At 42.0% G+C, this 125,845-nt stretch overlaps 7 protein-coding genes across 9 annotated transcripts; 6 read left to right on the forward strand and 1 right to left on the reverse strand.

Moving 5' to 3' along the window:
* The first annotated feature begins 14,443 nt into the window (after positions 1-14,443).
* LOC125901994 (nuclear receptor ROR-beta-like) lies at positions 14,444-33,269 on the forward strand. The gene is made up of 10 exons (XM_049598063.1): positions 14,444-14,899; positions 23,002-23,087; positions 23,202-23,343; positions 23,938-24,456; positions 25,627-25,748; positions 27,360-27,492; positions 27,918-28,025; positions 29,489-29,599; positions 30,461-30,573; positions 30,666-33,269. Exons 1-10 carry the CDS (start codon positions 14,893-14,895, stop codon positions 30,825-30,827), a joined length of 1,503 nt encoding a protein of 500 aa, XP_049454020.1. The 5' UTR covers positions 14,444-14,892; the 3' UTR covers positions 30,828-33,269.
* A 1,955-nt stretch (positions 33,270-35,224) lies between these two features.
* LOC125901986 (endophilin-A2-like) lies at positions 35,225-51,370 on the forward strand. Of its 2 annotated transcripts, XM_049598053.1 has the most exons (9): positions 35,225-35,446; positions 40,353-40,421; positions 40,586-40,802; positions 42,271-42,404; positions 42,646-42,804; positions 44,439-44,542; positions 44,981-45,114; positions 46,367-46,423; positions 47,891-51,370. In XM_049598053.1, the coding sequence occupies exons 1-9, from the start codon at positions 35,402-35,404 to the stop codon at positions 48,076-48,078; spliced, it is 1,107 nt and encodes a 368-aa protein (XP_049454010.1). In that variant the 5' UTR covers positions 35,225-35,401; the 3' UTR covers positions 48,079-51,370. The 2 variants fall into 2 exon arrangements, with proteins under 2 accessions (XP_049454010.1, XP_049454011.1); XM_049598054.1 differs by lacking the exon at positions 46,367-46,423 and having other exon boundaries at positions 35,229-35,446.
* Positions 51,371-51,518: 148 nt separating this feature from the next.
* Positions 51,519-57,997, forward strand: stap2a (signal transducing adaptor family member 2a). Its single transcript, XM_049598061.1, has 11 exons — positions 51,519-51,800; positions 52,617-52,688; positions 52,768-52,887; positions 52,964-53,020; positions 53,111-53,262; positions 54,149-54,280; positions 54,392-54,461; positions 55,744-55,846; positions 55,932-56,027; positions 56,113-56,241; positions 56,431-57,997. Exons 1-11 carry the CDS (start codon positions 51,555-51,557, stop codon positions 56,484-56,486), a joined length of 1,233 nt encoding a protein of 410 aa, XP_049454018.1. The 5' UTR covers positions 51,519-51,554; the 3' UTR covers positions 56,487-57,997.
* A 5,764-nt stretch (positions 57,998-63,761) lies between these two features.
* Positions 63,762-77,469, forward strand: sema4e (semaphorin 4e). Of its 2 annotated transcripts, none has more exons than XM_049597923.1 (15): positions 63,762-64,352; positions 68,628-68,925; positions 69,075-69,220; positions 70,189-70,251; positions 70,336-70,434; positions 70,546-70,645; positions 72,556-72,666; positions 72,768-72,919; positions 73,109-73,287; positions 73,425-73,581; positions 73,740-73,962; positions 75,686-75,801; positions 75,945-76,102; positions 76,186-76,238; positions 76,415-77,469. In XM_049597923.1, exons 2-15 carry the CDS (start codon positions 68,832-68,834, stop codon positions 77,053-77,055), a joined length of 2,292 nt encoding a protein of 763 aa, XP_049453880.1. In that variant the 5' UTR covers positions 63,762-64,352; positions 68,628-68,831; the 3' UTR covers positions 77,056-77,469. The 2 variants fall into 2 exon arrangements, with proteins under 2 accessions (XP_049453880.1, XP_049453882.1); XM_049597925.1 differs by lacking the exon at positions 63,762-64,352 and adding an exon at positions 64,375-64,561.
* A 246-nt stretch (positions 77,470-77,715) lies between these two features.
* cactin lies at positions 77,716-83,992 on the reverse strand. Its single transcript, XM_049597922.1, has 10 exons — positions 83,639-83,992; positions 81,123-81,720; positions 80,898-80,993; positions 80,653-80,798; positions 80,342-80,504; positions 80,065-80,179; positions 79,736-79,928; positions 79,529-79,651; positions 79,049-79,395; positions 77,716-78,395 (listed from the first exon to the last, which is right to left on the reverse strand). Exons 1-10 carry the CDS (start codon positions 83,944-83,946, stop codon positions 77,905-77,907), a joined length of 2,580 nt encoding a protein of 859 aa, XP_049453879.1. The 5' UTR covers positions 83,947-83,992; the 3' UTR covers positions 77,716-77,904.
* Positions 83,993-84,608: 616 nt separating this feature from the next.
* On the forward strand, positions 84,609-93,627 carry cdc34b (cell division cycle 34 homolog (S. cerevisiae) b). Its single transcript, XM_049598257.1, has 5 exons — positions 84,609-85,406; positions 87,217-87,303; positions 87,454-87,551; positions 91,577-91,711; positions 91,820-93,627. The coding sequence occupies exons 1-5, from the start codon at positions 85,221-85,223 to the stop codon at positions 92,028-92,030; spliced, it is 717 nt and encodes a 238-aa protein (XP_049454214.1). The 5' UTR covers positions 84,609-85,220; the 3' UTR covers positions 92,031-93,627.
* Positions 93,628-95,708: 2,081 nt separating this feature from the next.
* On the forward strand, positions 95,709-115,460 carry sirt6 (sirtuin 6). Its single transcript, XM_049599240.1, has 8 exons — positions 95,709-95,887; positions 97,313-97,440; positions 103,782-103,964; positions 107,321-107,380; positions 110,688-110,783; positions 110,888-110,968; positions 112,933-113,056; positions 113,210-115,460. Exons 1-8 carry the CDS (start codon positions 95,822-95,824, stop codon positions 113,525-113,527), a joined length of 1,056 nt encoding a protein of 351 aa, XP_049455197.1. The 5' UTR covers positions 95,709-95,821; the 3' UTR covers positions 113,528-115,460.
* Positions 115,461-125,845: the final 10,385 nt, after the last annotated feature.

Consider the following 125,845-nt stretch of genomic DNA (forward strand, 5'->3'; position numbering starts at 1 on the left):
TGCAAGGCTGCGAATAAAAGGCTTCGTTGTCTTCGAAAACAATAACTAAAAGCTGCCACAGGCTGCTAAAATGTGCTCTGTCTGATCGGGGCATCCACTGGTACCAACCATTTCATGCTGGCTTGTTGGGAATTGGACATTAAGAAAAACTGGCATGCCCATTTTCAAAGGGGTCCCCCGACCTCTCACCTCAAGATATCTGAATGTAAATGGGTTCTCTGGGTATCCACGAGTCTCCCCTTTGCTGACAAGCCAACTTTGTGCTAGTCCCATGCAGTTTTTGGCTAAAACTGCACCGTTTTGCATGCATGCCTATTGTATTTGAATATTTCTGCATACTGAGGTCCCTAAACTGTCTTGGCATTACATAAATTCTGTATAACTGGAAAGCTGAGAATCTTTTGGATTCATTAAGCCCAGTTGTGTTTGTGTATTTATGATGTTAGCTCCTATAGCAGCCATCTCATTGTAGTGAGACCATTTTTGGAAATTAACCTCACCCACAGCCTCATTAAACTTTACAACCACAAACTAGAGACCTGGAGCATTCAGAGGGTGTATGACTGTCGCCCTCTTTTCTTAATTGTTGGTGTTACCCTGTTCTTCCAGGCTGTGGCAACTGGACTTGCTTGAGTTCCTTGAAGACGTTTCACCTCTAGCCCAAGAGGCTTCTTCAGTTCTGAACTGAAGAGAGGCGCAGTCCAGTTGAGTCCAGTTGACTACAATATAGCACTTATGATTACCATGACCTGGATGACTGAGAATCTCCACCGACACCCCTAAAAAAACAACAGAAATGAGTCTTTGTTAGGTGTCTAAGGATTAAACTTGTAAACCAGTAAATGTTTAGTTCCTTACAATCAATGTATTCCTTCATTTTAAAGCTATTCTATTTATCATTTATTATTCTAAAGTCTATTTGAAGGACAATGAATCACCAAACACATTACAATAGAATTACTGTGGAACTCAAAATGCTAAAACCAAAAATTTCTGGGATTTTCAGCCTCAGTCTTCTTTGATGCTGAAGCATGAAAATACAGAAATGCAGAGCTGAAAGTCCATTCAAAAAAAGGGAAGGAAAAGACTGACGGAAAGAAACCGAGGGTGAGCGACTGAAAGGGGGGAGAATGGAAATCTGAAAACGCGATCTGGAAAAAGTTTTTGGACGAGCTCAGTGGAAGAGTTGAGAACACAGGACACAGAAAACAGATGACAGAGCAGAAAGGTTGGAGTTTGGAGTATGAAGTTGCCCTTTAACGTGTTGTTTTATACAGCTGAATCTATTTTTAGTTGATACAGTTTGGTTTCAGGAAAGTCTTGGCGTGCCCTTTCAGCCAGCTCCATTAGACTGTGGCCTCCGAGCTGAAATGTGGACTATTTGAAGCCAGCAGGGGAAACAATCATACCATTAGAGAAAACCCTGAAGGTCAGGTGTAGCTGTGTAAATGAGCAGGGGTCATTAGTGTCAAAGGTAGCAGTTGCATATTTGTAATTAACGCAATATGTTTACCTGTTAATCCTTGTAACACACCTTGCATGCCTTCCACAACAAGAACCCTGACAGCACGGGATGTGTTAGATTGCATCCTGTTTATTACAGATTACAGCTTGTCTCTTTGCAGTTATTGCCTTCTTAGCGGTGCTCTGAATTTATTAAAAGCTGCTTCATGCTTCAAAGATGTTGTTCCCTGAAAATAAGGGCAGAAATCTAATATCACGCAGGATATGAGGAGGTTCCATATTTCGGATGCGGCCTGTTGTTATCATTAATTTGTTTTAAATCCCGTTAGGCTTATCCTGTTTTCACAGAGATATTTCCCAGATCTACCCGGATCTGGTATATCATTGTGGATATATTTGCCTGCTAGTCTCGGCCGAGCTCATTTTTCTTGACTCTCGTCTGCCTGTCTGTTGGTCTGCCCCCCTGCCTGTCTCTCTAACTGCTTGGCTGTCTCCTTTTCCTGCCTCCCTGCATTCATTCCTGTCTGTCTGGTACTGTTTGAAAGTGCCCTTTACACGTCAGTGAGGCAGGGTGGTGGGTGAGGGAGGGAGGGGGGTTTCCATCGCTCTAACTAGGTCAGTGAAGACACACCCCTCTCTCCCCTCGCTGTGCCCCTGCTCACCCCCCCCCCGCCTGTCTCCTCTGTCTCCCTTTTCCTCCGCTCCCCGCTGTGACGCAATGCAGACTTTCACAGCACCTCCTGTTCCTCTCCTATTACCTCTCGAATCTGAAACACACATCACAGCCTTCCACCCCACTGATGACAGCGATGCATCCTCCCAAATCAGCCTCCACCAACAACACACATCAGCTGAACAAAGACAGCTTGCACTTTTCTAGACGCCAGTCAGTAGATGAATCAGACGCACCATATGGATCTGTTCACCAGCCAGAGTTTCAGTCATTTGGTCCAACTTTTTTGTTGTGACGACGGATTGCATAATGCGCTGGCATTGCATAATGTTTGTGGGGGTTGTCAATCTGTGCACATTTAGAGGGGCAGTCAAGGGTGGCCGTCAGAAAGTGTGTCACTTCAACTGAGCGTTTTTCCTCTGGGAGTTTGATGTGTGTGTCAGAGGTGACAGACGTCAATCAGTGCGTGCGTCTGCTGCTGTTGCACCCCATAAAACACTTATCTTGTATCTTATCATGAGTCTGTGCAGTTTTCTTTTCACAATATGGACTGAAAAGCATGAAATATGCATGCCAAAGAGCAAACTTCATGTATTACATAAGCCCAGGCTGTTATGGCACAGTCTCAACACTGGATGTCTCTGTTTCTGCCGGCTGTGCTGCGATGAGTCATCAGGGCGGTTATATATGAACTGAAATCTCACCCATGCCTGAGTTTCAAATGCAGGGTGTTTATCTCGGTAAACAGTGATCTAAAGTGAGATATCTGGATGCACTGTACACTGCAACAGATAATGCTCGAGCAAGAGGCTGAAAGTCTGGCTGGTGAATGTGGTATACCTGTTAAGAGAGCTGCACAATAAAAGGCGAAGGCACAGATTGTTCAGTGATTTTCAGCTGATGCATCAGGTGTGAATATGAACTGCTCATCACAAAAGGATTATTCAGTAACTCATGCTTCCCTGATTACATAATTTGAGGCAGTTAGACGATTACGCATAAAAACAAGCTCTGCTCTTGCATGAAAATGAAAGGGAATAGGGGATCTGAGGCAACATGGGAGGATGAAAGAAAACGGGAGAGCGGTGAGATAAGGGGAGTCCTGCAGTGCCTCTACAGCAGATGTAGGTCATCAGGCCAAAGATGGAGGAAGCAAGGTGGTAGGAGTTGGAAGCAGGAGTAATCACAGTTGGGGAGAAATGTGCAGAGATTGTGGAAGAGCCTTTTCCACCTTGCCGGCTTTATTTACCGTAGATGGACATATCACAGTGGTGCTCCATGTGTGATCGCATGTGCGTGTGGCGTGTGTATGTGTGTACTCACACTCAGTCGGGTGTAACTGGGTCAGGCTCACATGGCAAAGCACATTGATCCACACTGGAGATAAACACGGCCCAGTTGCCGTGGCAACCTCCAATTACTCTAACCACATCTTCACATGCCACATATTTGCATGAGATTTCCATGTCAGTGTTGACACAGGCGAGAGCCCCCCCCCCCTACCTAAATTATCCGTTCGGTGCTGTGAATGTGTCAGCACCTTCAAGAGTCCTCCCTCTATTCAGGCGTCGGTGGGTGTGGATGTTGAACCTGCTTTGTGAGGGACAAAGGAAGAAAGATGTGGAAGGGTGGAGGGGGAGAAAGGAAAGAGAGACAGTGAGTGACAGAGAGGAAGAGATTTGCTGCCGATTGTGTTTGTCACAACATGTCTGGACATACTATAGAAATTTCAACACAGGTGTAACTCTGTGCATCTCACAAACTCAAACAGCCATGGAGAACATGTCTGTGATGACGCGCAACCTGAATTCAGCAACATGTAGAGAGGAAACGTCTTGTTAAGGAGACGTGTGTGTGTTGTGGACGTTTAGAGAAGTGGTGTGTTGATTGGAGGGTTGCTATGTGTGAACCATGTGATTATTTGTACAGAGGAAATAAAGAAGAGCCATACTTCCCCTGTTCAGCACTCAGTGTATGGAGTACTCTTGAACAGGCACTGAGTGTTCTGGTTGTCGTAAAATGCTTTAGTTCCACTGTGCAGATCTGAGGAGCGGATGTAATTGTGTTTGCAGGAAGCATCTGTAAACATGTTTTACTCTGAGTTCATGCAGTTGATGCTGATTTGTGTTCATAGAGTCAAACTTGAACTTGAAGCCCCTGAAAACTTGCTTTCAAATATTTAAGATTCATGACTAAATGAGCTCATAATACCTTTCAACACATATGTAGGTGTTGTTTACGAAGACATAAACACCCAGACCTCAGCTCATCTCTTTTATCTGTATTACTTGTGGTTTCCTTCAGTTTGATTGACAGTAACCAAACAATCCACCAACTGTCATCAGATACTGATTCAAATGATGCTGAATCCCGATTGGTCCGCAGAGTCCCACTCACCACAACCAAGAAAATTCTCATGTAAAATAATCCAAACTGTTCCTAATGTGGCAGAAAACTGTGGGTTCTGGAATCTGATTGGGAATAGAAGTTTTCAAGACCTTTAACCCCCAGAGAATCCTAATTTAAAGGGTAACTTATATTTTTCCACCTGGACCCTATTTTACCATGTTTTTAGGTGTAAGTGACTCATGGAGACAGTTGTTTTGAAGCTGGTCCAGTATTAAGCGAGAGCGCTGCAGCCTACACAGTGAAGCAGGCCGCAATGTAATGTAATGTGAAGGGGCAACTGTGCAGAGACGGACCTTTCTGTCTGAGAGTAAGGGCACATTCATCAGGATAGTCCGGGGGACTCAGTTCGATTGGGCGGGGAATGCCAAAAACTTTCACACCTTCATTTGGTTCAGTTCACTTTCACACTGCACTTTTTTAAGCGGACCAAACCACCTGGACAAGGTCACGCAGTTACAACAGCTGCTCGTTTGGGGGCAGTATTGCCCGAAATGACCGCTGACCAGGAAGAAAAAAAGCATGAGGAAGAAGAAAACCCGGTGCATCGATTGGCCAGGACCGAAAACGGAAATCCATTATGGGTAGCCAGCCACAAGTAACTGCGATATATAGTCCTCTGACCATATATCAAAAAGCACCTGCACCTCCTCACTACTGCCCATGAGACAAGTTTTTCTTTTTTTATCTCTGCTCCTCCTGGTTTCCGCATACAATACCGCATGTGTGAATGCATCCTAAGTGAAAACATGAGTGTATTTTGAAAACAGACAATGCATGTAACAGGTTGAAATTGACATGGCGTCCCTGAACCTCAACAGCCAACAACACACCCAGGGTACCTTTCACGTTGTATCTAGAGGTAGAAAGTCCATGACCGAATGTCGATATATGATGAGGTCAGAGTGAGAATGTGTTGACAGAACAACCCCAAAATAGCTAAGGCCAAACCTACCAGACTCCATTTAAATAAATAGTAATTTTAATCATCATAAAACACACTTAAGTTAAAGTTAACAGAAACAAAATTGAATCTTACAAAACTATCTTGGCTCGTCTTTCCACTGCTCCAACTATCACCAGCTCTGGTTTGGTTAAAATAATCACTTAATTCACCCAGTTAAATGTGAGAATGTGCTGGCTCTATGCACACTACAGCTACTGTTTATTTAAATCAAGTCTGGTGGGTTTGGCAGTAGCAATTTTGGGGTTGTTTCTCATCAAACAAGAAGGATGTTATTCTGTGACACAAGGGTTAATCACTGCAGGGATCAGCTTCATAATGTTGTCAGGTGGCAAAACCAAACATTTGTGGGTGTAAACTGATGCCACAAATGCCCATTAACTTTACACTGCACTTAATTCTGGACCAGTTTAAAAACCCTTGTTTCCATTACTCGCTTAGACACAAGAACATGAAGAAAGGGTCCAGGTGAAAGAATTCCAAAGTTACCGGGATTCAGGTTTTAAATATACATGAAAGAAAAATATATTATTAAATTATTTATATTTGTGGTCACTGGTTGGATTTTGACTCTCAAATACCTCTTCCTCTATAAACTACAGGATGTATAAATAGACAATGCAGGCTGTGTGGTTGCACTAGGCCCCATGGGACAGGGGGGCCTGTAGAGAGAGCAGGCCCTCCAATTGTGTGTTGGCCAGAGAACAGGCTCACGTAACTCATTCAGACTGACACCTCAGAAATAAACCCTATAGTGCCTACAGTACATCAAAATGTTTGACTGTAAACGGTACTGTAAACATATACATGCAAATTCTTGCTAAATAAATCTTCAGTGTTCAAGAAAAAAAATAACAAATGCAATGTGTGTATTTTCAGTATTATGTATTATTTTATTTTGTCTTAATAACTGAATTTTTTATAGTGGTTTCAAATCTGCCTTTCCATGCACGGATGGCTGCTTTCCTACACAACAGTGAATGGCTTACTCAATTTGTGAAGCCACTGTTGAGTTGCTACTTGCCAATTAGCTCAGAGCGGTAGATGACGGTCTTAGGTTCCAGAGATTGCTCAGAATTGCCTAAAAATGCCCGGACCCGATCCATCGCTAATTATTTTATGTTATTTTTTTATTGTGAAAGAGTCAGTAGCAATCTGCTCTACAGTAAAATTATATGTTTACCTTACATAAATCATAAAACCAGGGTAGTGACCGAAAGAATGAGATCACGGATACAAACTGTTGAAATGAGTTTCTCTGTGGGGTGGCTGGGCTCAGTCTTAGAGATAGGGTGAGGAGCTCGGACATCCAGAGGGAGCTCGGAGTAGAGCCGCTGCTCCTTCGCATCGAAAGGGGTCAGTTGAGGTGGTTCAGGCATCTGATCAGGATGCCTCCTGGGCGCCTCCCGTTAGAGGTGTTCTGGGCATGTCCCACTGGTAGGAGGCCCCGGGGCAGACCCAGAACCCGCTGGAGGGATTTTATATCTCATCTGGCCTGGGAACACCTCGGGGTCCCCCAAAAGGAGCACGAAAGTGTTGCTGTGGAGAGGGACGTCTGGGATGCTTTGCTCGGCCTGCTGCCCCTGCGACCCAGCCCCGGATAAGCGGATGAAAATGGATGGATGGATCAAACCTCAAATAAACAATTAAAAAATGTTTAATTGAATGAATACTTTCTTATTTTATTTGGTATTTTTGTCACAAACAGATTTGTGCTGATGATTCCTGGGTAATATGTATGTTGACGTTGTCCAAAGTCAATTTGTAGTTGGTTTAGATGCAAAATCTTGCACTAGGGCCCATCATGATGACATCCTAACTACCATACGCCACTGATAAGCTACATTCAGGTTTTACTTTACAGAGCAGGTTGTGCTCAACCTTCAAAACCTGATTTTTGATTCTAATTTATGTGATAAATGGCTTGACTATAGCACATTTACAGCACGCATACATCTGTGCTCGTCCTGTAATGTGTGTGAGTTGAAGGAATGTGAGTGCTCAGGGAGACAAATGGAGTACCTAATGACCTGAGATTGAACTCATATTCTATTTATTCTGCAGGCTTTTATCAAACGTGTGCAGAGTATGAAGAATGAAGCTGATAAGGAGAAGCTGAGAGTGAAGAAGAAACAGATGTGCTGCAGTGTAGAGTGCTAACAGAAGCTGGGGGATAAAAAAAGAAGGAAAGATGGAAGAAGAATGAGAAATAGAAAAGATAGAGATGAGGCGAGGATATAAAGGGAAGTCGAGTGCATCATGACAAGAGGGACCGGAGTTTGTACTCTATCTGACACACTGACCTAGTGACGCAGCAAAGCTCACAGCTCCAGATTACAGAGCCACGGCTGCAGGGAGGGAGGGAGGGAGGGATTAATGGTGCCTCCAGAGAGGAGAAAACAGGGAGATTAGCTGAATGCGGGAAGAGGGAGTCAGGGATTACAGCTCTGTGGCTGGCAGGAGCCCGAAATAATCCCAGGAAACTGACTGGCACAGTCAAGTACATGTGTAACTGCATGCGCATATGTTTTTGCCTTTTTATGGGCGTGATGTGCAAATTAGTACAAATTATGAAATGAAAGACACGACGTGGTGAATGCCATGTGCGATAGATGTATCTTAAATTGCCCCCCCCCCCCCCCCCCCTCACATAAAAGTACAGCAAACGTTTTTACAATGTGCTGTGTGTGAAAATAGACTGGAATGTACGGAGTCGATGCAGCTAAGGCAGAGAGATTGGCCATGGGGCCCCGCTGAAACCATGTGCAGCCAATCAGTTACAGTTGGTCCCTCATCCTTACAAAGAGTCTTTGATGTGAGCGAGGCCTTTAAAATTCAACCCCGGGGAGTCACAAGGCTACACTGGCTTTGATCTGAGTCAGGAGAAACCTTATGCCGTTCCTAACAACAAGAACCTTCTGCACAACAACCGAGTGCCCACTCGCCTGACATTCAAAGAGTCAGTGACAAGCACGAACTCATGTGTGGGTGCTGAAAATCAGTGTAATAAACACAAACATAATGTATGTCAAGGCAGCAATTACAATATATAAAAAGGTGAGGACATTCTGTCGTGTGGTTTGTCCAAGTGGTGTTGCCATACCCCAGCAGAACAAGGCTCATGGGCGTATTCAACAAACGTTAATGTCTTTATTAGATTATATTTTGTCAGATAGCTCACATGTAATTTATCAGGCTGCTCTCATGCACTGTTCGTACATTTGCCTACAAAAAGTAATGCACCAAAATTTGTACATCTCCTATGTAATCACTCTTATATAATCCACGTACTTGGTAAGCCTGAGATCATGTGACCAATGCACTGACAGGAGCAAAGGCTCAGGACTTTTCCCAGGATCTTTCCCCAGGTGTAACGTGTGTGGTTTGAACCAACTGCAGCACTAACAGCCGGCAAGACAGTCTGTAGTGACCTTTTATATACTGCTTGTCCATCACAGAATAAGCAGGCAGATACAACAAGTCTGCTGAAGACTGCACCCCAAGTGGACTCTCTGGAAGTCTGCTTGAGGCCTCTTGTGGTCTGGTTGAATTGTCGATTTGGACAGCCCTAAGTACTCCTAGACTTCCCGTGACCGCGCCTGCAACATCTGCGAGTCTGCAGGTGCGGTGAAGTGTGGAAATTTGGATTCAGCCATTATAGCAGTCCTTCGCTGTTTGATACCTGCTGTCATTTCCCTTTTTTCAGTTCATTTTGCCTGGATGTCACAGCTCCCCAGAGTGAACTGGAGGGTAATTCAGATCACCTGTTGTGCTGGGTGTAGGTACTGACTCCTAATTAAGAATGGAGAGCAGCTTGGTGCATTTTCCCTCTGGGCCAATCAGGGTGAGACGACGACCTTCCTTAGGTCTTAGGTGAGGAAACTCACACCTAGGACAGTCTGACCCTTCCTCGGTCGAATGCAGACATTGCAAACATTGTCAGACAGAAACTCTGGTCTGTGGGCCCTTTTGATAATTAAGTGCTGTCTGTTGCTGTGTTGTTTGAAGGTGGTTTTGTGCATCATAAAACCTGGAGAGAATATTAAAGAAGCCCTTGACACTAGGTCACCTGCATCTGGGCTGTTCAGCTTGCCTAACGATCATCTAACGCCTTTAGAACTGAGGAAGCCTCTTCGATGAGCAGTGAAAAGTCTTCAAGTAACACAAGCAAGTACAGTTGTTTTAATTGTTTTATTTCACTGTGACTCAACATAACCCCTTCCTCATATATAAACACATTAATCATTATCAAAGAAGCATTTGTTTAATATTAGTTATGGAGGCATCTCCATTGTAAAGGCTCTCATGAGACTTGTTTCTGCAACTGAATATAATTTCTTGTGGTTGGGAACTGCTTCTCACACTTCTTTCATACCTGCTGAGATCTGGAGAATGAGTACCACCACAACTCACTTGGATTTGAGCCTTTTGACTTGAAAATAAGCCTTCTTGATATTCTGCCCCAAGGCCAAAGATTAAAACATATGTTCTTTAAAAAGTGTGCCACAAGTTAAATCCTTTACCTCCATTTCCTGCATCAACTAACATTAACACTATTCATTCTGGCTTCACTATAACTCACAGCATTTGTCCTTTGTTGGACACATTTTCCCCACAAATACAACATGCTAATCTTTTTAGCACAAGCCTATGGCATTTTACATTGTATAAATTAGCCTAGCAGCTAGCAGACTTTTCCTCTACTCATATGAAGCCAGGGACAACAGCAACATTTAACAAAGGTAACCTTACATAATCTGGCTCCATTACAACTCACAAGGTTTACCGACAAAACAACTGTCTTATACTAAACATGTTTTCCAAACAAATACATGCTAACATTATTAGCACAAGCCTATGGTTTTTTACATTGTATAAATTAGCCTAGCGACGAGCAGAGATTTCCTCTGCTCATATGAAGCCAGGATAAATCACACACAAGACTTAAAATGCTATTTTAGTGGAGGCTGTACTGTCTTCACAATTTATTGTTTCTTATCTGTGAAATTAAAGTATAGGCTAGATAAAAGCTTTGTTTCCACTGAGGCTATGGTGTGAGGTGTGGCATAGTCTCTAAGTTGACGCAGAGCCTGCGACATAGGTGCAGTGCTGATTTGACGCAGAAGTATAAAGCCCAAGTCGACTTAAATTCCTATGCAGTTAGCAAGCTATGACTTAACTAGTGTTACTTTAAGGGCTAAGTAACTTTTTAACAAACAAATGCCTGATTCTTAAATGTATTATTAGTATAACTTTTGTTTAAGAGTGCATTATGACTTGTTTAGGACTCAAAACTGAACATTTAGGACTTGGAACTCGTCAGTCTTAACTTGAGACTTTATTCGAGACTTGAGTGGAAAGACTTGAGACTTAATTGTGACTTGCAAAACAATGACTAGGTCCTGCCTAACAGCAACAAGTATCAACCTTAACATGCAAACAGAGTCTTTTACAGTGCATTTTATTTTAGAGAGGCTAAAATAATGATGGCAGGTGTGAACTGGAAATATAACCCTTCTCTGCAGAGAGATGATTTCTGTCTATCACTGGCTCCACAGGGCTGTCACTTTAAACCACTGCGTTGGTTTTCTGAGACTCAAGGCACTGCTTGTGTGTGCTGTGGCTCTGCTTGTTGTCACACAGTCTATGATGTAAATATCTGACCATTTATGTATCATTTCTCCCCCCGCCATCTGTGCCCTCATCCTGTTATGCTACTGCTGGCAACCTTCCAAAATCCCTCTCCAGCTCTAAGCTCTTCTTCTTCCTTGCCTCTTCTTTCACCTCTTCTTCTACTTTATCATCGGGCAACAAAATGTCTGCCATGTACGAGCCACACCGAAGCCCTCCTCCCACTCCCTCCCTGTCTCTTTCTCTCTCCTTCCTCTGCCGTCTAACCGAGCTGCACAGCGGTTACGTAAGAGCTAAGGTCAAAGTGTCACTGCCGTTGTCAAGGGAGACATAGAACAGAGGGGCTTTAGAGGAGATGGGCGAGAGAGGGAAAAACAGCAGACACAAACTGCTGAAAGGAAAAAGACGTGCAGAAAAGGCTAGAAAAACAAGGGTTTGAACATGTGTGCATGAATAAAAACATGAAACTCTCAGAATATGTTTTATTCAGGCTGCGACAAAGGAGATGAGGAAGTGTATGAATAAAAAAAGATAAGCGATTACGTCTGAAAAACAAGGAAGGGGCAGAGGAAGAGGATTTGGAGAGGGGAAAAAAAAAAACAAAAGAATGTGAGCGCCTGTGTCTTTGTGTGTGGGTGAATGTGTGTGTGTGTGTGTGTGCGTGTGTGTGTGAGAAACAGAAAAAGAATCTGTGACTGTAGGTGCTCTGTGCTCTGCTGCTCCACTAACCTAGTTTGAGTAATCTCTGCCTTCATGCTGTTTCATAACACTGCTGCCAGAGCATTGCATCATAAGGCCACCCGCTACAGCAACAACACCCCCCCCCCCTCCCCCAGCACCCATCCACCTCCTCATCAGCACCCACCATCACACACTGTCCCGAGCACACATTTACATCAGAATCCTTTTTATTCATAGATTAAGCAGGGAGGATGAACTGCGTTTTTTTTTAAGTACAAAATGTGCAAAGGAAGAGATGATTCACGCACACGAGCAAAAATAACACATTTGGTACAATAGTTTGTGGACAACACACTGAGATACGAATAAGCAGCAGTATTCCGGTGATACATCCCTGCGTGTCCAGCACAGAAATGTGAACCTGAAACAGAAACCAGACTGCTGTGGATCAAACTCGACGAGGTCACTGGGTGTAAACTCCGAAGCTGCTCCACCGAGAATTCATTGAATGATGGTGAGCAATTATTGGGCGAGCAGCCAGGGATATTTTCCTGACAAGACTCCTCTAAGAACGCTACACAGAAGCAAAGCTCATTTGAGTACAATGGGTTTAATGAATATTTTACAGCTCCACAAACTGAGTCTCTGCAGCAGCTCTGCATTGTAGCACCGTGTATTGGCATTAAATTTAAAGTCACTCATCTGTGTTCACATTTCTCAGGGAGAAGAGCTGTTTTCATAAATATCACAAGCACTATTAAGGATGGGAGCTCATATACAGCCTAGTGTCCACGTTTATCAATATTCAGAGGTGTTAAGGACTCGGCTCGGGCTGCATCATAATGTCCACCAGGGATAGATGGGACATAAAACAGTAATCATCCCTAATACTCTACTATTAGGTCAGTTGTCAGATTCTGGCTGAAAATGTGAATTAGCTGCTGAGTTTGCTCTGATATTACTCCAAAAAATGCCACAGAGGAGCAGCATATTTAGTGCAACACTGGCCGAATATAGCATGATGACCGACTGAGTTATTTCCAGGATTTTGATTTTGTAACAATAGTCCCTAAATGAATGAAGTAAAGTAGGAAATGATATTCAAATGCTTAATTTTGTTCCAGGGGAAGGCCTCCAGACTACCTCTCACACTAAAGTTACACCTCTGACTGCAGCTTCCTTATTATTAATTGTGTTTATTAGTTTATTTTCTTATTGTTTGGTCTTTTAAATGTGAGTAAAAAAGACTTAAAAGCCAACATGACACAGAGCCTAACTAAACCTAAGTGTAGATTTTCTCAGGGGGTGGGGTGTTGCAGGGGACACATCACAGTCATCTTTAAGAATAAAACAGTAAAGACATTTACACCATAAACAGATGCAGATAAGGCACACACTGGTGGTAAAAAATGCAGGAAAAGTGTTTGATGCTCAACATTTTCTGACAGAGGATCCTCAAACCCTCCATTTCATACATGACCTTTGCCTTTGTATCTAAATGTCTAATTTGTCTGACAGACAGTCCAAAACATGTCAGCTGTGTAACCATGCATGCCCAAGGAGGGGACAATTTTGGGACAAGATTTTTGAGACAATTTTGTACATGTGTGATAAAACCACAGACCAAGAGCTAGCAATATTTGGTGTTGCCCAAACAGATCTGCGTCTCTCCCGAGCCCAGACCCGTGCTTTAGCCTCTTCATCACTGCTAGCAAGACGTCTCATTCTGTACAACTGGAATTCCAACCTGCCCCCTCTGTTTGGCTGCTGGGTCAGTGATGTCATGGCTCACTTGAAGTTGGAAAAGCTCAGATATACCACTCAAAGGATCAGACAATGAACTCCATAAAGTATGGCAACCATTCCTGGACGATTATAAAAATGTCTGTATTTCAAGAAACGTAATTTAATGCCCATGTGTGCCTATTATAGGATGGAAATGTAATATTTTTTTTCTTTCTTCACTTGTTCGGGTCCACTCTGTTGCTGTTAATCCAGTTGCAATACCCGATTATTATCATCAGTCTGCATATTTTGTATATTCATGTGTATTAGGCAGGCCAGTCTTGGGGAGGGGCATGGTAGGTTTGGATGTTTCTTGTTTCTTGGTTGCTCTAAAAACCCATACAAAAAAATAATTGAATAAAATAAAAAACAGTCGAAAAGATGAAGAAAATAGATTACCATCATGCGAGGCTGCAATAATCAGCATTTGAGAAGCTGGAGCCGGTGATTTGGCTTAAATAAAGACTGTTGCTGTAGATTTCTGCAAGACAGGCAACACAGTTAACTCGGTTAGAGCAAATGCAGTACACTCATTGAATGTGTGAACTCTATGGTAAACACAGCCTGCTTATTTATGCTTATTTGTAACTAAAGTAACACCTAATTACATCTCAGTGATTTACAGGCTCCATTCTGCATGTTAGTGGCTGCTGTAAATGTTATGAAATGGGAAACCAGCACACATTAATGTCTGTTTTAAAGCAGAACTGATTGAGCTCTAATTACCTTCCTATTATTTCCTGGACGTGCTTGTATTTATGTCTCACTATACTGAGCAATCATCAGCCCAGCCACCTTAAACTCGCTCCCGTCCGCGCGCTCCCGCGAGAGCTGCGAGAGGAGCTGTCGGCAGTGAGATCATGGGAGAGTCCACGCTTGGAGAAAGTAGGTTAGCAGGGTAGACTGAGAGGAAAGCAGGCGGAGAGTCAGAGCGCAGAGGGGGGGTCCGATCACCGGTTCGTTCACCGTGGGACTATTCTGTCAAAAAAGTTGAGCCAAATCTATTCGCCAGTGCGCACAGACGGTTACGATGCGATCCAAAGCGACTTTCTTCACTCTTTTATTCCGCTCGGATTTGACCGAGCGATAGGCGAGAGGAGTTTCGGCTAGTTTTTTCTGTCTGTTTTTTTGCTCGTGCTTTACGAGTCTGCAGCCGGGACGAAGTTTGTATTTCCAGAGCCAGTTCTCTCTGGCTCCAGCGGTTTATCCTCATCTGTCCTGTCACCAACATTAACCACATGTAGCCGAGTTTTTTTTATCGACCAGCAAAGAGAAAGAAAACATCAAAATGAGAGGTGAGTTGGGTTTTATCTCGCGGTCAATCTGTGCATGTTTAGTTGAACTTGGTAAAGATTGGCAGCGTGCTTTGGTACGGGCTGGAACGGCCACATGTGTGCGCACGGGGTCTTGAGTGCGCCTGTTTTTCCTCCCAGTGCGCATTAATCCCTCATGACTGGATTATAGCTGCACAGAGCCCGAGGCTGCATGCTCCAAACTGAAGTTCATGCAATGACAAACAGCTGAAGGCGCACTGCTCAAGCATGAGAATTCGTCAACCAGATGCATTTGTTAATCATCTCTTTCTTTGTGTGTGTTTGTGGTGAAATCAGCCTGAGACTTAAATTGCACTCGTGCGTAATCTCGCTTTATTGTTCTGTGCCGTTGCCAAATGTGTCTGTTGTTGAAGAAATGTGAGTCACATCTCACCTGGGAGACCTTCTGCAAATTTTGCCAGGGGATCCATGTTAGAGTTATGCAATAAGGAGAGGGAGGGGCATGAGAGGAGGTTGTTGTTAACCAAAACTGCAATTATGTAATCGAGATGTATGTCAGTCGAGTTTATCAGGTTCATGATCTGGTGACTTTCACATTTAAATTGTAAACATTTAGCACACATTCGCTTAAAAACACAACACTCTCAGATACTTTCTGGCAGTTACCGGCATATAATCATGTAATTTTGTGATGTTTTATATGTATATTTTCAATAATTCGTTTCTGAAGGTGTTTCCAAACTTTTCTTTTGCACCATTGACTGTACAAGATGAATCTGAGCAGTGCCGGTGGAGTTGTGTGATGTTGTTGTGATGTGATGGCTGTGCCAGCATGGCCGACTGCGTGAGTGCACAGAGGGAGAGAGATCTGGCTGTTCCACTGACCTAGTTATGTCACCCAACATTATACAGCATACGCAGCGGAGGGAGGGGGAGCGGCTCTGGGAAGCGCCGTGCCGCCGGGCGTGCAGCGCCATGTGCGGTTACAGGCGCGCACTGACGGTGTGCCGCTCCACGACAGGCAGAGTTTGAACTTGAGCAGAGGGCAGCAGATAATTGTCATTAACAAGGAGAGTGTTTATATGCAGCCATCTGATTTCTTTATCGATTGTGTATTTTAATGGAAACAGACCTATAGTTTAAAAATATTAGAAATAAGTCCAAAATATATATTAATAAGCAACATGTAGGCCATGTTAATTTAAAATATTTATTTCTAATAAATATTTGACGCTCATTATCATGCATTTTTCCTTGCAAACAAACACACCAGTACAAATCATAATTAAAATAATGAGTCACAATGTTTGCTCCTGTTCTTGTGTAACAATCTCTCAGTCTATTGTTGGGCCGGACAGGAGATTAGCTGCAAGGAGTTATTTTGGCAAGGGGAGGAAAGAGATGAATTTTTTCACTCATAAAGGGGGAGGGCCGGAGACGAGGCAGAGGGGGCCTCTGGTGGAGGGAGGTTCCATTTTTGGCAGGATATCCAAATGTAAACAAACCGCTGCCCTTTCTTCGCTCACTGCACTCAGAATGTAGGTTAGTCGCTCAACCTGCTGTTTCCTCACTAGAAAAGCATGTCAGCATTTTCATCCCCAGTTGGAACATGCATACACACATTGGCAATCACAGATAACCACTTGGCATGCGGACAGACTGTTAGTGGTCTGTTGTGATGTCTGGACCTCGGACACTTCCTGTGGTTTACTGTACTGGATAGCAGAGTGCACGTCCTCTGTGGAATGTATTCATTACATAAAGACATAGTGAAAGATCATGAGACACACACACACACACACACACACTGATGCCTGGTAGAAGAGGCCTATGGAATTCTTAGCTCTAATTCCCCCTCTGTGGGCCTCAGCCTGGCCTCCACTGGTATTTGCATCTTTTAAAATAGAGCCCCTTTATTTGAATGCACCAGCAGCCAGGTTGTATATGCATTCTGAGTGTGTAAGTGAAGTCGCATCAGTTTTGTTTTAGCTCTTTTGTTTAGTGTCATCCTCCGAGTGTGAAATGAAAACATTTATTGAGAGCTGCGTGTCAGAGAATGGGGCTGTGTGCTACAGGGTGTCAAGTGTAATCAGTTCATAGATTGAAGCAGAGGGTGCGAACACAAATAGGGTTTTGTTTTCATATCTGAGAATATACATCTGCCCTCCTCGGGTTTATCTCTGCAGGCCTTGAGGCTTTGCAAATGCTTCGTGTTACAGAAATAAAACAATCTGGAAAACATTTCCATACTCGCGACTTGATTTCAAAAGAGGAAAAGGCGACGGGGGCAACCATAGTGGATTTGTTGTGATACAGCTCTGTGCTGCGCCGCAAGCCTACACCCAACTGCGAGGCATGACACAACAAGTGCTTCAGCATTGCTAATATGTATAAAGCTCAAGCTCAAGGCCCCCCACCTCCTCTCGAGTGCGTCTTCTCATGCTGTCAGTCAGTCTTATGTTGAAGTAATGAAAAAAATTAACCAGCTCCTATTGAGCGTTGCGTCAATCGGATGCTCAAGGGCATTTAGCTTTAGTCTGAGTGTTACCGTGACTTGCGTAATAAGCGAACAGCCTGCACTTGCATTAAAACAGCTTGGTAGATAATGGATGAATTACTGAATGGGCCTGCTGGACAGAGGCCTAGGGGCCCAAAGTGTCAGAGGGCCCCCATGACCTTCACTTGCAAAATGTCACTCATATTAACACATACTGACCAGGAAGAGTTTCAAAATGTCCAGAAAGAGACACAAAAGGACCACAGAGTGTCATAATTTGACCAAAAAAGACATAAAATGACCTTGAAGATACAAAATTACACCATAGAGACTGAAATAACTATACAAAGACACAAAACAACCACAAAGACAAAATGAGCATAAAGAGACATAAAATGATCAGAAGAGACACAAAATTACTTCAAAGTGACACAACAAGCTACAAAAAGACACTAAATGACCACTAGAAGACACAAAATGAGTATAAAAACACACAAAATGACCACAAAGAGACTTAAAACCTCTAAAGGAGACACAAAATGACCTCAAAGATACATAACAAACTACAAAAAGACACAAAATGACCACAAAGAGACACAAAATGAGTATAAAGATATACAAAACCTCTAAAGGAGACACAAAATGACCTCAAAGATACATAACAAACTACAAAAAGACACAAAATGACCACAAAGACACACAAAATGACCACAAAGATACACAAAACCTCTAAAGGAGACACAAAATGACCTCAAAGATACATAACAAACTACAAAAAGACACAAAATGACCACGAAGAGACATAAAATGAGTATAAAGAGACAAAAAACGTCTAAGGGAGACACAAAATTGCCTTGAAGAGACCCAAACAACTAGAGAAAGATGAAAAAACAACCACAAGGAGAGACAAAACGAGTAAACGGAGACACTAAACCTCATAAAAATACTTAACGACTACAAAGAGACACAAAACCACCACAAAGTCTGTGTGTCCTGCTGCGATGTAGGAGAGGTGGTGGGGCCCTTTGCATATCCGTGCCCGGGGGCCCACTGTCTCATAATCCGCCCATGTGTAAGATTAAAAAAAGGAGAAGTGATGTGTGAATGTTTGCACGTATGTGGCAGTGAACATGTGGAGGTTCAGATTTCATCTTTTTCTTCTTGGACATGTTATCGACACACTGACACACTGACACACTGATTGTTTTATGCTCGCGCTCCTGCTGGAGGATCATTGGCTGCTTGTTTCACACTGAGAAGTGAACAGTTGGAAGAAGAAAAAAAATCTAGTGATTTGTCTCTCTGTACCCCACCCCGTACTGAATTAGCCTGTTGTAGAGATAACAGGGTTACACATTTAGCTGGCTGATAAACGCACTGGGGACAACGTGTTCGAGGCTGAGCTGTTAAAGTGTCTGTTCTCAGTTTATTTTGTGAAAAGGCTTGGGTGTGCCTCGCAGAGTAGCCGTCCCACTGCTCAAACACCAGCCATGTCCAAACACTGCTCTTTGTTTGCTGTGAATTTCAACTCGTTTATCGCATTACACTGTAGCATTTTGGTTAATGTGTGAGCGTGTGGGAAACGTAAAGTGCAGCGTGCAGCCTGCATTCATCATGTTAGCAAAAAGGCAGCATTGGTATTGATCTTCTTGGAATGCAGACTCTCTAGAGAGCTAAAGGTCAGATGCCTCAGACCGGCGTTTTAGTGCAGGTCAGCAATGATATTCGGGGTTAAAGGTAAATGTTGCTTTAACAATAATGTGGCTGCTGCTGTGTGTCTCCATTAGCTTCGTTAGACAGTTTGTCATGCTTGTTAAGTGGGCTCATTATCACTGAATGTTTGTCTCATAACAGCAGTGTTTTCTGTAGAGATGAAAAGATTATCCAGTTAATTAACTAGCAGATGGGCAGAAAAATTTTTGGCAACTGTTGTTCTAGTCACTTCTGAGGCAGAAATGTTCTCAAATGTGAATAAATTGTTATGCAGTTGATAAAGTAAACCAACATATGGTGCTTGTCTTAGTCGTATATGACAGTGGAAAGACTACTGTTAGGTTTTGGACAGTTGGTCTAACGTTGAGGGCAATTTTTTCAATATTTTCTGTTTTTTTTTCCAAACCAATTAATTAATCAATTAGCTGTGGTTCGATGCTTCCAGACGTCCCTGTTGATTTTCTATGCTTAAAGGTCCAGTGTGTAGGATTTATTGGCATCCAGCAGTACGGTTGCGTAACTGAAACCTCTCCTGACTGACACAAAAATGCAAATGGCCCTATCTAGAGCCAGTGTTTGGTTTGTCCATTCTGGGCTACAGTAGTAACAACATGGCGGACCCTGTGGGAGAGGATCCGCTCTGTATGTAGATATAAACGGCTCATTCTAAGGTAACGAAAACACAATGATTATTATTTTCAGGTGATTATGAACTAGTGAAAAGATACCTATCATATTATTATATATCCTACACACTGGACCTTTAATTGATTCTTTGTGTGTGGGTAATTGGTTCAACAGACAAGGCCACCACAATAAATAAGAGACCATAAAGGATATAAATATTTTACTGTCTCTGGGTTGTGCCTTGATATCTGCAGAGTGTCAGAGAAGAGGAGTGAGGAAGCATGTACGTGTGGTTGTAGCAGCAGGGGTGGGCGGCTGGGCATCTGTGTAATTCTGGCTCTCAGCACAGGACAAGAATAGATCAGGCTGAAGCAGAGGCTCAATGTCAAAGACTGGGGAGTGGGGAGCGGGCGGAATAGCTGACATTCAAGTTCAGAGTTTGTCTGCTGTGAGTGGACTGTTGCCAGGTACAGTAGAGGCTGTTACAATCCCATCAAAACTGGTTTCTCGTTAATAAAACACAGATTATTACAAAGAAATCAATCCATACAGAAATACTCCTATGGGAAATAAGTGAAGATCTCTGTTCGGTATTGAATGAACTTGTGAGTTGAGTTTTTCTGGGCTTATTATCTTGCCTGGTTAATTTCGTCATTATGTAACTCCACCAGTTTTGTGATATAATCTACGAGCCTTCAGGGAAATGTTTTATGGGGAAGTCTGAGCATTGTTCAGCTCCACCTTAAAACTGGTGTGCGGAGCGTCGGGTTCGTGCACGCCTCCCTCCTCCCTCTCCCCCTGCAGTGGGAAAGTGTGTCAGTAGGACAGAATGTCCACATGGGCTGACAGGCTACAGCGCCCGAGTGGCAGATGACTCAGCCAATACCAAGGAGGCTGCGAACGCCGCTCAGCCAGTGGGAAAGAGCGAGTCTGCAGCGGGGCGGGGTGTCAGTGTTGCTAGAGTGAGCCTGCTGAATGAGTGTTGTGAGGAATGCTCACAGACGCGAGTTATATAATCGTGAGATGAGGGAGGGGTGGAGGGGAACCTGAGAGAAAAGAGAGGAAGGGAGGGAGGGAGATATTTTTCCATTGCATGCCTGCAGCTGCCCTGATCAGTTGAAGTATTTTAGTCAACAGTTTTAGCGAAGAGACAGCCGACTGTGTCATTAAAGGAGAAAAGAAGTGGAAAGTTGTGTTTTCCAGTACCTAAGAGTGCAACAATTCCTCCTCAATCACTAAGTGGTTTTCCATACATCGGCCTCACAAGTGGTGCAACTGGGATTTCTCAAACCAGTCTAAGATCGCACACGAGCAGGGCCGAGTAACGACTATCTTGTGATGTAGCTGCTGTTGTGTTTTTTTCTTTGGTCAAGAAAGAAGGAGTCTTTGTGTGCGTGTCATGTGTGCAAGTGTCATGTGATTCCCTATCTGTTTGTGTACTCTGTTCCCTCATGGGGGCCACATGAAGGGTGCAGACAAACAGTTTCAAGTTATCTGTTTTACAGCATGCGCTTATTGTAGGACAGTTTGTCTGCAGGGTTGGGGCCACCATTACACAATGGGTTTTTTTTTCTTCTTTAATTACTCCGCTCGGGTGCAAAGTACAGGCTTGGTCAATGTTTCAGACTCCAGGATCCTAACAGTAGTGATGAAACAGTGTGTAGAGCTTTTCAATTCATCAGGTTTTAGAAAACAACGTGAAATACAACAGTGTAAACATAAGATAAGAGAAATGTCAAAGGCCTCCGCACAGTACTGATTTTTGCTGGCACAGGGAGTTTCAAAGACACAGTCACCCCTGCTAATGAGGCATGTTTAAGCCAGGGCTGACTGTATTCTCAAAGGAGACTAACATGAAATGTGTCTAAACCTTCTGTCTTTAAAATCTCAAAAACAAAATCAGAGATGACAGGGTTCCCAGAGCAGGAAGACGAGGATATGTATAACATAACAACTCAAGGAAGTATAGATTGTTAAAGGCTTTGCAGCTGCATTTGTGTTAACTTGCAGGAAGGGAGACGGCCGTCTGATAGAGCGAGCAGAGTACACAGAGTTAAAGCAGTCCGACTGTGACAAGATGAAAGCATGGGTGACCTTTTCATGGTCTGCAGCAGATACGAAGGAGCTCATTCTGACCATGGTTTACAGCTGAAGGAAACACGATGGCACGTCATTAATCATCAGCATAAGAGAGACAGAGAAAAATTGGGCCTGAAATATGTTTGGCTCGGGTTATTGTGCTTATAGTGATGCTGCCAAGAATTAAAATAAAAGGATTTAGTATTTATTGTCAATAGCAGAGAGAAGTTCTGCTACAGTCTGCACTTTAGAAGAGGATTAAATTTAGGATAATTTGGCCATCTTGTCAGGTTTAAGTGGGACTAGTTGTACAGCTGATGACATGTTTATTGTCATTATGCCCAAACGGCTACACATAAATGTAGTATTAAAGGTCCAGTGTGTGGGATTTAGTGGCATCTAGTGGTGAGGTTGTAGATTGCAACCAACTGAAACTTCTCCCATGTGCTTAGTGTGTAGCAGAACTACCGTGGCTGACACGAAAATGCAAATAGTCCACTCTAGAGCCAGTGTTTGGTGTGTCCATTCTGGGCAACTGTAGAAACAACATGGCGGACTCTGTGGAAAAGGGCCGTCTCCGTATGTAGATATAAGCTCATTCCAAGGTGAAGAAACCACAACAGTTTTTAGTTTCAGGTTATTATACAAATATTATATAAATATTATATCTCATTTTTGCCGATATATCCCCCTTAATACTACACACTGGCCCATTAAGAGACACATAACTGTATACAGGGTAACAGGGGTCAAAGAGGAGGAGGCCCTTTCAAAAACAACATGAAAAACAACAAGACCAGTTTCGCTAAAGAGACTTAAAAGCAAAGAGAAACCAGAATCAGCTGTGATCAGTAAATCATTAGTCATTTTGATAAGAACAGATGTCTCACTGGAGAGCCTCAAAAATATTATTCACACTGAAAATCACTGACAATATCTTAGATAAAGTCTGACGCTCAGTATATATCTGATATGGGCCTCTGTGACAGTGTGTATCAAGTCTAAATCAATGAATTACGTCACCTTACGTTGAGTTAGTGTGTAGATATTAACTGTTTTTGGCAGCAGCCCACAGTATGACTCACTAATGTCAAATAACAGATGTGACTGCTGCACTTGGCAGAGCAGATGTTGACTGATTGTCCAGTCTCTACTTTACTCTGCGTGTAGATCTGACCTCTCGTCAATGTTGTTTTTGGTCCTGCAGCTCAGATCGAGGTCATCCCCTGTAAGATCTGCGGGGACAAGTCCTCGGGAATCCACTATGGAGTCATCACCTGCGAAGGCTGCAAGGTAAGGATGAAACACAGAGAGTAAAACCAGGCCACAGAAAAAGTTCAACCAACCTGTTTTCATCTCACATAAAAGTGCGTCATTTACAGTGTTTGCATGTGTTTGTGTGTCTAGGGTTTCTTCCGTCGCAGCCAGCAGAACAATGCCATGTACTCGTGTTCCCGCCAGCGGAACTGCCTGATCGACCGAACTAACCGTAACCGCTGCCAGCACTGCCGCCTACAGAAGTGTCTGGCTTTGGGCATGAGCAGAGATGGTAAACACAAACAAACAACACACTGTACTCTTTTCACACACTTCCTTTAACCATGACGTTCAGCGGCAAACCTACTAATTTATCACAGCTGAGGTTTGTCACACTTTCTCTCACACAGGGGAAGTTCAGTAGATGTGTTTCTCTGGTGAATCCTGCTGCGTGTGTTCCTTTAATTTAAAGTTGATACCAGAAGAATTTGTAGCGCTCAGTGCTAACGTTTCAGCTGTCGTGAGAGGGCTCACCCCATGTTGCCCTGTTCTGTAGGTTGCAGAGGGAATAAAATACAGTATACAGACGGCAGAGGTGACGGACTGTCATCATGCAAACTGGATATAGGGACGGGAACATGCAGTACTTATGGATAAGGTGGCAGACATATGTGGGCCAGAAATATTACAATGAGATTGAGGTGACAGCTGCAGCAAACAGATGTGATACTGGTTATGTTTGTCCACAGCTAAAGTAAAAAATACGAATACAATATTTAATTTATGTAACCAATATTCATCTAAGCCTTGTGTTTAGTATTTACAGTGTAAGATGTCTGTGAAGTGTTTTGTTTGTCTGCTATAATGAGATCTATTTTCTCTGCAGCGGTCAAGTTTGGTCGTATGTCCAAGAAGCAGCGTGACAGCCTCTACGCTGAAGTGCAAAAACACCAGAAGTCCCAGGAGTGTGTGGGCTCCGTAGGCGTGGGTGCTACTGCTCTGTCCTTACCCAAAGAGGACGGCATCTGTGGAGGTGGCGGGGAGGATGTCGAAGAGGGCCTGAGCCGGTCCTACAGCAGCGGGGGCTCCAGCTCCACCCTCAGCGACCTGGATGACATCGCAGCGCTGCCTGACCTGTTTGACTTGCCTCTGACACCCGAGGAGGCCAGCGAGTACTGCAGCCTGGAGCTGCTCGGCGGCGGTGGAGCCAGCACTGGTAACACCTCCAACTCATCGTCAGCCTCTTCCTCTTCCTCATCCTTGTCCAATCAGAATTCCCCGCAGCAGACAATGCTGGATGGGGCAGACGGCAACGGGATCCAGCTCCTGCATACACATCCGCTGCTGGGACACACACACACACTGCTGGACCATCTGCCTGATGACTGCTCAATAACAGACCTTGGTGAGTCCTGACAGTGAGAAAGAACAAATCATTTCTTTTTCTATTCACTCATTATCAACACGAACACAGAGTGTGTATGTGGCTAACATAAATGTAGACTCTCTTGGTCTGCATGCTGTAAACCAGTTCGTCTGATTCTGAAGGCCTGGTAGCGCACATTAAGACAATAACAGCTAATCTTGTCACTGATGGTCTTGTTTGCTTAAGTAAGTCATATAGAGGCAGTATTAAATAGAGACAGTTTAAAGAACTCCCTGTAGCTGCTTTAAATGAAGAGAGAACGAGGCCTTTAGCAGAGACAGGATATTGACAGAGACAGGCATTTAATGGTGATTTCCCCTTTTTTACATTTAGTCTTGTTGCTCCTGTTTTTCATGTTAATTTCCTGCTGAACGCTCTTAATGTAAATGCAACACTTCCTCCTTCTGGTACTTCTTGCACCAGAATGTTCAGTGAATAGTGAATAAAATAAAACTAAATTAAAAAAGAGCAAATCTAATTTAGAGAAAATGATTCAATAAATGATGAAGTTGATCTATCACATTAACATGTTTATAAGAAAAGAACAAACACAATGTTCCATGTTAGATAGAAGAGCAATACAGGACAAGCACGAGATTAAATGGTCAAAACAAGCAATAAAAAACAGACAAACATGAGACATACAGCAGCATAAGCTCAAAAACAGGGACCGATAAAGTGATGACAGCGTGCTGGTATTTATAGAGGTACGGAAGCAGAGGCATTTTCAGAGAGGTGTCTCTGGAGGCTTTGAGGACGAATAAATTTTGTACTTTATTTTACATCTTTATGGTTGCTGGCAACAACAAACTGCATGAGGCTTTGAATAGGACTCTGGGGACTTTCACAGGAAGCAGTGAGTAAATATTGTGACTGGTGGGTATTACAAGTGCAGGAGGTGGAAAAGATCCCAACAGCTGCGGAGATAAAATGAGTAGATGAGCCATTAGCACTTAATCTCGTCGGGGGCATCAGTGGCAGGCATAACAGCAGAGCGGTTTAAAGCATCTAGTTATTCAAGGTTGCGCTGCCGTGATGATCTGTGGATATGTAAATAATACCAGTGTTACACTCAGCCCTGCTGCCACCACAAACAGCCCGAGTGACAAAAACACTGATCGTTATCTGTGTGTGCTTCTCCCTCCACAGAGCGCATCACTCAGAGTATTGTTAAGTCGCATTTGGAGACGTGTCAGTACAGCGCTGAAGACATGAAGAGATTCACCTGGGCACAATATGCACCTGAGGAGACGCGTGCTTTTCAAAACAAGGTACATGATGCACACTCAAAAATTACAGATGGTAACTTTTATAACAATACATTTTTTGTCATATTGGCTGAAACTATCACTATATTCTGAAAGAAGTATGAGAGCATGTTCTCCCTGTGTCAGCGTGGGTTTTCTCCAGGTGCTCCAGCTTCCTGACAGACATGCAGGTTAATTGGTGATTCTAAATTGTCCGTAGGTGTGAATGTGAGTGTGAATGGTTGTTTGTCTCTATGTGTCAGCCCTGTGATAGTCTGGTGACCTGTCCAGGGTGTACCCTGCCTCTCACCCAGTGTCAGCTGGGATAGGCTCCAGCCCCCCCAATGAGGAATCTGTTACTGCACTGACTATTTCTCAACTCAAATGTTTTCCGAAACATATTTTAGTGTACTGGCATTAGAAAGTTTGCTCCAGCCGGTGGGCGGTGCTCCATTTTGGCTTGACTGCTTCCAACATGGCAGCTGGGTAACTAAAGCCCTTTTTAGACAGGAATTGTGCAAATTTGCAGGAAAGCCCAATCAGTCTTCGTTAAGCATTGGCAGTATAAAAACAAAATCTAGGAGTGCAGCAAAATGCCGCCTGCCTACTGTTGTTTATACAGAATGCGCCTTTTTCAGGGCAATGGGGGGCGTGAGCAAGTAACAAAACGTGTAGCTCAGCGTGTGACGTAAACAGTGACGTGGGAGGGAAGCCACGGCTGCACAGTCCTTCGGCAATTCTCTTGTAAGTCCGCCCATTCTTCACCATCCCCGTCATCTGACAGTTAATGGCAAGGAGGGCGCGCTATTCCTTGTCTTCCCAGTTGCTCATCTTTACAGTGTCTGTCAGGTTTGCGTTTCCCTGTTGCTACTAGCTGCTCGCTAGTTCCTGCTATCAGCTGTTTCCTGTTTATCCACCGCCAGTGGGTCAAATGTGCGGCGTCATCAACAGCTCCTCCCACAAGTATTCAACAGCCCCTCCCATTGCGGAAGGCCGCTCTGTCTTCTTAAACTGAAAGGGTTCTGCCAATATAACTACCCTACGAGGTGGAAAATTGGGCACCTCGGATCAACTCGCCAATCCAGCTCTGTGTGTCTAAACGCTCGCAGCTTGCCGGCAAAACGGCCCAACATTCGCCGAACATCTGGCAGTGTAAAAGGGGCTAAATTTTCCCATTTTACAGCTAAACAGTACACTAAAATATGTTTCTAAAATCATTTGAGCTGAGAAATAGGCAATTCAGTAATAAAATCTTGATTGACGTGATTGACAGCTGTGTTATAAACTCCTGAGCTGACTTGTTGTTCAGGTGCGGTGGATTCTTGAAGCGTCTGTCTCATTCACTACTGTGCAGATGAACAGTATTTACAGTTTCAGCATATATGACAAAAGTTATTTTTATAAAAAGTCAACTGCAGCTTCGAAACCCCTGTGTGTAACGTCTGCTGTTGTCACATATATTTATAGTACTGAAATGCATAAATAACAGGTCAGAATAACAGCTCAGTATCGGCCTATTTGTTCAATGCAAATACTGAATCTGATCTGATGAACTACTAAGAGGGGTTTTTATGCCGAAGTTATGTAAATGCACTTGTAACACTCACACTCTCTTTTCTGTGTCACTGTCTTCAGTCAGCTGAGTGGATGTGGCAGCAGTGTGCGCACCACATCACCAATGCCATTCAATACGTGGTGGAGTTCGCCAAACGCATCGCTGGCTTCATGGACCTGTGCCAGAACGATCAGATTATATTGCTGAAAGCAGGTCAGTGCACAGTCTGAAAATGCTCACATCTCAAAATCCTTGATTCATAAAGTTTATTCTCACCAAGTCTGAAAACTTGCTAACTGTAGTTCCTTCCTGTTTTTTTTGTCTCCAACTCTCTACCTTTGCCTTTTGTTTACCATCTGTTTATTTGTTTGGTTTGAACACGGGGGCTGAAACCTTATTCTGGAAACAAAATTTTGAATTTCTTTATCTGTTCAACACACACTCTTGATATTTTTTTAAACCGTTCAAAAATGTCATTACATATGCTCTGCACCAATCTGGGTCAAAATTATTTACATTTTGTTGTGTTGTTTTGTGCATGTTGGAGCATCTTGCCCCCTGTCTGTTCCTCCCTGCCCCTGTCCTCCTTTCTCTCCATCTCTCCATGTCTTTGCGTCTATCTGTGCCTACCCTTTCAGGCTGCCTGGAAGTCCTGCTGATACGCATGTGCCGAGCTTTCAACGTCAACAACAGCACCATTTTCTTCAATGGGAAGTTTGCCCCGGCTCACTTCTTCAAAGCTCTCGGTGAGGATCAGATGGAGTTGTGTAAGCTCTAAAGCATCCAGATAATTGACAGGGGTGACACGTGAAAGCCTCTTAATGTTTTGCACTCTTTATGTAAGTTAGGAAGTTGTCTCACACGCACTGTGCCGTCATCACCATTAACACCAAAGGAAATGTCTCTGCTGCCACAGAGATACCTCTGCACTGATTGAAACATTTCATTATTTTAAACGACCTCACTGTGGTAATTGTTCCTAAAATGACTCCATAAGACGGTAACGTCAGCTTCAGTCGTATCAACTGCCAGGAATGGCTTTGAAGAGAAGTAATTGAAAGCCTCCAGCTGGATGTTGGTTTCCAGTTTCTGAGGCATTGTCTTGTCTCTTTAGCAATACCAGAGCTGCAGCCTCGTGGAGAAAACAAACGGCATTTAACACAGCAGTTAACAGAGCGATAAAGTCATTTAAAGACCCAGTGAAGTGAAAACAACATTTTCAGAGTTTCACAGTTGTCCCTGTGTCAATTGGGCTTTTACCTCTTGTTATATGACAAATAAATGTCCAAAAAGTATTTTTACATTGTGATCAGTAGGTGATTTGAGGGGGGATGAGGGGGACGCCATACCCCTTGTTAGCAAAACGACCAGCTCCAGATCCTGTCCTACCCAGACCCTCACCTATAACCGCTAAATTACTGAGAATTATAAAATTTGGAGGGAGCATTTTTATTTTAACCGGCACCTTGGAAACTCACTGACCAGTTGCGCACAGTGTAAGTCTATCCTTGCTGTTAAAAATAACAAATTGCCTACTGAACATATTCCCCGTCTCGTCTCCTCTTGTTTTTCAAATGTTCGATGACTCATCCTGCACTCGGGGGCGTTTACAAAAGTCCATCCAATCAAATGAGACTGCGGGCAACTAGCGAGCCACACTTAGGAGCTAACAGAGCAGATAGGATGAGGTGTGTGTTTGGATCTCAGTGGGCAAAGGTTTTTATTTTCAAAATAATGTGACTGAGGTCATTCATCTCTCCTCATCCTCCTCCTGATCTTCACAACAGGTGAGAGAGGTGTGTGTGGTGCCAACAGTCCTCCGTAGCTTCGTCTTGCGCTAAACTGTAAGCCAAGTGGTCCAATCAGATACGGGGATTTGATTTAAATCCCTCTTGTACCGCTCAGATATTATGTTTCAGTGGAAAATACATCACAGTGCAGAAGCCAAAGGCACTGTAACTTCCATTTTACTGGGATTTTAAGGGAAAAGTATCCAAGATACATTATGCCAGTCAGTACGGCAGCTAATTTCATAACAGAAGTTTCACAAGAGTCAGAATTTTGTGAAAGAGGCCAAAAACAGATTTAGAAACACGCCTCAGTCATCCCATATATATCCTGGCTCAGATAGTTCACTTAAGCAGGACTGTTCAAGTCTACCACTGATTATTGTTGGCAATAATTGTATGTATCTCCTGTGTTTCTTCAGGTTGTGATGACCTGGTCAGTGCAGTGTTTGACCTGGGGAAAGGATTCTGCCGTCTGCAGCTGTCTGACGAAGAGATGGCTCTGTTTAGTGCTGCCGTTCTTCTATCTCCTGGTGATTATTTTTTCCTTTGTCTCTTTCTCGCAAACACAAACATGTTCAATAAAATAGTAGTCTATTCAATGCTGTTGTGTCCTTGGTAAAGAAGGCCACACTGATACTCAAGAGAGACTGTACAACATTTTATTTTGTTGTTGTCTCCTCACACTTGTTGTAGCAGATTATTTAGCTTACTCGTTAAGAGTTTTCATTATAAAACTGGTCATTTTTCACCATGTGTCTACGTTATCAGCTTCTGACAGTGGAAGATGATGTATTGAGATCTTTTACTCAAGTAGAAATAGTAATACCTTGGTATAAAAACAAGTACAAGCATCCAGAAGTAAAAGTACACAAGCATTAGCATTTAAATGTACTTTAAGTATCAAAAGCAAAAGTATAAAGAGGCAAAACTGGAGGTCAAGTACAAGTACCTCAAAACTTTACGTAAGCGCAGTACCACCACTGACTCCTGCAGCACTTTTCTGGATTGCCAGTTTTATGAAGCAAATAAAAGACTTGGTACCTGACGTCATCTCTTAAATAATGTAGCAGCCCGCCAAATCTTTTGTCATGTGCAGCCAGATGCTGTTTGAACTCAAGGAACTTATTTGTAAATCTTAGTGGAGATCTCAAAGTTTCCAAACATACCAAATATGTCAGGAGAAATGTATAAAAATGATGTGCAAGACCTCTAGCTTATTTTCATTTGATTGAATGATGCAGCCATAAATGAAACTTTACTGATTTTAAACATCATATCGTGTCAGTCAAGAGCTGACACAGGATGTATACTGTCGGTCGGACAGTGTGGATTTAAACTACCTAAGGAGAAACAAAACTGTATGTTGACGGGGTTATTGTTTCTTCCCGTAGATCGACCCTGGCTAACAGAAGGCCAAAAGGTTCAGAAGCTCCAGGAGAAAGTCTACCTGGCTCTGCAGCACAGTCTACACAAGAGTGGTGCTTCCGACGAGAAACTGGACAAGGTACTGACAATAAGTCACAACTCTTCTAGAGAAGTACACACATAAAGAAACACACACATGACCTTACCTTTGTTTACCCTCTGTCCCCTCAGATGGTGTCCAAGCTGCCCATCATGAAGTCTATCTGTAACCTCCACATAGATAAACTTGAGTTTTTCCGTTTGGTCCACCCAGAGACCGCCTACAGTTTCCCGCCTCTGTACCGCGAAGTGTTTGGCAGCGAGATGTCTCTGCCGGACTCCACCAACAGCTAGACAGACAGTTAGACAAACAAGAGAGATGGAGAGAGTGTATTAAGAGGTAGGGAAGCAAAAAAAAGGAGAGACAGAGAAGGATAGAGATGTTGAAGCTCAACAACCAGCAGTTAAGAGACAATCCAGGACTTTAAATACTCCGTCTCCCATGATCCCAAAGCAGTCCTCCACTTTCCCAGCAGGCAAAGCACCTTACACTACAGACCACACATGCTCATGGTCCTCTGCATATTGTAGCATTAACAACAAGCGGATGGGCGTCCTAATAATAAGAGCCTGCCAGGCATGAGACAGCTCCAAGCTCTAACACTTGTTTTTGTAACATCAGATCCACTTTGGATCACCCAACCAGATATGAATGTACCTCAATGAAAAGCACCAGTGCACAAGCCAGAAACCAACAACAGTGAATGTACGACCCTGCCGCTCTGAGACAGAGTTTTACACAAAGTATTGGAAGGAAGTTGTGTCGACACACACACACACACAGGTTCTCACTATTAATACAGCTCTCAGTCAGTAATTCTCTCGACATTAATGCATCTCAGTGTGGTACGCCTGCGTATTCATACAGACAATATCCTCGTACTGACCATCATTTAGGGACCAAGATCATGAGTCATTTTCTCTGCTATGAAAATAAACACACACAGACATGGCGTGACTCACGGCTTAGGCTGAGAACCAGTTTCACTCACATTTAGACAGTGTTCGGTGCTGCCTTTTTTTGTAGGCTCTTGTAATGCAATGAGAAACCTCAGTCCCACACACCCCTTTCCTTGTAAATGCCACTTAGAGACAGGACAAGATGAAATTATCTTTAATTTATATACACATTTATAAACAAATATTTTAAATAAGAATGTAAATAGATGACTATATAAGTATATGGAGAGAGAGAGTTAGAATGTGTGAGTTCAGTTCAGAGAGAGAGCGAGAGAAAAGTGTAGAGGTGAGAGAAAAAGATGGATATTTCAAGAACGCTGATGTTTGGACTCAGAAATCGTCGCCTGGACTACTTCCTCTCTTGACAGTACTCTCAGGTTTCCATGGCAACAACCCCCTCTTGCACTGATGGCAGACCCCTCCTGGGTTAGGCGCCGTCATCACGCAAGCGACGGGGGTGGACACTTGTTGCAGATGCGATACAGTGGGGTGGGGTGGGGTGGGGAGGGCAGTGTACCCAAACAGAGGCGAAAAAAACCCCAAAACATTGCCTTGCATTTAAAACTGAGAGTTTTCAGGCCGCGCTGTTGCCGCACACGAGGACAAACAAGGACACTAAGGACAGGAGGAAGCAAGGCAAAAGATGACTTCATGAACTGTCTGATGATAACATGGGACACACAGGGTCTCCCCGCCTGTTTCTAACCAGCAGTCCGTACAGTAGGTGTAGTATAACTGTCTTTCACTCATGCTTCAGTTGGTTCAAAGCCGGAACGACGATGAACCCATCATATGTATCATAAACCCTCCTTGCTGGTTGGAGCAACTGTATTATTTTGTACATTTGCTGTTCCTCTCTCCTGTAGTCCCAAACACTTGTTCAAACACCAAGCACTTATACTTTCCTCTTCCTCACTGGACACTAGTCTAAGGCCAGACAGAGCTACCAGCTGCCCCCTGAGTTGGGCCTCAATGCCAGTAAGACTTAATAGTTCTCACTCAATCTGTTTTATTAATTTTGTTTTTTTATTATTCCATATCTGTCACACAAGGTCACCCATAGCTGTTTACATTTCCCATGTACATAAGCAACACGCTCTCTGAAGGTTGCATTGAGATGATGATGATGATGATGATGATGATGATGATAATGTCTTACTCGGGGTGCTGTGAAGTTCTTGAGCAGAGTCTGAGGAGGACCTGCCGCTCAGGGAGCTAGCTGTGGTCTCTTGTCCCTTTATTACCAGTGTCGTCTTTTAGCCTCGTGCTCCTCACACCTTTGCACCTAAGATGAGACCCGTAACCATAATCACTGTGGACGTAAGTTCTATTTTTGTGAATGTTACTCACAAAGTGTCAAAGCCCCTTCCCATTTGTCCTAATATTGTGACATCAAATTTACAAGACATAGGAATTTAAAAAAAAAAGAAAGAAAACACAAATCAGTTAGTTCAATTCATTATTAGGGTTTAATGTTTCTTTTTGCTGTGATTTTCATTTATTTGTCAGTCTTTTATCCACCTTTTTTCTTTATGTGTCTCCACTTTTGTCTTGTAAAGTCAGTGATCTATTTTTTTTAATTGAAGAAAGATTAGGTACAAACAAAAAAAGAATAGTTTGTCTCCCTACTCTTTCCCTGTATGACAAAATGTACAAGAGGTATATTACTAGTCCAAGAGTAACTGAGTCACACAGCTCGATATATATTGTTGTCCAATGGGATACATTATATGTGGTTTTAAGAATGTAATAAATGGTTTCTTTTTCTTTTGAAAAGTTTCATAGAGTCTTATTTGAAACTGGTATGTGTGTATGATGGGTCTCTGCATGTTGTTGACTGATCAGACATCTAGTTAGTTTTTAATTCAATTAAATTTAATTTAATTCAATAGAACTTTATTTATCCCAAAGGAAATTCTTGTGCTAGATAATGCTTCAAACTAAGGTAACACTAAGTACAGTAACACCACAAAAGCACTGATCTAATCCTGCAAATGTAAATGGCCACAACAGGTCTAATGTTTTAAATCAAAGACTAGCATTTGCACTGTATGCGTACTGTATTCCTTCCATGGCATTATGCAGTGAGAAGTCTCTAAAACTGAGAAAAAAAACCCATCAGCAACAATTCTGACAAATGAATAATAAATAGAGTCATTATTCAATCAAATATCTAACCATTCTCGGGTTGCCCAATATATATCCAGCGGTGCCCCCAGAAATTTCTCATAGGGGTGGCCAGATGGAACCACTGAAAATCTTAGGGTGGCACACCAAAACCAAAAGCTATAATTTAATTTTAGGGATTCACATATGCTGTTGTAGCATATAAGCTAGCTGAAAACTATGTTGATATGGAGTGTTAGAGAACTGTACACTGATATACCTTGGTTAATATTACTAATTATTTGATGTGCATAGATGAATACTGTTACAGTTAACATTTTTAATTCCACAGCAGTCCTTTTTTAAGGGTTATGTGTCTATACATAACTGATTTATTGTTCTTCAATTAGGCTGATTGTCCTTTTCCTTAAAAAAGACAAAAATAAAGCTTAAATTTGAATAAGTATATTGATTGTAAGAAACAAAATATGTACTAATAACAAGCCTACTCATGTTCAGGGGAGACTTATGGTTACTAGAACCCATTATCATTCAGATATCTTGAGATGAGAGTTCAAAGGAGCTCTTTCAAAATGGGCTTTGCCAACTGTTCCTCAAAATTTAATGTAACTCTGGAGCATTATTTAGCCCCTTGACCAAAAAGCTATGAATAGATTAGAATAGATAAACTATATTGTCTGTTCCAACGGTGACAGAATATCTCCTTTCACAAGGCTCAGCAATAAACATGACTCATATACATATATAAAAGGACTGTTAAAACAGCAACTGATAAAAGCAGATTTAAGTGCAGTGTCTATTTTAGATTGTTCAGGGTGGTTATTGCAGAGGGAATTAAGGATGTCTTGTAGATGTTTTTGGGGGTGGGTGGGACATTATAGCATCTGCCTGATGGCCATAACTGGAAGGAGTGGTGGAGGGGGTGAGAAGAGTCTTTAGTGATCAGGATGGCTTTGCACCAGATGCATGTGGTTGGTATTAAAGGATGCCTTACGTCATCTAGGTTCACAAGCTACCATGGTAGTGGTGTCTTGCAGCTAGGTAGCTTAAAAAATAAGCGCCACAGCCTCTTAAATACAGTAATATTGCACTCCAGATGTTTTCACCAGGGGGGCCACTACCCACATGCCAATCCCACCTCCATTGGGAGCTCCACTGTATATATCATTAATGAAATACCTTCTCTAAAGTAGAAGTTTACATTGAAAACAGTAGTTCAGCCAAAAAAAGGTCTTTTCTTGAGCTTTCAACCACCTCTTAAAGTTTTGCCTCTAAAAAAATGAGATGGGATTGTCTTTTTTTGACAATTCAATAATTAAACTAATTAATACTAAATATAATCATTAGATGCAGCCCTGTATAAACTTAGATAACGCACACATTTCTAAAAACCAGTGAGTCAATAATATTTTACATGCAAAGGCAGCAATACACAGCAAACAAGTATTGTTTCATGGGGGTAAATGAAAGTCTGTCTCAGCTTGAGTCAAAGTCAGCAATTAATTCAATGTGTCATTTTGCAGAGAAAGGATGTTTGGATGAATGGTGTGTGTGCGTGTGTGTGTGTGTTGTGACCCACTTTATCCACGGCTCTGGAGCCTCCCACATGGAGCTGCAGCCAGGAAATTGTGGTTGCCTAGCAAGTTTTTACATCCACGGTGCAAAGTTTGAAGACGTGTTGCTCGGCTGCTGTCTGAGCTCCAAACTACAAACTCTAAGCAAGTATTATTAAAACACTGTTTCCCCCGTCGAGGTCCAGGTGGCAACACTGACGGTGCAAGATGTCCGTCGCGGGAATTAAGAAGCAGTTTTACAAAGCGAGTCAGGTAAGAGCGACTTTTTACAACGTTAGCCGGTAGCTTAGCCGACGCTAGCTAACGTAGCTAACACTATCGTTACTTTTACTGCGAGTTTACGCTAGCTTCAAGCTAACGTTAGCTGGTTTACCAAAATGGGGATCGTATCTTGGTAGTTAGCGATAAGACGTGTTTTCGTGGCCAAAAACTAGCAATATGAAGTGTTTTAACTTGTTGAAAAACTATTCGAGTAGCTAAATTGTTATTAAACTCCTCATCAACTGTCAAACGTGTTGGCTTACAGTAACGTAACGCAAACTCTTGACGTTACGTTAATGTAGCTAACGCTAATGCAAAGTGAGCAAGTTGACGTTAGCTAACGTTACCTTAAGTGACGCTAATGTTAAAGTTTGCTATTTGGCAGTGGCTTCCATAGTAGATGTTTGTCCTAATTTAATGTATTGAAGTATTTAACTAACGTTACTTTCCCACATCGTTGAGTAAAATAAGTTAGTGTTAGTTAGTTAGTTACTTAGTTTGTTAGTTTTTGCAAGTTTAGTTCAACTGTTGTACTTTGTATTTCACTAAATCAACCTTTAAGTACAAAATCAACCCTGATTTGTCGAAGTTAAAGACCGACACAAAAGTCAGGCATTTAAAGAATGAATTTCTGGTTTGATGGAGATGAAATACGTGTTTGTGGGGGCTTGGTTTCGTCGTGTTTTGCTGTTATGTTAGCAGCAGACAGCAGGTAGATTCATCACTCAGGTGTTAATACCTTAAGTGATGGCCATGTTTGTTATCTCTAAAGTGTTGGATTGCACAATGTTTTCAAAACACTTGTCTCAAAACAACTTGGCAAATGTGATACTGTCATCTCTTAAGTGTGTCCTGTGTTTCCAACAATATTACTTGACTGACCGGTAAGACTTGGACACTCATCATGAAATGCATATTCAAGATTTTACAAGTAAGGAAATAACTTATATCTAACATAAATGATTCATAATGTCATAAAGGCACTGATATTAATTCCACGTTCTTGTTTTTAACACTGGTGATACTGTTTCCAAAGCTAAACATCTAATTTTGGAACATAACTCCCATTTTCTTTGAACACTCGCAGCGTGACAGACCAAGCAAGCATGTTAAACCGAAAGCACAAGTTAACACTGATGCCAGATGGATTTGAAGGCTCAGAGATGCAAGTCAAATATTTATTCAAATGGAAGTGACTTTATGTCATGTCAGTTAAATGTCTGACTGCCAGATTGTGTACAAACATTCACAGTAGTATGAAAATCTTGGATTTATTTAGTCAGGTTTCTCTTGTGCATCCAAATTTCAAATGGCACTCGTCCCTCTCAGGAAAGAAATATTACTGTTGGCTCTCGAGGCAGTTAAAAGTCAAACCCACCACCACAAACATAAAGCCCACCAAGACATAGCCTGCAAAACCGGCAGCATATGTTTTGATGACACCTGCCTTGCAACAGGTCCTTGCTTTGCCCTAATGTTATGTGACATGCAAGTGATAGCTCTTTTCTCCATGGGTGTGTATTGGAATCCTAGTAATGTGGGTACTCTGCCCAAACCGGCCTCCAGCTCTTAAGACACAGATGTAGTCAGTACACAATACAGCAATAAAAACAAGCCAGAGGGAGTGCACAGAAATCTATATGCCATAAGCTTTGACAAAACTTAAGCAGTGTAGGTGTATGGATTACACCACAGTACAGTGGTACTGGCCGACCCCCGGTGTGGAAGTCTCAACTCCTGGGACATATAATATAGCTGTTAACATATAGGACCTACACTAAACATCTTGCCCTCTATTAGCACAGGCCTGGACAACAAGGCTATTAAGACAGATAAAACAGACACAGGCCATAAAACATCCAGGCTATGACGAGAAATAAAACAGGGTGGAGGTGGATAATCAGCTCTGTAGTGTTAGTTGCACAACAAGCTCCACGTCATACCGCCATAAAAATATATTTGAGTCAATTAATGATTGAACCGAATGTCAGCGAAGGTACTAAGGAGACATATACAACTGATATCGTGCACATACTATTTAATATTGTGCACCTGCTGTTTCATTTTATTTCACAACATGTAATGTGTTTTGCTTTTGTCATTGACCGATAAGACTTAATGCTCTGTATCAAATGTCCTCATGACTCTCTGTCTTTTTAAACGCTATATATTTGACTCATTTAGATTTATCAACGTAACAAAGCGTGTAAATAATTGAAGGATATACTATGCAGGATTGAATGTTACTCTCTGTGAAAGTGAAAGTAAAAGCTAACCCCAAGATTCACTCTCATTTGGCATTTCGCCTCGTCGTATTTGGGTTTCTTCAGTGCTGTGCCTCTTGGACCCCTGCTGCTTATGGCTTGGTACATGGTTGCTACCCTTTTTGTAAAGCCAAGACCTCACCTGAGCAGTGTTGGGGTACACACACGTCATAGACTGACATGACACCTTCCCAAGAGTGAAGCCAAGCCATCTTGATTGCCCTCTGTTTGCTGTCTGCATTAAAGGTCATAAACCATGTTAAATGAACGTGATCAGCTGCTGTATCGCTGTTGAAAATGCATGCTCTGCTCACAGAAAACTTAACTGCATATCAAATCAAGTGCTTCCTAAACCTACTTCCTTACTTTGGAAGGGTTGTCCACTACCTGTGCACCCTGCAGCTGCAGCCTGCAAAAAACGTACCCTGAATGTTGCCACTACAGATGGACAAAATGAATATTATCAGTTTTCAACAGCTATCATCTGTTGTCTGGACACGAGCAAATCATATGCAAAGTGTACATGAGATTTGTGTCTGTGACGCAAAGCAACACAACTAATTTGTTAAACCACCTGAAAAAACACCACAATTTGCAGTACGATGAATAGATGAAGGCCAGGAAGAATAACTTTACTGTTGTTGTCAACCCCTGTCCTTGTTGCCAGAGAAGATGCACTGAAGAAGAATCTCAATTTAAGTCCTATTATGATGGAAATTGATTATTAGCACTAATATAGTACAAAGTAAAAGTGAAAGCAGCAAAGTTTTGGTACAATTTTAATTATAATTTGCTTCAAGGAGATGCACTTTGAAAAAGGACCATCATATTTTGATGCACAGATTTGTACATTACCAGAAATATTGTACTACATGAAAGTGACAGTGGTACTCTGTTCATTTGGGCTTAAATGTCAAAGTGCAATAAAGATGTTTTGTCCCTAAAAACAATGAATAATAGTGATAAATAGACGTGATCTTAATATTAATCAAAATAATCATGATTATCATTTTGGCCATAATCATGCAGCCCTAATTTAAGTTCGTTCTTATCACCCTGATGTATGTTCAAGTTTGGTCATAACTAGTTACTTGATGCTACAAAAGGGGGTTTGACGTCAAGTCTGACAGCTGTGTGTGCTCACAATCAATGGCGCTGCTTGTGATTGGTCAGACGGTGTATGGGTAGGAGCTCGACACCGCAGAGGTTACCACGGCGTGGACTCTGGCTTTAAATGACATCACAAGCTCAAGATGGATGCGACCGTATCGAGAGATATTTTGGCTTTGTTTTTGTACAGTGGGAGAAAAGTAGAGATGCGGCAGAGGGCAGAGTCTCTGCAGATAAATACACCGTCACACACTCCTCGTGGGTCACGCATGATGGTGCTGAGGGATTATTTCTGTATGACTCTATACATTTTTTAAAATAAAACCCTGTATTGTGTTTATTTAAAGCTAAATCTCACAGCTTGGTTTTTCAAGACAGATCACATACCATAGTCAGACTGAGATGGGCAGCTTTATTAGTCATGTAGGACAAATGTGTGCTGGCGATTATGAAGCCAGATGGGGCGCTGGAAATGTGTTTGTGCTTGGATTTTACGACACTACATGCCACAATTTAACAGCTGGTACCAAGAGATTCATTAATTGCAATTAAAATGCTGTTTATTAGACTTCATAATTGGGGAACATGTGGGGCTAAATTATGTCCCGTGAATCAATTGGCAATCAGTACTTAGGGCATTTTCAGAGCCACTGACTGTTTCATACATAATAACTTTACCAAACCTTTGTACTGTACAAGCTAGAGAGATTGATTGATCCATCTGGTCATAGAGTTTTACGTGCAGTGTGGTGCCAACAGCTGCACCGAGTTGAACCAAGAGAGAAGACGCACACACAATGAGTCTCTGTTTGGCCTGCCAGCCAACTGCTCTGGATTTGAGAGTTTGTTGCTCTGGAGGAGAAATGGAGAACGTATGTACCATGTGTGAGTCAGGATATGAAGTTAGTGTGTGTGTGTGTGTGTGTGTGTGTGTGTGTGTGTAAAAGTAAAAGTATCCATGGTTGTGGTTGTAGCGTAGGAAACTGCAATGTGTCTGCTGACCTGGATGGAAAAAGGAAAACCCTCAGTAGAATTCTTTATGGAACGCAGGCTCTGGGTAGAGAGGAAAGTCCAGTGTTCAGCATTCATTCCCCCATGCACACTTGAGGAGTTTCCCCCACTGTCGGAAAACATGGCCATGTCTTGGAATTTGAGAACTGTGTTAACCAGGCCTGGAAAAAAATGGTGGAAATTATTAAATATCCATTAAAGTTTGGAAACAGAGAGCGGTGTGGCTGTGAAGGTCTGGTGTAAGCCTCTTTAACAGCAGGTTCTCATGGCGTCCTTGAACAAACCTCTTATCCAGAAATTCTGCCCTTTAGTTAGCCTCAAACTTGAAAATGCAGAAGTGGAAGACAGTTAGAAATGTTTTCACAATATTATTAATAAAAATTTAGGGCTTAATCGGTCTTATTTTCCTATATGACCATGTTGTCAAGTTAGTCACGGAGCAAAAAATGTTGAATCGTAAATGTATTTATCCATTAGTTGGCTTCATTATTCAGGTTGCTCTATGTTCACAGATGGTGAGTGAGAAGGTTGGAGGTGCAGAGGGAACCAAACTGGATGAAGACTTCAGGGATCTCGAGAGGGTAACATACATACATTTTAAGAAAGTATCTGTACTAAAAATGTAGAATAACAATATGTTGTTTTGTTTCACTGAAAGTACTCACTTAACACTCTCAAAGGTGTACAACTCGGCATATTCACACACACACATAGATAATTGTCTCTCCTAAATCTGTGCCAACAGAAAGCAGATGTAACCAGCAAAGCAGTGGTTGAAGTTATCAACAAAACATCAGAGTACCTCCAGCCCAACCCAGCAACGAGAGCTAAGCTTTCCATGCTCAACACAGTGTCCAAAATCCGTGGGCAAGTCAAGAGTCCGGGCTACCCCCAGCCTGAAGGCCTCCTAGGGGAGTGCATGACAAAATATGGACGGGATATGGGCGAGGACACCAACTTTGGTAAGAACAGTGGAGGCAGTTAGAGGGGAGAAGAGATATGTATGTTACGGTGCATATTTTTTCAGGGGTTGCCCATGTATCTAAAGAGGCAACAGATAGGATTCCGTTTTGTTTTTTTATCACTGTTCGAGGTCTACGGCAACGAGGATGTCAGCTGACCAACACTCGCTACCTGGCCCCTGGTTGCGGAGATTTGTGATGCTGGCCAGCTAGGAATGAACTAGCAGCCAGTACAGTACATATCTCAGGTCTACGTATCTCTCGTCTAGCTAACATTTAGCCGTGTTACGTAGTGATCCATTTGAAAAAAAGCTAGCTGGACATCGGTTTTGAAGCCTCTCTGGTCACGGAGCTCCCTCCCTCCTGACTGAGGTTTATTCTTGTTTTTCCTCTTCTTTTATCACTCTCCTTTTTGCTCTTCTTTGCCTCCTCAGACAGAGGAGCTCATTTCTTTTGCTAGGCCGTTTTTCACTTATCTCCAAACTTTGTCCGTCTGCCATTGTGCTCGTGACTCAACTATCTTATGCCCAATTCCTCATAAGGACCCTCTCCAGTCCTGAGTGGCTGACAGACCAATTTCGTAAAACATGACGCATTTCCTGCTGTAAAGCAGATTTTTTCCGCGAAATTTCGCCCCTGGTGGCAGAAGCCTATTGCAAAGATTGCAAAGCCACTAAGTAACCTATGTAAACGCTGATAGTCTGATTTTACTGTGGCCACTACCCTGTGCAACCCACATTATTGATATAATGATATATTTAGGAAAAGATGCTATCTGTTGCCTCTTTAAAGGAGCTATATGTAAGAAATCTAAAGCAAATAGTCATAAAATCCTCCTAATATGTCACAGAGACTAAGGAATAATGTTCATATAACATACTGATCTCACCAACAACAATAGTACAACCAGAATATTCGCATTTGAAAAACATTTTTGCAGTCCGCAAACAATGTTTGTTTTGAATTTGTGTTTTGGCCTGTTGCGCCACCTACCGCCGTCTACCAGTCACGCAGTCAGTAGAGTCTCAGCATCAGTTACAGTTACGACTGAGCTACAGCAGCACAGCAAACAGCATTAGCAGTGTCCCAGTACATAGCATGAGCATAGACTGTATAAGAGCATGAGCAGCCGGCTTCTCCTCAGCTGTATCCCGGCAGCAGCGTTAGCAGCAGAGAAGCCGGACTTGCTCGAACGGTCCGCTGGAAAACCAAAGATCAAGGACACGGCGACGCAGCCCTGCCGCGGCAGCCGCCTGTGGGCAAACAAATAAGTCTCCAGCGTGCCACTGTCCAGCAACCTCAAATCTGTAGGGAAGGGGGAGCAGACATGACTCGCGGCAGTATTTTGAATTTGAGTGCAGTAACCGTTTTGGCCACATTCTTACATACAGCGCCTTTAATATGCTAACAGGCATCATGATGACTCGCAGTACCTAATGTTGGTATTTTGCATGTGTGTGTATTGCAGGTGGGGCTCTAATAGACATCGGGGATACAATGAAGAGGATGTCCGAGGTCAAGGACTCTCTGGATATTGATGTGAAGCAGAACTTTATTGACCCACTGCAGGCAGTCGCTGAGAGGGATATCAAAGACATTCAGGTAGAATCAAAGAGGCGGTATGCTTCTGCACGTACAGGTCTGGCATTGACTAATGAACTCTGCAGTCATAGTGTGAAAAAAGTATTAACTGCCCCGGCGCATAAAGGACGAACTGCATGCAAATGTTTAACTGATGCAGTTTTCTCAAAACGATCACACACAAGTGAAAATACTTGGATATTCATATGCTGTCATCTGTTAAACCTCCTCCTCCTAATCCCAATTCTTTGACCCCCCTCAGCACCACCTGAAGAAGCTGGAGGGCCGCCGTCTTGACTACGACTATAAAAAGAAACGTCAAGGTAAAATCCCAGATGAGGAGATCAGGCAGGCCCTGGAGAAATTCCACGAGTCCAAAGAGATGGCTGAAGCCTCCATGCACAACCTGCTGGAAACAGATGTAAGTCACCTGTAGACTAAACTGGATTCACTTTGTGTTACAGATGGCACATCAAGCCCTACTGGCCTTGATTATAAAACACTGCAAACGCTTCTATTACTCTTAAAACTGCTGGTTGATCTAGCGCCTTTTTTTTTCTTTAATTAATCCTGTTGCCAATAAAGAAGGCTAAGTGATGTCAGAATGTCCAAAGCCAGCAAACATTGTTATGTTTGATATTATTATCCATAATAGCCTTAAAGTGATGAATGAGCCATCTGATTCAATCAGTGCCAGTGGAAATGCTGCGTCACTGTGATGGGCTGTTTAATAGATCAGTAGAGTTCACACAGGATACTGGACAAAAATTCCACTTAAACACACCAGCATCTGGCTTTAAACTTTAGTGGGACAGGTTACAATCCGCATTCATTCCCGTGACAGATGACTCTGATTAGCTCCAGTAAGCAGTGATGGAATAATGACAACCGGGTGGATGTGCTAAATTAGCCCCTTCTCTGACTTGATGCAATGATGCCACAAATTCACAAATTCTGTCCATCTCAGTCCCCAGCTAATTTAGAATAATGTTAGAGCATTTCTTGGGCAGAATTTGAATGGATTTAAAAACCAAGTAACCACTTTACATATTAACTTACCTCTATGCTGCTTCTACTGTTACAGAAGAAGAGCTGTGTGCTGGCAGTGGCAAGTAATTCATTGCCTATTATTAGCAGGTTTTCCCATGTTAAAAAAACTGCATACACATGTTAATTTTGGTGAAAAAAGGGTATTAAAAATTTAGTGGGAGCTGGGAAAATGTCATGGGTGCCAACATCTCCTCTCTAGCAATATTAGTTTTTAGTATAGTGACAGCAGAAATACATTGACTGCAATCTGATTCACTAATTGTGTTGTGATTAAAAGTATTTATGGCTGAAGCAGATGGAGTTGAATTGGCTCACTCTATAATGGTGCATTAATGCAGTGAATGAATCAGGGTTTCCCCACACTTTCATTTATTCGTGGCAGCCCGCCACAATAAAAACAGCTGCCGCCACATTTTGATTTTGTCGCTGGACCGTTCATTAGGAGCGCTGTTGGAATATATATACTGTTAAGTTATTCATTGCACCAGTCTCTTGTGGCACAGTGTGGGACACACTGTGAATTTGATGCTCTTAGGAATCAGACAAACCCAAAATAGAGGAGCAAATTAAGAAAAAAATTAGCCTAGATAATCAGCGTTAGAACTGTATAAAACATGACAGCCAGAGAAACAAAAATTCTTCTGTTAATGTAGCTGTTAATATTAATTGTGGCTGGTGCAAATGCATGTTTCTTGGCTGCTCACAGCCTCTCAGCTAGCATATCCTTTTTACATCTTCAAAGACAGTACGTGTCAGTTGACGTGCCTTTGTTTTTTATTCACAGTGCTTGTCAAACCTGTTTGTCTTGTTATTTACCTTTTTCCTTCCCGCCATTATGAGGTTTTTACGTGAAGTTACTGTGACAAACAACAGTGACATAATGATAAACAAACAAGAATGTCAAGAGCTGGGAATGAAAATGGTTAACCAGTAAATAATGCTCTCAAGGGCCACTGCTGTTTCTGTGTTTTGTCTTGTTCTAAAATAGATTTTCTGTGCATGTAGGTGGAGCAGGTGAGTCAGCTGAATTCTTTGGTGGAGTCTCTGCTGCAGTACCACAGACAGGCCGCGCAGCTCCTGACAGGGCTCTCTGAAAAACTGAGCGAAAGGTCAGAGCCATGACTGTTTGTGGAAGGTGGCATGCCTTTTGTATGTTGAGGCTGTGTCCTCTGGCTGGTGACGAGGGATGATTCAGCAGCAGCATTTTCTTTTACCCATCTGATTACAAGTCATGAATGTGAAGGGGCAGCTGATGCTTAGCACAGATCACTTCTTTTTTACTGAACAAGATAGATTTGAATCATTATCTTTGGTTCTTTAGGCACAGATAGATGATATAATCTGCTTTTCCCTCATTACAGAATTAAAATATCACTTGTACTTTAGAATAATGGAATAAAGTCGACTTGTTTTGTATTTAATAGTTAACTTACTTAGTTGTAATTGGATTATAGCCCATTAGAAAATCTCTTTGTTGAACCTGTCTGTACCTGAACCTGCTTTGGTGAGCTCAGAGTGGTGATGGTTTTTATTCTGATTGTGTGCAGGATGATGGAGGCTCAGTCTCGTCCAAGACGTGAATACACACCCAAACCCAGACCAGTCTTTGACTATGGAGATGCAGAAAACTCCAATGGAGGATACTCACCAGCTGCATCAAGCCCTCCAGCTTACTCACCTGGTAAACTTACCTTTTTGTACCTTTTGTAAGAGTGTGCTTGATAGGGGTGGGAGATACGGCCCTAAAATAATACCACAACATTTCAGGATATATTTGCGTGAAGATATTCTTGATGATATGACAAATAACTAAAAAAATATATATATTTTTTATCATTATCGTGAATGAATTGGTATAGTACACCCCTAGTGCATGAACATCTGTGTCAGGGTTTCTGTTAGCTGGTACTGACTATTTTTCATAGCGAAAATCTGTTGAAGTCCAACATATTTAAGTCTCTCTGGTCATCATGTCTGATGAAAATGATTCCCTCTGAGAATATGTAGGCCCAACACTGTGTCCTAACAGCAAGCAGGCATCTGACTATCACATTGCATCATGTAACATCATAAAATTCTCCTTCCTCACTGACTCTGTTAAGTATGAATTTCTGTTACGTTATGTAAACAGACCACATACCATCAGCTGTGCGCTTGAGATCAAACAGGAAATCTGACCACTTAAAGGATGAGTGAGTGCTCGCTGTCTTTCTACGTTTGTATTTTTTAAACAGGAAACCGACAATTTATATTGTGATATTTACTAGAAATAACATACAGTATATTTAGCGGCAAGCAGCTTGAAATTAGCAACGGTCATTACCAAAAACATTCTGCTCCTAGGCGATCTCCCTCCAGCCAGCTGCCACCATATTTAGGTTTTGTAGTAAAATGAGAAGGTAAGGTACGGATACTTCAGCTTCACAAATCAGCCTTATCCGCTGCAGCGCTTTCAGAGTGTATGACAGGAATAAATAGAAACAGGGCAGTGACAAAAGTTCAGCTCAGGCCAGATAGGGCATTAATTAAACAATGAAATCAAATTGATTTGTTGCTGACGGTCTCTCAAGTCACATTCAGTGAGGACACAGTGTAAAGCAAAAGGAAATTCTTTATTATTCACATAATATAATATATATCAGTACATGCTTATTAATTGTTTTTAAACTCGATGAAGACAGATAATATTTGACTGGAATTTTTGCCATTTGTGCGGAACATTGAAATCTTCAGGACATATGAACCTGCATCAGTTTTTTCTGATGGAAACCTTGATCTGTGTGTGTGTGTGTGTGTGTGTGTGTGTGTGTGTGTGTGTGTGTGTGTGTGTGTACATATATATATATGTGCAAGGCCTACCAGTAAGAAGGCATTTGAGCAAGACAATCTCATTTGTTAGACTGATGTGTCTTTCCCTCTGCGACATTAACCAGCCCGAGTGCAATATCAAGGTCCATCCTTCCAAAGAACCTCCATCAAGAGCAGACCGCGTGAGTGAGACAGATGAAGATAACGTGTCACTTACGCAGAACTAGAAAGTTTCACTACTTTCACTGACTCTGGCGCACGTCTGTGGCAGAGAGGTGTATGCATGTCTGTGATGGTGAAGTATTCGACTAATATTGCTGAATGGTGTTTGTTGGGTCCACTGTGTGAAGTCCCCACAAGGAGACGGGGCTTGTTAAGGTGTGAATATTCTGTCTGACCAAGGCAAGACATAGAAATGTCAGCAAACCAATTTTCAGCTTTGTTTTAAGTTAACTCTAACTGTGGTGTTTGTAATCAGAGCTGTTGGCCAAATATCACCTGCAGTCATGGGTTTTGCTGAATTGTATGTATCTGTATGTCTGCCTGTTTACTAACTGATGAAGCTTCTGAACCTCAAGAAAAATCACTACATGCCACATGGTTCATTTTAAAGCTCAGGAGGTAAATCTAATATTATCCACCTCTGAAGACAGACAGGAGAAAATAAATGTCTCAGGCCCAAAACTTGAACATGGCCATTATGGCTGGAATAAAATCGTTAACAGGGTTTTTCCTGGCTCAAAATGAAGCCTTCTGTGGCACTGTCCTGATCATGTGCACACACCCACGGGTGCCTGTGCTCAGTGGCCTCAACTGGCTCAAGCAAACGCCTTTTTACAAGCAACATATTTAAGCAGTTCTAATAATTATGTGTGAAGTGATTTTGAGGACACTACGCTGTGTTAGAGTGTAGTTGTTGAATATTTTTCTTGGTGTTGGGCTTTGATCTCACAGCTAGCTGCACAGAGAACAACCTTATCGTCCATCTTAGAGGTCAAAAATTAGGGTTTCTGCTTTATTACAGTTGGAAAGAAGCATTGTTGGTGTTCTAATAATATTTTGTTCATGTGTTACTGATCCAGGAAGTTGGAATATGTGAATTATTTTCCAACTTTACACAACTGCATAGAGCTGCACAAATGCCAGCTGACAATATGAAACTATATTGAAACCTCCAGTGGCACAAAAAAAGAAGCCCCAGTGCACTGTGCTGATTATGATACACGTCAGCGTAATGCCGCAATCCCAGTTACAGTTACAGAAATCCACCAAGTGCAACACTTACTAGAAAATAGTGTTTCCCACAAAGACACCTGTCAAGAGTTTTGTCAAGAGCTGAAGGCGGGATGAAATTTGATTGAGGCAGACAGCTCGTAATTCTCTATGCAGGAAAAACCCTGGGTAAGCTTTGAAACGTGCCAGTACAATGATTTTGATCTTGAGCTTCAGAAGGATTCTTTCTTATCACACTGATGACTAACTTATGAATGCCTGCTCTGTTCCAGAGCCCTATTGGAAAACATACTTGTGACAAAGGACATACTAATCGCACTGGAGGGGAATTATCAAATATTCTTTTCACAAAATGACAGTATTTGTTCTGTCTCCCCCCTCACATCCCTCTACTTTTCGTGTCTCTCTCTCTGCAGCTGAGCCATGCTGCAAAGCCCTGTATGACTTCGAGCCGGAGAATGAAGGAGAGCTGGGTTTCCACGAGGGTGATATCATCGCTTTGGTCAGTCGAATCGATGAGAACTGGTTCGAGGGATCCATTCGTGGCAAATCTGGATACTTCCCCAACAACTATGTTGAAGTGGTGGTGCCTCTGCCACACTGAAAACAGCAAGGCAAGAGGGGAGGCAGCAGGGTGGAGAGGATGAAACGGGGGAATGGTAGAAGATTAGCAGCTCTCAATAACCAAAAGATTTATTTTCTTGATTGCAATTAAAGGGTAAACATCTCCAGACAAGGACCTAATTTGTACCTAGGAGTTATTTGAGTGAAGAGTTTTTATATTATTATTATTATTATTATTATTAGGTAAAGATTTAGTGGGTTTTTAAAAACAGTAAGGATGGAGGAATGTTCAGTCAGAATAATGAAGGCGTAATTATTGGGTGCACTTACCATATCCCGAGTCTTTACATTCACTCTCTATGCACCTGTGCACTTTGTACACTACACCTCCATCACCAGGACTAATGAGGAGAATCACGACAGGATGACATCTGTAACACACGTCGGCAGTATCCACAAACACTAAGAAGTGCAACTACTTTATTCATAGATTCTTAACCTATTTTATATTCACAAAGTGGCATTTCTTGTTCTGTGGATTGTTCATATCGGTACTACACACATGCATGTACACGCATGCATTCTGCTTAACACTGTTTTATGCACTCCAAGTTTTCACTCCTGTGCCTTCAGGCTTTAGTGCTGTTCTCATCGTGGACTAGTTGGAGTCAACATGGAGGACTGGGCTCGATGTTTGAGACTATCCTCCACTGCCACCTGGTGGTCGTAGAGATCACTCTTGGCTGTTGGTTTGAGTGGCACTGTCACACAGCCTCTGTTATCTCGTACCACATCCACGTTGTGTGGCTTTTCTATGTTGCAGGGTGTTTTTTTTTTTATTCCAGATATACATCAAAACTTCAATAACAGCTGGAGCCAGTCAGCAAGTGACAATGACTGACTGCTGCATTAAAGAGACAGTTCACCCCAGAAAAATACATGTTTTTTTCTCTTACCTGTGGCGCTATTTATCAGTCTAGATTGTTTTACTATGAGTTGCCAGTTGTTGAATATACCAGCCGTAGAGATGTCTCTCAAGATATCATGACCTGGTTACTCAAGATAATCCAGTCCTTGTTGTGAGTAGTTTCATGTAGGAACTATTTTCTTTCTACTCTGCTACACCTGCCAACCACATCACTTTGCAGAAGAAAGTGTGCATCTACTCATGGACCCAGAGGCTCGTGCTCATGATGTAAACATTAATGGTGTCCTCCTTGGCTGTAACATCAGCTAGCTCAGTGGTGCTACGTCAGCTAGCAGTAGATGCACGCTTCCTTCTGCGCCGTAGTACGGTTGGCGGGTGTAGATCAATAAATAGAAAATAGTTCCTACATGAAACTGCTCACAACAAGGTCTGTGGATTATCTTGAGTAACCCGAGTTTCAGCTATTATATTTGAGAGAAGGCAGACGAACCTACAGCCGATATCACCAACACTTCTCCATTTAGACCAAAACAGTAAAGATTAATAAATAGCACCACGTGTAAGAGGTAAAATATGTATTTCTGATTTTGCGCTGAACTGAACCTTAAATGTTAATTCACTCTTACACCACTGCTAATCAGACACAGTTTTACAAATATTAGCAGTTTATTTAAGACCAAAAAATGTCTTGTAGTTGATTCTAAAAAGCTGGAAGGCATCTAAAAATGTGCTTTTTATTACCTTTATCACACTAATATTTGTGACATATTTGTGTGCCTCTCCAGTGTTTCTAACTGCACTCCACTGTCTTCTCCTAGAAGAAAGCTTGCACAGGCTCTCACATTGATGCTGTTTGTCATTAAAAGGAAACATGTTGTACAGCCTCATGTGCACAATGCTGCAAAGTGAAATGTTTCAAATGATTAAATGTCATGTTTTCCCTTTTATTTACTAAAACTGACATTGTGTTTCCATTAGAGTGCAACCCACAGCAATGTAACATGACTCACCCCCGCCCCCAAATATTTTGCAGCGTAATACCAAAGCCATAAGCATCCCTCAGTTTCTTTATGTTCTCAGGCTGCGTTGATACTGCTGGCAGTGTCCCTCACAATGTTTTGTGGGCTTTTACCCAACTGTTTGTCTATTAATTGTCAGTCTGTGATTTGTTTTCCCCCACGGTGCTTGGGTGAGCTTGGCTTTAGTACTCTAAGCTATAATTTGGAGCATGGAAATTAATCTGATGTGTATTTGGGTGTGTTTGTACCTGCCTCAGTCTTCAGGCTGAAACTGTGCACCAGGCCTGACAGAAAATGCTGCATAACTATCTCCAAACTATTGTGCACAGAATTTACTAATAATGAGGGAGGCACAATGGCCGGTTTCAGTTTCAATTAAGTCTTTTACATGCTGACTATGAACTGTGAGGGTTTGTGCTGTTCACTAAAATACCAACTTTCTCCCCTTGTCGTGATCCCCTTGTTAGTCCGCCTCCCGCCCTACTCATCTATCCCATCTCTGTTTAAACCGGGAGCGGAACAGACAGGTCTTTTCAGCAGAGAAGGGCACACAGCAGTGGATTATCCTCCTCCCTCCCCCACTGGTCTTTATTCACCACCTGCCCCTGTACCCCGACCCCCTTTCTCATTATCTGCCCCCATCCCAATCCCATGGTGCCTCTGGAGTCTCCCGGTCCACTCCTGGAATAATCTCCTCATTGTTATCATAGTATGTGCGTCTTAAAATGCTCTGTTTGCATGTCTCCTATGTTACTCATGTTATAGGGCCTGGGTATTCTGCTGTGAGGAGCAGTAACTGTGCGGTTCAGGTGTGGGTTTACATGCCTCATTACACTAAATCAAAAGAGAGTTTCGGAGGGGAGACGAGGGTCAGGGGTTCAGGTTGAGCTATTATGCAGCTTGTATAATATTGACGATGAATAATGTTGAGGAACAAAGGGCGAAGATCAGTGTTTGTGTGCCGCTGCTGTCACAGCTGAAATAGTTGTTAAACGCTGCAACTGACATTTATTGCAACACTACATGCTGCGGTGGCTTGTGTTGCACCCACAACCAATGAGTGTCTCAACTGAGCAATATTGATGAATAAAGTATTATCGGACTTTAAAGCTTTATTTTATTATGCACAATCTTAATGGAGTTTCTTGTATTAAAATGTAACTGCTTTGCATGTCTTGAGCTTCTGTGTCTTCCTCAATGCCTTATTTTTGTAACTGTGACACTGTGGGGAGACTAAAAGTAGGATTATCCTGGATTATCTTTAGGATATATGGATTACCTCTGTACTAAATGTAATCTTCTGTGTATTGTATATTTTTGTTACTGTGTAAAGGGGAATGGATGCTGTTCATTCGCTTCTTCAAATAAATATTGAGTAATTTGGATCCCAGTGTGTTTTTGCAGCTTTAATGATGAATTTATAGATGCAGGAAATATAAAGGCAGGATTATGTCTTTTTTTTTCAATCATTGATATTTGCATAACAGCTCATTTTTTGCTCAATAAACATGTCTTTGAACATTTATCCCCCAACCATCCAATTTCTAATCTGCACAAGCACCCGTCTGCATGATCCCCAGACACAGCAGGCTACACCAGCCAGCTGTTGGATTATTGCCACAGCACTATCTCATCGGGGAAGGCGTGTCACTCCCCGAATTACTCAGCGCCCCTTTGTCCTCGGTCGGTGCCCAGCCAGCGACACTCATGGCGGCTGCACCCGTCAGGCAGCGCTCCGGGCCAGGGGGACCCCGGGCGCAGCTCCCGCCCTGCTACTACGAAGGCTACCTGGAGAAGCGAGGACCGAAAGAAAAGGTAGATCCACCCGGTGCAGTGCCATGTTGTTTCCAATGCATGCTGTAGATAACGGTGGTCAGTGTATAATGTGTGTGTGTGCAGCGCTTACCGGCTGATCCCCCCATTCCCAGAGAGCTGTCAACTTCCTTATTGTGTGGGCGAGGCGAGACTGTGCACTGGAGCTGCTGGGGATTGTTTCACATAGCGGATCACAGATTTGTTGTGCTGTTAAATCTGGTTTTGCAACACATGGACAGCGTGTAACAATCTATAAACGAATCACGGGGCAGGCGGTGAATCCTGAAAACCCGATTGCTGTCAAAACATTGCATGGCATGTAAATCACATCACTTGAACGATGTGCGGCTGTTATCTTAATACCCAGACATCTGTGTCACATACAGTGTGTCTTCATGACCCAGAATTCAATGCTGACTCAGATAAATAATCATCATTTTCTGATCCTTGATAACCAATATCTCAAAGGTGCATACAGTAAAATTGACAATGTGACTCAATAACTCATGCATTTTATTTATATATAAGCTGACAAAAACACACTGGGATATCCTTGCCTCCCCCCACACCCTCCCTCTCATTAGGCTCATTTTAAGGCAATATAGACGTGTAATATGAGCGTGGCTCAGGTGCAGGGTAATGCACTGATCCATGGCCACAGATTGACAGCAGCTGTGACTCACTTCCTATTCATCTCTTGGGACAGGAAGCACGCGGGTGATAAAAGGGAAGTATCCATTACCAACACTGAAAAGAAAAAAAAAAGAACATCAGTGTATCTCCTTATTTACATGTGTCTATTTCTGTGTGTTACAGGCGTCCAGACGACTGTGGACCTGCCTGTGCGGGAATTCTTTGTATTTCTTCAATAATGCCAAGGACAGTCATGTAAGTGTCAGATTGTGCACATGTTGTTGTTTGTGCACCACAGTGTATTGACACTGACAGGTGTTTGTGTGTGTTACAGTACGTAGAGAGGCTGGACCTCAGTGGGTTTGTGTCCCTGAAGGACGACTGCAGCCGGGACAGAAACCTGGAGGCAGCCAGACTCATCCTGCGCATGAAGGATGGAGAAACCAAACTCACAGTAATGCCACTCAACATACACACACATTCAAATTAACACTTTTTACAAGGTGTAACAGCGCTATTGTCTCTTCCAGGCACCTAACTTGGAATCAAGGGAGCTGTGGAAAGGTTTCCTCTACTCCGTTGTTGATGTAAATGTTCATCTTCTGCACACCTGCCTCACCTGCATCAATCTGTCTCTTGTGCCATCTTAAAAATATTCTCTCTCTGTCTAATCACAGCTGAATGTACCATCCTGTCTCACGTTGCTGCCGGGCCAGCTGCAGATGCTGAAGGAGGTGGTGGACAAAGAAAGGTCCAGACGGAGAACTCGCACTCCCACACGTGCTCCTCCCTCACCTCTCTCCGTGCCTTTAGTGGGAGAAATCCCAGCGTGAGTTCTTCTCAGTGTTATGTTTTGAGGATTCACTGAAGCTGTAGCACCTTTAAAGGAATACTCCTCCCCTAAATGACCACTTGTATATCAATTACTCACTCTGTGTTATGTTGAGTTCATGAAGAAAACTGTTTTTCTCACATGCCTCCATGGTGAACGAAGAATCCAAAAACTGAGAAAAATCTTCATCAGTGTTTTACAACAGCTACACTACGTCAAAACATCCTTTTATAAACTCTCACTCAACTCGTGCAGTATAATCCAAGTCTCATTTATCCAGTCGTATGCTCAGTGCTTCCCAAACATATGCATTTCGGCTGAAACCTTTACTATTTTAAACTGAACAGCGAGTGAAACTTGTCTGTGTTTTTTCCAAAGCCAGACTCCATTTACAAAAACAGTAATTTTACCTCGTAGAACACGGGAACTATTGGTCTGCCCCCGCCTCAGTTTGGTGGTTTGTTTGTGTTATTGTGTGGTTAGTTTGGATTCATCAAAGTCACACAGTAACACAAACAAACTAACTGATGGAGGTAGAGGTAGACAAACAACTCCTGTGTTTAACGCGGTAAAATACTGTTTTTGTCAATGGAGTCTGGCTTTGAAGAGAGCATAGATAAGTTTTACTATCAGTTCAGTTTTAAACACTAAGGTTTTAGTGAAAATGCATGTGCTCGGGAAGAACTGAGCAAACGACTGAATAAATGAGATGTTTTTTGGATTCTTCATTCATCAGAGGCATGCAAGAAAACAAAGTTTTCATCAAGAATTCAATGTAACACAAGGCGAATAACTGATACTCAATTGGTCACAATGTGGAGGGTGAAGTATTCCTTTAATATGTGACTATACTACCATTAATAATGTGTGTGTGGCAATGCAGGTGTTTTCGACCAGTGTCTCGAACAGAGGCTGAAGTCCTTTTAGAGCGACACCCAGACTGCGGCAACATGTTGCTCCGTCCAGGTAGAGATGGGTGCTCACTAGCTGTCACTACTCGACAGGACCTCAATGGGTAAACACCTCCTGAACATCTCAGCACCACAACTTGAATAACAGGCAACAGAGTCAGATGTAACATTTCCTGCAAAGATTACAAGTTTCCTGTTTCTCTTTTTTGCTCCAGGTCTGTGTTCAGACATTACCGTGTGACCCAGAGGGACCAAGGTGGATATGTCATTGATGTAGAAAATCCTGTAAGTGTTTAAATACAGTTCATTTCTGACAATTCTCTAGTGAAAGTCATTTTACAATGGACTTACCTTTGTTTTTAATGTTATATCGTGATTGTGTTTTGATGAGGGAAACCTCAGGTTAGAGATGCATCGACCCAACTTTTCAAATCTTTTAATTTTAATCGGCTGATACCATGTACAGATCAAATACCAGTGCTTTCTTTTCAAGGATTTATAATCTGTAAAGTACACTGTGTGTCATCAGAATCAATTTAAAGGAATATTTTATTCACCTGTGTCACATTGAATTGGTGAAGAAAACTTGTTTTTTCTTGCATGCCTTCATGATGAACGAAGAATCCAAAAATGGAGAAAATAACATAAGCAATAGAGGTGAAATGGTGCAAAACTACAGTATACGAAAACATCTGTTTGCAAACTCTCACACAACTTGTGCAGTATAATCCAGGTCTAATTTATACTCAGTACTTTCCAAACACATTAATCTTTGCTAAAAGTGTTCTATTTAACACACTTCCTCATAAGGATGTGAAAGGACAAGTAGCACGCTTTCTAGTGAAAATTCATGTGTTGGGGAAGTACTGAGCACACGACTAGATAAATGAGCCTTGGATTATACTGCACAAGTAGTGTGAGAGTTTGGAAACAGAGGCTTTGATACAGTTCTGCTGTTGTTTAGCACAGTCCCCCTTTTATTTAAATTCATCAACAATTTTCTCAGTTTTTGGATTCTTCGTTCACTGTGAAGGCATGTGAGAAAAACTAAGTAAAGTGTTCCTGATTGCAAATAACCCTACAGACCTTTATAACAGCAATGCAAAAGAGACTTTGTTCAGTGTGGATCAGTGGTATCATGGCCAGTCATCTTATCTGCATAATAGAAACACAAATTCGGCATATTGGATCAATGCATCCCTGTCATGGAGTTAAATATTTGAAATGACAGAAAACACATACCAGATTTGTCAAGTGGGACGTCAAATACTTGATGCTGCAAATCTCCAAACGGCTGTCTGTCATGTTTGCTGTCAGGTAAAGACATCATTTCTGAAGCGACAACTTGTCAGACGAACATAAAAACAGCATCTTCACACTTCCAGTTTTGAGTTTACAGGATGTTTTGGGGAGACAGCAACAACGAAGAAATAATGTAGAACATGAAAGTGACAAATCTGAGTAGTGCTGTGAGATGACAGCACTCAACAATGTCTCAGACTGTATGTTACCACCATGAACAACCCAGCAGCTTCAGGTGTGTAATACAACAGGGTCTCTTTTCCAGATCCCTTGTGCTACGCTTCATGAGGTCATCGACGCTCTGGTAGAGAAGACAGCAGGAACTTTACAGCCTTTCCTACTGGAGGAGCCCTACGAAGAGAATATCAGTAAGGCGACACATATTCTCTACATTTATTTTATTTTATTTTAAACAATCAGTGAGACTGACCACATTTTACTCTGTGTCATCAGCATATGTTTCCGCCAATGATGAGAACGGAGAAAGGATCCTCCACACTGCCCCCTCCAGCCCCCTGCCAAAGGCTCCCGCCCTGCCTCCAAAACAAGGTTTGCCTCAGTCACATAAACCACATGCATGATGCAGACGGCAGCAGACACATCAGTAATGATCCCTGCTTTTATTCTGGTGCAGATCGTTGGCCCGGCAGCCCCCTGTCTAGGTCTCCTGCCCCCGACCGTCGCATCCTGACCTCACCAGTGCCGGCCTCGCCCACTAACCCCATGAGACGACTCATCCTCTCCCCTTCACCTCTCGCACAAAGTGAGTAGACGGTGCAGATCTCACCTGCTGCAGTCCATCCAGGTCTATTTTGACTTAATAGGTCCGTCTGAATATCGACACCTGTTTGTCTGACGGATTTCTAGTAATTGCCACACAAATGCCTAGAAACACGTAGGTCTACCGTACATACACGAGACCTAACATGATGTTCGTCTTCTCTTCACACAGCACTCAACGAGGAACTCAAAATGAAGCTGGAGAAGAGACGAGCCAGTCAGGAGTGACTTCATCAACCAATAAGCAACCTCCTGTCACAGCATACTCAATCTTCAGTGCCAAACCCCTTCTCACCGCAGCTATGTATTCATCCTGTGCCTTCTAGGTGGAAGACAAGGGACTACAAACTCTCATAGGGAAATACAAAATTTTGAGTTTCATTCTTTTGGTCTTGTTGGACTTAGATGGTTAAATGGACTCTGGTTTGCTCCCTAAGAGCGAGACTGGCTGGTAAACACTGGGTCATAAAACGCTGCCTGCCTTGGTTTGGGTAACAATCCACTAGTGCTTTGTCTACTTGCATAAAGCTGTTTACAATCTGAGCAAAAGAATAGTGCCACAGCAAATGATTTTCCTTCAGAATACAGTCCGCTGTGAATCAATATGACTGGCAGCTAAAACTTATCGGAGAAGCAGTGGCACGTTCAGGACCACCAACTGAGACTGATGTTTTCCTGTCTAAGCCCCCTGTCTGAGCTGCTGATGTTACTGCTGCCACACCAGAGACTACGGACAAACAAACCACAGACTGCAAAGATCAACAGCGGAGCCCCAAACTCTGACCTGAGCCCCGAGACACTTTATCTGCTCTGAAAGTAAAATAAACCAGGCGCGCTCAGGTTTCAGCAATTCCCCTCACTCACCTCATCACATGTAACATGACTGAGAAGGACAAAAAAAAAAAAAAAAAAAAAAAAGTACAGTCGAGCTGGCCAGAAAACTGAAACCTGCACAATCTCTGCCTGCTGCTCATGAGTGCGCTTTGTGATTGATAAGCAACCATTGATGTATTGTTGATTCAGTGACACTGTTGTCAACTTTAACTGTACTGTTGGTGCTTATTTTAAAGTGTTTCCTTATTCTCTGCTACTGTGTACGTGCTACTGTTTGGTGCTATGACTCACCAGCACTCAGACCTGCCTGGAAAGCCCAGGTGATTTCTGTTCCTCTTAAAAGAAAAAAAAAAAAAGGTAAATCTACTGTATTCATGTGTGAGAGTGCCCTCTAGTGGAATGGCTGTCAGCTAAGGTACAAAACTGACTGAACCTGGCAAAGACTTTTGGCTTTATCACAGTATTACACCACGCCCTACCTCTCTACATTTAATGACAAAATTTTAATTTACGACAGGTGTGAAGGTGCTTAAAGAAAAGCAACAAGTATTTCTACAGTGACATTTCTGCCAATTGGCCAGTAGATTTGACGTGTCTCTAGTGGCAAACTGTGACTCAAAGTGTCCTCTTACAATGAACAATTTCTTGTATGTTTGTACATGATGTGTTGTGTCTACTTGATCACTATCAAAGAATAGTGTTTGTTAGATATCAAGGGCATTAAATGGTTTTGCATGGATGGGATTAGTCCGTGTTGTTGATAGAGCTTTCTCAAAAGTGCACCACTTGGCTGTTGGGACTTAGTCAGCGATTGAAACCATGAGTGACGACAGGAGAAGGAGGATAACTCGAATGTAGGTCAAAACATAAGGTCAGGTGTGAGCAGGGAACAACAGGATATACAGGAAGGCAATTCAGGCACTCCAAATATATATTAATGAGGAAGGAAATATTAAAAGCCTTTATTATAGTGGCCTAATCATTGAAAGAGCCAACATGTTTCAACCACTGTAGGTCAGGGCGTTATGAGGAGAATAAGAATGTTGAAATGAATCAGTACTGTTAAAGAATAATATAAACCTTTTACTGAAAATAATATATTTGGTTGTAACTCCTTTTAATCACCAACATTTTGATTAGTAACCATAATATAAGTACATATTTTTCTCAGTAACTGTAACTGATTACAATCATGTTTATTTATTTTTTGTGTAATTACATGTAACTAGTTACTCCCCAAAACTGAAGGTAACCCATAAACAACTCTTGTTAATAGTCTTTACCAAAGAAAGGTAGAAGAAAAGAAAAAAATGTGTCAGCAAGGCTTTGTAAAAGTGATATGTAAGTGTATATTTAAAATTTTCCTCGGTTCGTTCTATGATCATTCCAGTGATACAGTTCATTCAGTTCTAAAACAGGGGAAATCATTGAATTGATACCGGACCAAACCTTTCTTTTTTAATTTTCATTTATTTATGTTGTCATTTTTTTCTTCATTTCTGTTTTCAAAACTGAAAATATAAATAGCATAAAATAAAATAAACAGTAAAAAATTTCAAGTCCACCAATTAGACCCAAGATGCAATTGTGGTCTGTGAAAAGTTCAGGAGAGGAATAAAAAAATTCAATTTCATTTGTTGGTTATTTTTGATGAGGTGGTTTTTTGGTGTTATTGTATTTGGTTGCACTGTGCCGTAAGATTGTTATGTTGACAAAAGTAACAGAAACACATCTGGATTGCATACTTTACAGGAGGTTGTGTTGTTTCAATCACATATAACCTCTAAATAGTCACAAATCCACTTTAAATTTCATAAAATATTAATATACACATTTCTGTGCAGGTGCAACATTATTATAACAGATATGATGACGAAATCAAAATAATTCATCCTGTACATTCAGACAGACAACTCCCACTACACACCACTAGGTGACATAACTCCATCATTCCTGTTTGGACATGTTGCACTTCTGTATAGGGAAATTTCATTTGTAAGTTATTTTTGATGAGGCAGTTTATGTTGCTGTTATATTTGGCTGCTCTGTACAGTAGGCTGTGATGTGGGCAAACACAATAACAGAAACACTATTTTCCCTCTCTTGGACACCATCTGACCACACTCAATCTAGTCTGAAGAATGTTCTGATGTCATTGCTGTAGATCCTGGTGAGGTGGATCAGCGAGTCGATGTCTCGCTCATTTTTGGCATACAGCACAATGTCATACACACACACATATATATATGTAATATATACATATGTGAATATACAGTACAGGCCAAAAGTTTGGACACACCTTCTCATTCAATGCGTTTTCTTTATTTTCATGACTATTTACATTGTAGATTCTCACTGAAGGCATCAAAACTATGAATGAACACATGTGGAGTTATGTACTTAACAAAAAAAGGTGAAATAACTGAAAACATGTTTTATATTCTAGTTTCTTCAAAATAGCCACCCTTTGCTCTGATTACTGCTTTGCACACTCTTGGCATTCTCTCCATGAGCTTCAAGAGGTAGTCACCTGAAATGGTTTCCACTTCACAGGTGTGCCTTATCAGGGTTAATTAGTGGAATTTCTTGCTTTATCAATGGGGTTGGGACCATCAGTTGTGTTGTGCAGAAGTCAGGTTAATACACAGCCGACAGCCCTATTGGACGACTGTTAAAATTCATATTATGGCAAGAACCAATCAGCTAACTAAAGAAAAACCAGTGGCCATCATTACTTTAAGAAATGAAGGTCAGTCAGTCCGGAAAATTGCAAAAACTTTAAATGTGTCCCCAAGTGGAGTCGCAAAAACCATCAAGCGCTACAACGAAACTGGCACACATGAGGACCGACCAGGAAAGGAAGACCAAGAGTCACCTCTGCTTCTGAGGATAAGTTCATCCGAGTCACCAGCCTCAGAAATCGCAAGTTAACAGCAGCTCAGATCAGAGACCAGATGAATGCCACACAGAGTTCTAGCAGCAGACCCATCTCTAGAACAACTGTTAAGAGGAGACTGCGAATCAGGCCTTCATGGTCAAATAGCTGCTAGGAAACCACTGCTAAGGAGAGGCAACAAGCAGAAGAGATTTGTTTGGGCCAAGAAACACAAGGAATGGACATTAGACCAGTGGAAATCTGTGCTTTGGTCTGATGAGTCCAAATTTGAGATCTTTGGTTCCAACTGCCGTGTCTTTGTGAGGCAGAAAAGGTGAACGGATGGATTCCACATGCCTGGTTCCCACTGTGAAGCATGGAGGAGGAGGTGTGATGGTGTGGGGGTGTTTTGCTGGTGACACTGTTGGGGATTTATTCAAAATTGAAGGCACACTGAACCAGCATGGCTACCACAGCATCCTGCAGCGACATGCCATCCCATCCGGTTTGCGTTTAGTTGGACGATCATTTATTTTTCAACAGGACAATGACCCCAAACACACCTCCAGGCTGTGTAAGGGCTATTTGACCAAGAAGGAGAGTGATGGAGTGCTGCGGCAGATGACCTGGCCTCCACACAGTCACTGGACCTGAACCCAATCGAGATGGTTTGGGGTGAGCTGGACCGCAGAGTGAAGGCAAAGGGGCCAACAAGTGCTAAACACCTCTGGGAACTCCTTCAAGACTGTTGGAAAACCATTTCAGGTGACTACCTCTTGAAGCTCATGGAGAGAATGCCAAGAGTGTGCAAAGCAGTAATCAGAGCAAAGGGTGGCTATTTTGAAGAAACTAGAATATAAAACATGTTTTCAGTTATTTCACCTTTTTTTTTGTTAAGTACATAACTCCACATGTGTTCATTCATAGTTTTGATGCCTTCAGTGAGAATCTACAATGTAAATAGTCATGAAAATAAAGAAAATGCATTGAATGAGAAGGTGTGTCCAAACTTTTGGCCTGTACTGTATATATTAATGAGGAAGGAAATATTAAAAGCCTTTATTATAGTGGCCTAATCATTGAAAGAGCCAACATGTTTCAACCACTGTAGGTCAGGGCGTTATGAGGAAAATAATATATTTGGTTGTAACTCCTTTTAATCACCAACATTTTGATTAGTAACCATAATATAAGTACATATTTTTCTCAGTAACTGTAACTGATTACAATCATGTTTATTTATTTTTTGTGTAATTACATGTAACTAGTTACTCCCCAAAACTGAAGGTAACCCATAAACAACTCTTGTTAATAGTCTTTACTAAAGAAAGGTAGAAGCAAAGAAAAAAATGTGTCAGCAAGGCTTTGTAAAAGTGATATGTAAGTGTATATTTAAAATTTTCCTCGGTTCGTTCTATGATCATTCCAGTGATACAGTTCATTCAATTCTAAAACAGGGGAAATCATTGAATTGATACCGGACCAAACCTTTCTTTTTTAATTTTCATTTATTTATGTTGTCATTTTTTTCTTCATTTCTGTTTTCAAAACTGAAAATATAAATAGCATAAAATAAAATAAACAGTAAAAAATTTCAAGTCCACCAATTAGACCCAAGATGCAATTGTGGTCTGTGAAAAGTTCAGGAGAGGAATAAAAAAATTCAATTTCATTTGTTGGTTATTTTTGATGAGGTGGTTTTTTGGTGTTATTGTATTTGGTTGCACTGTGCCGTAAGATTGTTATGTTGACAAAAGTAACAGAAACACATCTGGATTGCATACTTTACAGGAGGTTGTGTTGTTTCAATCACATATAACCTCTAAATAGTCACAAATCCACTTTAAATTTCATAAAGTATTAATATACACATTTCTGTGCAGGTGCAACTTTATTATAACAGATATGATGACGAAATCAAAATAATTCATCCTGTACATTCAGACAGACAACTCCCACTACACACCACTAGGTGACATAACTCCATCATTCCCGTTTGGACATGTTGCGCTTCTGTATAGGGAAATTTCATTTGTAAGTTATTTTTGATGAGGCAGTTTATGTTGCTGTTATATTTGGCTGCTCTGTACAGTAGGCTGTGATGTGGGCAAACACAATAACAGAAACACTATTTTCCCTCTCTTGGACACCATCTGACCACACTCAATCTAGTCTGAAGAATGTTCTGATGTCATTGCTGTAGATCCTGGTGAGGTGGATCAGCGAGTCGATGTCTCGCTCATTTTTGGCATACAGCACAATGTCATACACACACACACATACATATATATGTAATATATACATATGTGAATATATATTTCAGCATGTTTTTGTTGTTGTTATTGTTGTTTTTTTTAACTTGAGCAACATGTCTAAACAGGAGTGATGGAGTAACGTTACCTAGTGGTGTGTGGTGGGAGGTGTCTGAATGAACTGTTCTCATCACAATTCATGTGTAGCTTCACAAATTGACTAAGCCAGACGTGCAGATTTAGCAGCCGTCCATGCATGGAAAAGCAGATTTCAAACCACTGAAAAAATTCAGTTATCGAAACAAAAATCTATACAATACACATATTGCATCTAGACAGCATGGAGATGTTGGTAATTTGTTTGTAACAATGATTGATTTGCTCCATAAGTGAAAAACTGATGTTCAAAATTGCCATTTTTACATTGACTCCAATTATTCACATTAGAGAAAAATTCAAAATGCTGTCAAAAATTCAGTTTTTGAGATAAAATTCTGAAATTTGCCACACATCATCTACCATGACTCTAGAATTTTGTCATTTTTTTCATGAACATTGAAGATTTATTTAGCAAGAATTTGCAAGTATATGTTTACAGTACCGTTTACAGTCAAACATTTTGATGCACTGTAGGCTCAATTTTTGATAAATCAAAAATCTGAGAAATGTAGTTCTTGTAGGACAGTCTGAAGATGCTCTGTAGCGAGTTTGGTGTCAAGTGAACAAAAAATGTGGGAGGAGACAGGTTTAAGAAGTTTTATAGTTTTTGAAAAAAAAAAACAGAGTGATGAACTTCATAATTTTTAATAGGTTTAAATGTGTAAAAGTTTCTTCAGTATTGGGGCTATAGTTTGATGGAAGTTGTGAAGTTGTAGTACGTATGGTTGATTTGTTATGAATTTTCAAAGTTTTGAACTTTAGACGCTTGCTGTAGCGCCACCATCAGGACTATTGTCTTGAGTTTACAGCTGAGGATATCTGGCATGAGACTGGACCTTTGTGCAAAGTTTGGTGAGTTTTCACCCATGGGAGAAAAAAGAAGAAGGAAGAAGAAGAATACCTAGTAGACCCTAATAATATATAAAATAAATACATAATTAAAAGATATATAATAAAAAATCTATCATACATATAGAAAAAATATTTAAATATTTGAGTTCAGGAAAATTCACACACACCCATCCTGAAAATCAAGCATCTTTACTGCATCAAAGTTTATATATCTTTTACACATTTAAGTTATTTATTTATTTATTTATTTATTTATTTATTTTTCCTTAAATGACATGGGTTTCAGATTTTTAAGGTAGAAATGTGGGACTTTTACTTTGGAATATCTCTAAGGTCATGACTCTATTATAAATTTCATAACGTAGTATTGTGCATTGTGCAACATTATTATAACAGATATAATGACAACATGAGAACAGTTCATTCCGTTCATTCATTCAGACACCTCCCACTACACACCACTAGGTAACGTTACTCCATCACTCCTGTTGGGACATGTTGCCCAAGTTAAAAAAAAAAAAACAACGTGCTGAAACTCTCTGCATCTGTTTGTATCTCCACCCTCGCCCATCTTGAGTCAGCTGTTCCCTCCACTGACGGGTGAAAACACATGGGAACAATGAAGCCTTAATCAGACCTGAGATCAGCGCCTTCCGCCGCCTCAGTTTGAACGGAGCCAACCGGAGCAGCAGCAGCAGCAGCAGCAGCCAGGAGCCATTCAGACCCTCCTCACCGCGGGATGTGAGCGCTGCTCAGAGCCTCTCCACAATAACGGATGACCGCTGTGACTTTGAGAGGACCCGACAGAGACAGACCGGCTGCTGGGCCGTGAGACAGGAGCTTTTTCTGCGGTGTGAACTTTAGAGAAGTGAACCTGCTGCCTCTCCAGTCTTAAAGGAAGTTACAAGCTAGTGCTCGAAAGTGTCTCACTCAGCGTACGTTGGGGCAGCTGCAGCGCGTGTGTGGGACACTTACCAGCCGTTTACACACACTATGACTTAGTTTAACTACCACACTGTTAGTTAATGAGGAGGTAAGGGTTTAGAAATTACGTGTAAACAGGTGCTGGGACTATTTTTTCCTAATGGGAGCCTCGGCAGTCTTGGGCGTGTCACTGCGCAGGTAAGTGATTAACTTTGATAGGAGTGTTGACGGTTAACTGCTGGAGCTCGTGCACTTTGCCGTTACGTTTGTATTGACTTTAACGCAGAAATTTAAGCTTAAATCTGTTTTAAATGCTGCTTAAATTAACTTTAAGTAACAAATTATGTTACAAATAAACTAAAACAACGCACAAGGCAACTTTAAATGCGCTAACTCAACAATTAAAAGTAAGTTTAACGCTTCAAGCCGAACTTTTACACACTTGCCGACGGGCCTGTTCTTGTTAGGGGACATTTGGCGCATATGTGAACGCCGAAGTGCTGTGTGTGTGTGTGTGTGTGTGTGTGTGTGTGTGTGTGTGTGTGCAGATGGGCGTTGAGTGAAGCTGTCTTTGGCCCCAGGGCAAACTATGTGAAACATCTTCTCAGAGCTGCATTCTCTGACATGCCGCAGCTCATCAGTCAAAACCTGCACCTCTGTTGGGAAACACTCACCTGAATTACACATCTGTGCAGATTGTATTAATCACAGAAAACAACAGCTGTTCGCTGTGATTAAACAACAGGCAAGCTCAGACTAATTGTTACCTCTGTTGGTAGGCTTAAAGGTCCAGTGTGTAAGGTTTAGGGGGATTTAGTGGCATCTAGTGGTGAGGATTGCAGATTGCAACCAGGTGAGACATCTCCCGGTTTGGATTTCCTTCATTGTTCAGGAGGTTTTTACCTGGAGCTGAATTATCTGCAGAGGTTTCCTTCTTTCTAAAATCAATGGACCAGGGGTCCTCTGCTCTTGTGATAATTTCTGTGTTTTAGTGCTGTTACGCTAAGTTCATCTTGTTCTAACATAATTTTGTGTCGATTAATTTGTGTAGGGGCTTGAGTTCGTCGAGTTTGAGTTTGCAACGTGGCCGCCCTTTTGCTGTTGTGAGGGGCGGGAGTTTGTGTGGTTGCGTTCGACGGCCGATTTTGTTTTGCCCCTTGCCATCAGGAATAAACGGAGGTTGCCTCCGAAGATATCCACGGTCTGAGCCTCTTAATATCAACACGACCCAGATATTACAAGAGTCCACAGGTTACATAGATTCAAGACTAAAACTGTGTGAACGCAGAAAGGCAGAAATATGCCTACCACAGAACCTCAAATAGTGGTAATAGTGTTGTTGTTTTTTTTTCAAAACCAGTATGAATATTACTTGTTTAAAAATTGGACTTCAGATAATAATATCAAATATGAATCGTTAAAGCCTCTGGAAACCCAAATCCACAATAGCCTTCTGACTATGTAATTTATGGTCTTATGTACATAATATTAAACATGTAAAACAATTAGAAATCTGTTTCCATCCAAATTCGAAATATCTGTCTTTTAAGTTTTTGTACATTCTTGAAATTGGGCTTGATTTGGCCGTGGTTATCTCTGAGATTTATTACGCAATAAATTCCAAACCAATCATAAATCATCAGTCAGTTGTCTCATCCCGCCCCCCAGTGGCAGCGCAACAAAACCTTTCTGCTCCAGTTAAATCGAGAGAGACGGCCGGCCGTCAAAGCAGTCTCTCCCGCTTTGACGGTCGGTGTGTGTGTCAGAGTAAAGACATATTTAATCTATTAAGACTGGATGTGTTTGAATGAAAAAGGCCATTATCAGAAAAACGGAGCAGATTTATGTTTTCAATGAAAACGTATCTCAGTGAAGAAAGGCAAAGCGCTAGCCTCCCGTGGTCATTCATCTCAGCTAACGGCCGGGCTCAACCGGGCACGTCTGCAGCGCGAGTCCTGTAGCAGCTCGCCCCCCTGTTAACCAATTACAGTGGCTCCACCGGCAACGGGAGCGGCGTGACAACTCTATTTTACGCGCCTCTTCTTTGTTTATCCGTGACACTGTGTCCGTGGCGGACATTTGAAAGCGAGTAGATAACAAACAGTACAGTAAACTTGTAGATAACTCAAATATATGTAATAACTTAGGTGGAAAATGCTTTAACATTTCATGCAGCCTACATGCAGCCTCTCAGCTCAGCAAACTGTAGGGCTGCCACGATTAGTCGACTAATCGATGACTAATCGACTATTAAAATAATCGGTGACTATTTTAGTAGTCGACTAATCGGTTTGAGTCATTTTTCATAGAAAAGTACTATAAAAGTACCCCAAAATACTCTTATTGCAGCTTCTTACGTTGAAATATTGGCAGCTTTACACACTCTCCCATGACAGTGAACTAAAACCCTTCGGCGTGAGTAGGAAACAAGACATTAGATGACATAACTTTGGGGTTTGGGCGAGACAGACCGACATTTTTCAACATTTTAACACATTTTTCGATGAAATGATTAGTCGACTAATCGAAGAAATAATCGACAGATTAGTCGACAATGAAAATAATCGTTAGTGGCAGCCCTAGCAAACGGTAAACAACCCCGCTGGCTTCTCTACGTGTCGCTTCCGTACGCAGTCAGTGGAGCCCAAATGAATACGCCGCAACGCTACGCTGTACGTTTGCAGCCAGTGGAGCCTGGCCGTAACATTGCATGTAAAAGTTATGCTAACTATTCTACGAAGTAACATTAATATGAATCACAAAACATTTTGAAACTTACCATTCAGTGACCACCTGAAAGGAATCATTTTCAGCTTCTGCTTCGTCCTCTGAATCATCAGAGGGCTCAAACATGTACGGCTGGATTAAATTTGTGGCAGCCATTGCTGAGATGTCAATCAGAGCGTTATCTGCCACGCCCACTCTGTCCTGGCAAGTGGTCTAAACAGCAAAATGAGCTGTTTTTAAACCAGGTTTTCTAATAGTTATTAATGGTTATTTTCACTCAGACTTTTGTGGATGATTAATGAGACACTCGACTTTGATATAATATATGCATTTTTACTATTTCAAGCTGTGTTTCCAAAGGCTTTAAATTGATCTAGCTCCACCAGACAGAGCATCAGCAAGAGGATTATGGCACCCAGCATATTGACACAACAACGCTTAATCCTATTAAAACAACTTTGATTGATTTAATGAAAAACCCTTTTGATTCTTTTGATCTGAGGACCCTCACAGACTAAAGGAATATGAATAATATACAGGGTAATGGAGGAGTGGACACATAATTTGAGGTAGCCATCAACACAGTTTTATACATCTGAAGAACTTCTATTAGAAAAATTTATTGCTTGGCAACTAGACCAGGCCTCTAATTGAGACAGGTGTTTATTTGGCAAAATATGTAGCCACACAGTTAGAAAGGCGTACACCTGCTAATGTGTGCTTACCTACGTTGTGATCCTGATGCTTAGGAGAGTTTTACCAGAAGCCAAATTATCTGCAGAGGTCTCCTCCTCCCTAAAACAAATGGATCTGGTGATTAAAACCAGTAAAAATGCTCAATAAAGCAGTTTTTTGTTAGAAATCGGTGTTTCTCAGATGCTGTTTGGTATGTCGGAGACGGACCGCTATCCTAGCACCTGCTAATGTGTGCTCACCTTTTTTCTCTGACAACTTAAAATCAAGACGCTCAGGAGGTTATTACCTGGAGCAGAATTATCCGCATAGGTCTCTTCCTCTCAAAAACAAAGGGACCTGGCGATTTAAACCAGTAAAACACTGAATAAAGAAGTTTCAGGTTAAATGAATATACGTTTTTTCCGATGCTCTTGTCTCAGTGGAGCATTTTACTACAGTGGCTGAATTGGAAATGTGAAAATGCAGATGGCCCCATCTAGAGCTAGAGTTTGGTTTGTTAGTTCTGGAGTAGTGTAGAAACATGGCAGTGCAACATGGCACACATACTCACATATATTCAATGTCTAAACACTGAACAAGACAAACCAACATGTTTCCTGTTGGTTTGTGTGCAACAGCTTTTGCAACAAGCTTGGTGCAAGAGCTCGTCTCTTATCTGCACCAGCCTTCAGCTCTCTCTGTGAATCTCTCATTGTGTGCTTGTGTTTGGTGCTGCAGGAGAGCTGAAGTTGACATCCCTGCACCCTGCTGAATGCCTTTCACGGCCCTGCATTAACATCACTATGGCACTGACAGAATTACTGCCGCGCTGACTTTAGCTCACTCTGCCCTTTCTGGGTATTCCTCCACTCTTTTGCTTTGTTTCACTCACTTTTGTTTTTAACACTTCTTAGATGTTTCTCTTCAAATGTCATTTTCGAGGAGTTGTTTTTTTTTTTGTTTTGTTTTGTTTTGTAATGTGCTTTGCTGTATGTGTTTTAAGCGTATTTTCTCTCAGGTCTCACGTCCCGTGAATTGATTGTGATATCCATACAACCTTGTCTCTTTCAGCCCTCCTCGGCTTTGTGTCTTTGGTCTGTGCCATCCATCTCATCATGGACAGCCTGCTGAGCGGGGCCAGTAAAGGGGCCGGTGCCCTTCAGTCAGCACAGACCTTTTCACGTCATAGATGCCACCGGCTGTCTTCGCCGCTCTATGATTGACTGTTAAGGAAACAATAAAGCTTAAATTCCTGTTAGTTTGAACAAAAGAGCCATGCATCCGCTGCTGCCCCTCTGTGTCTTTTGGCTGCTGCCCCTGGCCTTGACACTGGAAGAAGGCTCGCCCCGTAGATCTGTGCCCTACCATAGTAAGTGTTGCTGTCTGTCTTGTGTAACCTTGGCTCACAGTGTGCCAACTCACGTTGGCTCATGTGGTCTGAGTCAGGGCGACTTATTGGGAAACAGGGAGTTTAATCTCTGGTGTTTGATGAGTTAATCAGTCATGTTCTCTCCCTAGGGGACAACGCTCGTCTGTTTCATGAGGAGGGAGTGTTCAACTACTCCACCATGCTGTTAAGAGAAGATCTGAACCTGCTGTTTCTGGGTGCCAAGGAGGCAGTGTACGCTCTTGACCTCAAAGACATCTCCAAGAAACTTGCTTCAGTAAGAACACAATGCTGTTGAGGCCAATTCTGTCAGCATTAGTCATAAATGTCTTATCAAAGCTTTCTTGGCCCAGGGCTAAGAAATCTTCAAGAGTAAACTTGTGTATCGTGCCAGACTCTCTGCCCTGAACGGAGCGATACACTTAATGCACACTAAAACCAACCAGCTTTATTGGGAGTTATCTGCTGATTTCAGCTGTTACACTTCCACTTCAGTTACAGGGAATTTACTCACCTCTATCTTCATAACAACTGCTGTGTTTACTCTATGAAGTAGGGCTGGGTTAAAATAATTGATTCATCTGATTCAAATCGCTCTGCATTTGAATGACCTGATTGTTAGCAAGTGTTACGAACAAGCTGAAACAACAACTGTTTATGTCAGAGGGAGGAGCAGAGAGGACAGGAGGACTAATACTGACTGATGTCTGTGTTCTTTATTCTTTCTAAAGTTCACCCAGTATTGTGATGTCAGGAATATGATTTATATAATTGACTTTTTGGATTTGTTTCCAGTGAGAAACTGAGCTTACATTGTGACTATGCTGTTTTACTGTCGCTGCTCTAGAAACAACATTTAGTTATAAGATATTCAGTTTTATTCCTGTTCTGAATTTATTCTTTTTTAAAACAATTCCTTGTAAAATGTTTAGTATTAGTTCTCTGTCTATCTCTTTCACATACTAGCAAAAATTGGTATATCCCTAATCGAATTGATTTCGAATCAAATTGGAAATCAAATCAAATCGGGACCCTGTAAATTGAAATGAAATCAATTCAGGAATTAATGGTGATGACTACTAAAAACAGCATACATGGCAAAGACAAGTAAACAGAAGACCAATGACGGAGAGCAAGAAGTAGATTGCATAAACCAAGCAAATATGACAAAAGTAACTTACTGTGGCTTTAACCTTGACAGCAGAAACATTAAAAAAAATTACATTTGTTATTTCACTATTTTAGGTTAAATGGGAAGTGACGCAAGAGCAAGAAAATAGCTGTAAAAACAAAGGAAAAGATCCTGAGGTGAGTCCCCTTTGGCTTTGGCTATTCAAAATGTAATGCACATTGAGCAGATGTCATCATTGCTTTTGTAAAATGCATTTTCAGGTGGATTGCAAGAACTACATCAGGATCCTGCATCAGTTGGAGGATAACAGGATATATGTCTGTGGAACCAATGCTTTTGATCCTGAGTGTGATTACATGGTGAGGCAAATTCAGAGCTTCAGTCCTCGATTATCCCAATTCATATTCCGTACTTCAAAAATTGAGTTTGAAACGTCATGAGCTGTAGTGCCTTTGTGTTTGTCTGTGCAGTCCTACGCAAACGGAAAGCTGACTCTTGAGAAGAAAGCTGAGGATGGCAAAGGGAAGTGTCCATTTGATCCTTTCCAGAGATATGCCTCCATCATGGACGGTGAGTCACAGTTATATAATAAATAAGTAATTAAAGTCGCCCTCCACTCAAAAATGTGTTCTTCTTATGTTTATGTCCCCTAAAATGTCTAACCTCGATTATACTATATTGTATCTGTGCAAATTTGGCGCTAGAGAGGTCTAGCATTAGCTTGGTGAAATTTTTGGCAGCAAACATGGTAGAGTGCGCAGTTTTTGGATGTAACACGCTGCTGCTAGTTAGCCTACAAGCTAAAATGCTAACACACAACACAAACAGATAAAAGATGCTAAATACGCTTAGCATTCTGATACGTCTTCCAGTTGCAGATTTTGGTGTGTAGACTCCTCATTTGAGTTTGACTGAGGCTCACAAATGTGTGCCTGAATCTTTCCAATGTTTCCTCTATCGCAACGCAAGCCACCCTGATGCGCGCTGCTTTTCCACCGGTCAAGCAGCGGGTGGTTACGGCGGAGGCCAAATCCAGAAAAACAAGCCCCCAGGACATGCGCCTGGCTCTGAAGCCAATTTTTATAGTGGCCAAACAGTGGAATTACATCCTCCAGGTCCGTCATGTGGTGCCACTGGGCCCAAAAAGACCTTTTTCCCATAGACTTACATTGTGAAAGAGACATCTGTAAATCAGATACATTTTTTGCCTGTCACAGCCCCCGCGAAATGACTCGTTTAACTATTGAGATGTGATCTATTCAGTGCAATAACATTTCTAAAGTCTAGAAGAGCTGCTGTTAGTGAAAGTTAGCAGAGTGCTAAACTGGAAGTTATCCGCTTGGCTTTGTGGAAGTCCCTAGCGCGCCTGCTCTATGGGCCCAACAATATGAAAGATCTGTGTAACTTTATACCTCCAAGGTCAAACTTTTTTGACTTCATGCACCACCGAGCAACTTTAATAGGAACAGGGCCCCGTGTTTAACACTGTACGCATTTCTCTTCATACATCCACAACGAGAAAGAGCAGATCTGCTTCTAGCCCCCTTTCAGATTTTTTTTTTACCATTTTGTGGGAAAACCATTTTCAACAAAATATAGATGTTAAGTTGAAACATGTCTGGAGGAGGACTTTAAAGAAGAGTGGCTAATACAGCAAACATTTTCATTCTTTGATGTCCCTCTTGTAGCAGGTTAATCAGACCCTCTTCAAATTTGCTGATTAAAAAGTCCTACGACCTTGATGATACTCAGAAATGAAGCTATTGAGTTTTCATCAAATGTTGTCACCATGGCGACGCCTTATTCGCCATAAAACAGGATGTTGTTTTTAAGGGGCAAGGGATGCTTTAAAACTCAAGAAACTTGGCACACACGTTTGAAGTCTTGTGTTGGCTGGTATGATTTTTTTTTTTTTTGCTTTGATGTGCCAACTTGGCTCCTTAGCGCTCCATAGCAATTTGACGAAGCAGCCCCCGCAGTATGTTTGACCTGTAGGTATAAAACTTGGTAGGCATGTCTGATACTCCAAGATGTACAAAAAGCATCTTGGAACCATGCTGTAAACCCAACAGGAAGTCAGCCATTTTGAATTTAATGTGACACTTTTGTGCAATTTTGGCCATTACTGGGGGGTGTTCTTTTACAAACTTCTCCCAGAGTTTTCATCCAATCGACTTCGAAATTGGTTTGTCCCATTGAAAGACCTTAATGATAAAAAGTTATGACAGGCTAGGTTTTTCGTCAATCCGTGTGACCGTGACAAGGTTTCAAACACAAGTGTTCCACCATGAAACAAGAAGCGGTTTGTAACTCCAGCATACATGGTCCAATCTGCCCCAGTCTTCACGTGTTATATAAGGTTCTGTGCCCCAAGCCAACTACACACACATTAGATGTCATGGTGATTGCGCCACCTACTGCCAAGAGGAAGTATGTTTTGTCAGACACTTATTTTTTTTTTTAAATTTGCATCTTTCCAGATAACAACCTATATTCAGCCACTTCAATGAACTTCCTGGGCTCCGAACCCATCCTGATGCGCAGCTCTCCTGTGTCCATACGCACTGAGTTCAAGAGCTCCTGGCTTAATGGTGAGCTGTCGTAGGATGTAATGGGTTTTTTACAAGATGCTACATTCGTGCTAGGGCTTCTGTTTCACCTTGATGTTTTTTTTCTCCTCTTTCTCTGTCAGAGCCTACCTTTGTTTCCATGGCTCAGATGCCAGAGAGTGATTTGAGTAATATGGGAGATGATGACAAGGTCTACCTGTTCTTCAGTGAGACGGCTGTGGAGTGCGACTGCTACAACAAACTGGTGGTCTCCCGTGTGGCTCGCGTCTGCAAGGTGAAAAAGAGTTTACCATGCGTGTGCTTATTTGTAGCAGCTCCATTTCCCAAAATGACAATAACATATAAACAGCACTTCCTCAGTTGCGCTCATTCCGCCCTTTCCGCTGCTTGATTGTGCATCCCGTTTGTCTTCATGTTTTTCCACTTGCCAGTGTGGCATTATGGGGTATTTCTGTGCTCTCAGGGGGATCTTGGAGGTGAAAGGACCTTGCAGAAGAAATGGACATCCTTCCTGAAGGCCAGAATGGACTGTCCAGTGCTGGAGTCTCAGCTGCCATTCATTATCCAGGACACTTACCGCTGGTGTGACCCCAAGAAGCACTGGAAGGATTGTTTGTTCTACGCCATCTTCACACCACAGTCGTACGTTTGAATAAACAAACGTGTTTGTGTGTTTGGGTCTCTTTCTGTTTAATGGTCTTTGGCACACCACTTGGCTCACATTTTCTGTGTGTGTGTGTGTGTGTGTGTGTGTGTGTGTGTGTGTGTGTGTGTTCCAGGGACACATCAGACCTGTCTGCAGTGTGTGTGTACAGCGTGTCCAGCATCAGCACAGTGTTTGCAGAAGGGAAGTACAAGACCCCAGTCCCCGTAGAAACCTCTTTTGTTAAGTGGGTGATGTATAGTGGAGATGTCCCCGTCCCTCGGCCCGGAGCTGTGAGTCTGCCCACTATTCAGCGTGTGTTAGAAACAAAGGCCAAACCTCAAAAGGCAACTCTTTTTTTTTACAAGTGTCCCAGCAGGAAACTGATTCCTTTTGTACTCTGACTCTGTTGTTCTCTCCTCTCGCTTTCCTTCCCCTCTTCCCTCGCCAGTGTATAGACAATGCCGCTCGTAAAGCGGGCATACATCAGACTCTGGACCTCCCAGACCGGACCCTTCAATTTATCAAAGATAGGCCCCTCATGGACCAAGTTATCCAGCCAATAGGAGAGAAGCCTCTACTGGTGCGAAGGGGAGCTACATTCACTCGCATCATAGTCGACCAAGTGGAGGCAGCAGATGGAGAGAACTACTACGTGATGTTCATAGGCACAGGTGTTTATCAACACAACGCACCAACACTTCCTGTGTATATTTGACTTTGCTTCTTCTGAAAACTTTACAGCATCAGTGGTTAGTGTCAGGGCCCTGTGTTTCAGGAAGCTGGTAGTAAAAACTCTTTAGATAGTTAACTCTGAGATGAGGGAAACTTTGGGTTATCTGTTCCAGACAGAGATAAGATAAACTCTGTGATCCTAACCTGCTTACTGGTAGGTTTTCCTCAACAAACCCTGAGTTTCTCTCTGTCTCCCCTCTTATAGAGCCAGACATGCTGTTTCATTTCCTCTCTGAGGAAATAAAACATTTCTCAGAATCCAGGTTGGGCATGAGTTAGTCACTCTAAAGTTCCCGCTGTACGCGCTGTCAGTCATTTCTTTGAACAGCTGTTTTGCTTTCACATTAGATTATGACGCAGCATCAAGTCACCCTCAGCTCAAAATGAAAGCTCTGCATCTCCTTCTTCTTATTTATTTTTTATATAGCACTGAGTCGGTGTGTCAGAGCAGTTCCACTGAAGTGTTTATTGCACATAATGTGTAACCAATTGTAAAAATCAGCATGAAGCTTTTTTTTATGCTGGATCAATGAATTATCTCTATCACTCATGATGTGATTGTTCGCACTAATAGAACATAATCCCTGTAATATCAGAGATTACATATGTCAATATTTCTGAGTGAGCAGGATCGTGGTGCAGCTGTTGAATATAATTTGAAAGTGAGTTTTTTTGAGCAGGCTGCATAGTCTGAACATGTTTTATTAACATTTCAGTGACAATCTTTAAATTTACATGTGTTGAATTAGTTTAGATAACGCCATTAAATGCTGCTGTGCAAAAGATCCAGATAGATGTCATTTAAAATCGACTGTATTCTAACCTCGACACTTCATGTGCAAATCACCAACCGTATTATTACTGGATCACACTGTGAGCTTACAGTCTCTATGTCTTTGACCTATATGTTTTTTGTTTTTTTATCTTCAATGGCTGGCCCTTGTTTTGTCACTATCAGATTTAAGATGAATAGATATATTTAAAATGTAATGTAGGCTATGACCTAAATCTGTGGTTTCCAACTGGTGGGTTGCGGGTCAAAAGTGGGTTGCTGGCCCATTTTAAATGGACACACACTTTAAGCGACTTGCAAACATGTCATGTTGGTCAAGAAAACACACTTTATTTTACTTTATTTTTAAGTACAATACATTTCCAGCACATAACTTTCATCCTGAAGTGCCGTTTTCCGCTGAATGTCCATAGAAGAATCCATAGAGAGGAACAGGTGTGAATTTGGACGTACTTTGTGTCGTTCGGGCCCATATGGGACAACACGGAATAAAACTTTATTGTGTTGACTCACTGACACTTCTGCCCACTCTAACTCAGGCTCTTGTGAACTGTCTGTACGTACATGTATTAATATCTTTATGGCCACTAGTTTAAAATGGAGGCTCCGCCTTTTATTAACCTGTTGCTATGGTGAACTTAGTATCAGAGCCCCACTGATGATGATTTATTTAATCAACCAAGCACAAGCTCAACTCTGGGTGAACATACTCAGACTTCATTAAATAATCTCTGATCAGCTGTTGTGGAACTGAAAAACTTGAAGAGTTTCCCTTCTCAGCTGCTCTGTTCCCTGCTCTCAGAAACAGGGCCCAGCTCATATGTGTCAGCATGTAAATATAGCATGTTTCCATGTTTTTATATTCAAAGAGGATGGCACCATGGTGAAGGCAATGAACCACAATGGAGAGATGTTCATCATAGAGGAAGTAAAACTCTTCCAGACCCCAGAGCCAATCAAGATTATGAAATTCTCTAATGTCACGGTAATTTAAAACTCTGTCGCCACCTAACTAGCGGCTTATTACTTTGAAATCATGTTCATAGTGTATTACAGTAAAGCATCTACTACATTAGTGTCATTGCTCTGTGTGTGTGTGTGTGTGTGTGATGGATCTGTTGTGTACAGGGTCAGCTGTATGCAGGCTCAGACTCCGGAGCAGCACAGATCCCACTGGCCACCTGCGAGAGGTCCTTGTCCTGTATGGACTGTGTCCTGTCCAGAGACCCGTACTGCGGCTGGGACGAAGTTGCTAAGAAATGTGTTTTCCTTTCTGATTCACAAAGGTAGGCAGCTGAGCCAACATGCAGAGAAAGCACTGTTTATATTGGTTCTAAACAAACTAAAATAATTGCATCTCCTGTTTTAGGAAGCTGATCCAAAGTGTGAAAGACGGAGACGCCTCCCTCTGCCCTGATGCTGGTGAGTCAGTGCACTCTATCCCATAAAGAATTGAAGCAGTCATTCATGTATTCCTAATTATATTTTGAATCTAGCAGGGGTTTGCACCATTTTCTATACCTTATTTGAGGTCAGTTGTGGGTTATTAAAATATATTGCTTGTTATGTGAAGGACCTCTTTATTTTATTTGTTTCAGATCCTGTGAAGCCGATGAATCGGACCATCTGGCCTGGGGGAAGCCTGTATCTCCCCTGCCCTCCACCCTCCAATCTGGCACAAACCAGTTGGGAATGGAATGGCCGACCTCTGACCCCTTCGGCTCGCCTTCAGCTTGTACGAGACAAACTGAATATCCTCAACACCACAGACTCCGACGCCGGTCTGTACCGCTGCCAGTCTGTGGAGTCCTCCAAAGGTGTCGAGTACACATCCACTGTGGCGGAGTACCAGGTGAGCATGGCCACAGGACGTGGTGGGAATGTGATTATTCCCGAGGCTCGGACGGCTGGCTCCTCTGGGGCTGGACTGCACGCCATAGTCGGGCTCCTTTTAGTCGGCCTTGTTGCCCTTTTGGCATGGAACTTTTACAAAGGCCACTTGCCGCTGCCCTGGAAGTGCGGGAAGAAGAATGGAGAGCAATCCCCAGAGACCCCTGAGCAGGGGGGTCCGACTGCCGGGCCTACACAGGTGGAGGTCAAGCCCCTGGTGTCGGGAACAAACAACGGCAGTAATAACAACCACACTGGAGGGGAGGCAGCTTTCAGTGCAGCCGAAGAGGACGGCCCGAAAGTTAGTCTTCCATCTCTGCAGTTTATTGATGACGAGTCAGAAATTTGACATTGACAAACCCGTTACTGTATCCAGATTCCCGTCCAGTGCCGCTTAAGTTTGAGAATTAAACGGGAATGCGCCAAACTGTTTGTTTCGGGGCAGAACTAATAGAGTTGAAATCTGAAATTTATGGGAATATGAACCATCTTGTGGTTGAACTTTGTTGCGAGAGACACACCAAAAGATTCTTTAAGTTTTTTGTACGAGAGACACTTGAATTTCTGCTTTACTTTTTATTTTCACATTTAAGTGTTTTAGCTTCAAACTAATTGTTGTAAATCCCATTATAGATGAAAATGTCTTGTAAAGATTGGTATGATTTTCACAGGGAATGTACAATAACAGAAAATGAGCCATTTCATTTCTAACCACTAGCTGCAAAGACTTTGTTTTATTGAATTAAATCTTTTTTCTACCTGGTCCTTGTGTTGCTCCTCTGTATCTAAATATAGCCGACAGGGTTTACTAGTTTTTAGTAAGACTGGACTCGCCAAGAATGTCAAGAACAGATGTGGAAGATACCTGCTGGTATGATTCAATTTCTGTACTTCTTGTACTTCTGTGTTTTGAAGATCCAGTTTCATTTAAAGACTGGCTCAATATTTAACTCTGTAACTCCAAAATAAGATGTTTTGAATTCACAACAGAAAACCATCAAACAGCAAAGAGTAAAAAGGAAACAAGTCTTTAATGTGTAATTTTCAGACTACAGTACAATTTAACAAGACAGTAATCTGTATTTTTAACGAACTGTTTTTTTGATGTAAAAACACCTAAAAATAATACAACAAAGCACATTGACTGCACAGCCTATACAACAATGACTGGGGTCTTGGTCCATCCTGGTACGGGTGTCTATCTCCTGTAGCGGTACCTCTTGAAGTGGAACCACAGCTGGAAGATCCCGTTGGCGAACTGGCATCGGAAGCCATGTCGGTGCGAGTACTCCCATTCCCTGTTGACAATCTTAAAGGCAATGTCCTCGTATGGAGGGCCAGCATGGAACCTTAAGATCCCAAAGTCCTTGTTGTCGGGACTGGGCTCGAGGAAGTACTGTGGGGTGGAGCGTTTGTCGATCAGGTCTGGGTAGAAGATGTTAAACTTGTAACCCTGGACGATCTTGGGCGGAGGGTTGTCGAAGTCATAATGTGTCTGATTGTATTTGTTCCACTCAAAGCCAGTGTGGACCCTGTTGAAGAAGCGGGGTTTCCTGGGACGGTATTTGTCTGCCCACAGGTACATCTTCCCTGTGACCGGAAACTCTACGCTGAACTGGGCCTCGTCGTTGCCCATTCCCTCTCTGGCGCGACGAACGAAGGCATCCTCAGCGCTCTCATTTGCATCACCTGATAGAGAAGTCAAAGAAGAAACACTAAATGACTTGGGGGAGAAACAATACTATTATTTAGAGATTAATATATCTTGTACATCGAGAATTGGTTTCCTCATGAGTTCTACAGCTTGAAATTGACTGCTACCCCACTGAAGAATCATTTTCTCCTTCCACAGGGCTTCATGATTTATTTTCTGCAGGTACTAGTTTTCTTTGTGTATCTGGAAGTTTTTTTTATTGGACCTTAACAGTTGTAGCCCTCAAAAATCAATCCAGAAATGTGCACCATTATCCACAAATATCTCAGTCATGTATTTTAATTTGTGTTAAGTCATATCCCTGATCCAGAAACACCCTGACTCCCTGCCAGATAGCAAACTTTCTGTTGCTGCCATTACGCAGGTTAGATCATCACTGGTCCTAGGCCGCTGTCACCCCAGCGCTGGGAGTTGCGCTGGCTAAATTCGAGCTGATACAGTCGCTTACTGAAAGTAAAAAAAAAATCTGCTTGCTACACTGCATCAGTGCAGAATATTGGCCCTTGCTCCCAGAGCGTATGGTTGTCAAATTGATAGCCGATGGGTTCCAAGACAGTTACAACTATTGAAGTCTTATAAAAAGTTACATACTTAACTGAGCTTTTTGTGTGTTTTAGTAATCTCATACCCGTGACTTGTAGCTGTCTGCGTGCCAACTGCAGCCTGTGTATGTCCTCCTCCGGTGTGATTGTGTGTGTGTCCAGTGGCAGCTCGGAGGACGTGAGCAGCGTGGGGCTATAGCGTCCAGAGTCGTACTCCGCTTGGCTCTGCTGGATCAGGTCCTCCTCTGTCAGCACGGCCTCCACCACCTCGCCCTCCTTCTCATCATCCTTCTTGTCTCCCTCTTCTCCTCCCTCCTCCTCATCTTGGTCTCTTGCTGTGGATGTTGATGGACCTGCCTCCTCATCCTCATCTCTGTTCTTATTTCTTGTGGAGGAGGATGAAGACTGGCCCGGCTCCTCTGGTGTGGTCTCCCTTTTTTCAAACAGAAGTGAGAATTAAAATAGTGTGAAGTGAAAGTTGAGCCTCAAGTCATCTTCACCTGATACTACACACAATAACTGACTGAGACACCATGTCCCCACAGTTTCAGGATGTGTTCACTTACTCATCATCGTCACTCTTCTGCTCCTCTTTGATGATGGGGAACAAAGGTTCACTTTCCACCCCTTGTTCCTGTTTGAGCTTGAACAGCTTCTGGCGCAGCACATCCTGGTGTCGCTCTCTCAACCTGGGACACACAATTAAATTACTACCCACTGTCCATTTTGATAAATCACGAGCCATCTGTGTAACTTCTAATTCAAATTCATACCTTGCCCTGGCCATGTAGACTCTGACTTGCTGCAGCAGACTCTCCCAGTAACCGATATCAAGATTTGATCCTCCAGCCCGGATCTTCGTCTCGATGTTGAGGTGCAGCGCCTGCAGTTGGCTGTACGTCTTTCCTTTGAACACCGTTTGGACATCGGTGCTCACAGCTGTGTTGATGCCCTCGCGACGATCACCTGAGAATTTAAAAGACTGCATCAAAGCATGTTGCAAACAGTTCACAGAGACAGCTGCAAGATTATTTATTAGTCAGATTAGCGTTGGTGCAAATGTAACTTCACATGTAAGAACAAAGGAGGGAAAGTGACATACCTGGTCCTTTCCCAGATGCCTCCAGTTTTCTCAGTTTGCTGATCTCGTCCTCTGTGATGGTCGTCATGTCTCTCCAGAAGTCCACGTTCTTCCCCTGCTCCAACTCCATGTACACCTACCAGCACAACATACACTCGTACAGTAAACCACATACAGGAGCAGCTTACGCTTTAAGATTAAAGGAATACTTCACCCACAAAATGATCCTTTGTACATCAATTACTCATCCCATGTTATGTTGAACTCATGAATGAAAACAGCGCATATAACCACAGACCTTAATGTCCTCCAGCAGGTCATCCATGTCAGTCACTGTCAGCCCGTTGAGAAAAGTATATGGTTCGTGCATTTCCACAGCTAGATCGTCATCTTCTGCACTGATGTACTTCGCCAAAAGGTCAATAGGCTTGGCACGACCATCACGGATTCTTATCTTAGACCTGGACACACAATACAAAGTGAGACAGTGCATACACGTATTAAGGAACAGTTGTAGGAACCTGGAACTTAACTGGAATGGTGCAAACAAACAGAGCCACAACAATGACATGAAAAGGAGCTATACAGTAACTATTGGTGCGCACTCACCTTAGTTTGGCCTGGTGCAGATGGAAGTTGTCTTCCTGTTCAGCCCAGGTCTTAAAATGCTCCGCCTCCTTCTCTCTCTGTAGCATCTCCAGCTCCGTCTCTCTCATGGCCTTTTCTCGCTCCCTCTCCAGACGCAGCTGTTTCACCTGTATGCACAAGGTTAGTATGATTAATGAAAGGGCTGTTACTCTTTACTCTGTAACATTATAATGCCAAAAAAAAAAAAACCACAACACAGCTTATACCTTCTGCAGCTCCCTGCGATTCTCCTCCTGAATACATTTGTTCCTTTCTTTAAGCTCCTTCTCTCCAAGGTGGCCGATGCCTTTCTTATCCAGCGCCTGAAACAAGTCACAAAGAAAGAATCTAAGATGAGTTACAACACTCAGAGCTGCGTTATGACAGGAAACTCTCTTAATTTTGGGCCTGCAGACTAATTTTGAGCACAGTTCACAATAACAACTCATCACCTTCTGCCATTTGAATGTGCCCAGTAAGTTGTTGTCACCGAAGGGATTGTCTGCGTTGGTGTATCCCATGTACTCCTCACTCCAGCCCATCTTCTCTCTCCTCTTCTTCTCCTTGGCTTCCTTCTTTGCCAGTCGTCTGGCCCTCTTCTCCTCTGGCGTCTCCAGAGCTTTCAACATCTCCCGCTGTTTTTTCTTATCCTCCTTCTCTTTGACCGCGCGGCCACCGCGTTCAGACCCTGAGCTATCGGTCGACTCGGGTGAACTGGAGCGCTGCCTCCCTCTGTCTCTGCTCCCCATGCTCCTCCCTTGCTCCCTGTCTTCGCTCCTCTTCCTGTGCTCTCGGCTTTGGTCTCCTTTTCTGTCCCTGTCCCTGTCTCTGCTGTTGCTCTCCCACTTTTGTCTGTCTCGCTCTCTCCTCTGTCTGTCCCTGACTGGACTCCCTCGGTCAGGACTTCTCCGTCTTCTCCTTTCTCTGTCGCTGCTTCCATCACGGGAGTCGGAGCTGGACTGGGACCTTTTCCTCCTCCTCTCTCGAGATGCTCCTCTGCGGTGCTCTGTTTCCTTTCTCCTCCTCACTTTGGGATCACCTGAATCAGAACTGAGAAAGAAAAAGATGAGCAACCACGTTTTGGAGACTTAGGAAATACATTTGTTCTTTATTCTTCAGCAATAATGACAGAGTGAATGTCAGCAGGCTGTTATGTGGAACATAGAAACAGCTGTCTTGTGGGTTACAGCTGGTTTCCCTGAGCTCTAAAACCTAATTCCAGATGCACCACAAATTCCTTGACAGTTAGTGACGTGGTTAACATCTACAAGGTCTTCTTGTTTACATGATGTTATGCTGGATCCTTGCCTACAGTGCATGTTGCCTATGCAAAAAATAATTGCTGGTCTGGGTGCAATGAGCAAAGTTAAATCATCTGAACACAGGAAAGTCATTACCATTGCGTATGATGTCCTTCTCTTTGCAAGACAAAAATGCTGCAGTCAAGGAACAACCTTCAGTATTATGGTGCCACAGCCTGGAATAAGACAGGTCTACAGGCTTTCAGATGTAAACTGAACTCTACACACCAGTACATGTAATGAACGGGCTGTGTTAAATGCTTCTGTTTCACGTTTTAATTGTTTTATTGGTTGTTTTAAAAACAGGTACTGACTAATAGGTGCCTGTACCTCCGCAGTATTGATACTGAGTAGATTTATTTAGCTGCAGTAAAGTATATTCAATTACATGATGGAATAAGATGAACTTTGGAGAGTTTGACTTGTGGAGATGTGATTGTATGCATGTTAATAATCAAAATTCTCAAAGTACCAAGAATACAATGGGACACATGGGCTCAGGTTTATTTTAATTGTCGTGAACAATTAAATTTGCAGATTAACACAGGCACTACTTATTCTGTTGTATTCAAATCCATCAACTGTCTTTGCTATTATGACAACTTAAAGGTCCTACATTATAAAACAAAATGATTTCCATGTCTTTTTATTATATAGCAGGTATAAGTGTCATATTAGTCCTCTGAAAGTATCAAAACGCTCAGTCCACAGAGAAATGCACAAAGTCCGTATCCAGAAACGGTGCCTTTTAATGAGCCATCAGGACTTCTGGGAATTTGTGATGTCACAACCATATTATATAGTCTGTTTCAACCTTAACAACATAAACATTCTCAATGAGACCATTTGAATTTCCTGTTGGAATGTTTGTTAACGCAGTAGCTGACAGGAAGTAAAGAGGGACCATAACTATTTAGGTACAAGGTGCGAGTTCAGGGGTGACACAAGCAGCTTTTACACTGCCTCTTCAAGGTGGGAATTTCAAGCTGTCATGCTGCCTAAAAAGGTACAATCACAGAACGGGGAAAAGGAGTTTCCTCGCCTATCAGTGGTAGTAAAAGCGCTAAAACTATATCTGTATGAACAGGATAGCAGCTAGACGGGAACATGAAGTTTTGACGATGTGTTATGCGTGCGACCCACAGCAGGAGATTTAAAAAGTAGCTGTCAGCAGTTAGCAGCTAACTCAAAGAAGAACAACAGTGACGTCTGGGAGCTCCTTACCCCCTGAGCAACGGATATGATCAGCCGCCATATAACAGAGATGGTAAACGATTGTTACTGCCAAAAGATCAAAGGTGGCGTGAGTAAGGGACTGCGTAACAGTCCTACAGCGCAATCTCTATTTAAAAAGTGCTACTGTATGCAATGATGGTGCAGAGATGCCAAAGACCCAGTAACACTGACCAATCAGAGCACACTGAGCATATTCAGGAGGAGGCTTAAAAAGGCAGGCGCTAAAACGGAGCATTTCAGACAGAAGGTGAATACAGATATATTTAGAAAGACAGTATGGAAAAGATAAAGTGTATTTTCTAACATTAAAGCATGTAAACGTGTTCTAGTCAAAACCCATAATACAAGTATGGACCTCAAAATGAGCATTATCCGGGACCTTTAAACAAACACCCATACCAACCAGCTAGCACCACACAGCAAACACTTACCTTGATGATCGACCCCTCGACTTGCTCCTGGGCCGGTGGGGTCCTCCTCGCCTCCTGTCGCTCTCCGAGTCGCTCCTGGAACCTGAACGGTCCCTGCGTTGAGGCCGACTCCGGTCAGGAGAGCCATCGCTCGAGTTCCTGCTGCCTGACCGTCCCCGTCCACGGGCGGTTCTCTTGGTGTCCGCAGACCGACTGCGTCCTCTCCTTAACTCCGGAGACCGGGACCTGCTCACTCTGGACCTGTTTCGCCGCTCACGGCTCCGACTTCTGGACTTAGAGCGGGACCTACGTCGTGATTTCGAACCCATTATCCCGTCAATGCGGGGTCCGAGGGGCACTCTGTCGCGTAAATAAGAGGTAGCAAAGAAAACGGTTTGCTGTCCTCGCAGTGAAAAGTATATCTATGTACTTTTTACATTTTACATTTTATAAAATAACTGAACGTCCATGTCGTACTCTAATACACATAAACTTATCCAAACAATGCGTTAAATTGTCTGTTTCCAAAATTAATAACTCAGGCAGCAGAAAGCCAACCTAAAGGGACTTCTACGAAATGTCGCATATTCTTGACGTCACTACTAAAGATTAGAAAAATAAAGTATAAACAAATATATTTTGTTTAAAGGCAGTTTTAACGGTGCAAAGAACATCCTATATTAATTTAATATCATAGAAACGTGTTATTGTTTTTAAATAAGGTTAGGGTTAAATTAGGTCAGCGCTGCTTTTCAGAAACACAAACAACGTTCGTGTTTTCGTGACGTCACGCAACTGGCAATTGTAGTTTCCTGAATTGACGGTTAAATCAATTGTTCAAACAATAACGGTCACGGCTCGACCAATTCCCCTTGGTGTTTACTTTCTAAATGTAAACAAGTATTTGTGTACGCCACAGCGTGGGTTTGTCCTTGCTTTGAAGGTTAAAAGTGATGTTTACAGGTGAGACGCAGACTACAAATCCCAGACAACACAAGGCGCCATTGCCTGTGTTGAGGCAAGAGGAGACTCCTTTCAGCTACATTCTTCTTCACTCAGTCTTCTGTTAGGGCGATATCAACTACGTTTCTGACAACCGTCGTTAGAGTTTTTGTTTGCTAGCTTTTGATATTGATATTTGTGTTTTCTTTTTGAAGCCGGCTCTCGTAGAGAGTTAGAAACTATTCGCGCCGCGGTAAACTCATCCTCAGCTGCTCCGTCAGGCACAGCTTGTTAGCTAGTTTACATTAGCCAGCAGCTACCAGTAGATTTACGGCTTATATCCGTGGCTGCCCTGCCAGGTAGATCAGCTAAAGCTGGAGCCGCTGGTCGGCCACAATGGTCTGGTCAGTTCAGCAATTTCAGAGTATTAACATTTGTAAATAATTCGTGTGATTTGGGAACAAAACAACGCAACCTTTGTCTGACTGTGCGCAGCCTGGCTGGTTTGGCCTGTTTCATTGTCTCCGAACATCGAAAACAGACAAGTTGTTTTCCCACTGACAGGAGGTTGTTTGGCTAGTTGGGCTAACTCAGCCGTGTTCGTGTAAACAAAGCCGTCAGCTGTCGTCGCCAGATTATCTTGAAAGCTATATAGTACAATATGGCGCAACACGACCACTCTCATGTAGCCAGTTCACAGAAAGCACTTATGTTGGAGATGAAGAGTCTTCAGGAGGAGCCTGTCGAGGGATTCAAAATAACACTGGTGGACGAGGCTGATCTGTACAACTGGGAAGTGGCCATTTTCGGTCCGCCAAATACTCACTATGAAGGGGGGTATTTTAAGGTAAGATACAACTTAACTGTCCATCTAAGTGAAAATTTGTCTTTGATACATGTGGTAGTTTATGAAACCATTAAAAGATAGATACATAATAACATCACTTACATTGTTTAAATAATAATATACAAATTCTGCCTGTTTCTGACTTCCTTAAAAACATAATCTACAGCACTACTTGCATGGCAGCAGTGGGTCTGCACATATGAAGAAAATATGCGATAATTGTTAAATATCGCGATAACGATATTACAGTTGCGATACATAAACATATATTAAAGTGTATTCTGCCCTTTTGCTCTTTCCAGTATTCTGCTAACATTAATTAAAACTTCTTAAATTAATAAAAGGACATTACTTCCCACGTGGTTTGCAGCTACATATGGATTTCAAGGTATATCGTGATGTAAAAGTTGACAGCTGCTTATTTACAATATTGGAAAAAACAATACAACTGGACTTTAAATCTCCCCTTCATTTTAGTTACTTTCTAAGTGGAGACTTTTTACACATACTTCTGGTAACAAAATGGTTTCAAGTTTCAATTACAGTATTGAAACGTTTGTTTAATCAAAAATAATCCCTCTGTTTTAATTCCTTTAAGGGTCATTTTGACTGATGATAATGTAAATTATGTAATACTGTGAAAACACGATATTTTTGAGACGGTAATTGTACATATTGCAACCCCAGTTCCAACATTCTTTCACTGAACACTGAAACTGAACACAAAAGACACTAATTTGAAAAGAAAAAAAGAATGATAGTTATATTTAAAAGGTTCAGTGGGAAGGATTTAGGGGCACCTATTGGCAGAAATGGTTTATAATATTCATCACTGTATTTTTATTAGTTTATAAGCACCTGGAAATCAGAGTGTTGTTTTTGTTGCCTTAAATTGAGCCATTTATATTTACATACAGAGTGGCCTGCTCCGATGGAGTCCGCCATGTTATTCTACTGGAGCCCTAAATGGACAAACCAAACACTGGCTCCAGATGGGGTTATTTGAGTATTCACATTACCCACTGTAGTTTTTTAACATGCTTGGCACACATGGGAAGTTTCAGTTCTACATCGTCACCTCTAGGTGCCACTAAATCCTTCACACTGGACCTTTAAAGTGCAGTTTCTTTCAACTAGAGACCCCCTTCCTTCCCATTTCCGACCCCTGAACTTGCAAATCGGCTGATACTTAGTACTGATCCAATGCCATTGTGTAAATAAATAAATACCTTAATAAACATCTGTATACCACTAACCCTGTATTGATGTAAAATGATTGCTATCATTGTATGGCATGGTTCAGGTTAAACCCTTTGTAAAACATGAACAAATAATGAATGCCATAGAAACTGGCAAATTTTTGACATTTTTCTTAAAGCTAACGTTACATGATTTGCCTGAAATCAGTTAATTGCTGCTCTAAAACAGTAGTTGTCAGGGGCTGCACAGTGCAACTTACTATGTAGACTGGTGTTTTTGAGCAGCATAGATGAATTCATCCAGGTATGAAACTACTTTAAGTTTATTATTAAATTGCGTGGCATTGGCATAGAGGCATTTCTAATACTGGTATCAGTATTGGAATGACACTACTTTTAACTAACTCAAAAAATCTCTAAGCACAATATTGCAGCCTTTCACAATGTGTTAATTGCACATGTTGACATGGCGATGACAATAAAAAAAAAAAACGACCTAATGTGCGGCCCCAGGCAGCACCACATGAAATCAATGGCAATCAAGTCTGTCAGTAAATGATGTTGTATGATATATTGTAGTAACACAGTGTATGACTTGTTGTGTGTTTCAGGCTCGGATCAAGTTCCCTATAGATTACCCATACTCCCCACCTGCCTTCCGGTTCCTCACCAAGATGTGGCACCCCAACATCTACGAGGTGGCATAGCAACACCCTGATTCTATTTTGTTATATAAAATGTGACGCTCTTTCATGCCCTTATCACTATATTTAATTTAACATCTTTTAGTAGTTGTATGATTCATCTCATAATGAAAGGAGTTGTTTCCTCCTCCTTCTGTTTTTCAGAATGGAGACGTGTGTATTTCTATATTGCACCCTCCAGTGGACGACCCGCAGAGTGGAGAGCTGCCTTCAGAGAGATGGAATCCCACCCAGAATGTCCGGTTAGCACTCTCCCTCTTCATCTCTCCTTTCTGGGTGTTCCTCTTCTTTGAACTCTCTCTGCCACTTCACTGGTTGACCTGACTCAAACCCTCATCACATAACATTTGGCATCAGACGAGTCTTGCCAGACATTGAATCCATATCTGGATATTCAGCACCACATTTGTAATGTGATGTGTTGTTGGCTGGTGCTGTCGCTCGGCATCTCCCTTTGTATGCTGGTTTGTTGTGCAATATTAGTAAGCCTACACAATGTGTGGGTATTACCTCTCAGTGTACACAGGAAAATATTTCAACGGCTTCTTTTAAACAAAAGTGCTTTTTGGTGCATTTCTGTCAGAGGAGCACCATTTCTTCCAAATAATTTATGAAGCAATCATTTATTAAGGGCCACCACATCAGGAAATTCTCCCCCGCTGCTAAAAATAAAAGCTGCACCTTAACTGAACCCACCTAACTCTGACTCAGTCACACACAAAATGAGACCAGTCTCTATAAATAATGTTGCAATAAAAATACAATTAACAGGTGTGAAATAATTATAACGTTAATTGACCAGTTGGCAACACTTCACTTTGAATCACCTATTTAGCATTTATAGTGGTATATTAGAAAATTGCAATTACTGTGTAGCTGTAAGCAGATATAAATGTTTGTTAATGTATTTGTCAACAACCATAACTCCTACTGTGGGCACCAATAAGTGGAGGCTGATAATGTATGGCAATATACTGAAATGCACTTGTAATAGAAGAAGTTCTAAGTGTTGATGAATACTGTACGTACATTAATACTTAATTAAATACACAGTGGCTCACCTGGTAAAGCCAAACCATTAATGTTTAGTCTTTACCACAGCAGCTCAGGTTCAGTTCCAGCCTGGGCCCTTTGCTGCATGTCATCCACCCTCTATCCCCTGCTCCTCCTGTCCTAAAAAAGTCCTTATAACTACATACATAAACGGTATAATCTGTTATAGACCATTTTTTTCCTGCTTGTCAATGCTTAATAGGGGATTTAATGTAAAGGTTTGCCTGTTTGTTGACAGATAGAACTTAATCAGACACGAGGAAGAGGGTCGATTATATATGGAGTGTCTATTTGCGTCCAGATGAGAACAGTCACACTGCAGCTATTCGGCTATTTACACTCACCCCTACAATGCGTTGTTATGGACAGGGTTCCCGTGGATCCTTAAAAAGCCTTAAAAGGCACTGAATTCATTAATCTAAAAATAAGGCCTTAATTGGCATTAAAATTTCTTAAATCAGTCTTTCAAAAGTCTTAAAAATGTTAACACATGGTAAGTAGGATTTTATGATTGTAATTAGTCTCAAATCTAAAAATAATAGGTAACATTTATTTTTTTTAAATAATTTGCTGAATAGCAGTAACGTCACACAATCACGAGAGCAGAACCAACAAAACAGTGATGTGTTTGCGGCCGTGACTCTCAGAGCAGATGCACGTCAGTCATGTAGCAGTCGGACCACATGGGAAAGTTTAAATTTAATGAAAATTGGCTGTCCAACAAAGATTTTTCTGGATGGCTGAAACCGGTACCAGGCAATTTATACAAGGCACGGTGTATTTTGTGCAAGAAATGTTTCAGAATCGTCATGATGGGAATCAAGGCAGTGGAGTCCCACATGTACATTGCGAAACACAAAGCCTCAAAATCAAGCTGTCAACAAACGCCAGGTATTTCACGGTTCTGCTCTCGTCTCTACCGTGCCTCCACCCCCATCTCCGATATCAACAACCGGGACAGCAGCACCAAATCTCCGGACAATGTCCGGGTGCATGCCTACGCTAAAAGTAGAGGTACTGTGGTGTCTGAACGCCATGACAAAACACCAATCACACTAGGGCTGTCAAAAGCACCATGAAATTGATTTAGAATATTTTCGAATTAATTATTGTTTTTATTTTTTTATTTATTTATTTATTTATTTATCTTTTTTACAGAAAAACACAAAAAATAAGATGCTTATTGTTGACGCAATATGAACGTGACACTCTGACACATTCTGACCTCACTGAAGTGGCAGGTATGACCATCTTCTGCCTCGCTATCTGAGCAATGTTTGGATACTTCAGTACGCGCACCACAACAGTGGATCCTGGTCGGCTCGCAGTGGTGTCTCATTCTGGAAATGTTTCATCTCTTCTTCAAAAAGGGTAGGCAGGGAGGCAGCAGGTGCACCACTCTCCCTGTATGTCTCCCCGAACAGGTCACATATCGCGGACAGCGCAGTGGGTGGTGTTGGCGCAGCGGGCTCCTCCGTCAGCGCCTCTCCCCCCCTCGCTGCGACCCTGTCTGGCCCGGCTTGTGCGCGAGCCATCTCCGCCCGAACGGGATTCGCCGTGATATACAACATTATTGATAGTATTAATTAGTTAGTAATGATATTCAAATTATCAAATTTAGGTTTGAACTTATAAAAAATATATATATTCGAATATATTTCGAACTTCGAATTTTTTTTGACAGCCCTAAATCACACAAATCAAATGAGGGAGTTTTTTCATTTGTGTTGATTGTGTCGTTGGTCTTAAATTTCATTTCAAGTGGCATTAAAAAAGTCTTAAAAAGTCTTAAATTTAACTTGCCTTAAGCTGTAGGAACCCTGTATGGATCTCCCTGCATGCTGTGATTGGCTTGTACTCATCACGTTGATGTGTGGAAGTCAGAAGGGGTTAGGATCAGGGCAAAGAGGTCAAGGTTAGGGCTAGTACTAGCTAATTTGGCATATTCTTTGAGTAATAATGTACTGCCATATAGTCAGGTGACATAGTATAGAGATTGACAGAGTCCATGGAGGGAGTAAGACGTGGTGGATGAATGGGTCAAGCTCTGGACTTTGGGGGTCGACTCCCGTGTGAGTCAACATTGGCCTGTCATTTTTAGACTTTGTACATAAACGTTAGCAGAATATTTTTATGTTGCCAGGAAGCCCAGAAACATACGCCTAGGTGCTAAAAGCAGATTATATATTCTAGAGATACCCATCCCGATGCTGTGGTTTTGAGTATCAGCCGATACCGATCCGATACCATGGTTGACCTAAAAAGCTATATACCTTTACATGTAGAACAGAAAAGACTAGCGGCATCAGGCATTGATGACTACGCAGTTCTTTCCTAAGATAAAATGAAACAAGATGAAACAGATTAATGCAATGATGAACTATTTATTTTTAACAAAAATAAACAATTGTGCAACAGTGGTTGAAATAGTGTGAAATATCTAAACACAGCATATTCTCTCCTTCGCTCCATGACGTATGACGTAGCTCGTGTCGCAATAGATTTAAAGGGAAAGGATCGCCTCAGGTGTAGGTTGCGTTTTCTGATACCTGATCCATCTATTTTGATGATATCGGTGCCGATATTCGATCCAGGTATCGAATCGGCGCATCCCTAATATATTCCATATTTGCTAAACCGATAATTATTGTGTTTATAGCCTGTTAAAACAGCCGTATGGAGAAACCTCTGTATCACCTGGTAGAGAGTGCGGCCCATATAGGCTGAGTCCTTTGCAGCGGATGGGTTCGATTCCAACCTGCGGCCCACTGCTGCATGTCATTCGCCCACGCTTTCTCCCCCCTTTGCTGTCCATCCTCAGCTGTACTGTCAATAAACGCAAAGGCAAGGCAGCTTTATTTGTATAACACATTTCACGTACCAGGGCAATTCAAAGTGCCTTACAGAGCAATAGTATATAAAACATGATAAAGGATGCAGGAAAGAGTAAAGAGGAAGAAGTCACCATTAAAATTAGCAGTGCATATGAGGTGCAGAGATGAAAAGATGATTTAAAATTGAGTTTAAAATTAATTTTGGAGTCTTTACAGGGTGGAGTAGGCAGTTTAACAGAGGAAAGTTTTTAGCTTTGACTTAAAAGTGGCCAGAGTCCAGGCTTGTCTAACATCATCTGAGAGGTTAAAGGCAAAAACCTGCCCAAAAAATAATCTCTTTAACACTGATAATAATCACTCACCTTTGTGTTCGCTCTCAGGACCATTTTGCTAAGTGTGATCTCACTGCTGAATGAACCCAACACCTTCTCTCCTGCCAACGTGGACGCCTCCGTCATGTACCGCAAGTGGAGGGACAGCAAGGGCAAGGACCGCGAATATGTCGAGATCATCAGGTAAACAGTCGCTCATTATTATCACTGTCACTTACGAAGAGTAGACCAGATTTAAAGAGCCTCTTTTTCATGAGTCAGTCATCATATATTCTTTGATATCTCCCCCAGGAAACAGGTAGTGGCCACCAAAGCAGAAGCTGAGCGCGACGGTGTGAAGGTGCCCACTACACTGGCCGAGTACTGCGTCCGCACACGCGCCCCGGCCCCCGACGAAGGCTCCGACCTCTTCTATGACTATTACTATGACGACGACGACGTGGAGGGCGAGGACGGCGACTGCTGCTACGATGAGGACGACTCGGGTACGGAGGAGTCGTGACATGCTTTTCCTGACAACATCCCTCAACCTAGCTGACATACTTCTTGGTCTATAGCCATGAAAGATTTGAAGCTTCCCTCTTCTAAACCAATGAAAAGAGCTGTTTTTTCCTGAGCCTCTGAGTTCTTTTCGGAGTCGTGCACCGTTGCGGAAGGGTCAGACCTGGTAAAATATTTGCACCAGCACAAAAGTCACCAGTTTCTTCAGTCTTGCAGACATGATCATTTCCATTATCACCTAAAACCTTACATTGAGAACTTAATCCTGTTGAGTCGTCCAGTCCCCTGTACAGTATCTAATATTGTGGGGTTAATACCACTTTTAACAACAGCAACATTTGCACTGGTGCAAACACTTCCAAACTTTGCTCAGCCTCTCTCTTGCATATCTTTATTTCCCTAATTGTAACTGGGTGTTGCTCACCAGTAGTTGGTCTCGCAGACTGACAGAAGATTGAGGACTTCAAGCAGCCTGTTTGTGCCGAACAATCTTCTGCAAATCCATCGAATCAGACATTTACAAGTTTCACGGTCTCGCTTCGGTATGACGGGATGTCACGGGACGATGCTTTCAAAGTTCTTGTGCATGCCAGAACATCATCGGAAGCTTCCTGTCCCTTTTTACAGACGGACTGTTCACCAACATCAATGATCCGTTTTCAGCTCGGTGAGAAGACAGACTTGTGTTGAACCCAGAGAACTTTGTATCTGGAGGACCGGCTGCCAAGCTGAGTCAAATCCTCATGTGGACATTTTTGGTAACATGAACTTGCTGTGTTTCTTCTGGTTACTGTTGGATGTGTTTCTCTGTCATTTTGAGTGTGGGGGGTTGTGTTATTTGAAGTAGCTCAGATTTAAGAGTCATGTAGGGACGTTTTTTGGGGGTTGGGGGAGGGCTGAACTAATTACTGATCAGAATTGTATTTCTCCTCAGGTTTGCTTGCTAAGAGGCCTGACGGAGCCAAAGACGTACAGCAGTGTAAAAGAAAGCCCAAAACATTTTCTGACCGTTTGTTGTATCCTTGTCTTTGTTTGCTCTCTGGCAGGCTTTGTTATTTTAGTCTTTCTTTGGTTAGACATTATGCCTGCAGTCTTTTTGCTTGAGAATGATTTATGTGATGAGATTATTAGGTTTGATTAGCAAAAAAAAAAAAAAAAAGCTTCTGTAGGAAAAGTGTCTGTCAAAAGGTGTTGTTGCAGTATCAGTCGGGAGTCTCAAAGTGTTTCAGCCCTGGAAGTGAAAGAGAACAAGGCCGCCGTGTTTTCATTTCTATCCTTTGTGTCAGCAGGGAGTGGTTTTGCTATGATTTTTAGAGTGCATGGGTCTCCTCTGTGTGTATTTCTGCATCAGCAATATTGATTGTTTAATTTACTCAAATTAGGACTTCATACTGAATTTCTCAGGATAATGAATTACATATGACAAAACAGTTAAGACAAGCAACTCTTTTCCTCTCGCAGGTGGTCTACAGAGTTGGTTTACAGCTTCAGCAGGAACCATAACTGATATGCACATGTAGCTGTATGGATGATCACCGTATTGTTTTATTCACCTGTGTTTATTTTTTATTTTCGGCTATTTAAAACTGAAAAATAAAGATTTATTGAAAAAGAATGCACAGTCTTTTGGTTGCACTTTAAGCATGTCTTTTAGTAACCAAAACATTTATTCACCTTTGATTTTATTTAAACTGTTCGCCTATTTTTATAACGGCTCATATATGTTTATGAGCTTTTCCTTTTTATACTAAAGGAAAAGTATGATAACTGGGGTCGGAGGCATCAGTGTTTTGGTTGTCCGTTGGTCCCACTCTTGTGAACGTGATATCCCAAAAATACTTAAAGGGATTTTTTTCAAATTTGGCACAAACATCCAATTAAATTTCAGTGGTCAAAGGCCAAGGTCATTGTAATCTTGTCTGTCTCGTTATATCTCAAGAACACCTTGAGGGAATTTCTTCAAATTTGGGACAAACATCCACTTTGACTCAGCGATGAACTGATTAGATTCACTGGTGCCTCAGAAAACATGTTTTTGGCCATAACCCAAGAATACGCTAATTACAACAACATTTCACATAGTGTAAAACTTAAATTAGTAGCCTGGGTTACTAAATGTAAATGTAAATGTACTTTATTTATATAGCCCTTTACAACAACCCACAGGTGAACCAAAGTGCTTTACAGAATATAACACAATTAAAACACAGAATAAAAGTATTGCCACACTACTGGGTATTAAAGGCCATCCTGAATAAATAAGTTTTAAGTCTTGATTTAAATACTTAAATCACTGAACTCAACAGGCCTTTAATTCCTTTTACACAAAACTGTTGCTCAGCAAAGATGGGAAATACAATCAAATTGTTTATTTAAACCAGTGCAGATATTACTTGTATAAAAGTTAGGCTTTGATTGGCATATTAATTATGTTATGACACTTGTGTTGGGGCACTTGAAGATAACAGCACCCAACATACCAACACAACACCACTTTATCCTGTTAAAACAATGTTCATAAGTGATTTCATTTTATTAAAAACACTTTTGATACTTTTGATCGGTGCACCTTTACAGACTAAAGGAATATAAATTACTTAACAGATAACTGAGGGATGGCCACTACTCTGACTTAATGACAGCTTCATTCTTTGTCATGCCGATAAATCTGAGCTAACCATACACCCAAAGAACTCTATAAAAATAACTGCTTGGTAACCAGACCAGGCCTCTGTTTGAGACAGGTGATTATTTGTCAAAATGTGTAGCTACACCAGGCCGGAAAAGGGGACTGAGCATTAAATTGTGACTAGTCTTTTAATTGAAGTTTAACGATTAATGTGGAGTAGAATAAAATGATGCAGTAATGAAATTTTATATCCAAAGCTAAGGGTCTGCAAAAACATGTTTCCATTCATTATTAAACGCCATAACTCGGGCAGACATTTGGTCAGACACTGAACTGGGGACACTAACTTTGAGCATCCACCTTGAAACTTAAGTGCTTGTATAGATCTTATGTGCTGCTGGGCTTAAGATGTGTGTAGCATCCATGTTTTAGAATATGTAGCTTATATGTAACATGGATGTAAACTGGTTCATGGAGGCAGTAATTCTAGTTAAAGGATTGATTTCCCTGCACAAATTCACTTTTACAGCATTATGATATTCCCTCTTTTGTATGCATGTAATTTGTACCTGTTAAGACAGGTTTGAAAAGTGAATTCACACATTTTCAGCTTTCTTCGTTGGCTGTGTTGCACATTGATAATATCATATTTAGTCTTTTTGTCTATGTCTGTTTTGCTGTATCTGTCTCTCCTCTATAAATATGACCAGGATGAAGTTATTGGTTATTTTATGTCTCTATAAAATGTATGAACCCACAGACAACACAGAGGAGCTGATTCCTCAGTGTGTGTGATGGAGACACCGTGCTGCATTCAAGTCAGATCTGTGAAATCCATCGAAATAGCGATAATTTGGGATAATGAACACATTGTTATTTTATTTATTTATCAATCTAAGACACGAAGACATCCTAGAGTTTGCTGGACACATCTACTTTTCATTTGTAGTGAAAGGTCGACATTATTCTTCGAAACAAAGACAACCGTCTTGACGAGAAGGTAGAATTACAATTTTCCCTGTTTCAGTGAATGCAGCACACATCGTCGCCCAGAGATGACGGCAGCCAAACATCACAATTAAAATCCGCCTGGGAGATTATTTGGCTTCACAACAAGCAGTTTTCTAAACAAATATAATAAAGATACGACAACAACAAAAGCCATGTCTGTGAATTATGCTGCTGGACTGTCGCCGTACGCGGACAAAGGTGTTTGCGGACTTCCGGAGGTAAAATACAGCTGCTGTGAGCAAACGTTAGCTAGTTAGCTTCTAATCAACTGGTAGCAAGTTAGCCCAGGATGCTGCTCCTTGGTCGGTCTGTTGGATGTTACTCTAGAAAATGAATCAAAATATGTTTAAAAAGCAGTTATTAAATATAAAAGTACCCAGTGTCGAGTAGAAGTTGTGTATTCCGGTTTGTATTGGAGAAAAAGTACTGAAATATGAGCTAGCAACATTGAAATAACGTTATCAAATGCTTTACCGTCATTAGTCTTTGTTTAGAAAGGCTCCATTCAGAGTTTTATTTTAATTTTACAACATTACTAATGTGTTAGCAGTGTTATAGCAGGTTCATGTGGTTTAACTAACGTTGTTTGTAAATATTTGAGTAATGTATACTCAAGCAGTGCTTCATATTATGAGCATACAGGCGCTGCAACTAACAATTGTATTCATAAACTGGATTAATCTATTAATTTTGTGGTCTATATGTGTCAGAGATAGTGGCAATTGGCAAATAACCACCAAAGTTTCTCAAATGTCTTGTTTTGTCCAACCAGCACCTCAAACCTCAAAGATATTAAGTTTCTGATGATACAAAATTTACTTACTTTAACTGTAGCATCTCTAAGGCCTATATTGCATGTGTTAAATGTTGTCTGCAAATAAGTTAGTCTCCTACTTTGTGTCGTAATCATATGTTTAACATGCAAGGCTTGCACTGATAAGTAGATTACATGAGAGACACAAACTCGTGTTAAAGACAGTAACTTCAGGAATCCAGAGAAAGGTAAAGGGGCAGTACGTTCATTATGTTACTCTGAAATGCAGTATTAAGATGCATTAAGTGGAAAAATACAAATACATGATAGCTGTACACAGATGGAGTGAATTTATTTTTACTTTCCAGCCAAACATAATGTCACCCTCGCTGTTAAAACTTTGTTATAGACTTTACAACTCTGTCCCCAAAGCTGTTTAGTACTGGAGATAGTGGATTATATTTGATTGTCTTTGAAACTCTCCCAAAGAGTGGTGCAGATTTCCTTTTTATTTTATGATACGTAATTTATTGCAACACTTAAATATTAAATAGTTTACTCACAGCAAAATGCATAACATTAGATCTGCAACATGAGACAATTTATGCAACACTGAGAACATTTTTTTATTTTGTAGCTGCTAAACTGTCATGATACAGTGGTTTTGTCTTTATTTGGCTTCAAACTGCATTTAATGAACATGGACTCTCTCTTCCTGCGTGGCCATCATACCACATTCGACCATATCACTCGAAAGCATCCCTTCTCAATCCCTCGTCATTTCCAAATATTATTGATATTTAGCTACTGTTTTAAAAATGTTGTGATGTCTGATTGTGCCAGTGTTCATCAGCTGTTTTCAAACCTGATGTTTTCTGTTGTGTGGCAGGTGTTCGACAGTCCTGAGGAGCTGAAGGTGAAGGCAGAGACCCTTGCTCAGATGATTAAAGAATCTGAGTACTTGGTCGTCCACTCTGGAGCAGGAATCAGCACCTCAGCAGGCATCCCTGACTTCAGGTGAGGCACAGAGTCACTACAGATCTTTTCTTCCATCGAGCCTTTTCACAAACGCACACTGCTTTTCTCTCCACCATGGTTCGTCTTCATGAACATGATGAGCAGGGCAACAATGACCTCATTTATTCTGTCTAAGTTCAACTTCCTTTTCCAAAGCTCTCCTAATTAATGTGTTACAGGAAGTAGAAAGAAATACAAGCAGTATATAGTGTCATTTATATTGTGTCTGCTGATTTTTAGGACAGTATACCTGTTAATGCTCAAGTGTGCATTTACCTTACATATTTTTTAGGGTTGAAACTAACCATTATTTTCATTATTGATTAATCTGCCCATTATTTTCTCGATGAATCATTTTGTCAATAATATGTCAGAAAATAGTGAAATACTCTCTCTGTAATTTCTCAGAGCCCAAGGTGACGTCTTCAAATTGAGAATTAGTCTGTACATTCGTCTTTAAATTGAAATATGAGATCACAGATTGAACTTGAAGTTTTAGATATTATTTTGTTAATAATAATGCTAACCACTGCCAGTTAATTTTCTGTTACTCGACTAATCTCTGCAGCTCTAATATTTTTTTTTTTTTTTTACTGCTAAAGCCAGCCAGGACAAACTCCGTGCAAAGTATTTTCACCTCTTTGCAAAATCTATGCAGGATTTTTGAATTGATTTCAACTTAATGTAGTGTCCCAAGTATGCATCTTATTTTTTTTATACCAAATACTTCGATCTAAAGTCTTTGTGTGAATCTAAAATCTCAAAGTTTGCTATCCTCATGGCGATGGTGAATCACCAGGGCAATCTCATGAAAAAGACAATTTCCAGAAGTGGCTCTGACAGGTAGAGGGCAGGCAATTGTGAATTACAGCAGCCATTCTGAAGACAGTCCTATTGCTGTGTGCTGAGGCCAGATGAACAAACAGTTGACCAGAGATTGGAAGGACAAGAGAAGAAAAAGACTCGTAATGAAGTGTGTCACTGCTGGAAAGATTGTCTTTAAAAAAACTAGACTGTGTATGCAGTAGAAAGAAACAAATACTAGTACCACCACCAGAATGCACTGCACCGCACCAGACTAATAACAGTAGGCTAATACATGTTGCTGAAAACATTTTAGGTGAGAAAAAGACAACGTAACAGAATCTCGGTTCATATTTGATCAGCACTGCTCAGTTTTTTGTACACTTGGAGAAGGCTTATGACCCCGTCCCATGGGGAGCCTTGTGGGTGGTACTGTGGGAATATGGCGTAGTGGAGTCGCTTTTGGTTGGTGTTGGCCTTCACCAGGGTTGTCCCTTGTCTCAGATTCTGTCTGTGATATTCAGAAACAGGATCGCAATTCGCAGCCAGGGGAGGAAGGGGTCTGGTTTGGTGACCTCAGAACTGCATCTCTGCTTTTTGCAGATGATGTGGTTTCGGCTTCATCACACCGTGACTTCCAGCATGCATTGAAGCGGGTGGCAGCCGAGTGTGAAGTGTTTCGGGATGACAGTCAGCACCTCCAAGTCTGAAGCCATAGCTCTCTGCTGGAAAACAGTGGATTGCCCCCTCTGGATCGGGAGTGAGTTACTGCCCCAAGTTCAAGTATCTTGGGGTCTTGTTCACGAGTGAGGGTAGAATGGAGAGTAAGATGGATCGGCGGTTTGGTGCAGCATCTGCATTGATGTTGGTGCTGCGCTGGACTGTTGTCAAAAGGCAAAGCTTTCAATTTACAGATCTACGTCCCAGCCCTTGTCTATGGTCATGAACTTTGGGTAATGACCGAAAGAATGAGATCACAGATACAAACGGAAAAAATGAGTTCCCTCCGAAGGGTGGCTGGGCTCAGCCTTAGAGACAGGGTGAGGAGCTCGGACATCCGAAGAGATACTGGAGTAGAGCTGCTGCTCCTTCCTGTCAACAGAGGTCAGTTGAGGTGGTTCGTGCATCTGATCAGGATGCCTCCTGGGTGCCTCCCAGTAGAGGCACGTCCAACTGGTAGGAAGCCCCAGGGCAGACCCAGGACACACTGGAGGGATTATATATCTCATCTGGCCTGGGAACGCCTCATGGTCCCCCAGGAGGAGCTGGAAACTGTTGCTGGGGAGAGGGACGTCTGGAATACTCTGCTCAGCCTGCTGACCCCACGACCTGACTTCGGATAAGTGGCTAAAAATGGAAGATGCTTAGTTTTACAAATTGATCTCATTTTTTCAGCCTTTGTTTTCACAATACTGGAAACAGTATAGCACCCACTTCCTGTTCACAAACTCTTGCATTACAGCCAAACGATGCTATAAAATATGTTTCTTATGACAGTTTAGGCCAGAAATAGGCAAACATAATACTGGTTCATATTTGATAAAAAACTGCCTAGTTTTACTGTTTGGTCTGAGTTTGAGAAAGAGAGAGGGGTGGCTCTTTCTCTTGATCTGCCTCTATCCTCTTTGTCTCTGTGATGGTGGGCATATGAAAATGCACATGTACAATCTGTAGTCGGAGCAGCATTGTAGAGCCAGTGAAAATCCCATCCAGCAAATTTGAGCTGCCGAATCAACAGGGAGATCTGGGTGCTGGTAAGATGGAGGGAAGTTTACCAGACCACTTTGCTCTTATCCTCCTGCTTTCTCTTGTAGTACCAGTCAATGAGCAGATGAGGGCAGTACCTGCTTTTTTTTTCAGATTCAGCTCTTTGAAAAACACACACTAAAATATATCCTGGGTAATTCTGTGCTCTTTCCATGTAGTGCAAGAATTTCCTTTGATAATGTGCAAACACGTAAATTGCCCTTATAGCTGAGCTGTGGCACATCAGATTAAAAAAAAAGAAGAAGAAGAAGAGAAGAAGACATCAGTTGAGTTAGTTCTGGTGTGAATGACAGATATTTCCCTGTGAGATTTCATATATGCAGGCCTGGAGATGGCTGCTGTGCAGATCAATTAATATTTGATTGGCCTGCCTGTCAGTCAGGTGGAGTCGACCTTGGACAGCAGTATCATTAAAACCAAGGTTTCTGTGCGTACAGATTATATTCCCACTGCTGCCATCCACACACACACACTCGCATGATAAGAAACTCACCTGCTGTTGTTGATATTATTGACGATATCAGAACATGCAAATACACCAGCTTCACAGATCCTCCGTGGCTTTCATGTCCTGCAGCATCTTTCTCATGGTGATAAGCATATAATAAGTGACGTACACGCTCTTCCCGTAATGGTGCTCTTTCTTTGAACTGGCCTTGGTGGAGCGGGCGGTGAATGATATTGGTCTTGAAAGGCTGTTGTGGCTGAGTTTGAGGATGCACAGGATGCGTTCCCTCAGCTGATGCATAAAGATAAGTTGTGTATCCTCGAAGTAACTTGGCAACTGTCAGGGTGTTAGACAGCAGCAGGACTGACAGGACCGCCGCTTTCATCCCTCATACGGACACCCACAGCTGACTGGTTGATCAAAGACGCATGGATCAGAGCGAACAGCAGATTCATTCAGACATTTCAATCTGAAAACTTGTCACTGTGCGCAGTTTGAAAGATTTCTGTCAAATTAGACTGTTGGCATTTCTGTGAAAACTTCCTCCTGTTTCCTTTTGTAGTGTGAGAGTCTTTATGTGGTGTCTCTATTGGTTTTTCATATTGGTTTGGACATGCAGCATTTGACAGCATGTTGTCAATTTGGTACAAGAACTTTGCAGAGATCACATTTTTAAAGTAGTGTGTAAGATTTAAGGGATTTAGTGGCATGTAGAGGTGAGGATTGAAGATTTCAGCCAGCTGAAACTTCTTCAGTGTTCATTGTTCAGCAGGGTCTCTTCCTCTCCAACACTAGCCGACTAGTCGCCCGCATGTTTACGATGTTAATTTAATTATTGAAGTATATATTTTGGGCGGGGCAACACAATGGTTTGAGTTGAAGGTGTGAGAAAGAATAGTATCAGTAACATTGTTAACACTGTGCTACATTACAGAGAAATACAAAACCGTACTAATGAACCTTCATTAATATAGGCCTACATTTTATCTACAAGTGCACGTCACACACTGAGCGAGCCGCCTGTTAATGACGCTGTGGGCTAATGGGCATGTAGCTACTTCCATGTTTCAGATGATACATCATGTTTGTAGTCGACCAATGAAGATGAGTTTACATATCACCTTGGGTTCGTCCTTCACCTTCTCAAAATGATTCCACACTTTGGATTTCCTGCCTGACATGTTATTAACTAGCCTGTGGAATAACCACAGGTACCAGCCCAGTCATATAGGTTTTGATTTATTTTGACAAGGTACAGCTCCTAATAGAGTAGGGGGCAGCCCTAGTTTAGTTTAGTTAAGTTTAGTTTAGTTCATTTCAGTCATTTTCCAGCATAGACCAAATATACACAAGGTAGCCAAATTATCTGCAGAGGTGTCTTCCTCTCCAAAACAGACAGACCTGGGGCCTCATTTATAAAAGAGCGCTTAGGATTCATACTAAAAGTTGACGTGTGCCCAAAAGCTGAAAATGGCGTGCGCCAAAAAATAATCTGATTTATAAAACCGTGCGCACGCACATTTGCACGCAATGTTCTCTTTATAAATCATAGACCTCCTGGAGTTGTGCGCACCCAGATCCGCCTCATATTCCGCCCTCTACACGCCCTAGTTCAACCATAAATGGTCATGCAAATCACTTCATGAATGCGATCTGCATATAAATAAGACGGCATGCGTGTTATGTGAGTCAAGGCAACGGGTGAGAAACGAACCAGAAAACGGAATTTCTCCGAGACTGAGCTAGAGACCCTTTAACGTGAGGTGGAGGACTGAAGAAAGATTTTTTTTGGTGGCCACAGCAGCGGGATCACTAATAAAAGAAAACGAAAAAAAAGTGGCAACACATCAGTGCTGCTGATGCTGTCAGCTGTGTCTGTGGGACTGCACGGACAGTGACAGAACAAAAAAAAAAAAAGTGGTCTGATCTAAAGGTAGACAAAATATTTCTACTTCTTTACCAACATGTAGTTAATGTGTTGTTTTTAAATTTGAGGATGTTTGACATTGATGTGCGACATAAAGAATCACATTTATTAAAGGTGGAGGCAAAAAGGAGTATGTGCCAGTGCCATCTTGCGCAATTACGCACTAGGGTCACCGCAGTATTTATATGTTTATGGCAATTAGTCTGATCAGACTCCTGGCCTGAATTACAGCATGAACCAGTGGTATCCCGGTCCCAAAATACAACGTGTAATTTGAAATACAATTCAAAGATGAAAGTGTAATAGGCGAACACGTTTCTTCATGCCGGTTTTGTCATGAACAGCACATGTCTAAGTAGGGCTGATGAAATGAGTGTAACAGTTGTGCTTAATGGCTGTATTTCGAGACATGATAAGCGCACTGGAAATATTTAGCTAAATAAATAAATATATTCCATGCAGTTGCGCCATCCTCTCCCCCTCCTGCACTCACAGAGACAATGAGACGTTAGAGGCAGTGCGGATTAAATACGTATTTAGAAAGAATTTCAATTCAGGATTTGAGTTGGATTTTACAGCGTTTTTATGATACAATTATCACTCACTCCAAGCGCAAAATAAGGCTGCTGGATTTAATTTCAATGATAACGTGGATCTAAGGTGGATATAGCGTGACATTAAATTTGAGTAAGACATCAATAAAAATCTGACTCCACTTCTCCACCTCACCGTCTGCATCGCCACTTCCCAGTGTCTTCCAAAATGTTCACACGCATGACTCAGAGTTTGCTTACAGGTGCGCACATTCTCCCGCCAAGTTTATTTTTATAAATTACAACCTTTGTGTGGTAAGTGGCTTATGCCACTTTCAAGCCCCGTTTTGTGCGTAAGCAAGCTTTATAAATGAGGCCCGTGGTGATTTAAACCAGTAAAAACACTGAGTAAAGCTGTTTCACGTTCAAAAATCAGTGTTTTTTTCAACACTGCTCGTCACAGAGAAGCTGCTGTGCAAAAAACATGAAAGGCCCTATCTTGAGCCAATGTTTGGTTTGTCTTTTCTGGACCACTGTAGAAACACAGTGGTGAACATGGCGGTCTCAATGGATAAGGACCTGCTACCTATGTAGATATAAACAGCTCATTTTAAGGTAATAAAAGCACAAGGATTCTTATTTTCAGGTAATAATGCGCTCAACAAAATAGACTCATTACATTATATTCCATTTGTGCCAGTATGTCCCCCTAACTCCTACACACTGGACCTTTGATACTCAACCATGAGTGCAAACCCACGCAGACACTTAATGCCTCCAGTCAGGCTTCTGCATTATAACTTGTTCAGTTCTAAATTACAACTGCCATCAGTCTTCTCTTCATCACTGTACTCTCCTTCAGGGGTCCGAAGGGTGTGTGGACGTTAGAAGAAAAGGGTGAGTCACCTCGCTTTGACACCACATTTGAAGATGCCCAACCCAGCCTGACTCACATGGCCCTCCTGGGACTGCAGAGGGCCGGCTACCTCAAGTATCTCATCAGCCAGAATGTGGACGGCCTACATGTGCGATCAGGCTTCCCCAGGTAATTGCCTCCCGTCCTATAGCATAATGTATGAACATCATGCATTGTACATACTGAGTAGCTGACTCATATCACAGCTACTGGAAAGCGTGGAGTAATGCATTATCTCAAAGAAAAGCCACATAGAGCCACTAGCACTTACAGCAGTAATAATTGCTGTTTTTCCCACAAATGCGGGCTGTGGAATAAGATGTAAATACAACACTGTGGGCTTATTTATACTGCACCTTTCATACAAGAAATGCAGCACAAAGTGCTGTACAGTAGGGACATTATAAGCACTGAGTGCTTCACATGTAAATAGACATGATGGACATAAAGCAGACAAGGCAATTCAATATACAAGACACTTAAAGCAGTTTAAAACATGGATTAACTGATTCATAAAATCATAGAATTGTAAAACTAAAAATTACAAATCAAGTAAGATTTTAAGAGCGTGGAGCGTGAATAGAAAGTTAAAGTCAGTCAGTGCAGAGCAGCTCAGACTGGCCTGATGTGCTCTCTCCTCTTGGTTCTGGTTAATAGCTGAGCTGCAGCGTTTTGAAGGAGCTGAAGTGTCTCAGTGGTGTTTTTGGGCGGCAAGTAAAAAGTGTGTTACAGTAGTTGAAGCAGCTTAAAATAAAGGCTTGAATCAATTACTCAGCATCTTTTTCATTTAGAAATGGTCGTACCTTAGCTATGTTTTAAGCAACTCCACTAATTCTGTTGACCACTTGGTCAAGCTCTTGAAAACAGTGAAACTACCCATCATAATTTGTCAGAACACAAGCTTATTTCATCATTCATCATTCGTCTTGTTGTGTTTGTCAGAAAAACAGTCCAAAACCCAAAGATACTCAGTTTATCATGTTAAGAAAAAGAAGCCAAAATGTGGTTCTAACTTCTAAAAATTGATTGAAAGATGACTGAATAGTTGCAGGTTAATTTTCTGTTGGTCAAATTATAGACTTGTCGTTGCAGCTCTACAACATAAATGATCACCTAACAAGTTTTTATGGGAAACAAGTTAGCAAAGAGTTAACTATTTAGCCACCCAGCAGACACAGAGCAACATTGGCATTAATTTGGATTCATGGTTGTGTCCTCCTGATTAAAGTCACAACTCCTGAGAGGAGTATTTGTCTGTTTAGCTGCTCTTCACCAGCTATGCTAACTTTATGACGTTTGGTGCCGGTCAGGTCGTGATAGTCTGTTAATAATAGATTTTTTTTTTTTTTTTTTTAATTTTATTTTTTCTTTGTTACCTGAAAACAGCTGCATGCTGCTGCTAGAATCAACATTAATAAAAGTGATGAGAGTGAACAAAGACATTAAAGTTGCGGGCCATGAAACCAAAACAATGAGCTGGAAGATGCTAAAACGTAGCGTAGAGCTGAGGGGAACTGCTGAGTGGGAGGATAAGGGGCTGTAATAATAATAATAATATTAATAATATTAATATTTGTGGAGAGCTTTGTAGGTGAGGAGGAGGTTTTTTCTAGTGGATGCAGTATTGTACAGGGAGCCAGTGAAGTTGGATGAGAACAGGGGTGATGTGGTCAGATGATTTGGTGCAGGTGATGATCCGGGCGGCCAAGTTCTGAATGATTTGCAATCTGTTGATGAGTTTTGTGGGGAGGCCGGTAAGGAGGGTGTTGCAGTAGTCGATGTGGGATGTGACAAGTGAGTGAACCAGGATTTCAGTGCTGGATTGGGACAGTGATGGGCGGAGTCTGGAGATGTTGTGGAGGTGGAAGAATGCATTCCGGGTGATGTTTTGAATATGAGGTGCAAATGAGAGGGTGCTGTCCACAATGACGCCGAGGCTCTTGACTTGTGAGGAGAAGGGTACAGGGAATCCGTCGATGATGATGGGTGGAGCTGGGGTGTGTTGTGACTTGGTGAGGGTGGATTTGGAGCCGATGAGCAAGGCCTCGGTTTTATTGCCGTTTTGCTTCAGGAAGTTCCTGCTCATCCAGCTCCGGATGTCTTCAAGACAGGTGGTGAGGGAGGTGGAAGGGATGGCAGTGGTGGGTTTGGAGGAGATGTAGACCTGTGTGTCGTCGGCGTAGCAGTGAAAATGTACCCCATGGTGACGCAGGATTGTGCCCAGGGGGAGGAGGTAGATGATGGACAGAAGTGGACCTGCACACATGCCGCGTCTCAACCGCCTGGAAAATGCAGGGTCAGGCAGTGGGCACCAATCTTGTGCCTTTTCTGTGCCTGCTTTCAGGAGGTGGTGGCAGGTGGCGTCTAAGGTTGCTAAGCAACCTCAACAAGCACCACATCATGGCCTATTTACCTGAATTCCTGAGTGCAGAGCTGATCTTCTTGCAGACGCTGTTTATGTTGCATTTTCTGAACAAGTTAACTTGTTCAGAAAATGCAGTGAAGACTTGACTGTGGAGGAAACTACCACATTATTTTTAATTTTAATTGTATTAATATCTGGTATTTTACAAACAGAAATATGTACAACGTTGTAAGTTGTGTGAGATAACCATATTGTTTCACAGCACTCTGTTACATGTTGGGTTTGTTCTGACTCAGTGTTGTTTAAAGATGAAGCTGCTGCTTTGTGATAATGGCCATAACATCGCCAGCAGTGAGGATCTTTTTAGATACAGCTCAAGTAATGCTTCATGTAATGGAAAATGTTTGGTCTGACTCTCGATTATCCAAAACATTATTGGACTAACCCAAGGCCAAGAATTCAATTTTTCATTCAGCACATACACCCAGAGTTCATGGGTATTGGACGACTTGCTTTCCCTGGAAGCCATTTCTTCCTCTCCCTCCATCAGTCAGGTTCTTTTAGACGAGGCCAGGCAGTGAAATGGTGGCTTTCTGTGGAAGTCACCGAGGTAGCGCATGAACTGGTGAAGTAAACTGGTTGGCACTAATCTGCGAAGATGCAAGGTGGAGCGCAGGAATGAGTATGAGGCCTGGGAATATTTATCAAAGACTGTGAAAATGTTGTGTTGAAGAGTCCTGACATTGACTTTGAAAAAAGATAGTAGAAGTAAATATCATGTAGGGCTGGGCAGTATATTGATTTTGTGATGTGAGACTAGATATCATCTTAGATTTTAAATATCCTAATAAGGTGTAGGGCCCTGTGATTTCATCAATGCAGAAAACACGGACAGAATTGCGGAAATTTTGATAATAAAAATGGAATCAGCTGCAAACCTGGAATATCATGGACATTATCAAAGCAGAAGTAGAAGTAATCCCTACAATATTGTCGCTATATTGAGGTATTTGGTTAAAAATATTGTGATATCTGATTTTCTATGTGTCGCCCTAATGCCCTAATGTCATCTTTGTAATCTCTCTGTCTCTGTGGACATTTCTCTCTCTTGCTCTATCAGGGATCTGTTATCGGAGCTTCATGGGAACATGTTTGTGGAGGAGTGTGAGAAGTGTGGCAGGTATGTGCGCACTCACACATGCACTCACCACCCACATTTTGATGTTAAAACTCTGACAATGCCCATCTTCACAAGCTGCTGTCTGTCACTGAGGTCATTTCATTTGGTACACCTGTTTGATAAGACAAATCATGTGGCAGCAGCACCATGCACAATGTATGAACCATGCTGTGGATCAGGAGGCACGTATCCATGAATCCATCCTGCATGTGTTGAAGGTAAAAGCCGTGGGTGTAATTGTGTTTTCTCTGCGCACGTGAGGCACATTTACTCCACTTGTGTGTCCTATTTGTTGCTGACCAGCTGCACCACCTCTTTTTCAAATGGAAACTTCCAGCAGGATAATGCTTCCTTTCACAGAGTGCTCATTATCTCCAAACGATTTCAGGAACATGACTGTGACTTCATTTCACTGCAGTGACCTGCGCAGCCTCCATATCTCATCCAAATAAATTGCCTTTGGGATGAAGTAGAACAGGAGCATACATGTACATAATGTTTGCAGCAGCTACATCATGCCATTGAGACACTGAGATCCCTTAAGAGCATCACCAACGTCCTGTTTAATCATTAAAGAGAGCTGTGTGGAGTCAGAGGTTTTCTTTTCACCGACTCTGTTATCATGTGTTTGTGTATGAACGCGTGTATGAATGAACCTCAGTGTGCTGCTTCTAGATAGCATTCTGGTATCACTTCATTTAAAGGGGTGTGAATAAGTCCAACATTACACTGTCATGATCAGTATGGCGTTCTGTTATTATAACATCACTTACAATGACATTTTAATGGCTAGTCCAAATTGTACCACTGTGGCTGAGGTCAAGAAACTTATTCATGATGCAGTTATAATGATCTCAAGTCAAAACCAACCACAAGTAAGTTAACACCTCAATGCAATGTTAACACATGAAGCTAGATAGTTTATTTAAGTTTGATAATTAGGCCTGTTAGAGACATTTCTAGCAGGTTCTAGTGTCCTATTATTTTGAGTCACTTTAATGTACCACCTGACCCGGTCTCTCTGGAACCTGTTGAGGGAATCTCTCGAGGTGTGCTGAAGTGTGTGGAGCGTGGAAGATGCCACAGCGTTATAGTCTTTAACTTTATTGTGGCTTCCTATTATAAGTTGCCACCCACAAATGCAATAACGGGAGATATGATAAACTCGCTGCCTTTTTTGATTAAGTCATTTAATACCCCTGTAATTTGAACATTGTTTTTATGAATGACTGTTTTATGTGGGGAATGTTTGTTTGGGGATTTTTCATGTTTTAAATGCGACAGTCAAGACAGTCAGTTCATAGCGCCATCTTGCAACTCTCCAGTCTCCACACATCCTGCAAATCAATCAACTCTTAAACCAACTGAAGCACCCTGGATCATCAAACAGTGAGTAACATTAAACCAAAGTCAGTGAGTTCATCATATCTCCCGTAATGGCGCCTGTGGGCGGCTATTTTTTTTAACTTATTTGGAAGCTGCAGTAAGGCTGTGACTTGTCATAACAAGGACATTTCATTTAATTATGTATTAAAAATGACATCATTGACTGAATGACACTTAAAACTGGGGTAGGCAGTTTTCTGGAATGGACAAAAAAAAAATGGCAGAATTTAAAATACACCCTCCCCCTGAAGCTCCCCCCTTTCTGTCCTAAGCCCCACCCACCTGATGAATATGGACATATGCACATGCTTCATACAATAACCTAGTGTTTCCTTTACATTGATTTATTCAATCTTTTTTCATTGTGGAGCTCTCGACGCAAATTAGCTAGTTAGCACATCCTGCGATCCCTTGTCCTTACTTCCCATCACTGTGGATTTCTTTGTCAGTGAGAGGGTGGGCAGCAGCTTTGGGGATGACCTTCAGGCGGCAGCTGTAGCAGCTCAGATACAGCAGTCAAAGCGGGCTTACGGCCAGCAGCAGCAGCCCCAGGTCTAGCCTGTGTAATGGCATCAACAGGGTCACATCAATACATCAATGATATTTCAATGGAATAAATTACTTATTGACTTATTCATACTTCAAAAACAGCATCAATAAGTGATTAACATAGGGGGGATCACAATAGATTAAACAAATGAAATAAAAATCAACCAAAAATCAACCAGCCACCCTCCTCCCCTGACAAGTAAAGAACAGTCCCTTGAGTGCGGTGAGGTTTGTGGACCGTTACCTGCCACAAAGAGAGAAATGTGAACCGCTCGTTTCTCCTCTGGCACGTCACATACCTGTGTGCCGCCACAGCTCCGCTGTTTAGGTACTTCTGGGCAGTCATGACACCAATGAAGAGGAAATTATTGGATCTGGAGTTGGACTTCTAAAAACGTATTATCTTGCGGTGGCCATACTGCTCCGCTGTATTCCTGTCTGTGACCCCCGTTCAACCCACAACCGGCAGGATTCGCCTCTCGTTTCTGCTGCTGGTTGAAATCTGTACTCATACAGCGTGCTCCTGAATGATTTCTTTTGCTCGCACAAAACTATATTAAGTCGCAAATGTGAGTAAAATGCTCACCATAGAGCTCTGTAGTGGAAAACAAATCACTGTAGCATATATAAACAAATCTAGCCTACAAGTAAAAAGAAATAAATAATAACTTTCACTGCTTAAAGACACTCAGTAGCTCAGCTAATACCTGAAATGTCACTGGAAAACAAACCACTGCAGCAGCATGTTGAGTGCCATGTGGCCAGCGTGCACCGTTATTGGACGGCGCATGGACACTCACCCTCTTGTGATTGAACTTTGAACTTATCCCACAGTAGTGGTACCGAGTGAGGTACCATAGTACTACGGTACTCCAACATTATGGTATGTACCGTGGTGTTTTAGTACTGCGGTCTACCATTGGTACCAGTATACCGTACAACACTACTTTGCAGTATAGGCAGTTATTGCCAGTGCTGAAATAGCAACTTTCTCTGCAGGATTCTCCACCACTGCTTCAGGCTTTCACTGAAGGGATTTGCATGCACATCTGTATCTGTGGAACAGCCAGTAGGAGCGCCCTCTCTCTGAAAGTACCTGTAATTGGCCAAAGTCTCCCATCTCAGCCTAGATTTTCTAAAAACCGAGTCAAGAGGAGGTGCAGAAGTTCAGTCTTCTTACTGCCTACTTTCAGCGTTAATGACAGCAGTCATTAACATTCATAAAGACTCTTTCATGAAATAGATAGTGTCATGTCAGTCTTATGCCCACTCCTTCACATAAAGCATCACCAGCTTTATCTTTTTAAACTGTAACCGAACTAAAGCTGATGTGGTTGGACAGAGACGTAACCTGGAGGAGTTTTGTTTTCAGGCAGTATGTCAGAGACAAAGTGATCGGCGTGATGGGACTGAAACCGACAGGACGTTACTGTGATGTGGTTCGATCCAGAGGACTCAGAGCCTGCAGGTATCACAGGCAGGCGATCACTGCAGTTTGAAATTACCAATAATGTGCCATGATCCCTTTATAAGTATGATGAATGACTGACTGTGTATTCTTTACTTAAACAGAGGAAAGCTGATCAGCACTATACTGGACTGGGAGGATGCTCTTCCTGACAGAGACCTGAACAAAGCAGACGATGCCAGCAGGTGAGAGACAAAAGTGTTAGGTGTGCTTCACTGTCCACTTTAATATAACCATTAGGCTCATATGTGTTAGCGTCTCCATTCAATCCTTCAGCCACAAAGATCTTTTACTGTGTCTCGACAAAAGAGCATTGTGAATGAGATGTTTGTGTTTCACCCTGATGTAGCCAGTGACCCATATTAGATGAATAATTACCATCTGAATTACAAAGAGGAGATTTTGACCTCTGACCGATGTGCAGTGTGCTTATGCATGTACTTGTAGAGCTACACTTGAGTCACAGCGCTAAGCATCATTTTCTCTGAAAGGTAATTACGCAGCGGTCTTTGAAGAACAGTGTTTAAGAGCAGGTCATTTCACGACTCTGATGGATTTTCTGAAGGTGTTTCCAAGATATTTAAAGACATTCTCAACCAGACTGATGAAGGAATATTCCCTCTTTTGCAAGATAAAAAATGTATGCATTTCCTGAATTGTGCTGCTTTTTTCTTAGTCTATAGATTGGAAAGAAAGATGGCACCTGGAAATGTTTTTATAAGGCATTCTGATTATATTCATGTCAGGCTAACTGGATTAGAAATGTAGTCTCAATTTAAGAATCGGGTCAATTCAAGTAAAGTCTTTGTGAATTCTGGGAATAACTTCAATAAGTGTTAAAAAAAATCTTTGTGGTTTTTCAAATGTTGACAGGTAATTGTTTTTCATAGAAAAGAATGCTTAGTGCTGTGGCTCACATCTAACCGACAAGAGGCACAAACTGAGAACGTACTTTGAATCTTTTCCTCAACATGTTCTCCTCACTACCAAATAGGGCTGCACAATGACTCGAATATTAATGTCAATCACAATTTGCGCTTCCCACAGTTAAATGAACATGATCGATTGCGTTACTGACATTTAAATGCGAAAACTCTGCTGCTTATCAAGCGTTTCCTAATCCGCTGTGAGGGTCCAAAGGACAGAGGGATGGCGTATGCTGTGAAGCCCTCTGAGGCAAATTGTTGTTTGTGATATTGGGCTTTATAAATAAAATTGAATTGCATTGAAATGGAATTGAATTAAACAAACAACAATGGCAGCTGTTGTGCTACCGTGTGTGCGCACACCCTGCAGCAGCAGTCTGTGAAAAACCTTCCTGAATGTTGTGGCTGCAGCCCAGAGTAGGAGAGTAATACAACAACAGATACCAGATGGAAATCAAAGCAATACTCAAATGTCTGGAGCAGAAGGTGAAGAGCTACTTTTTCGATCCGTTGTCGGGAGTATTTTGGATTTAGAGTGCCTGCGCTTTAAAGCAACACAACTCATTTGTTAAAGCACCTACAAAAGCACCACATACTGCAGTACGATGAATGCATAAAGGTCAAGAAGAATAATCTCACTAACGTCAGCTCATTGAGTCTCCTCCTGGGGGATCCCAAGGCGTTCCCAGGCTAGATGAGTGTGTTCTGGGTCTGCCCAGGGCCTCCTACCAGTGGGATGTGCCCGAAACACCTCCGATGGGAGGGGCCTAGGAGGCATCCTGATCAGATGCCCGAACCAGCTCAACTGACCCCTTTCGATGCGAAGGAGCAGCGGCTCTACTCCAAGGTCCCTCCGGATGTCCGAGCTCCTCACCCTATCTCTAAGGCTGAGCCCAGCCACCCCACAGAGGAAACTCATTTCAACCACTTGTATCTGCAATCTCATTCTTTCTGTCACTACCCAGAGCTCATGACCATAGGTGAGGGTTGGGACGTAGATGGACCAGTAAATCGAAAGCTTCGCCGTCTGGCTCAGTAAAGCAGTGCTCTGTTGATTAAAATGTAAAAATGCAATAAAAATATTTAGTCCCAATAATCATGCAGCCCTACCACCAAACATTTCTGCCAGCTTTGGAAACTTAGTGAACCCTTTAAGCCCAGACAAGTATGTACGATGTATGTGACTATTATGTGTGACATGTTTCTCTTCTGTCTGCACCCAGACGAGCAGACCTGGCACTGACGCTCGGCACCTCCATGCAGATCAAACCCAGTGGAGACCTTCCACTTCTCACCAAGCGCAAAGGAGGCAAACTGGCCATTGTCAACCTGCAGGCCACGAAACACGTGAGTCTCATTCATGCATCCCCACCCGACACACATGTATAGAAATACTGTGCACATAATTAAAGGCTAAATTGTGGTTAGAAATATCTGCTCATGTGCCTGTCCGCCATGATCAGATTCCTCATTTCACAGTTGTGATTTCTTGTCTTGCAGGACAAGCATGCCCACTTGCGTATCCATGGTTACGTGGATGATGTCATGAAAGAGGTAATGGAGCTGCTGGGATTGGAAATCCCAAAGTGGGAAGGTCCAACTGTCTGTGAGAGCTCCAAAGTGGCCTCTGAGTCCACCACAGACGTCAAACCACCACATGCAGTTACAGCAGAGAAAAAGGTGAAAAAGGAGGCTATTAAGGAGGAGAGAAAAAGAGACACAACAGCACTAACAGAGGATGGGGGTGTTAAGGAGGAGGCGGTGTCGGTAAAGAGGGAGAGAGCGGAGCCCCCAGTGGAGATAAATGAAGAGAAATAGCCTCAGGTATTTTTTCCTCACAACAACTTCACAACACAAACCCGTCCAGGAACAAACTTCACAACTGAGGGCGCTTTGATCAGTTTCAGAGGACAGGGGTTCTTCTCATCTTCACCCTCTGGAGCAAAGACTCTTCAAGTACTGCAGTGGTTTTGTTAAACCCAGATCTCTTACACTCCCCTTGCAGCCACGATAAACAGGGATGTGAAACTGACTCCTCAGCTGAGGGCTCAAAGGTTGACTAAGCGATAGTGTCCGGGGTAAAAGGATCTACATGAGGTGGATGTTCAGATGGGAGTAAGGACATGGTAAAGGGGATCTTTGCATATTATTCAACTTGAGGCTTTATTTTACTAGCAGAACCAGCCTTTAAAGAGCAGCTCTATTATTTTTTAGGTTTTTGTATCATTCTGTGTTTTCCCAGTAGTGTTCCTAATGTGTTCAAATCCAAAAATACAAAATTTTGCTGGAAGTACATATGTTTTCGGATCAAATGCTGTTTTCCCAAGCCCTTCTATAAACCTTCATGACCTGACTTAGGTTTCTGCATGATGACATTCCTACATATGAACTCTCTAGCCCGCCCAATGTGCCTCTTCGGGATTGAGCTAAGTCTTCTTGGACTACGTTTAAACTGCAGGCTAATGTGGCCAAAGTCTGATCTTTTTTGCTCATATGTGACTCAGATCAGTTGTTTTTCATAACGCCAGGTTCACACTGGACACAGAAGCACCGTGATTTGTTAATAATCACACAGCCCCCCGTCAGCAGTCACCTGGCCATTCACACCAGAGCGGCATTTCTCTGTGCCGATCAGCAAGTGACTCAGCCCCTCTGCTCTGTTTAGATTACATGTATTACCTCTGTTTGCCTCTGTCTCTGTGAGTGTGATTATGTGTGTGCCAGGGTGCTCTGTGCTGTGCCGCATCCAGTGTGAACAGAAAGGTTAAAATGGGCAGCAAAGGCAAGGGGGCACGGAAAATCGGCACGCTTTGTGGTGCGTCCTCGTGCTGTGTGTGAACAAATTACATGGAATCTCATCTTTTCAATCTGATTTTGGTCTCTTCCATATGTGATCCTGAATCAGAACCCTGAACTGAGTGCCAGAGTCTTGTGGAGAGGCACTGACAGATGTAGTTAAAACTGTCCCGTCACATCCTGAAATTTTGAATGAAAGCTTTTTCAGTGAAGTCATTCACGTCACAATCCCACAACACCTGGTGCTGATGCTGCACACGCCTACGTACAGAAATAGCAGCCACAGCTTTACAAAAAGCCATGATTTAAAAACCTGGCTGTCTTCCTCCTCGTCCTCATTGTCATCTATTCACGAATTTGCTGGCTTCCGCTGCACATCAGCTTATACCTGAAACTGTAATCACTGACTTTAGTGGCCTCCATCTTTACTTCTATACAACAGCACGCTACATGTGACGTCTTTGTTACTATTCTTATGCACGTGCGGGTCAGTTCAGGACCGTGACCAGTTCACACTGGAATTTGATATTGGCCACATTTTTAAAAAATTATATGAACAGCCAAATTAAAGATCTGAGCAATAAATCCGAATGAACACCAAGGCTTAAGATGTGAATGTAGTATGTGAGAATTGTTCGTAATTATTGATCTTAAGGCCTTTGCACACTGAGTCAATTTTTTTTCATTCATAATTGTCACACGTCTAAAAATAAATACCACCTCACACTGTGTCAATCATGTTTGAGTCTGAAACTATCATCTGCGAACAGGTTCGATTTTCTGCGTTTTTCGTATCCATCAGAGCCTTCAGAGACATTTGAGCAAGACTCAGTGAAGAAAATGTGGCGGTGGGACACATCCGCAATGAGACAGAGGAACAGGGGGCACAGGATAATTTCAAAACTCAGACAGCTCACGTTTAACAGGTCAGACAGTAATATTCAGGTGCATTGAAATTGAAATAACGAGTAGAACAATAAAATGCATCTGAATCAGTGTCCAAGGTGTCTGTGCATAATAATTTTTTTCGGATGACGGACTTAAAAAATGCATCTGGAAAAAAACAAATTTCAGTGTACGAAGGCCTTTACTCTCCCAGTTTGAAGAGGCAGACAGTACGGGCACAGAAGCTAAATTATGTTCTGCTGGATGTCACATTAGTTCGGTTCCTGAAGGTCACACATTAACACAAATGATCAAGGTATTGGTAGACCAGTAACTCTCAGTGTTCAGTGAGGTAAAATTACTGTTTTTGTCAGTGCAGTCTGGTTTTTAAGAAAGCATAGATCAGTTTGAGTTCACCTACCTGCTGGAAAGTGCTGTCTGATGACAAGGTAAAGTGTAGATTATTATAATATAGTACAATATTGTAGATAGCGTACACTTAAACTAATTTCTTTTTTAGTTGGCTAAAACACATTTCACTGCTGCTCCCGTCCACAGCCACCAGACTCCATTGACAAAACAGTAATTTTACCCTGCAGAACACTGGGAGAACTGGGAGCATAATAGAACAGGAAAACTATAAATAAATCTTAGTTGAAATACACAATATAATGAATCTCTCTATGTATAAGGTTTAATAATAGTACCATCTTTCACCTCCATATACACATGATACAGTCACAGCAGGTCACACTGTCAGCGAAAGATGTGTGTGAGATTTGATGGAAGATAGGGCATCAGCACTATAACCTGCGTCACTGCCTTTCCCTAATGACTGAGTCGGTGTTTCGGAGTCAACCTTTAATTAATCTCTCAAGACAGATTCTGCAGTTTACATTGCAGAATCTGTCGGCAGTGGGCGGCACGGTGGTGTGGTGGTTAGCACTGTCGCCTCACAGCAAGAGGGTTGCCGGTTCGATCCCGGGCGTGGGAGCCCTTCTGTGCGGAGTTTGCATGTTCTCCCCGTGTCAGCGTGGGTTCTCTCCGGGCACTCCAGCTTCCTCCCACAGTCCAAAGACATGCAGGTTAATTGGTGACTCTAAATTGTCCGTAGGTGTGAATGTGAGTGTGAATGGTTGTTTGTCTCTACGTGTCAGCCCTGCGATAGTCTGGCGACCTGTCCAGGGTGTACCCTGCCTCTCGCCCGATGTCAGCTGGGATAGGCTCCAGCCCCCCCGCGACCCTCAAGAGGATGAAGCGGTTAGAAGATGAATGAATGAATGAATCTGTCGGCAGCCCTGTGGGAAAGACGACTACAGAGGGGGGGAAGGGGGGGGCTTTGAGTTTGAATATGCTGCGCTTTAGCCAATCACAATGGAGGGGGCATGGCCGAGACGTGCAGGTGTCCCTAGGAAATGTGTACCTACAGAAACAGCAAGCTCTGTGTCCGTGGCGACAGCTCCACCCAAAACCTGAATACATACCACACATAGCAACACAAAACTGCTTTGCTAGCTCAATCATGTTGTAACTAAGATAAAAAACGTTTTTTGTTTTTTTTTGACGGACCGTATATTGAGTTACCGAGTTACTACAGACACCGCTAACGGGGCTAACAGCTAACGGTTAGCCCAGCTAATCTACGATAACCATGTTATTAATTACAAAACATGCACACATAAATAGTAATGTTTGTTCAATCACTGTGTTTATAGACTTTACGAACATCACGTGTACATCACATGTAAATGACAAGGCGATTCCCTGGGGGCACCACCGGAAGTGAAGGGGGTGAGCGATTCCCCGAGGCCCCTGCACTTCCGTCAGTCGACAAACTACGGGCAGTGCCTCCAGAGGTAAAGGAAGAAAAAAAAAATCCTTTATTTATTTTATTTTTTTACCGATGGATTTCCAGATTGACCTTTAACAGATGAGACAAAGAAATGAGATCTGGAGCACATGGTTATATATACCTTTTTTCTATGATTAACATTTTATTGGCATTTTCAGATAGTGCACATTACAAGCATATATGTGGCAAAAGTTTGGCTAAATAACCAACAGCATTAATGTTGACACTTGTATAGAAAATATGAAGATATCCACAGTGCGTAGTGCCCACAATCCAGCAACAGGATGTTGGTTGGATGGGGGTGTTGGTGCTTTCCATTCTGAAATAATAAGTTTACGCCCCAGCATCAGTGCAGTCTGTACCCATTCTGCATCATGGGATGGGAGGTCCTCAAGTAGGGATGGGTCCCCCAAGATATATAGCCTCTGGGAGAAAGGCACATCACTCTCTATGATTTTTGTGATATTTTTGTGAATCTCAGACCAGAAATCTATTATTTTTTGGCAGCTCCACAGCATGTGAGTCAGTGTGCCTTCCCCATTTTGGCATCTCCAGCACTCTTGGCTCTGTATTAACTTGACTCTATGTAGCTTGGAGAGGGTCCAATAGACTCTACTCAGGATCTTGAATTGAACTAGTCTAGTCTTGAGTTCTCTGGATAACTTTTTCAAGTTTTGTAAGATCCCACTCCATTCCCTCTCTGTGAATGATACCTTGAGGTCTGCTTCCCAAGTCAGTCTAAGGGAAGACGCACCTTTGTCTGAGCATTTTAAAAGCATTGAATAATACAATGAGGCTTCATGTCCCTTGCCAAAGATTTTCAGTATTTGTGTGAGGAAGCTTGCAGTAGGGGGAGGTGTTGAAAGAGATCCAAAGGTATGGAGCAACAGGTGTCTGAGCTGTAAATACTTCCAGAACTGCTGCTGGGGCAGATGAAATTGTGCCTTAAGATCAGAAAAAGACTTAAACGTGTCCCCCACATATAGGTCCCCAAGGACCAAGACACCCCTCTCAACCCATGATCTCCAGAAAAATGGTGATTTCCCAATGCAAAGTTTAGGGTTGAGCCATATGGAGGCTGTAGTGTGGAGGTGAGCATTAAAATTGAACACGAAAGCCATTCTTTTCCATACCCATTGTATGTGTGGGATAATAGGATGGGTCTGTGTCCCTGATGAAAGCTTAGTGGTGGTGTAATGCATAGGGGGGAGTGGGCTACACAAGGAGCCCTCAAGACCAAACCATGGGTGGGGGGGCTCTCTCAGGAGGTAGAGCCCAGTGCAGGTTATATATACCTTTTGATAGGGTCTGTATAGTTCCCGTACCGTTAAAGCTTTTACTAAAAACCACATGCTCCAGATCTCGTCCCCCATGATATATCCTCGAAAGACATCGTGGGTGGATACTTCCTGAGAACATATCAAGTGAGCATCTCCAGCTCTCATACAGCTTGTGGGAATTTTTAGGTCAGCCCTGATCCTAACTGTTAAATTAGCACATTTTCGACAAAATCATCAAAGTGCTTCTCTCACTGTACAAAGGCTTTGTGCTCCTCTGATGAGATGTATAATTCTGCCTGATTTTCTATGTAAATGGAGCAGCTGCTGTCGTAATTGCACTGTACGTTTCTAGGAAAAGAATTTTATCTCAGGACAAAGCATTGTACTCTGTTGGGGAAAAAAGTCACTTCACAGTTTTATTTTAAACGTTTTGGCAGTAAACGCAACAAGTTTGCGGTAGAACCTCCTGTGCGTGTACGCTGTATGTTGTGCACCGTCAAATGCCGGTGGCCTCGTTGCAAATGTGATCAAACATGTCAGAGGGAGTGAAGAGGGCTTGCGTAATGGTATGATTCTTTGTGTTTGCCGTGACGATTCATTAACATCTCTGAGGGCAACGTCTACACACTTGGGTAGTTATAAAATGTCTGTGACTGGTCATTATAAAACACCTACGGCCTCCGTAAGAGCTGTCGCTATGGCAAGAGGACCAAAGAGCCTCTTTCTGATGCTCCATTCAACACAGATCTTGCGTCTATTTTTTTTTTTTTTTTTAATAAAAGCAGAAGCATTTACATTACATTTAGATGCTACGGCTGTACAGCAGGCCACAGGTGTTTGTAGAGTACTGCAGTAAACATGTTGCTGTGTCTGATCTTGAATAATGTGTCAGTCCATTAAGGCACTTTGTCTCTCCACGTGTGTAAGCAACAGATACAGCTGCAACACGAACACATGCACGGTGTCCAGCTGCCTGTTCTGAGAATGGCTCATTACACGGTCCTCATCTCCACTCTGTCTTTATCTAATGTACTCAGTCCCTCTGTTCATGCCTTGATGGTGTTGCACACATGGTTATGTGACGGCAACATACTTAACCTACACGTCTTTTCACCATTTAACAGGTTATGAGCTGTGAACTGTTCAGCTAGAGGGATTTTTCTTTCTGAGATAGTTTGATTTAAAGGATCTTCACAGGCCTGAAGAGGTGAAAGAATCTAATATTTCACTAGAACAACCACAAAAATAAATAAATAAAAATATATAAATATATATATATATATATATATATTAATTAATTATATATAAAAATCATTTTGTGCAGCATATATTTTTCTCGTTCTTTTTGAAGTAATACTTCACCTCCCACATGATCATGTGTATACTAATGTCTCACCCAGTGTTACATTGACAGAAACAAGAAGACATTGTTTTTCTCAAACAAACAGAACACTGGCACTCACACTACTCCTACTGCTCTACTAAGACAACTGCTAGTAGTAAACTACTAATACTAATAGTAGAACTACAACTAATGCTACTATTACTACCCATAGTAGTAGTAGCTCAGTCCATAGGGAGTTGGGTTGGGAACTGGAGGGTTGCCTGTTCAAGTCCCCGTCTGGACCGGTAGCTGGAGGTGCCCTTGAGCAAGGCACTGAGTAGCAGCAGTGGGAGTACTACTACTACTACATTAGTACTACTACTACTAATGATATTAGTGCTACCCATAGTAGTACTACAACTGCTATTACTGCTAGTAGACTACTTCGACTAAACGTACTGTTACTAGTAGCACCAGTAGTATGACTACTTCTACTTTTACTACTGCTGCTGCTGCTGCTGCTGCTACTACTACTAGTAGTAGTAGCAGCAGTACTAGTAGTAGTAGTAGTAGTAGTAGTAGCAGTAGCAGTAGTAGTACAAGTAGTTCAACCACCACCACTACTATTATTACTATTACAACTACTTCTATTATTTCTGCTACTATTAATAGTACTGCTACTACAACTACTGTTCCTACTACTTTTACTACTGCTATTACTGCTAGTAGACTACTTCGACTAAAGGTACTGTTACTAGTAGCACCAGTAGTATGACTACTTCTACTTTTACTACTGTTGTTGCTGCTGCTACTACTACTAGTAGTAGCAGCAGTACTAGTAGTTCAACCACCACCACTACTATTATTACTATTACAACTACTTCTATTATTTCTGCTACTATTAATAGTACTGCTACTACAACTACTGTTCCTACTACTACTTTTACTACTGCTAATACTACTAGCTACTGCTATTACAACAACAACTTCTACTACTACTGTTTCTACTACAGCTACTGCATTTTTTACCTCAATATTTAAACATGTTTGCATAAACAGCACAGGCACACTACTCGTCTGTGCTTGAGACTGTTAATGCAGAAGTTCCATGGTTTTAGAGAAAGTACATGTGTTTGGGAAGTACTGAGCATACGACTAGATAAATGAGACCTGGATTATACTGCACGAGTTTGTAAATGGATGATTTGATGTAGTTTTGTGGTTAACATGGGCGCCCCTAAGACTTCAGTTCATCAAGAATATTCTCAGTTATTGGATTCTTTGCTCACTGTGGAGGCGTGCGAAAAAAAGAAGGTTTTCGTCCCAGATTCAGTGCATCACAGGATGAGTAACTGAAATGCAAATGGTAATTTGGGGGATGAAGTATTCCTTTAATAATTCAGTCATCAGTCAAACCTTTCACAATGTTGTAAATTAGTCACCTTTTGGATTTTTATTCAATAAAATAGACTAAAATAAAATACCTTGTCATGGTTTTCTGTCTGAACCAAAAAGCCCAAGGTGAATGGCCAGACTGGTTCAAGCCTGACAGTGACTCAAATATTGGCGTGTTATGACAATGCTATGCAGAAAAGTTTATCTGAGCTGAGCTCATTGAACCTTGAAGTGGACGGGCTACAGCAACAGGAGACCAAAGAGGCTTCCACTTTTATCAGCTAAGAGCAGCAAACTAAGGCGACAGTGGGCACAGGCTCACTACAAGATTGCAAAAATGTCACCTGGTGTGACCAATCTGTAATTCTGCTGCAACATGCGGATGTTAGGGTCAGAGTTCAGAGTAAACAACATGAGTCCATGGATTTATTCTGCCTTGTATGAGTGGTTCAGGCTGGCGGTGGTGCAGTGGTGTTGGAAAAACCTCATTCAGTTTGGAGCAGTAGATTCCACAGGAGATATCTAAGAAGTCTCTAAAACTTGTATTTATTGTACTTCACATAGCATCAGACAGACTCTTCCTTCTGCAGGGACCTTGGTCAGAGAATCTACATCAGAGCCCTGCTGGCTGTGATCTGTCTCGGAGGACAACAGTCGGTGCAGCACTTCACAAGTCTGTGCTACATGGCAGAACGGACATGAGGAGCCAGTGACAGCATGTCTGGGGTCGGCACCAAGAGAGTCGAAGACTCTGCATCAAAGATTTTTTGTCAGAATCAAACTCCTCAGTTGTAATTCAAAGTGCTAGGTCTGGAGAAAAGCAGGCGCAGCTCATTAACCATTTAACATGAGCCATGCTGTGAAACACCGGGGCGGCAGTGTCACGCTGTGTGACAGAGTTTCACTCGCAGTGACTTGGGTGCTTTTTAAGGACAGTGAGAAAAACGAATGGAGCAAAAAGAGATCAGACCAACCTGCTGCAGGAGTTTCAAAGACTGTCTAGACTGGGATGAGTTTATGCTCCAATATGGCTAGAGGGAAATTATTCAGTAAATCAGGACCCGGAGGTTGGTGTCCTTGAATCTCATTAAAGGAATGAGTGGAATAATATGAAGATGGCTGTTTATAGACTAATTACACACACTCCCTGTTTCCCTGAGGAGGAAAGTAATCAATGTCAAAGGCGTGGAATTTAAAAGGTCGAGAGCAGACTGAGGAAGAGACTGAGACTAGACTGATGAGTTAAATACTTTAAAAACTAAAAACACTGCACATTTTGCTAATGTAGACTTGTCTCAATATTTAAAGCATGATATCAGCGTTTGTCTCAACAAGCTCCTGATGGCTACTGAGTCATCCATATATGCTGCTTCTTATCTTTGTCCAGCATTGATTTCACTGAGCTGAATCTTAATTTCCCTTGGGCATATAAAAAAGTCTTAATTTACCCATTCTGATGATTCTTATAAACCATAAGAGTCCAACCCACAAGAAAGTAGTCTCCCTCAGATGAAGGCAGCAGCCGTATGGGAGAGTACAGAAGAAAGTTCAGAAAGTTAGTATGAGCCAGAAGTGTGAGAGGGAGAAGAGCTTTTAGTTATTAGCTTTGTTGTTAGCTTTTATTCAGTGTTATTCCCAATTTTAATCACCAAATCAGTTTGTTCTGGAAAGGAGGCGACCTTTGTGGATAAACCAGCTCCTGGTAAAAACATCCTGAACATCTGGATCTTCAGTTATCTGAGAATAAAGGTGAGCACACATCAGCAGGTGCTGGGCTAGCGGCCGCCCCCAACACACTAAACAGCATCAGAGAAACGCTGATATTTAAATGTGAAACCACTTTATTCAGTGTTTTACCAGTTTTAATCACTGGGTCTGTTTGTTTTGGAGAGGAAGAGACCCCTGTGGATAATTTAGCTCTGGTAAAAAAACCTCCTGAACATCTGGATCAGAAATAAGGTGAGCACAAATTAAGTAGTCAGAGAAAAATGCAAGCACACGAACCTGGCGCTGGGCAAGTGGCCTGTCTGCCTGTCTGTTTTGTGTCAGGTTACAGTCACTTGTTTGTGTCTTGTGTTGTGGTGCATCTTGGCAAGGACTCATTTGAAAAAGAGATTTTTATTCTCAGTGGTATCTATTTTGGTTAAATAAGTTTTAGAGAGCTTCGGCCCTTATGTTTGAAAACCAAATGCTAGTTGGTTTCAGTGCAAAACAAAACCAACATGACATGGGCGCCCTGTAGTTCGCTGTGTAGAGTGCGCACCATTAAGGCTGAAGTCCTTACCACTACAGCCTATGTTCAAGTCTGGCCTTCTGCCCGTCGCTCCAGATACTCCCCTTTCTCTCCCCTTTCATAACTGTCTCTTGCTGTCCATAAAGCATGAAAAATGCAAAAAAAAAAAAAAAAAGGTACAAAAAAGGAAAAGAAAAATGATCGCTGTCCTTTTTTTGCAAATGGGAAGTAAAATGTTCATAAATACCGAGCTGTTACTGCTAAGTGGAGCAGATTTGATCTTGACTGACACTATTACAATAGCAGCCAACAGTTAAGGTTGAATGATCCTTTTCATCCTCGTGTGACCCACTTTAATGATGTCAAACATTTTGGAAAATTACCTTACCTTTTGTCCATCCTGAAAGAGGAGCATGACCTTGTCTGTGCTCTTTGAAGACAGTCATATGTTCACTGTTACAGGAGTGAGTCATAAGATGCAGGTGCACCCAGATTCATCACCTTAATTCTTAATGGAGACTCTTGTGCAGAGTAAATGTTTTTTTCCGGTAATGTTCATTATCTCGTTTCATTCAGGGTTTAGAATAAAATTATGGGTGTTGACATGATGCTTTACATCTAGAGAGGCAGATTTGTGTGTGTGAACAATACAGAGCAGTGACTGCACCTTGTCACAACAGCTGAGGTGCTCTTAAGGAAGGCCTTTCATCCTTATTCCTCCTGTGGAGCTGCACAAGTGACCAACCGATCAGACTGGTTGTATTGGCAGTGAATATTTGTAGTTGTGTGAGCAGGGCTGTAGCGTCTATTAAAGTCATATCAGGATGAGAGTCAGCACCTCCAAATCTGAGGCCGTGGTTCTCTGTCGGAAGCTAGTTGATCCCCCCACTGGGTTGGGGGAGAGTTACTGCCTCAAGCGAGGGAGTTCAAGTATCTCGAGGTCCTGTTCACAAGTGAGGGTAGAATGGAGCGTGAGATGGATCAACAGTTTGGTGAGGCTTCTGTAGTGATGTGGGCGCTGCGCAGGTCCATCGCAGTCCACTTCACAACCGCAGACCACATGTAACCACATCAACCCAGGACCTCCACATCCAGCTTCTTCACCTGCAAGATCTTTTAAGACCAGCAACCCCAGCAGCTGATGCAACAATTGGTTTGTCCACCCAAGAATTTCTGCACAAACTGTCAGAAACCATTTCAGGGACACTCATCTGTGGGCTCAGTGGGTCTCATTCATGAAAAGTGAGTAAATCTGTATGTAGATTTGCACATAAAAGCCCACGCTACTAAAAACCTACTCCGGATTCAGGAACGCCGCGGGAAACTCAGATTCGATCGTAAACACACGTGTATGATCATGAATGCCAATCCATCGTAAAGTGACAGCCGCTCCCAGTAATCAGCAGTTATAAATCGAGGTATAGGTAAATCCAGTTGACCTGTCAGTCATGGTGCAAAGAAAGACAGAGAAAAGAATTTTTCCGAAGCGAAGATTGAAATAATTTTGGGTGAAGTGGACTGAAGAAAAAACATTTTATTTTCTTCAGTTAGTAGTGGTGTGACAGGGACAGGCAAAGCGAAGGCCTGGAGGGAGGTAACAGATGCTGTTAATGTTGTCTCCGTGGTACAAAGAACCATGTCAGAGGTGAAGCGTAAATGGTTTGATATGAAACTGGAGGCAAAGAAACGCACACACACACAAAAAAAAATACAGCGGTCACCAAACAAACAGAAGATTCATTTGTGGGGTTTTGAATGAAGTAGGAATGGGAAACCAGAGATGTTTTGTGCATAATGGATAAACTCTAAATCAGTGATGGCTGTCGGAATGTAGAGCTATTTAACATTTATTTTAACAAATGATACGGATAACATATAGCCTACAGCAGTTTGTATGCACCGTCTTCAAATTATTTGAATCTTAATAGCTTAAAGCTCTGTTTTATAGAACGTAAATTAAACATTTTTCAAATCAGATTTATTTATTCAAATGACTAAAAAAGCCACAAAAAAAAAAACAAAAAACGTGTTGTCTCAAATAATTCTTTCAGCTGGTGCGTGCTCCTTCGTGGCTCCACCACCTGCTGCTCCTGCTGCCCCTGCTGAACCCAGGCACCGAGGCTGAAGAGGCTGTGATCCGGCTGTCCTCACAGATATTTTTATTATCATTATTCAACATGTAGAAAGAACGTGTAATCTACTGAGTCAATTTACATAGATAATTCACAATCATGAACCTAATCTGGATCTTAAACCTGCTAACTGCCAACTAATTTAACTAAATGTGTTATATTTTTAATATTTTGTCATGTTTAGATTACATGTTTCAAAGGCATCTGTGTATTGTGTACATAACAGAAAGCAGTACGAG

The sequence above is a fragment of the Epinephelus fuscoguttatus genome, linkage group LG15 (genome assembly GCF_011397635.1).
Source record: "Epinephelus fuscoguttatus linkage group LG15, E.fuscoguttatus.final_Chr_v1".
Classification (NCBI taxonomy): domain Eukaryota; kingdom Metazoa; phylum Chordata; class Actinopteri; order Perciformes; family Serranidae; genus Epinephelus; species Epinephelus fuscoguttatus.

Bases quoted from the DNA above. Each gene is read 5' to 3' on its own strand.
- cactin (XM_049597922.1), bottom strand. From the start codon at position 83,946: ATGGGTTCGAAATCACGACGTAGGTCCCGCTCTAAGTCCAGAAGTCGG. The intron at 80,505-80,652 runs GTGAGTGCGCAC...TTGTGTGTCCAG, and splicing joins CTGCACCAGGCCAAACTAAG to GTCTAAGATAAGAATCCGTG. The intron at 80,180-80,341 runs GTCTGTGGTTAT...TTGTGCTGGTAG, and splicing joins ACCTGCTGGAGGACATTAAG to GTGTACATGGAGTTGGAGCA.
- sirt6 (XM_049599240.1), top strand. From the start codon at position 95,822: ATGTCTGTGAATTATGCTGCTGGACTGTCGCCGTACGCGGACAAAGGT. The intron at 95,888-97,312 runs GTAAAATACAGC...GTTGTGTGGCAG, and splicing joins GTGTTTGCGGACTTCCGGAG to GTGTTCGACAGTCCTGAGGA. The intron at 110,784-110,887 runs GTATCACAGGCA...TTACTTAAACAG, and splicing joins AGAGGACTCAGAGCCTGCAG to AGGAAAGCTGATCAGCACTA.
- stap2a (XM_049598061.1), top strand. From the start codon at position 51,555: ATGATCCCCAGACACAGCAGGCTACACCAGCCAGCTGTTGGATTATTG. The intron at 53,021-53,110 runs GTAAATGTTCAT...GTCTAATCACAG, and splicing joins TCCTCTACTCCGTTGTTGAT to CTGAATGTACCATCCTGTCT. The intron at 53,263-54,148 runs GTGAGTTCTTCT...GTGGCAATGCAG, and splicing joins TTAGTGGGAGAAATCCCAGC to GTGTTTTCGACCAGTGTCTC.
- LOC125901986 (XM_049598053.1), top strand. From the start codon at position 35,402: ATGTCCGTCGCGGGAATTAAGAAGCAGTTTTACAAAGCGAGTCAG. The intron at 35,447-40,352 runs GTAAGAGCGACT...CTATGTTCACAG, and splicing joins AGTTTTACAAAGCGAGTCAG to ATGGTGAGTGAGAAGGTTGG. The intron at 45,115-46,366 runs GTAAACTTACCT...GACATTAACCAG, and splicing joins CCCTCCAGCTTACTCACCTG to CCCGAGTGCAATATCAAGGT.
- sema4e (XM_049597923.1), top strand. From the start codon at position 68,832: ATGCATCCGCTGCTGCCCCTCTGTGTCTTTTGGCTGCTGCCCCTGGCC. The intron at 70,252-70,335 runs GTGAGTCCCCTT...ATGCATTTTCAG, and splicing joins ACAAAGGAAAAGATCCTGAG to GTGGATTGCAAGAACTACAT. The intron at 76,103-76,185 runs GTAGGCAGCTGA...CTCCTGTTTTAG, and splicing joins TTCCTTTCTGATTCACAAAG to GAAGCTGATCCAAAGTGTGA.
- cdc34b (XM_049598257.1), top strand. From the start codon at position 85,221: ATGGCGCAACACGACCACTCTCATGTAGCCAGTTCACAGAAAGCACTT. The intron at 85,407-87,216 runs GTAAGATACAAC...TGTGTGTTTCAG, and splicing joins ATGAAGGGGGGTATTTTAAG to GCTCGGATCAAGTTCCCTAT. The intron at 87,304-87,453 runs GTGGCATAGCAA...TCTGTTTTTCAG, and splicing joins GGCACCCCAACATCTACGAG to AATGGAGACGTGTGTATTTC.
- LOC125901994 (XM_049598063.1), top strand. The intron at 25,749-27,359 runs GTACATGATGCA...CACTGTCTTCAG, and splicing joins CGCGTGCTTTTCAAAACAAG to TCAGCTGAGTGGATGTGGCA. The intron at 28,026-29,488 runs GTGAGGATCAGA...GTGTTTCTTCAG, and splicing joins TCACTTCTTCAAAGCTCTCG to GTTGTGATGACCTGGTCAGT.